Source organism: Colossoma macropomum, unplaced genomic scaffold (assembly GCF_904425465.1).
Source record: "Colossoma macropomum unplaced genomic scaffold, Colossoma_macropomum, whole genome shotgun sequence".
In the NCBI taxonomy this organism is placed as follows: Eukaryota; Metazoa; Chordata; class Actinopteri; order Characiformes; family Serrasalmidae; genus Colossoma; species Colossoma macropomum.
In genome coordinates this window covers 1,431,500-1,553,395 of record NW_023496050.1, presented here as the reverse complement: position 1 = coordinate 1,553,395, position 121,896 = coordinate 1,431,500, and the positions used below count along the sequence as shown (strand labels likewise).

General features: G+C 36.9%; 5 protein-coding genes, 2 long non-coding RNA genes and 2 pseudogenes across 10 annotated transcripts; 2 read left to right on the top strand and 7 right to left on the bottom strand.

The window, feature by feature from the left end:
- Positions 1-3,545: 3,545 nt before the first annotated feature.
- LOC118804516 (immune-associated nucleotide-binding protein 9-like) lies at positions 3,546-14,412 on the bottom strand. Its single transcript, XM_036565007.1, has 4 exons — positions 14,267-14,412; positions 9,829-9,876; positions 8,779-9,411; positions 3,546-4,690 (listed from the first exon to the last, which is right to left on the bottom strand). Exons 1-4 carry the CDS (start codon positions 14,280-14,282, stop codon positions 3,651-3,653), a joined length of 1,737 nt encoding a protein of 578 aa, XP_036420900.1. The 5' UTR covers positions 14,283-14,412; the 3' UTR covers positions 3,546-3,650.
- Positions 14,413-25,976: 11,564 nt separating this feature from the next.
- Positions 25,977-27,418, bottom strand: LOC118804523 (annotated as a pseudogene).
- Positions 27,419-28,117: 699 nt separating this feature from the next.
- Positions 28,118-32,307, bottom strand: LOC118804522 (GTPase IMAP family member 9-like). The gene is made up of 5 exons (XM_036565018.1): positions 32,265-32,307; positions 32,072-32,156; positions 31,612-31,815; positions 30,546-31,467; positions 28,118-29,502 (listed from the first exon to the last, which is right to left on the bottom strand). The coding sequence occupies exons 4-5, from the start codon at positions 30,661-30,663 to the stop codon at positions 28,862-28,864; spliced, it is 759 nt and encodes a 252-aa protein (XP_036420911.1). The 5' UTR covers positions 30,664-31,467; positions 31,612-31,815; positions 32,072-32,156; positions 32,265-32,307; the 3' UTR covers positions 28,118-28,861.
- Positions 32,308-37,518: 5,211 nt separating this feature from the next.
- On the bottom strand, positions 37,519-53,036 carry LOC118804524 (annotated as a pseudogene).
- A 362-nt stretch (positions 53,037-53,398) lies between these two features.
- On the bottom strand, positions 53,399-71,071 carry LOC118804513 (GTPase IMAP family member 8-like). 4 transcript variants are annotated; one of them, XM_036565001.1, is made up of 6 exons: positions 71,004-71,071; positions 65,963-66,010; positions 57,541-58,191; positions 57,301-57,369; positions 55,792-56,433; positions 53,399-55,233 (listed from the first exon to the last, which is right to left on the bottom strand). In XM_036565001.1, exons 1-6 carry the CDS (start codon positions 71,017-71,019, stop codon positions 53,993-53,995), a joined length of 2,667 nt encoding a protein of 888 aa, XP_036420894.1. In that variant the 5' UTR covers positions 71,020-71,071; the 3' UTR covers positions 53,399-53,992. The 4 variants fall into 4 exon arrangements, with proteins under 4 accessions (XP_036420894.1, XP_036420893.1, XP_036420895.1 ...); XM_036565000.1 differs by lacking the exon at positions 71,004-71,071 and adding an exon at positions 66,931-67,087; XM_036565002.1 differs by lacking the exons at positions 57,301-57,369; positions 71,004-71,071 and adding an exon at positions 66,931-67,087.
- Positions 70,785-76,988, top strand: LOC118804525. The gene is made up of 3 exons (XR_005006990.1): positions 70,785-73,063; positions 73,723-73,803; positions 76,823-76,988. It is a non-coding gene; the product is annotated as an uncharacterized LOC118804525 (long non-coding RNA).
- A 3,453-nt stretch (positions 76,989-80,441) lies between these two features.
- On the bottom strand, positions 80,442-82,240 carry LOC118804526. Its single transcript, XR_005006991.1, has 3 exons — positions 81,843-82,240; positions 81,246-81,283; positions 80,442-80,522 (listed from the first exon to the last, which is right to left on the bottom strand). It is a non-coding gene; the product is annotated as an uncharacterized LOC118804526 (long non-coding RNA).
- A 2,345-nt stretch (positions 82,241-84,585) lies between these two features.
- Positions 84,586-92,658, top strand: LOC118804494 (golgin subfamily A member 6-like protein 22). The gene is made up of 2 exons (XM_036564981.1): positions 84,586-84,682; positions 90,123-92,658. Exons 1-2 carry the CDS (start codon positions 84,586-84,588, stop codon positions 92,072-92,074), a joined length of 2,049 nt encoding a protein of 682 aa, XP_036420874.1. The 3' UTR covers positions 92,075-92,658.
- A 20,611-nt stretch (positions 92,659-113,269) lies between these two features.
- LOC118804493 (interferon-induced very large GTPase 1-like) lies at positions 113,270-119,137 on the bottom strand. Its single transcript, XM_036564979.1, has 2 exons — positions 118,958-119,137; positions 113,270-118,057 (listed from the first exon to the last, which is right to left on the bottom strand). The coding sequence occupies exons 1-2, from the start codon at positions 119,135-119,137 to the stop codon at positions 113,270-113,272; spliced, it is 4,968 nt and encodes a 1,655-aa protein (XP_036420872.1).
- Between the last annotated feature and the right edge of the window lie 2,759 nt (positions 119,138-121,896).

Genomic DNA, 121,896 nt, shown 5'->3' with positions numbered 1-121,896 from the left:
TACTTACTGATTAAGTACTTAGTGATTAGTAATTTAGTACATTGTTAACTGATTGTTTAGTTTGTCCTTAGTTCACAGCTCAATTACAGCTTAATCACTTGACTAGTTAAGTCTAGTCTTAATTTCTCCCTACTTGTTTTTGTATCCTCTTAAGTAAAGTGAAAAATACACCTACATTATCAATTAACTTTAAGACTGTTAAATATTTCATACTTGCACATCTCATCCAATGACAGGTTGTTAAAAGATCCAAGATTGGGTTTGCATTGTATCACCCCAAAACCACCCTAAAATTTAAAATAATAAGATAATAGCGTGACAAATACTGTCAATATGTGCATATTTCATCTCTATGCTTTTAAAGGCAGCTGTCCTAATCATGAATTTAATAGTAGTAGTAAAGTAGTAAAGATCATCACTTTGCTTGAAGGGACACAAAAATTGAAAATGAATAATTAATCATTCAGTAACATGAAGTAAGGAGTAATTAATGGTGCAAATGTAAAGACAGCTCTGAGGACAGTGAGGCAGCTGAATATGTGGAGGTGAAGCAAAGTGTCCAGGAAAGACCAAGGACTGAGCTCCATATATGACTGTCTGAAAAGGCTTTGCAAGCACTCAAATTGGTATGTCACCTATTGCATCTGGTAGCTTTACCTGATACCTGATGGCTGGTGAATGTAGGTACAAGATAGGAGTGCCTTATAAAATGGAAACTCAGTGTACCCCTGCATGAAATTCTCAATTTCCAATTTCATCACACATTCACTTTAGTTCACAACATGTTAAACATAGAAATTCTATGTTTAAGTTTCACCAAATTACAAGAGTTTACAGCCATATATGCAGTAATCACAGTAATCATGTGTTCTCTTACCTATGCTGAAGCTGGACACACTGAGCTCTCACTGCATTATGCATGTTATCTTAACACAAGCACTGCTCTATGGGTACTACAAGTAGAAATCATGGACAGAATAGCAAGTTAATAAAAGCCTTGGTAATGAGAAATGAGTCTATATTCTATAACTGTTGGTGCTTTTCACATCCATTAGATATACTTTTGATGTTACATAAAAATATAGGAAGCAAGTATTTATTGTGAATCATTTTATGTAGCATGAATTCAGCAAAAGTGGGACATTTTTTGCTAAATAAAGGATGAAACCATCAGAAAATCTAAAAATGTCTTTTGTTGTCAGTTGTCACAAGCCTTTTGCTGAATGTACACTTGAAAAATATTTTTCAAAAATAAGTTATCTATCTCAATGAGGAATGAACTGCACCACATGATGCCCCATAATGAATAAAAACTGTCTTGAAGGGATTGTAGTTACCTCCATTTTGTTCTTTCAAAATATTTCTTAAAAATCTGAGTTAAGAATTATAATTTTAATTAATCAATTAATTAATTGTCAAAATGGTAATTTATTTAAATAAATAAACAAACAAACAAAGTTGAATAAAAGGAAAAACATTATGCAATGGGTTAGCTAGTTCTAGAAGATTCAAGGCCCAAAAAGTTACAAATGTATTGAAGGAAATGAAGTATGTTAACCATCAACTATGTTTCCCACTAAAATAGAGGATTCTAAAAACAATCAAAAAACCTTCATTGGATAGCACTATTTTACCGTATAGTAACTACTTAGTATTTTATAGGTAAATTGCAATACTTACAAGTAATGTCTGGTATATGGTTTACACATCTATAGTAATTTAGGTGAAAACTTTCATGTATGTACAGCTGCACTTTTTTATAAATATGTAGGGTAAATGTGTAGAACCTCGCAAGTTCAATATGTAAACACACAACATATATATATATATATATATATATAACTTTAAATCTACTTCAACATCAGTCTTTTACATGATAAATGATACATCACTTACCTGAGCAGAAAAGGAAAACAGAACAGCAGTGACATTATCCTTCTGCTTACAGAACTGGAGGAGTATGTTTCCATTTTCATTTCTGTCTTTAACTTCCTGGTTGAGTGTTTTGCTGTGGTTTCATTAAACTGTGATCCATACAGAGCTTCTCAGCATAATCAGGATTTTTACTCTGTTCTACATAAATCATCAACACATCAACATAACAAATCTCTGTATTCTCATAATGATTCAAACACTCCCAAATGGGAATAAGATGCTGCTGCAAAAGTGCATGGAGGAGGGGCTACTAAATCACATGATAATGGAACAGGCTGTAAAAACAGAAAGTAATATTGCTAACCAGGGGTGTTGTTAGGGGTGGTCCATCGGGGTTTAAGTCTCAAATGTTTTAATGCCAGCCCTGACTGATTTGTCCTGTCCAGATTTAAAGGAACCATATCATAGAATGCTGAATTTGCTTCTAGAACAGTTTACAGCAGATATTTATAGCAAACCTGCTGGACAACACACACAACATTATACACATTTATGTGCATTTAGCTGAATGAAGCTTTAGATGCAAGTTTTTATTTTAATTAAGGGATTTATTTATCTATAATATCTATATCTATGATCATTAAATAATTTAAAAAAGCATATTTTTTGTAGCAAGTACATTGGTTTTACAAAGGTAATTCTTTGTTTTGTTCTTTTCTTTAGTGCCATACACAGTCACAGTCATTCTCAAAGTGGTACTAGTTAGAGCATCCTAACTTTAGTGTAAAATAAGGCTGTCAGAAAATTTAAATAATTAATTCAGATTAATAGAATTATTTTTATGGTAAATTGTGGTTAGTCACATTTGACTTTAAAGAAAGATTTTTATTTAAAAAGCATCACAGTTTATCATGGCTACAGGAATGGACACAATAAATATCAAAATATATTCTTATATTCTCAAAATATGTTCTTTCAATAATTCTACAACATTATTTTCATCATATGAGCATAAAGTTCACATGCAGTTTTCAATTTTTATCACCGATATTCAGTGAGAGCAAAAGTGACTATATTCTAACCAGGCTATATATAATATATATCAGAAAGAGTAGGGTATAATTAATAGTATTCGTACTAATTAAGGTAATAATAATAATAATAATAATGATAATAATAATAATAATAAGAAGAAGAAGAAGAAGAAGAACAGCAATCAATTTCTCGGTATCTGGAGGAAATTGGATTATTCAAACATGGTAGAGTTCTTATCTTAGCTATTAGAATTTCTGTGATACACACACAAACAAGCATCAAACATTCATAAAATGTAATGCAACTTGTAAAAAGGGTGATACTGCATAAAGAAAAAGAGAGAGAGAGAGAGAGAGAGAGAGAGAGAGAGAGAGAGAATGTACAAAGTAAAATAAACAAATTGAAGCAAGGTAATATGAGTAATTTAACAAATATACATGTATAGGACATACTAAGATTTGTCCAGCAAAAGTAGGTAAAACATTTTACATGTTCATATGTGCATTTGTAAAAGCTGATTCTACAGTATTGTGAATTTACTGAATATTTTTAAAAATTCTATAAGTAAATGTAAAATTGTGGTCACTTCAATAAAGACTTCTGTTGGCAAGTGAACAAATTACATACAAAGAAAATATAAGAACAGAGATTATAAGGAATTTATTATATTGTAAGCAATTTTACATGTCTCAGAACCATATTATCCTACTTTGACTTAAAATTCAGGTTTAGAACTCCATCTACATAAGTCTGCATGGGTTTCTTCTTTGTGTTTGTGCAAATGCAAGGCCCTCCTCAAATCCTTTTTGTCTTGCTTCTTTAACTTTTTCATCTAGTATGGCACAAAATTCCTTCTCTACCTGTTCTCTCACTTCTAGGTCTGTTATTCTTTTAAGAGAAAAAATTTTTTCGCTCCACTTATACTCCTGTTCTTCTCTCCTCTTCTCCTCCACCTGCTTCCACCTCCACCACTGTCTCTGCTGTCTCATTTCATATTCTATCATCTCACTTTCAATTTGCAGTTCTCTGAATCGTTGTTCTCTTCTTTCTTCCTGCATCTTATTTCTTATGTTCTCAATCTCAGCTTCATATCTGACTCTCAGTTCTTTCACTCTCTTTATCTCCTCCTCTCTCTCATTCAGTACTCTCTCCTGTTCTTCTTGTAGGGCTTTCTCTACCTGCTGGAACATCTCATTAGTGTAGCAGTTCCCTCCATTCACTGCCACCATGGAGTCAATCTTCTCCAGTAGATCAGTGACCTGGGTTTGGTCTCTGGTCTCCATGTTGTTGAAGACGTGGTATCTGTTACCACACTGTTCAATCAGGCTCCTAATATCAGATCCAGGTTCTCCAAGATAATCTTCAATGGACATCTTTCCAAGAAGATCTCCTCCAGTAAACAGCACCATGGTGTATAATACAGATCTTTTACCGAAAATGTCCTGAATTATTTCCACTACTTGTTTTTCTTCCTTTGAAAGTTTCTGTGCCACTTTCAGTACCAGCAGGAACACATGTGGACCTGGAGCTGCCATAGAGATGCATTTATGATTTCCTTCCTGATCTCCATATTTCCAGTCAAACAGTCCAGGAGTGTCAATCACAGTGATCTGCCTTCCATTGACTTCAGCTGTTTCCTTCTGACACACTGTGCAAACTGATTTAGAGGAAAGATGTTGTCTGAATGCACCTTTTTTCCCTAAGATGGTGTTTCCTGTGGCACTCTTGCCTGTGCCAGTCTTCCCCAGCAGCACAATCCTGACAGCATTACCGCTTGCCCCTAAATGAAAGGCATGAAAATGCGAAGAAAAAGAGATCTTTGAGTCATTCCATTAAAGAGTGCTATTTGAGTCCACAACATTCAATACACAATGTATATGAGAAAAATCTGAACAACCTGAAATATATTCATTTATTAAGTTCATTTTTAATGTAGTGTACAAATTGAGGTTTTATTGAACTTTCATCTAAACATAACTAATGTCTTTCCACATCAACAGTTCTTTAATATAAAAATATTAAATTAATAAAATGATAATTAATCGTGCTTTCAAATGTTAGATACATGTTAGATAGCAAACTAGTCAGTCAGGTTAACTATGAGCTTGGGATGCAAGTGTTACTGAGTGTCAATGGTCTTATACTCCTCTCAGTGATTTTCCCTCATAGATATTCCACTCAGTTTGAGCCCTCTGAATCTTTCAGAAACATTTCCATTGTATTGTGACTGCCTTTGCAGCATTTCTGAAGTTGCATGTGTTTTCTTTATTTGTAGTGCATTTGTGAAATGTAGTTCAGGTGTCATCATTTTGATAAAGTGCTTTCTAAATTGGAGAGTGTCTACAAATTTGCAGTGTGTTGTCATTTTGATGAAAGTGTTTTCTGCATTTTGCAGCTCATTTTTTGTGAAAAAATGTTCTTGCTATTTCTACAGAACTACTAGACGACCTCCTCAGGATGGAAGGCAATGTCTTTTCACCAATAAAACGAAGTGGCCATTGTCAATCTAGTGTAGGCAAACAACACCCTCTGCCTACATCAACTTTGAAGGCAAATCATCGTAGATCACAAAAAATTTCATACCATCAACGATGTCAGTATATTAACACTCTGTTAACACCGAGTTACCATGAAGCAGCTGTACAGGGTTCCATCTGAGAGGAACAGTGTTAGAGTCAAAGACCTTCAACATGACTATGTGCAAGTTCAAAAAGTGTTAAAAGAAGAGTTAAATTACCAGTCTCAGTGCCTAGAGAAACCCAAGAACCAGAAGAGCCCATGTTGTGTGATTCTTCACATTTATCAGCTGAGGAGAGGTTTTGTCGTTTGAATGGAGTACTCTGCTTGTATTGCGGTGGCACTGGTCGTATTTTACATGACTATTGCGGCCATCTGCATAGTCCTCAGGCGCCAATCCCTGGAAAGTGCATGGAGACTACTCCACACGCTAATGTGGTGAGTATTCCCACAAAGGGGGTTGGTTTCTTAGTCTTTCCTCATGCCTGTAACTGTATACTGTCAGAACATTTCTTCTGTTGTTTCAGCTCTGATCAACTCTCGAGTGGAGGGAAACTTCATTCATGCTCAACTCAACTCCTGTTTTTTAAACTGCTCATCCACCAGGTATTTAGACATTTTGGTTTCCCTGAAGACATCCTTTCTGATAGGGGACCTCAGTTCACATCACAGGTCTGGTCAGCTTTCTTTGAGCATGTTGGGGTCTCTGTTAGCTTGACTTCTGGTTATCATCTGCAATCCAGTGGACAGTGTGAGGGAATAAATCAGGAATTAGGGAAGTTTCTGAGGATCTTTTGCCATCAAAGCCCCAGTGACTGGTCTCGCTACTTGGTATGAGCTGACTCCCTAATCAGTTCCACTACTGCTATCATTCCAGTGTGTTTTAGGATTTCAACCACCTGTTGCCCCATGGACTGGAATTTCCTCTGACGTCCCCATGGTGGATGAATGGATGCGACACAGTGACGGAGTCTGGGAGGAAATGTATCAGAGGATTGAGGTAGTGCCCCGACGTAATAAGCAGCAAGTGGATGTCCATTGTAGTGACACTCCCTCCTACCAGCCTGGATACCGGGTTTGGCTATCCACTTCGGGACTTCAGGTTTGCTGAGGGATAGTAAGAAGTTAAACCCAAAATACACTGGTCCATTCAAGGTTCTTGAAAAAATTAATGACGTTATGTATAAACTTGACTTGACTTTACTCCTCGTTATTGTGATTCCTGTTCATTTCATGTTTCCCTGCTTAAACCTGTTGTCCCAGGTCCATTGGACGAGGCTTCACCTGCTGGTGCACCCCCAGTCTATGCTGTACGTCGGTTGCTGGACTCCAGAAGACAGGGAGGTCAGTTACAATACCTGGTCAACTGGGAAGGTTATGGCCCTGAGGAGCAGTGCTGGGTGCCTGCGGATGACATCCTAGACCTTGGTATGTTTCACCTCCTCTGTTTAATGTGACTACTTTAGTTTATAAGCCCGGGCTGTATATTAGTTTATTTGCAAGGTATTGCTTCTCCTAGTAGCACTACTGAGCATTTCCTGCCTGCAATTGTTTATTGTGTTTGACTCTGTTTCTGGATTTTCTGACTCTGCCTTTTTTGCCTTTGCCTTTTTTGGATCTGGTTGCCTTTGTTATGTTTGTCTTTTTTTGTCTTTTGGCTCTATTGGATTTGACCTATGCCTGTTCACTGCGATTCTTGTCAAGCCCTTTACAAGTAAAGACTCATTTCTGATTTTGTATTTTTCTGTATTACTCTATACTGTAATGGCAGTAATGACAGTAGATTGTGTCCTATTGCCACTGCATAGATACATTCAGACAAAGCAGTACATGATATAGGCAGATGCCCCCCCCCCTTCCAGGAGTGGGGGATTGTCTGTCAGGGGGGCACCAACCTTGTAGTTTGTAGTTTTGACTGAATGTGTCTGACACCCACCCCTAACCTTGTGTGGAAATATAACCATTATAGTCCCGTGTTTTGAGTTACACCATATTCACGGTATAGTGTGTGTATATTTTCTGTTACAGAGAGTCCTGGAATTTGATGCAGCTGCACAGCATCATGAGTTCATTTTCATTGATCAAGCTGGATTCAATCTGGCAAAACTGGACAAAGAGCCATTGTGAATGTCCCTGGGCAACATGGAGGAAATATCACCTTGAGTGCTGCCATTAGTCTGCAAGAAGTTCTCCATCACCATGCCACCCTAGGTCCCTACAATACTGCACACATAATCATATTTCTGGATGCACTTGTACAAGGTGGATCAGAGAAGTCTAGGTTTGTTGTCATCTAGGATAATGTTAGTTTCCATCAGGCGGCTCTGGTCTGGGACTGGTTCACCAACCACAATAACTTCAAAGTTTTATATTTGCCTCCTTCCTCCCCATTTCTCAATCAATTGAGGAATTATTTCAGCTTGGTTTTGGAAAGTGTATGACCAGCAACCACATGCCCACCTGCCTCTTCCGCAAGCAATGGAAGAGGCCTGCAGGGACACTGAGGTGGAGTTAGTCCAGGGTTGGATATGGCGTGCAAGGTGATATTTTCCCCATTGCCTAGCCAGAGATGACATTGCTTGCAATGTGGATAAGGTGATGTGGCCAGACCCTAACAGAAGGCGAGACCCTTAAACCATCCACCCCATCCCTTACAATCTCATAGAATATAATTTTTGTTTATACCACTGCACTCTAATTGTGCTGTCATTTTTCTCCATGAGTATACAGTTACATATTGTACTGATTACATACTGTACTGTAATTATATTTTTCTGTGTTTTTTCATGCAAAAAACTCAAGTTGTTTTCTGAAGCCTTTCTATTTTTGTATTCGTAGAAATGCATGTAGAGTTACTAAACTGGAACAATCTTTCACAGAAGCCTATATAAGAAATTTAAAATGTATGCAAAGTACCAAAGACAGGAGTGTCATTTTGTGTAAAGTGTGTTATTGCTGCTTTGAATGAGTAATTCAAATGGTGCATGTGTGTATAATTTTGCTGCAAAAATGCCATTTTGAATTAGGATTCTTAGGTTTACACTGCAGAGTTTCATTTTCACATAAATGAACAAGAGATGTTTATTTCCAAATGTGTCTTATTTGGCTTCTGTGTAGAGTTTTGACACAATGAGCCAAATTGCGCAACAAATGCGTAAGCAATTGCAAAAAATTGTAAGTGCCATATTTTTGACATACACATAGCATACGCAATGTGCAGCCAATTATACACCAGCTATAAACTATAATTTTGTTCCATAAACAGTGCAGTTTTACTGTTTGCCTTATGTTAAGTTAAATCATTGTTGGAGATAATAAAATTACTCAGTTGCTTAGTTTGAGGATACTTACACAGTTCTGTTGTTTTTCCATACTCTTGTTGTCCCAGTCCTTGGTCAGCCTTATTGTGTTCCACTGCAAGTGGAGAATCTTCAAACTCCTCATAGATAAGGCAGCTCCCTTCATTCTCCTTAATCATCTCCTCCATCATCTCCACAACTGCAGCACAGCTACATCCACTCAACTCTAAATGTCTGTTCCTGCATTCTGCCATCATCTCCTGTATGATGTTCTCCTGAACTGGATCTACAGGTTGTTTGTTCTGTGTTGTCAGCAGCAGGAGGTATTTATACGTCTCCTCTGATAGAGATCTGCAGATGAGATCCACTCGGATTCTGTCTGCCTTTATGAAGCTGCATGGCTGTAGAACCAGCACTATAACATGAGGTCCAGGAGCACACAGAGACATGCACTCTCTCACTCTATGAGTCAGTTCTTCTGCAGAGAGTTCAGGATCAAACAGGTGAGGAGTGTTGATGAGGGTGATGTATCTTCCCTCCACGTTTCCTCTGGCTCTCTCACTGTGCTGCTCTAATGAAGGAGGAGGAGCTTCAGTATCAAATGCGTCTCTGCTCAGGATGAAGTTTCCCACTCGGTTGATCTCTGAACTGTTCTTCCCCAGCAGAACAATCCTCAGTTCAGACACTAGACAATGATGGAGAAAGTATGATTTACTGTCTCAACATGCTTTACTATGTTATAATGACTGCTCTATTGAGGTTATTCTCAGATTTATTTAAATGTTATTCTTAACAATTTGCACTTTGTTAAGATGTCTGTGCTTGTTTAGTGCACGGTACTAAATGAGAAAAAATACTAGGTATTAAGATGAAACTCCTAGTTCTTAGATCTAAACATCCTAATAGAGTTTTATTGTAGTTAGTAGCTTCAAGGGCCATGAAATTTACTAAATGGTGTGAAACTTTCAGTGATATTTGTTTTAATCATTGTGTCCAATTGTTAGCATTTTTTAGCACTTATTCAACAGGGAAACATCCAGCTGTGATACCAAAGATGCAGTGCAGTCTCAATTTCAATGAATATACATGCAATGTAACTTACTATCGGGAGGTGGGGTCATACTTTTTCTTCTCCAAAAGTGTGAGGGATCTGCACCACAAGAACGAGATACATGTTATTTTCTGCTTTACTAAAGTTGCATAGCAAAAAACAAGATTTTCATACTGCTCACTTCAACTGACTCTCAGCTTTGTAGCTTAAATTAATAGCAGTTCCTGATTTCTGGCTGTCAGCTTTACCTCATATTTCTGTCCCAGTAATATGAAGTGATGGGTACTCACTGAAGCTTTGTAGAAATCTAAGATGAACTTTGGAATTTGGAAAACACTGTCTCTTCTCAAAGACTTTTGATCATAGCTCAAGTTTTGGAAGTTTTTTTTATTTTTTTTCTTTGGAAAAGAAAAGCCCTGTATTTTGAATGTAAGAGTGCTAATAGTTCTGGAGGGCACTGTACTGTCTCCACTGTGAATCACATAAACACTTTCAGACCCTGCACCACTGTTATGCTGAAATATTTAATTATATAAATAAAAATGTTCTGGTTATAAATTATTTATACTTCCTTGCCTAACTGAAAAAAAACAACTTAACAAAAAAGTTTCATTGACTATTTTATGAAGTTATTTAAGCAAAAAGTCAGAGTAATACTAAGTTTTAAGTTTTTTGAACCTATGAAGCCATCAAAGCTTTCTTTCTTAAAATGAAGACGATAAATTTGATGAACTATATCTAATGCACATCAGACTACACCAATAAGAATCTTTGGGCAAGATGCCTAGCATTACATTTGCCTACCGGTGTAACATGATTAAAGCTGTTAAAAACGTTTGCTCTTGATAAGAGCGTCTGCCAAATGTAAAGGAAGAAAAGTTCATACAACTCGAGTGTTTACCAGTAAGTTTTTGAATAGTTGCACTTCTTAGCACAACAAACATTCTTATTTGAGCTCAACTAAATATGTCTTATAGTGCTATCAACATAATGTCAGTCAGTATAAATAATAATAATAATAATAATAATAATAATGAAAAGAAAAATTAGTGCAGGACAATTAATACTATTTTTTTGTTGTGAAAGCTAAAATATTTTCTTCTGTTGTGTTTGATCAAACTCATGCAGTTCTGTCATTTCTGCATAACCTTGCTGTTCTGTTTGATCAGACTGTCCTGTTAGAACAAAAATAAACAATATTAGTTAAAGTTTTCTCAGTTTACACTGAATTTCACATTTCAGTTTTATTATCCCCCAAATTTACTTTCTACATTAGATCTGTCCATCTGGTAATAAATTGCTGTTTGTTTTTATAACACAGAAAGGAATCATTTGAAAGAGCCATCTTGCCCCACTATCATGGCAAGAAGCCCCTCTGCCTGAGGTATGAAGCCCCCTGGTGTATCTGACATCTATTTGTCATCTAACCCTTACAGAATCTATAATTTTTTTTTGTCAAATAATTTCCCGTCTTTGAATTTTTAAGACATAGTGATAATAATCCAGGTACAGCCCTAAAAATATTCTTTTCTAAAATTTAAATTGAGGCCTCTCTCAACATCTGTCTTAATGATTAATGACATTTGACAAAAGACAAAAGACAGTGAAATAGAAGCAGAAACTGTTCATCATGATTATGTACAGTTTATGTAAACTGTATTATTATTATTATTATTATTATTATTATTATTATTATTATTGGACGTATTGTTGTAATTTGGATGATGATTGTGATGTTTATCTGATCAAATAGTATTTTTCTGGCAACAGGCTAAAGGGAGGCTTTTGCTCTGGGGATTTTTTAGGACTAACTTTATATTTTTACACAAATGCCTCCAAAAACCATATATGTTGCTCAAAAAATTAGATCAGTTGACCCAAAAAATATTCTGGGCTTATAAATCTATATAAACTGCATCATTAATTAGACCTAGTAGTTGAATAAACAAGAAAAAGCTATTGGAAATTAGTAAAAAAAAAATTTCTTGTGATAGCTTAAACTGTTCCTTCTGTTGTGATCATACTCATGCAGTTCTGTCATTTCTGATTGATCTTGCTGTTTTACTCGATCAGACTGTCCTGTTAGAACAAAAATAAACAATGTTAGTTAAAGTCTTTTCGGTTTACAATGATGGGTATTCCTAGTGAATCTTGCATCTTTTTGTCCTCTAAGCTTTAGAAAATTTATAATTTATGTCAAATAATTTCCAGAGCTTAATTTTTTCAAAAATGATGTTATTTTTCAAAAGGCAACCCTAAAAATATTATACTATAGATTTAAAATGAGGTTTTAAAATTATATTTTAAAGTGAGACCCTTGTCAATTTGTTATAAATTGTGACAAAAAACTATGACAGCAAAACAGAAACACTTGAAATGTAAATTTTGTGAATTATCATATCAACATCAATTGATCTCATCAGCTACTGATATGTAAATTAAATTAATCATATTATTATTATTATTATTATTATTAGATGTATAGTGTGGATGTAACTTCCTAATTTTAGAACTTACATACAAATGCATGTCTATCAAGACGAGAAATTGCTTAATTTTACCCAATAATTAATATTGTTAACATATAATGCTAATGCTAGCTAGCCAGTGAAACTCCAATGAATAACTTTGTGTGTTAATGAAGTAAATACAATCAAATAATATATTTTGGGGTTAAACAGAGCTTTTTGTCTCAAAGGTCTAACTTTACATTTTCACTTCAAGAGAGAAAAAAACCTTTGAAAACCAAATGTGCTACTCGAGAAATTAGATCAATGGATGCCAGAAATATTCCAGGCCAATAAATCCTAAGAATGGTACATATCAACAAAATTTATACATACCATTCTGCTAATATGTTACAAACATGCTAATAAACAATATTTTAAAGTGCATAAAACAGGCTGCTTTAAGATGAAAAGAGTTAAAATGCTGACATTAGTCCCAACACCTGAACTACTCTGATTGGCTGTTATTTATTTATTTTTTAATTATTATCATTATTTTTTTTAATGAGATTTATTCATCCCCCCCTGCTCAGACAGATAACAGGATCAAATATGAAAAGAATAAGTATTAAAAGATGAAAAGGTGTAACTGAGGGCGTTTAAAAGTGAGATTCTGTCCCGTAGAGTGTGTTGATTTCTACCATGATCGTTGTCAGTCTTCTGTGAATTTGTTACTAACAAAGCTCTTTCAACAAAAGCTGAGAGGGGCTTTGTAAAAATGTCAAAGCAAACATCTAACATTACTTCAGTGCATCAAAGGTAAAACATGAATGGATCATTAACATTTTTTTCATGCTCACCATGGCAATATGCTTTACCTATGATGATAAGATTTAGGTTTTTAAGTTCGCTGTGTTGTTTTTCCCTTTCGCATCTCATGTGTCCGATTTTATCTCAGTCATGTTGTCTTCTTTGGGTCTGCACATTTGGCAGTTATCTCTACAAAGCTGGCCTACCCACTTTTTCACGAACCTACCAAAAAAGTCAATATGGGCATACCATTTCACAGTGGCAGAGATAAAGTGCGTACCACGCTGCTCAATTCCTATTGGTACTCAGCACATCGCTTCCCTTATTTGCATGAAGTTAAACTCCGCTCAACTTTGTCACGTCCAGACCATTATCCCCTTTCATGTAATTTTACTGTCAGTCCTATGCATTCTGCAGTAGTGTTCTCCAGACATCCACCAAACCCAGATTTATCTATCACATTGCTAGATAATGAAGTGTGATGCATCACTCCAAAGAACTTGTTTCCATGAGTCCAGTGGTGGCACGCTTTAAACCATTCCACCCAATGTTTGGCATTGCACATAGAAATTTTAGGTGTGTGTTCAACTTCTCAGCTTTGGAAGCTTTGAACACAACATTCACTTAAAAGGGAATTTAAAATTATTTTATTTGACAAATGATGTAACCCAGACCTTTCATTATTTAGTTTTGCAGGAATTAATCCAGGTCCATTACACATTAAAGGTGATCCCAAAGTTAATCATTAGCTAATGAAACGAATAAGCCATGCTACAGCCAGGAAAGTGTTATGTTGTGCTTGAAACTGTGTTTTAGTATCTTGTGCCATCGTCAATTGAGGCAAATAAGGACAATTCTCTAATGTTTACCATATATATGCTATGACTCTTAACCAATTGGCCCTTAATAAAGTTAAGTATAAAAATAAAGTTATCTGACTAACATGCTAATTAAACGTCTGCAGAGCCTTGATGTAAAATGATTGTTGCACTGCAACTAATTTTGTGCAGTTCACGTGAATGCACACTCTTAAAACTGAAAATACTTAAGTACGTTATAATGGTGAAAGCAGTTTAAAGTTAAATCATAATTCATATCTACATATCGTTTATGTTACTTTTTCATAGAGATGACAGTGTACTCTACTGTGATTTTACCCAGTCAACAAGACTAAAACATAAGCAGTTTAGATAACACATATAAAACGCTCAGCAACACTGTAGAATACTTACGGATATCAGACTCCATTTCGCTGAAGATTTTCTCCTAAGCCATATCCAGATTAAACTGTTTTGATGTTTAAGGGAAGGACTGTCAGGTGCTTCTCAGTTTCTGCTCTACACTGGAAGCTGCTTATCTGACTAAAGTTCATAAATTTACAACAGCTCAAAGATCACGCTTGCTACACCCATCATTGTAAACAACAGTCTGAACAGTGTTATTACATTTTATTTAATGACTTGAATCCCGAACTCCGCAGCCCAGGCCCTGCCTCCTGTTCCACAACAAGGCCGCTTGTCGGTCAAATCACTGATTGCTCATTGCCTGTGGGCATTTCTGAAAACGGACTGATGGTTGGTTGCCATGGTTTCACTGACGCCAAATACAAATCAGATCCTGCTAAAAATAAAAATCCTGCTTATTTTTATTTAATCCTGGTGTCTGTTCACAGTTTGTGATGAAAACACTGTATGATCTTTGCAATTACTGTCTATTGGCAGCGAAAGCATCACCGCTATTATTCCACATCTAGTAGGAACAATTATCTAGGATCCAAAGGGCATACCATTTCACAGTGGCAGAGATAAAGTGCGTACCACGCTGCTCAATTCCAATTGGTAGTCGGCACATCGCTTCCCTTATTTGCATGAAGTTAAACTCCACTCAACATTGTCACATTGCCAACATCTGTGCCGCCTCCTGTCACCAGAAACTGCCACCTCTCACTGGTGTGAACACAGGGTTAAGTTCAATCCAGGCGGCCAAGCTGGGGAGCGGGGAGGGGCGCGGTGACGTGGAGAAAAAGCAAAGAGCCCTCTGTCCCTCTCGACTCTCAAGCTCATGCTGCCTTTAAAGAGTAACTACGCCCCACTCTTTTCACCCACCCCTGGTTCAACTTTGAAAAATGCTCAAAAATGGGAGGGGCACGCTGGGAGGGGCACTGCAGTGATATTTGGGTTTGGAGCTGGAGCTGCGAGGGAAACCAGGCAGGCCGGGCTGCTGTGTTTTTATAGTTAATGTTAGCTACCAGAAAATATGGAGAGTGACAGAATCAAATAGCACTTTTGCAACATACGAGGTTGACGATTTCTCTGTACTACTGTCTCCATCTTCCACAAGGGAAGGTGTTTCTAATTAGGCAGTGCGTCATGAGCCTTAACAGTATGAGCCACTGACTCAAGTCGTCAAAGAGTTAATGTAGTGCCATATAAAAGTTAGCAGCGAGTGAGAGAGGCGTCCGAATGATAGAACATCCCCTAAAACCGTGACAGCTCACTTATAATTATCTGTTCAGCAGGTCCATGTTCGATTTAACCTGAATCCTGATATTTTTAGATGCACTGAATCCTGAATGAATAAAGTGGATTTCTTTGAACACTGTCTAAGTTTCATTCAGTTTGACATCAAGGTTGCAGACTGCGTCACCTGTCATCCAGGGTTTGCTGCAGTGGCCCTAAATCCCTACATTCTGCAAGCTGGTCATGGCACTTACCAGTGTTACATCTGATTGAGTTCCCACTAAAATTCACATTCCCCTTCATAAATCGAACCCTCAGGCGCCGCACTCACTGAACAGAAATCAACAGCAAGCAGCACTGGAACTACGGAAAGAGAGAAAAAGATCGAGAAAGGCTGTATGGACGAGAGGTTGACACAGTCGGTAACAATGACCATTTAATGTTAGCCTTTCCTGAACCGCTTCGCTTTCGGTAGTTCCAGTGTTTCTTGCCATTGATTTCTGTTAAGTGAGTCACACGCCCGAGAGTTTGAGTTGTGAAGGGAAAGTTGTGAATCGGATGCAACACCGGCAGCACAGCATTTACAGTTGGTACAGACAGCTGGCATATTGCAGCCTTGTAAGGTGGTGCTGGGGATATTTAGCTCATGGAGTGAGTGTAGTTATCTCCTCACTGTAGGCTCTTGTGTGAGTGCGGCACAAGTAGGGCGTTTTCAGGGGGTGGTAAAGTTGGTTGACTGATTCGCATACTATGACATGTCATGGTACTTTGGTACGAAGACACGTCATCCTATAACAGCGCTTATAGCACTTGAACCAGAGGATGCTGCAGAGGTGGAACTAACCACAATCAAAATGATATTTTTACAGTTTGGAAAGATGTGTTCATTTTAAGCAAGGCTGGTATATTTATTATTACAGAGCAATGCATTTCTACCTTGCCCTGGAGGGAATAGATAATTAATTGATTAATTATTAATTAATTTGAGTTAACCTTTTACAGTTGGTACGCACATTTTCTTTTATTCGTGGTCATGATTTCTTAATTTGTTCCCTCGCTTTCTTTTAATCGTATGCACGTCTTCCTTACTTCGTGGGTATGTTTTTTCCATTCGTGATGATGATTTTCCAATTTGTTCTCTCGTTTTCTTTTAATCGTGGTCATGTTTTATTTTTAGCTGAACGCATGTTTGTTTTTTTTTTATTTGTGCGCGAACAAAGTAAATGTAGTAGATATAGGCTGCTAACAGCTCTCCGATATTGTCTGATGGATTTTGATGTATTAGATTGATAAGATAATGAACAGAGATGTTCATCAGGTTTAATTTTGATTTGGGAGTTTATGAGGACACTGCAGCTCACAGTGTTTCTGCTACCACGTCAAGCTGTGGTGTTAGAGACCATCACACAATTACAGGAAGAAACGATCAGCGTTTCAACATCCTCACATTAACATATCTACATCTAATCCATAGATCTATTACACTCTCTTGCCATTTGACCTCATCCCACATGAATGTTTCTGTGTGTGTTTAATTTGAGTTTGTTAAAATGTTGATGCTGATCATTTTTTCCTGTAATTGTGTGATGGTCTCTAACAATGCAGGGAACGATTTAAGAAATCATGACCATGAATAAAAGAAAACATGCATACGAACTGCAAACATTCACTCAAATTAATTGTTTTTTTTTTAATTTATTTTTTTATTATTATTAATAATAATAATTATTATTATTTTGTTTTTACCTCCGATGGTGATCAGCTTGAGTGTGTTTAAAAACAGTAGAGAGGGAACACCAGCAGCAGCAGCAGCAGCAAGGTAGTAAGAAATGCCTGCTTGCCCCCCTGGTTCCGGTGGACCTGACTGTGGATGTCTTCTTTTTTAAAAGGCTCTTTTTTTAAGCTTTTTTTTTTTTTTTAAAAAATGCTTGATCAGAGAACAGTTTGCTTTGGCCATATAAGTGGTTACAACTTATTATGTATCCTGCAGTTTTGTAAATCTGTTTATAGTATAATGTGAAATAGTAAACGTTGCACGTTTTTATACACTTAGATGAGGAGGATCTCTGCAGACAGTCTGCATAAGAGCTTTATGGAATGGGTTCCTGTATGTTATGAGGTCGACAAAATCTGCAAGGAGGATAACTTTATCTGTACCCCTCATATGCTTGCTCTGTCTGTGGAATTTAAGAACACAGCAAAGTATCCCAAAAATTGTAAAACGTCCCAATAGTCATAGGAAAAAAACAACCAAAAAAAAAAAAACACAATGGAATACATTTAGCATTTACATGGATATATATTTTGTTATTTTTTCTTTATGAACTGAAGCGTAGGCAACTTTTTGGAAGTGTGTTTATTTTGAAAAATCACAGCATTACCAGTTTTGTGGACTACATTCACCAAAGACTACACATATAAAATTGCATATTAAGGTTTTCATTTGAACCCTCAAACCAAGAGACTTGGAGTTGTTTAATTAAAGAAGTTAGCTCAAAATACTTTATTGTAATATACAATAAAGAAATAATAAATGCAATTTATGTAAACTTAATCTTACATTTAATCTATTTTATTTCTTTTATTTAATTATTTAATTCATTTAAAATTAATAAATAAATAAATAATAAATTCTACTATAAAGACATTCTTCTGTTTGTTAATTTACTTCCTGTGTTCAAAAATTGTACTGAAATTTAACAGAGAGTTCACTGAAAGGATAAATACTGTAGATATCTGGAGAAGGTGTTTGTGGAGGGGATGGACAGCCAATGACGTTGCTCACACATCCAGCAGCAGGTTGTATGAGGAGGTGCTGGAGCTTGCAGAAATGGGGTGCTCCTGTCTGTCCATCATTTACAGGAGAGTAATGTTTGCTAATCCACTGTTCATGTACAGACAGTTGTAGTAATAACGGAAACTTTTTCTTTATCGAATAGATTGTCCAGAACATTTTCAGAACAAGCTTTTCATCTGTTTTTCACACCAAAGCCCATCACTTGAACTGTGAGGTAAGTACACAGTGTTCTTTGATAGACGGTAAATGGTCTATACCACTTTACTCAATTTTGAGATTTTTATGTGTTTAATCCAGGTTAAATGGAACATGGCTTACCAAAAAAACACTGCCCAGCTAGCAAGGAACGTTCTCGTAACTGTGGCTAAGGTTACCTACAGGTTTTTATAATGTTTAAAAAAAACCTTTTAATCTGATGGTCAAAGAACATTTTAAGGATGTTTATCATTTCAAATAGTGTTCATATAAGGTTACTTGTTAGCTAAGACAATGTTTTAACTGCAACATTCAGAAGTTATTTTGTGGATGCTGTCAGGACCACATATTATGTTGCATGGTGATGCTTTCAGCATATTGGAGTTTCACTTAGAAAATAAAAACATTTGATCACAAAAAATCTTCACTAACTCAGAGATAAAGAAGGTAAAACATTAGTAATGTATATGCAGATGTTCATTGGTCTGTGTTAGAAGCATATTAATCTAAGGCTGCTGGTTTGGTTAAATACTGAACAATTACATCTTTTTATTGTGTGAAGAATTTCATTCCATAACACATTAAATGGCACTATTGTGATCCCACCCCATTATATCTGTTGTTTGGCGTAGGCTTTAGACATACAAGAAACTTCAGTGCTATATTATGATTAATTCCACCTGGAGGAGCCATAATATGCTGGAGTGTATGTGAAGCATATCCTGAAACACTAGAGGGCAGTATGAACACTTTTTAAAAAGTTGTCTGATAACCAGGTGCTGTGCAACACTTCACTGTGTTTCAATGCTGTTAAGAAGGTTTTCCCAGTTTTTGGCCTCTGTATTTCATGTCTCCAATAAGGGTTTTTTAGAATAGCCTGCATTTCTTTCTGTGAATTAACACAAAAAATTAGATACATGCAGTAAGAATTCAAATATCAGAGAAATCAATTTATAACATCTATGAGTGTTTTAAAATTTAGTACATGTTGGTATATACAACAAACATTTGCATGGTTTCTGATCACAGCATTCAGTCAACAGTTATAAAAAGGAATTGTGACAGCTTATGAACTCTAGATCTTAGTTTATTATATCTCACATGCTTATAATATTAAAAGAGCAAAAATACTATTTTGTCCTATTGTATTTTTTTTTCTTTGGTTCTTCTATCATTTCCTCATCAGTATGGTAAGTTAGTGAGGCAGTGTGTTCATAACGCAACAACGTGAATTTCTGTTGTATCTTCATTTGTTTACACTCTCTGTAACATAATTGTCCAGTATATCCATTTATTTCTAAGTGTGGAACTGCATCAGATTAAATTAAGTTTAGCCATTTAAAAAGAATCTTCCCAGTTCCACTGAAGGTTTTCTTATGGTGCTTTTCAAAGTTGTCCTTGAATTCACAAACAAACCACTTCCAGTTCACCAGTTCAGAAAAATCTCATCAGGTTTTTCTCTAAACATCCAAATTTTCAAGTCTGAAAGCTTACTGAGGCTTCCTTTTAGCTCTCCAATGACAGTTGAGAGCTCTGTCTGCATAAAATCCACAAGAACATCAGAGTCAGTGATGTCCTTAGAAACATCATTACTCAAGTGAACTCTAGTATCTCTTAACTCATCTACAAAGGTGTTGGAAAAGAAATCCAGCCACATTTCTACATCTCCATTAACAGCTTTGACTTTATCTCTGGCTGTTTCTGCTACACTATTAACGCTTTTTTGTTTGTGTTTAATGTGCTCTTTGATTGCAGAAACTGCTTGAGGGTTTTCTGCCACAATGAACTTTCTAGCTTGATCTCTAATGCAATTTTCAAAGTCCAACTTTGCAGGGTACATGTATGTTAAGAAGTATTTTAATTTCTCATCTTTATCTCCCTCCTGCTCTGGCAGTGACTTCAGGATGTACTTTTCCAGATCACCTCTGTTTTCACTAAAGGGCGGCTTCCCTCTCATTTGATCAAAAACAAATTTAGCGGTCACACTCTGCAGGATTGTTTCTCTCAGTTAACTGCAGATTTAGTCTCCAAGCACAGCTGCTGATTTTGCTCCTTTACAGTAATTCTCAAAGACTTTATAGTACTCAGACTTTTTCTTTTCAAAGTAAATAAGTGGATCATTTGTTTCCTTGAATTTACTGTGAAGTTTTGCAAAGCGAGCTCCTGCTTCCTCACACACATAAAGAGAGAGATCTACTAAGAACTCTTTCTTAAGCTCAAAGGAGTCTTTGGAATATGGAATTTGGAATTTGCATAGGTTTTCTGACGTCACGTGCAATGTCTGTACATAGGTTGCACTATATCTCTGCACTGAGACTGGAAATTGATTTACTTTTTCTGTTGTTTTTTTAATGACTTTAGAAATCAGCTCTTGTTTAGATCTTTGATCCTGTGGTTTGACTTTTCCCAAAGACTGAACCTGCTCTTTGATCTTTGTAATTGCCAGCATTGCAAATTTTTTGGTATTTATAAGATGCCTTTTGACAAACAACAAGGCCATATTCATAGAACTGTCCCAGAACGTCAGTCACATCCTTTGATATGTTAGCATCTCTGATTTTTGGAGCACATTCAGTCAGTTCAGAGACCCACTTTCCCCACACTGAATCAAATTCTGCCTTTGAAACTCTATTTTCATGAACATTTTCTTTAAGCTTCAGTGCCAGCTCTTTGCTCTTTTCAAAGAGTGTCTTCTCATAGTTCATCAGTTGCTTGTGTAGATTTTTTCGAATGCTTTTCTGTTGAATGTTGTCATCAAATTTTCTTTTTGTCTCATTTACAAGGTCATCATGGAGGTTTTGTATTTGTGTCTGAAATCTGTTTCCTTTTCACTGTCTTTTTCAAAATAGACTTTAAATGCTATCTGGATGTCCTTCAGGGTCATTGCCATTTCTTTTACAAGCTCTTGCCTGTGCAGTATCTTTAAAATAGTAGCTTTGCAGAAGAAGGCAAAAACACCCTTAACTTTCAGTATAAGTTGATGTTGTAGTATCTAGGAGTTCCATATGTTCTGTTTTTGCAGGTTTGGAATGTTTAAGTTAGGGGGCCCCTGGTCCAAAGCATCCATAGGGAATGGGCCCCTCTCTCTCTCTTCCTTCTTCTCTTAGTTCCAGATAGATGAGAGCATTTTAAAATATGTTTATGTTCCCTTTTCCCATATGTTACACTTTAGAATTGGCACGGATCCTCTCTCAGGTACTTTGTAGTGCTTGATATGATACTGTTTTACTTTGTAATAAACATCTTATACAAGCATGACGGTGTCAGCAGACAGATTAGGTTAAAAGGAAAAAATCAGATTAGGTTAAAAAGGAAAAAAAAAACTGAAAAGTAACAGCCCGGGGCCCTGGGAAATTAGAATAATGGGAAATTAGATTAATGGGGAAAAAGAGGCAAGAAAAAGAGAAATAAGAGAGGTCAAAGAAAATAGAGAAGATAAGAGTTAAAGAGAAATGAGAGGTTAAAGAAAATAGAGAAGATAAAAGTTAAATGAGAAAAGGAGCTCCAGATTTGGACCAAAGCCCTCTGGGAGGCGGTTTTAGACGGGCCTAAAATCCTGGAAAATCACTAGGTGAATTTCGGGTCAGTTCTAAGGAACTGGAGGTGTGGAATGGAAAATTCAATTGTAAAGTTCCCACTCGAACACTAGTTGACAAACAGTGTCTGAAGCAGCTTTTTATTGAATATTCACACCTCATAAAGGTAGCATTCATTAAGAAGAAAAAGAGAAAAAAGAGCGGCAGGAAAAAGCATGCTATAGGATGAGTATGAATGAGTCGACTTTGAGCATTTAGGATTGAATGTTGTTTGTGTCTTCTGTGTTTTTTGAGTTTGCTGTATGTTTCTGTGCAAGGGGGATTGGCCCCCCCCTTACTGTGTGTGTACGCGGAGTTGGTTTTGTGTGTGTGCGGAGCTGGTCTCTCTGTGTGTGTGTATTGCTTGTCTTGGCTGTGTTCCAGCTGAGTGAATGGCTTTAAGAATGTATAATAATAATATGTAAAAGCATATGAGCCTCTTCGAGAGGACGTTTTTTGATTTTGTTAAAACTTATGAGCCTTTTCTTTGGGGGACATTTTCGGATCTGATAAGACTTATGAGCCTTATAAGACTTATGAGAGGACTTTATGAATTTACATAAAACTTATGAGCCTCTTTTGAGGGGACTTTTGTAGGGGTAAATTGTATGAGCCCCCAGGAAGGATGTTTATGATTTTGGAGAGAATTGGAGAGACCAGTGAGGATATATTTGTGTGCATAGGTTAGGAAAAAATTAATAAGTAATTAAGGTGTTATTAGAGTGAAATAAACTAAAATTTCTTTATTGATGATAACTTGGTGCTTAAAGGAGGAAAACATTTGTTGTAGATAAAAATGACCGAAGTGTTGGCAGATAACGTGCATGAATTATATTGGCTTGCTTACTGTGTTGTTAAAAATACCTAGTGGGTTAATTTGATGCTTAATTCTGATCTGTTTCTTCCTTTATCTACCTATGGTGTGTGAGAATTGGAGAGGAGAAAGAGGGAGAAATAAAAAGATAGAGAGAAGAAGAAACAGAAAAAGAGGAGGAAAAAGAAAATTATGGGAGAAGGAGAAAGACAGAGAAAGAGACAGAAAGAGAGAAAAAGAGAGAAATGTGTATGTAGAGAAAGAGAGAGAGAAAGAGAGAGAGAGAGAGAGAGAGAGAGAGAGAGAGAGAGGAAGCAGCTGGTCAGTGCTGACACGGATTGAGGTCTGATGATTCAGGAGGCACATGGGTTAGCTCATGTTGCAAGGGGGGAAATTAGGAGAAAGATTACAAAGGAGTATGTAAGTTTCTGAAGGCAAAGTAAAGAGGAAGTGCAGGAGAGGCTTGAGGAGCAAAAGAGGAGCAAAAGAGGAGCACAGTACAACCTGGAGACAAGGTGTTCGTGAAGCTGTTTAGAAGGAAGTGGTGCCTCATGATCAGAGGAAGTATCTTTTGTTTAATGACAAGTGGTGGTTGAAAGTTAGGGGTGATTGCTCACTTGTTGTGCATAATGTTACATGGGAAGACCAAGGGGAATACACATGTACCTATTTTGAGCCAGAGTTTAAATTTGTTCCATTTCAAAATGTGTGGAGAGAGGGTTATATAACTCGTAAGGTAGTAGTTATGATAGAAGATTTGAGTTCTATTGGAGTTTTCATGGTTGCTAAAAGGGTTCAGGAACGATTCACCACAGCAACCACTCCAAGGGTGAATATTGCATCGATGAAGCTTACTATTTTAGCTCCGGAAACAACTAAGAGCGATAATACATCAATTCAGGCTATTACTTTAGCTACGACTTTGAAGGGGATGAATGCTACTACAGGGATGGTGACAATTTCTACCTTTGTCACTTCTGGAAGTGTTACAAGTGAGGTTGGGCTAAGGGCAACCTTTGCCAATAAAACTGTGACGACATTTTTGTCACCTATAAAATTTGTAAATGTGACACAGACACCTGATATGACATCTTTGAACTTTAAAGAAGTAGTAAATATTACCTAGAAACCTATGTTAAAAACAGAGCTTAGTGTGAATAGTAATAATGAGATTTTTGAACTTAGAGAACAGATGGTGGAAGAGAATGATGCAGATTCATCTGTGAGAGCTCAGAGGACTATTTTAGACATGGAAAATGAGTTTTTTGACTTTGACTGGACACCAGAAGACGTGACTGACATACATTATCATGTATTACAGAAGAGAGAAACTAAGTGGAAGGCATATGGATTTGATTCCTCGGTGTTACAAATCGCAGACCCATGGGCAGGTAGGAACTTATGGTCCCGGCAGTTAACTCATTATGTAAGATCGGTTAGGAAACTGAATTGTCTATGTGTGGTGAAAGTTCCAACACCAGGCACATGGCCTTCAATTTTAGAGAAGGTACCAGAACCATTAAGTGCTAAATGTCAATCTTAGGCATTATCATGCCTGTTATATCAGCAGCAATCAGCAGAAGATAAGGTAATGGCTCTGTCAGTGCATCTGTTTAGACCTAGATATAATTGTTCTTGGTTGAGGGAGTTATCATATGTGAATTTACTTGATCAGCATGAAAATATGATAACAGCGATCCCTGATCCGTTGGAAGTGAAATCTAGGGGGTTTGTGGTGATAAGGCATATATATTTCTACCATACGGGTGGATAGGATGCTGTTATATGGCAACGTTGAAGCTTCCATATGAGGTTTTTACTGTCCAGAAGGGAAAAGTATCTGATGAGGTTCAATCTGATGCTGTTTCTGGAAGTAGGAAGAAAAGGGAACTGGCACAATTTCATAATCTGGAGTCCTATCATTAGAGGATAAGTCTAGGAGAGAAGTGGGGTATAGGATTATTTCCATGGTATGGTGTGACATTTTTGGCAGATCACATTGATAATATTACCTACACCCTACAGGGTTTTGCAAATAAGACTATAAGAGGTTTTGAATACTTGTCAAATACTCAAAAGAGTCACAGACTGACGTTGCTGAAACATGACATGGCTCTTGAATATCTTTTGGCCAAACAAGGGGGCCTATGTGTGGTTTTAAACTTAACGGGGGATGCCTGTTATACTTTGATTACTGATAGTTCTGACAATATGACTAGTGTCATAGATGCATTGAAGCATATAAGGGAGGCGTTTGGCCCATCGGAAGGAGCTGGATGATCTGCGAATGCTTGGTTGCAGGAGAAATTAGGACCGTTGAGAGCAGTGTTGGTTCAGATTATGGTAGCAGTTCTTATATCATTGAGTGTGATGTTCTGTTTCTGCACGTTGTTGTTGACCTTTGCGAAGGCTATAATATTGAGATGGGTTGGAGTTGTGATGCCTGGAGATCAAGTTCAGATGCCATTACTACATAGGACTGACACAGACGATGACGAGGAAGTGGTGATAGAAGGTGAACTGATGGAGAAATATCCATTTTGAATATCTACTCTTATTATAGTCTTAACATTTATTTCTGTTACTATTTAGGTATTTAGTAGTCTCTGACTATAGAGTGGGATGATTGCAGGGGGAAATGGAAAAATGTGGTTTATAATTTGCAATAATGTGAAAGTATGATACTGTGAATTTCACATTTACGTATAAGGTGTTAATCTGTATTTGATGTTTGAATTTGCATTTGTTGTTTTTCCAAAAGATATTGGTTGGTGGCTTTTTTTTCTTTCTTTCAAGAACGATGTTGGGGGAAGACCACCATATATATTATATATACATATATGGTGGTCTCCTCATATATATCTATTTTTGCATAGTATTGGATTTTGTTCTATTATATTGTAGTTTGTGATATTGATAGAGAACATTTATAAGGTAGTGATAATCTTAGTAAGACATAATAGTTGGATTGAGTGTTTGAGTTGTTTATTGCATGAGTAGTACTTAAATTTATAACACTTTCTTTGTTTTAATTGATTGAAGACTGATGTTTTCTGTTATGGGGTAAGTACATTGGGACCTCAGATGTTTTTTTCTTCTTTCGGTGCTTAGGAATATTGGTGTTAGGCAGGGAAAGGTCCATTGGAAGGTCCGATGGGTCGACCAGCCTGAATGTGGACATTGTTTTGATTTTATTTTCTGAGGTTTCCATATGTATTTGCTTAAGTCATATCCCTACACGATTTGTCAAAATTCCTCCTTTTTAAAGTGGTCTGGAGTACTCTATGTGGTTGCCTAAGGCAGAGGGACCATGAGAGAATTTTTCCTGTCTAGATTGTTTGATGGATATTTCAGGAATGACAGCTGCCTGACAGGTATTTTCGCTCTCGCACTCCAGAAAGTTGTTGTATTGCTAAGGTTACGCTGTAGGAAGCATGTGTAGGAGGAACTGTTATTTTGTTACAACTGCACATGAATGTGTTACTTTTTAGTTTTTTTGAGACTCTGCGTAGTCTCAAAGGGGGGATATGTAGTATCTTTAAAATAATAGCTTTGCAGAAGAAGGCAAAAACACTCTTAACTTTCAGTATAAGTTGATGTTGTAGTATCTAGGAGTTCCATGTGTTCTGTTTTTGCAGGTTTGGAATGTTTAAGTTAGGGGGCCCCTGGTCCAAAGCATCCATAGGGAATGGGCCCCTCTCTCTCTCTTCCTTCTTCTCTTAGTTCCTGATAGATGAGAGCATTTTAAAAAGGACCATATGTTCTGTTCCCTTTTTCTACAACAAGCACTCTATATAAGCAGCTGCATATATTGTCATGGAGGGGAACACTTTAGAATTGGCACGGATCCTCTCTCAGGTACTTTATAGTGCTTGATATGATACTGTTTCACTTTGTAATAAACATCTTATACAAGCATGACGGTGTCAGCGGAGACTTCTTCATCTTCACATCATTGCTATTTAATAAACAACACCTGTCAACTGTTTGCACTTTTCCACTGACTATTCTGTTAAGCATTTTGTCTTCAATGCTCAGCATGGCACTCCTGAGACTCCAGGTCCATTTCTTATACTCCTCCTCCAGTTTCCTGTACACTGATATTTCTACTGTGTCCCTGAAACTGAAAATAAAATATTTGTTCAGCAGTGCATTCCACAGGTCCTTCACTCGCTGTTCAAATTGCAATAATTTGAAGCCATTTGTCTTTGATGCACAAGAAAGAATGTGTCTTTTTAGCTCCTGAACATTTTCACTGTATGATGGGTTTGGTGGAGCCATTGGTGAGCTGCCCTCCCAGAGCTGAGCAAAGTATCTCACATCATCTGTAGGTCAAAGGCAATAACATCATTGAAAAATTTGGCATGGTATATTTCAGCTTTTGCAGTGAACTTGGTCATTTCATCCAGTTTTTCCTGCAAACGTCTCCTTTCTTCCATGTTTTTCTCCCAAGCAGTGATGTCTCCAACATTCTGATGCACAAACATGCAGCTGGGATTCAGTCTTACCTTTTCTGTCCCCTGAACAACAATCTGAATGTCATGTCAATGTAATTATCTGTAATAAAAGTATCACATCTTATAGCTCTTATTAACCATGATGCACATTTCATGAGGCCGTTAGTGAGTTTTGTGAATCTGGCTTGGTGTTTATGGTATTTTCACCTGTGTTTGGGCAAGAGCCAATTAAAATCCACATGTAAATGAGGACATACATATTAAAGACCCACCAAATGAAGCTGTGTTTAGCTGTCAAAATGGACATGTTAAAACAAACAAATACGATGCAAAGAAAAACAAAATTCTCAGAAACCCTCATTGTGAATTTCTAGGACAGTAGTGCTGGATAATAACAGTATTTTTTAGTAAAGAAGTAGCAAAAATTAAACAATGGTAAATAACAAATTATAAGAGACAATTGTGGAACATGTTAATGCAGCAGCAACTGTAACAGAAAGTGCTGCCGACTCAACTGCCAAAAACAAATGTGAAAGAAAAAGCATCTGGACGTTACTGGGAGTCCCAGCACAAGCCATTAAACTTTAATGAAGACTTAAAGTTTCTTTATTAGAAAATGTTGTTGAAACTAGAAAAATTATGCAAATTCAATTTTTAAATGATGTGCTGAAAGTCTAAATTTTTGTTTTTATTTCTTTTTTGATAAGAATTTTAAAATACTAAATTTTTAAAAGTAAATGAGGTTTTAGTAAATTCAGTTTTTACTTGTAAAAATGCATTTTCATTAGTATAATTGTCATTTTCACATGTGCAAATTGAATAAAATCAATTAGTTTGAATCTGAACGTCAAATTACTCTTCACTGATTTGGATTCCAAGCTAAACCTGGTTACCACGCACAGTAGGGGGATTCAGGAAACATGGAATTTAGCGCAGTAAGAAGAAAAAGAAAAGCTGTTTTTCAGTTCATTATTAACAAGAATCTGATCATGTTTTCCTTTGTAACACCTACATTTGTATTTCTTATGATAAAAGTTTATAGCAGTCTGAACTCCTGCTCATGCACTACAACAGCAGTTCAACCCAGATCAAAACGCGTATTTTAATATTCTGGTTAATCAGCTGAGTGAGGGAACATGCAGAATTTGTTGATTACTTGCATGTGTGAACAAACCTGTTTGGAAACATTAAAAACTATTTATTTTAATGCAGATTGGCTTATGACCGAAAAAGTACTGCAATAGTGTTTCAGGTGTTATTTCTGCACAATTGTGTTGTGTAATAAATCACTACTGGAAAATTTTAATAAAGTAAATGTACAAGCCAGTGATCCTCATTTATGAATCAATAAATGTGTTACAGTGAAGCTGTTTACTCTTAACGTCAGAGTAAATCTGGCACTGCGTTTTATGAATCTGACCCAACATGTTCTAGAATTAAATTCACATTTATACCTGATAATGAGCTTATTTCAGGCTGTTCTCAATTTACTGCTGAATCATTTAGGCCAGTATAAATCAGTATATAGTATCAGTATAAAAACACAGATTCACTCACAGCCCAATTCTCTACCTGCTGGAACATCTCATTAGTGTAGAAGCTCCCTCCATTCACTGCAACCAAGGAGTTGATCTTATCCAGTAGATCAGTAACTTGGGTGTGGTCTCCATGATTTCTGTTATTGAACACATGGTGTCTGTCACCACACTGGTGAATGATATTTTGTAAGCTGCAGTCAGAATCTTTAATGAATTCTTCAATGCTCATTTTCCACAGATCATCTCCTCTGGTGAACAGCACTATGGTGTATTTTCTGGATTCTTCACCAAACAGTTCTTGAATTATTTTCACTGCTTCTTGTTCCTCTTTTGTGAAGCGTCCCAGTAAAATAATCAGTAGACAGACGTGTGGACATGGAGCTGCCATGGTGATGCATTTAACAATTTCCTTCCTAATCTCTTCATTAGAAATACTTGTGTCAAACAATCCTGGGGTGTCAATCACAGAAATCTGTCTTCCTCTGACTTCAGCTGATTCTTTCTGACACACACTGGTAACTGATCGAGAGGACAGTAACTGTCTGAAAGCTTTTTTCCCCAGGATGGTGTTTCCTGAAGCGCTCTTCCCTGCTCCAGTCTTCCCCAGAAGCACAATTCTTAGATCTCCACTACCTGTGGAAGATTTTACAAAGAAAAAAAAAAGCAAAGTTATGAAAAAAAATCATTACAAGTACACCTAAGTTAATTTAAAATATTATGTTATCATACTATATATTATATATTTTAGAATGAACAATGGCACTGCCCCCGTGATGCTCATTTTCTTCATGAATCTAATATATTTTTAAAGAACATTAATAAAATATCTTTGATATAGTAAATGCCTTGATTTTATCTCTTCTATGAGTGGTACCTTTATCAGGTGATATCACAGCACTGTAGGTTTGAAATTGTGTATGACTGCAAAAATTACAACCACAAAATCTAGCTTAACAATGCTGTAGTGCACCTTTGAATATCACAGTCCATTTTCACATCAGATTGTTCATCAACAACAGCTACTAATCCCTTAAATCAAGGATTACACCAAAAATCAAATTTACACATTTTTACCCCCTAAACTCAAATGTAGTTGATCAGGCAAGACATGCTTTTTGTGAGTGAACTTTGCTTCTTTAGTTTTATGAGGCTAAAGTAGCTAACGAGTCATGGGGGATTATAACCCAACAATTAGCACTCTGCAGAGTGGATATCTAAATCATCACACACTCACCTCAAGCCGATGTCGAGTTATTAAATAATCTCCAATAGACATTTCTATGTAGTTTCTGACACTGTAGGACATGACGTTATACATAAACATAGACAAAAGACACAATTCAAGTTTCAAGATGGCTGTTACTACTGTTTTCAACTATATGATGTACTTTTGTCCATTTTAGGTTAACAATAATGTCATAATGTCAGTGTCAGAAACCACATATGATTTAATTATGCTAAAATTGGGGTGCAACTACCTCCCCTTTAGCTGCCTTTTATTGAGCACAGCAGTACATCAGGATCTGGAGGGTGACTGAGAAGTTGTTGACTGTTTATTACTTCATGATTATTTCACTGATGTTGGATGTACCATGTAACAATATAAGCTATAAATATGCAGTCATTTCAGCAAATCTCCAATTGACAGGTGATAACAGAATAAAAGGAAACGTTACCTGCTCTTAACTGTGCTATTTTTGTCTCAGATGTACTGATTCTTCTCTCCATTTCCTCCTTCTTTTTCTTCAGTCGCTCTCTCTCTTTCAATTTCTTTTCAGTCCTTTTTCTCTCCATCTCCTGTTTCAGTCTATTTCCTCCTCAGAGCTCTTCCTCATTCTCTCTATTTCCTCCTGATGTTTTTCTATGAGCTTTTCTTTAGTTTGTTCTTCCTCTTGGACTCTGATCTGCAGCTCCTTTTGTAGATGCTTTAATTCTTCAAGCTCCTTCATGTGTTTCTCTTCTGAAAGCTTCATTCTCTCCTCTAGATCACTTCGCTTTTTCTCTTCCTCTGCTCTCCTCCTTTCATCATTCTGCACTTTTCTCTTCAGCTCTTCTGTCTTAGACTCATATTCTTCTCTTTCTTTTCTGCATCTCTCATCCCATTCTCTCCTCACTTTTTTATTTATTTGATCTTCATGTCTTTTCAACCAGGCTCATAATATCAGATCCAGGTTCTCCAAGATAATCTTCAATGGATTTCTTTCTAAAACTGTCTCCTCCAGTAAACAACAAAATAGTGTAGGTCACTGATTCTATATATGTCCTGGATTATTTTCACTGCTCCCTTTTCTTCCTCTGAAAATTTCTGTCCCACTTTCTGCACCAGCAGAAACACATGTGGACCTGGAGCTGCCATGGAGATGCATTTTGTGATCTCCTTTCTGACTTCTTTATTATCAGCTTCAGTATCAAACAGTCCTGGAGTGTCAATCACAGTGATCTGCCTTCCATTAACATCAGCTGTTTCTTTCTGACACAGTGTGGTAACTGACATATGGGACACCTCCTCTCTGAATGTAACTTCTCTTCCTAAGATGCTGTTTCCTGATACACTCTTCCCTACTCCTGTTTTAACCAGCAGCACAATCCTAAGAGCATCTAAATGTAAGACATGAAAATGAGATGAAATATAGCAAATGCAAAACAGATGCAGCTGTCAAAATGTGCCAGGATTCACAAATAGAACATTTGGAACTGTTACTTCATAAAATATTTGTATTGTAGAAGATATGGAACTATTACCTTCTGAATGACTTTGGATTTGTCTCTTTAGTGTATGAATAGTTGTCTTCATCTCTGTTATTTGATTCTTGTATCTTCTCAGTTGTGTTTCAACCTACCCATCCAGATTTGTGAGTAGAGTGAAAAGATCTCCATTATTCTGAAATAACAGCTCCTGAACTCTTTCTATTAATCCGACACGTCCTACAGCCTGGACCCCTTCCTCTGGGAAAAAACACAGCAGTGTTTTTAAAGACTTACATCACTTTTATTCACAAGCCATCACTGTCTCAAGAGGGTTAATGGAGAGCAACAAATATCTGCATTAAATGTATAATCTGCATATCATGTTCACTTAAAAAACTTTTAGCTACAAAAGTAACACTGCCATATATTTGCAAATTGTACCAAGACTTTTTAGAGAAAAATATGCAATGTTTGCACCGTAATCATTTGACAGAGATGAAGGACGTGTTCTTACCCATGCTGAAGCTGGACATGCCGATCTCTCATCGTAATATGGGTATAATTTCATCACAAACGTTTCTCCCCAGGTTCTATTAACACTATAATGTAATCACACACAGAATAACAAATAAAAGAGTTCTGAAAATTCCACCCATGTCCATCACTGAGAATTTATCTTATATCCTATATTTCTGATGTTCTCTTACCTGAGCTCTAGCTCTTTCCATTTTCTTCCCTCTTCCACCTCAGCTACATTGTAAAAAATGTGACTAATGGTTACTTAAAAAAATTATGGCAACAAGTGAAACGTAATATAATTGAATAGATTTTACCTACCTAAACTTTGGTTAAAATGCATTCAATAAATGAACTAAATTTAAGCAAAAAAAATTAAGTAAATGTTAATAAAAGCAACAGTTAAAATGTGTTGTATTTAGTAATATTATGCCACATTACGAGTTAATGTAGCCCACAAATATTGAGTAAATACAAATGAATTTAACAAGGAAAATTTTGTTATGTCTACCAAGTGTCTGAGCAAAATTGCTTTATATTTACTCAATATCTGTGGAAAATGTATTTATATTTACTAAATATCTGGCGAAAACTGGTTTATATTTACTACACTTAACTACATCTGTGGTTGCCAGATCTTCACAATAAACATATATAGTGGAGAAGTATAAGACATTACAGTATGCTTTTTTGCCAACCCAAAATTTCTCTTGAGAACTGTTGTTTATTTACGTTTAATTACTATGAAAAAAGCATATATTGTAAATCTGTATACAGTAAATTATTTTGAAAACAACAGATATACTATTAACATAATTAAAGTCTATCAGTGATAAACACAGTATGTATGACACATTACAGTATTTTATTGCAAAGTTCAAATTTACAGTAAATTACCAGCAGCTGTAGTTGCCAGAATTTCATTGCAACAAATACAGTACAGCACATAAGGAACTATAATTAGTTAGAATAGATTTAACAGTCAACAACTGCATTATCTCTACAGGATGCAGAAAAGCTAGTTCATGCATTTATTACTTCATGGCTAGATTACTGTAATGCCCTGCTGGCTGGATGTCCCAACAAAAGCCTTAACAAGCTTCAGCTAGTCCAGAACTATGCAGCCAGAGTTCTTGCTAGAACCAGAAAGTTTGACCATATCAGCCCAGTTTTATCAACCCTACACTGGTTACCAGTTAAATTTCGCATTGATTCTAAAATTCTTTTACTGACTTACAAAGCACTAAACGGACTCGCCCCTCAGTACCTGAGTGAACTTCTCTCCCACTATGAACCATCACACCTACTTAGATCACAAGGTGCTGGCTTACTATTAAGTAATTAGTACCTAGTACCTATTAGTACTATTAAGTATTAGTACCTAGAATTAATAAGGTTACGTTAGGGGGGAAAGCCTTCTCATACAAAGCCTCCCAGATTTGGAATAATCTTCCTGTTAATGTTTGGGACTCAGACACAGCCTCAGTCTTTAAGTCTAAGCTAAAAACTTACTTGTATAGTCAAGCCTTGCCGAGTTGAACAGCTGCCCATCCTGTGCGTTCTGATGCTGCTGCCTCTTCTGCCTTGATCAGGTGCCACTGCTCGCCAGCCCTCTGGACCGGCTTACCACCATTGAGCCTCCTGTTGTCCAACGCGGTGCAAACCTCACACTCACATGATGTTGGATGTTTACTGGAACTTAAAGTGTGTACTGCCACCAGTTCTGCATGAGGACTAACATATTGTCCATCAGGTGTTCACTAGGGATCTGCACAACCCTCTCTGTAGCCAGAAAACAAAAACAAAGTAGAAGTTAGATTGATGCTTTGCTTGAGCATGATGCCTATACAAAGATAAACGCAAGGCCTTCTACTGTTAAACTGAGCTCCAATGTAGTAAATATACGAGAAACCAGCATTCAACATTCATACCAATTTCCCCTATCTTTATCTTGTTTAGTCAACTTATGTAAATGTCTGGTTTTACTGACTGATATCTGTCAGCACTAAAATATTTAGTTGAGCTAAAATAAGAATATTTGTTGTACTAAGTACAGCTAGTCTCAAGCAAAGAGGAGAAGAAGTACAACACAAGTGAACAACTGATCAATCAATAATCTGCCACTGTTCTAAGAAAGTAATATACGCATTATCATATATTAAGACACTAAAAATGAACAATTCTTAAAGCTCACCTGTGTTCACAGATAAGCATAAATTAACTGATTACACCAGAAATCCTTTAGAAACAACTGAATTAACTGCCTAAACAAAATATATACAACTTACACATAATTCAGGCATATTGAGTGGAATAGCTAACAGCTACAATATTGTTAAGAAAAAATACAAACTGAATTACATCACTGTGCTTGATTATATGTGTACACTTACTGGCCACTTTATTAGGTAATGCTGGCTTGTATTTACTTAATTTTCTATTGAATCTGGTCTATTTAATATATATGTGCACTCTGTAGTTCTGCATTTGCAAATTGTAGCTGATCTTTTTCTCTGCATACTTTTTTAGCCCCCTTTCACATCATTCATCAATGATCAGGACCTGCCAAGACCACCACAGAGCAGGTATTATTGGTTAATTCTCAGCACTGCAGAGACGCTGACATAGTAAGTGTGGTACTAGTGTATCAGATGCAGCAATGCTGTGATCATCTCACTGTCACTGCCTGACCAAGGAAAGGTGGACTGACAAGGTAGGAGTGTCTAATAAGGAGTGGAGAGAGTGGACACAGTGTTTAAAAACTCCAGAAGCACTGCTGTGTCTGATCCACTCGTACCAGCACAACACACACTAACACACCATCACCACGTCAGTGTTTCATGAATAATACGTGCTCTGTGGTGGCCCTGTAAAAAGAGAAAGGGGGGGTCACTGTATACAAAGAAACAGATGGACTCCAGTCTGTAAGTCAGGAGTACTATAAAAATAGCCAGTGAGCATATATGTACAGTATGTTTGGGAGAGAGAATGAACATCTGAATCCTACCTGTTAAAAATACTCAGCTCTTGACAGATGTGGAGGTCTCTGGTCAATTTCTTTATCACTTGCAGTTTGGAGAAGATGGATTCCTTGTGACTGCATGTAAAATGAAAAAATAAGTGAGAAAAATTAGTAATAAATACTCACCATACAACACATAAGGATAAAGAAACCTGAACAAACAGTAAACAGTATCAAAAATAGATCTACAAAGTAACAAGAAAAGCAAAGGTATCTGCAAAACAACACGAGAAAGAGCAGGTTACTGTGAACAACACTGTACTGTCTTTTACAATATCACACAATCTTCTATTGTTGTCATAAAAGTTTTGCAAAGTAAAAAAAAAAGCAAAGCAGGTGAGTCAAATAAATGTTAAAATACATAATATTGACAATGTCTTGTGTTAAAAGATGTTATAAAATATTTAGCGTAATATGTAACAATATTACAAAGAGCAATACCATAAAGATACTATAAATTAAAGTATACAATGGGACAATTCCTGATCAGTTGAGAACCAGAAGCAGCAGATTTATGCCTGTAAAAGATAAAACATTTGGTAAAGGTTTAAAAGACTAGCTTCAACAACTGAAACAGATACAGGCACATTTATGTTGGCTAACTGCATTTGTATAAGCATTCAAGCCTCTCGAATCTAGTAAACATGCTGCTTTTATGGCTTAGAGATATTTTTCTGGCTTATTCTGGAGTTGGTAATCAGTGAGAAGCAGGGTGGACAAAATACACAGCTTCTTAGTTGTTGTGTAAGACAGGTGTTGGTAATTTGAGTAAAAGCAGAAATACTCTTGGTTAAATATTACTTGTGAAAAGGTATTCAGTCAACATCTGTACTTGAGTCAACATGAGAAAACGTCACAAAACTGTTCTTTCACAAAGGTTATTACAGTCAGTCAACAGTCAGTCATGAGAAACACAGACATACTAATAACTATTAAGTTTAAAACACTGACTTCAATTAAAGGCAGACACATTCATCTTAGACAATTACAAATGTAGAAAACTGAGCATAAACAAACCAGCAACATGCCAGAGAAAGAGAAGTAAGTAAAAGCTGCTTCCATACCTGAGAAATGCTGGTGGTAGATGTAGGAAACGTGTAGGTAACTGCAAGAAGAAAAGATATGGTTAAGCCTGAAAACAGTGACATAAGGAGAAGAAAGAACAGATTTCACAAACTTTGGTGTGATATAGGATTGTTAGCATGTAAAATCCACGATCACGTTTTCTTTTCCAATGCCAATCCCAATACTGAAATCTGGAGTACTGGCTGATACTGATACTGATCCTATATTTCTTCTTTCAAAACAACTAAACTTTAAAATCAGCTGAAGCACTTAATATTAAGAGGAATTCTACCAAAAACAGCAGCTTAGGCAGGAAGAACACTACAGAGATGTCCAGTTTAGAGGAGAAGGACAGAGGAGAACTGAGCCAGCTCACACAAGGAACAGACCGCATCCAAACGGTCATCTGTATTCATTTAACATGAACTGAAGACATCGGTGTTGGCCAATCACGAAACTGCTGAGATCCGCTCTCACAACTCGACTCCAGCCTGAGGGAGCATTAGCCGAGCTAGCTGATCCGAGCTAAACAGGTACAGTGTTTAGTTTTTTTCTTCTTCCTTTTTTAATGCTTCTATTTATCAAACTTGAAATCTGCTGTGGATATTTTATTACAGTGTCTGTCAGCTGCTTTAGTTAACAGGTGTCACCCACAGCCACAGTTTACCCGTTAATAAGCCTAGTTTAGCTACTGTTTGGAGATAAACGGTCGTTTACAGCTGTGAGACAAGAAATGTAGTCTAATGCAGGATCTTCATCAACTCTGGACAGAGATTCAGTCGCTCTGTCGTTATTTAGGCGGATTGGCCTGATCTGATCCCTCCCCACCTCCTCATTCTCTCTCTCTCTCTCTCTCTCTGTCTGTGTCAGTCCTTCTGCCTGTCTCTCTCTCTTCCTACACCTCTCTCTCTCTCGCTCTCTCTGTCTCTCTGTCTTCCTCTGTCTCTCTCTCTTTCTCTTTTTCTCTCTCTCTCTTTTCCTCTCTCTCTCTCTCTCTCTCTCTCTCTTCCTCTCTTTGCCCCCACCCCTCTCTCTCTCTCTCTCTCTCTGTCTCTGTCAATTAAATTCAATTCAAGGCGCTTTATTGGAATGACAATGCTACCTTTGTATTGCCAAAGCTGGCCAGAGATTTTTAAACAAAAAATCAACAATTTAAGAGGTGAACACACTAGGAATGAAAAAAAAAAAATTAATGAAAAATTAAAATTTAAAATTAAAAACTATATATATATATATATATATGTATATATATATATATATATATATATATATATATATGTATATATATATATATATATATATATATATATATATATATATATATATATATGCGCATGCATGTATGAAGTATGAAATGTATGAAGTGATCAGAATGATTACCAGTGAAATATATTACAGTAAAAATCAAAGCTGGGTAATTTGCTGATGTTGCTGCTGATGTTAATGGTAGAAATATTCTACACAGATATTAGTGAAAATATACAGTTTGAATGCTGTGAATGTGTCCATCGGGGAGCTGATTGGCAGCCGGACCCTCATTAAAATTATATTATTAATTAACCAATCTACTCATAATTTTGACTCAGGTTTTTTTTTCTCTTAAATAAACTTAATTAAAAAGTAACAAACTCTGCACAGCCTTTCAGGGATTCTAAAATATTTTATCGGAAACAGATAAACTAGGACGTCTTATATAATAATCTAAGCATGAAATGCATGCAGTTTAATGTAAACCTTGCGTCTTACACAGTTAGCAGAAAGTGTAATGTGCTCTAGCAGTGCGAACTGTGATCAGTCTCAGCTCTCAGAACTTTTTCCCACATATTATCATATTTTGCTTTAGTGTTTTTCTGTACAGATTATTTCCAGTGATGTAGCTGAGTACGCTCAGAAATATGTTCAGGTAGTGACAGGTAGTTGGGTCTAACCTGCAGGGGTGGGGGTGGCAGTGGGGGTGGGGGTTATGTCTGAGAGCAGGAAGAACTGAGAGTCAGAGAGGACGAGGACAAATTCGAAGGCTGCTTAGACCCACGAAGGCTGCACCGAATTGAGATGGTCTGCCCTACGATGGATTTTCTGCTTGCGTCACAGCACCGCTGCTCCCGCCCTCACCGTTGCGCCACAAAACACTGCTCTTGTCAAGTTATTTTAAAGTACTTTAATGATGGAGCCAAAAACTTTGATTTTAATTGTTTATTTTTAAATTTATTAGAGCTGGAGATGCTTTACCGTCGGCTAATTTTTAAATTTGTATCATTAGCCATTCGCCTCAGTTTAAACCCAATACTTAGATTTATATATATTTAATTTATATTTAGAAGTGTCTCTTCAGCCGCCGTTCTCTGTTGATGCCGCCATGTTCTCAAATCCTCGCCTGGTACGCAATGAACCTCAGGATGCACCTGTTTGATCCTTCATTCCCATGGACGCCATGCATGCTGTGACGCAATCGGGCTTCAAATGCAGCCTACAAAGGATGTAGCGCCCACCCCAAAAATAAGGACGCAGCCCCTTTATTGAGACACATGGGAGATCTTTATGTTTTCTTTCTGAAAATAAAAAGAAATAACTAATACTAATACTTAATAGATTATTTTCTAGAAATTGATTAAATGAAAAGGTAAAGTATTTGGCTTTGCACATTTTATTAATTACTCAGTAAAAAGAGTAAAGCTAGGTATTTCATCTGTGATGTTATTTAAGACAGGATTAGCTAACATTCCCTAGCCAGCCAGATGGTGCTACTAAGACTTGTTTATTATGTGGTTTTTGCTGCAATTTGAATGTAATGTAGTTGAATGTAAGGCCATTTAAGTACATTAGCTGTGTAAATAGTGGTTGACTAATGTTGGCCAGCCAAATGAGGTACATAGTTAAATTAGCTTGCTAATTTAGTTAGATATTATTCATCACTGGCTCTCATTTTTACTTTTCACTTCAAGTTACTAACCTGTATATACCTTTAATAAGACAATTTTGAGTGGCTGTGGTAGTATAATTTCTTTTTTGTATTACTTTTTCCACAATGTTGAGCTATTTTTAGAAATAGCCAGACTATTAATTTTAGAATGTTACAAACATGTACATTCTTAAAAAGTGTGCATGATTATTGTAACAAGTGCTTATATTCATGCATTTAAATGTTAAGTAATTAACAATATAAGTACATCAGTGCAGAATTGCACAGACTTTTCTAATTTCTGCATGAATCTAGCTAACACTGTGACTACCACTTTACACCAGTTAAGGCGTTACACCAGCTTTGACCGGCAGTTTTTTTTAAGTACTTTGTTACTCTACTTAACCCTTGTGTGGTGTTGGGGTCTGTGGGACCCATTTTCAGTGTAAAAAAATAATGCAATTTATTATTAATTCAATGTCAGATTCTTTGGCCTTTGGTCATTTTCTGTGAAGAACTTTTTCAATGACTTCACATTGTTCACCCCCTACACATTTATATAACACGTGGTATTGGGGTGAACCCACGGGGAATAAAAGTGTGGAGGTGCTGTGTCCTTTCATCACTCTAAAATTTTTACATTTTATTCATATATATTTCCACATAAAATATACATTAAATGTAAATTCACATTTAATTATAGATTAAATATACATTTTAAAGTTACTCCAGTAATTTCCAGTAAGATATAGAAATTAGACTTTATTAGACATATATTGTGTTTAGAACTGTTTTAGTGAAGAAAAAGTATCTCCAAAACTCTAGATTAGACCATGGTGTGGGTTTTTCTATAGAATAAGCTTAGTGGTTATAACACATGACCGTTCCCCTTTAATACTGGATCATCATTACTAAGATGTGGTTCACTGGTTGACTGCCATATCTGATGAATGTGACTATCAGCACATCCATATTTACCCAAACAGCTGATAGTGGCAGTTAACTGAGTCTAGCTCAGAGGCAGAAGAATTTAAAAAGAGGCTCTGTACTGACCACAGATTAAACCTCTGGAGAAAAGCTAATGACCTTTTGACAAGAACTAACCTGTAAAATATATCTTTGGCTCCATATTTAATGCTTTCACTTATAGTTTCTCCCTCATGCTTTCTATATTGGTACAGTTAAAAAGACAATCAAATATCCACTCATAAAACTGCTAACCATACTTGAAATTTTGCAGACAATATTTGAGATGTTTCTGTTAGGAATGTTGAGAGAACTCACACTGACGCAACGTGTGAACAGGTATGTACTGTTACTTACCTCCCAATAGTGGCCTAGAAAGGTGTGTCCTCATGCTCCACCTACTCAGATGCTGCAGAACTTCCTACAGCCCACAATGTGCTGCTTTGTTCTGACATCCTCCAGAGCTTGATTGATGTTTCTGTGAAGTCTTATCATTGTTCTTTAAACACTCAACTCCTGCACTATTGTTAGCAGATCTGACATTAAGATGCAGGTGTGATGTGTTTCTGTCATAAATGTTGGTTAAAAGCAGCAAAATTTCAGTGTCCAGAATCAGAGAGAATGAAGTTGTAGACCTGTTAGGAAATCCAGTCTGTGGCTGTAAATGATGCTCTCTGAGGTTAGAAATGAGAAAACCTGCATTCCTGCTCCTGTGATTATAAAAACTACTAATGCTTAAAGGAAAACTGGGCAACATTTTCTGTATTTATAGTTATACATTTGCTCAGAGCTCATCCTCATTTGGTAACAATGTTTTGTAAGCATACTAACAAATTCTTATAATGCCTCTTAGGGCTGTAATAATGGACAATAATTAATTCTTTGGTGACTTATAAACATGTGTCACTATCCATTATAATAGCTTTTAAACAGATGAGTTGTACATAATTATAAAGCACACATAATACATATTACCAAATTATAAAAACATTATAAACATTTCAAACATCGGAGTGCTTCAAATAAACTGGTTGATATTGTAGGTTATTCATATATGAATATAATTTTTTTTTCTGTTTATGTGTCTGTCTGTGTGTGTTCAGTATTACACTGTATATCTTTTATTGTTGCAGGACCAGCTGAGAGAGCTTTCTGCACTGCCAGGCAAATTAGGTCCCATTTATGTGTTCTGCTCATATTTATGCATCATAGGGCAAAACTACTGGACAAAACAATCATGTTTACTGTTACCAGTTTTAGAATTTTGAGAAATTAAGAAATTTGAAGAAGCTTGAAAATATTTCCAACTCACATTACAAACATAAAAGGTATAATAATGTATCCCATAGTAACAATATTTTTATTTTAACAATTAAAAACAAGTTAATAATTTATTTATAACAAGGAAGGACATAAAATATGATTCTCTCGATTTTGAGGAACTTGCTGAAGGGATTTTAAATGTTTATAATCTTTTTTTATAATTGTTTTTTATGTATTATAGTTATTTAATAATTATGTACAGGTCTGTTTAAAAGACATTACAATGAATAGTGACATGTTATTAGAGCCTTATGAAGCATCACTAAAAATATGCTAAAAGTTTTGTTACCAAAGAGTTATAAGTGCATTTATGGCTTATGAAAACATGCTTCATAGAATATGTTACCGAAAAGAACTGCAAACCTTTCGCCCATTACATTTATTTTAGCATTCTTTATTATTTAACAAACATGCTTTAATATATAATATAATCTCTCACCTCATACAGTTTTGTTTACATTATACAACAGTCTTTAACTTTTTCTATTTTTGAGCGATTTAGATCCTGAAATAGTTCATTAGGGTAGCAGTTTCCTCTGTTCTGCTCCACCATTCTGTCTTTCTCCTCCAGCAGTTCAGTGACCTGCTCACTGTTTCTCTGGTGTTTATTATTAAAGATGTGATATCTCCCTCCAAACCGCTCAACCAGCCTGCTGAGAGCTCTGTTCTGTTTAATCAGCTCATCCACACTCTCTCCCTCTAACTGATCTCCATGAGTGAAGAGAATAATTATGTACTTTCTCATCTCTTCCCCGAACATCAGCTCTAAACTCTGGACCACCTTTTCCTCATATTGTGTGAATATTCTATTAATAGGCTGAACATAAAGGAAAGCGTGAGCTCCTGGACTGGACAGATAGATACTCCTCCCAATCTCTGCAACCAGATGCTCAGGAGACATTGCTGTATCAAATAATCCTGGGCTGTCCACTACACACACACACACACCTCCCTGCTACCACTGCCTGACCAACCTCACTCTGTACTGTTACAGAAGTTAAACTGGCCTCAGATCTGAATCTCTTCTCACTCAGGATGGTGTTTCCTACAGCACTCTTTCCTACTCCAGTCTTCCCCAGCAGAACAATCCTTCTCTGTGAGAGATCTTTCTCAGGGTCAGGTGGAGTTCGAGGAAGCCTCATATCAGGAGCTGAACATGAACACAGAGAGATAGCAGAACGCCATTACATTACACACTTCATTACATATCTGTGCAAGCTACTGTAAACTGTTTTACTCAATGTCACACAGTATTTCTTTTTAGATGGGATGTTTCAAAAACATTATAATATAACAGGAAGCAGAAAAAAACACGATTAGCCAGGTTTCCATCTATGTATTCTGCATATTCTGGCATATCAAATAAAAAAGACTTGATCAATGATGCAAAGATAAATAGAATTTCCAGACTTTAGAAAAAATTGTAGACTCGATACAGTGGATAAACTGTTGTCCAGTTAAATAAAATCTGATGAATTACAATGAAAGACATTTGCTGAAGATGCAAATAGAACAAAATCATATGACTGATCAGATGTTTGTTTTTGTGTCCTCATGTAGCTACGAAATATAACAGAATACAGCAACAGCTACCAGTGGACTGAGGATCAAATTTGATTATCTTATCAAAGATAAACATGTAACGCTAACTTAAGAATGTAAATAGACAGAAGGTGCCTCAGCTGATGAATAGATCTTTTCTGAGCCTTTACATGTGACAGTGTGGCAGTGATGTAAATTCCAGCCAGAAAACAAAACAGTGATGAGAAGCTGCTCAACATTAAAGATTTCACTGTAAACTCACTTCATAATGATAAGTTTAATTCATATAGCGCCTTTCACATACCCAAGGATGCTTTATATATTAAAGAAAGAAAGATAGAAAATACTAAGGCTTGGAGGAAGAATAGTGAGCAGTAAAGAAGAAGGTTTTTAAGTTGAGCTTTAAACGTCATGAAAAGTTTGTGAGAGAAAGCTCCAAAGTTTGGGAGCAATAGCAGTGAAAGATCTGCTGCCCACTGACAAAAGTCTTGTGCATGGGATTGCAAGAAATCCAGTGCCAGAAGACCTGAGGGAGCAAGAGGGAAAGTACAGATGAAGGAGCTCAGTGAGGAATGTAGAGCAGGACTATAAAGAGCTTTGAAAGTTAGCAGAAGAAGTTTATACTTAATACAGGACGATATTGGCAACCAGTGAAGCTGATGGAGGATAAGGATGATGTGTGCAAATCTGGTAAAAGTGACGACTCTGGCTGCTGAGTTTTGAAGGAACTGAAGCTGGTTGAACAATTTAGCAGGGGGACCATTAAAAAAGCGAGTTGCAATAATTAATGCAGGAGAAAATGGCATTTACCAACATTCTGCCATCAACATGGTAGAGCAGAGAGTGGAGGCATACAAATGATAAAATGCAGTCTTAGCAAGTGACTTAATATGGGGAATGTAGGTGAAGAGTTAAAAATGACTTGAACTGGTTTAATAGAAACACTATGCACATTCATAGTGAGACTGGAGAAGCTGGAAACTAGTGCTCCAAGTAGCTAGTGGCTAGCGCTAACCAATTAAATTATTCAGTTAAACTTGCTGTGCTCTAAGTGCTGTAAATTAAAATGATTCTAGAGGCTTGTGCATTTGAGAACAATTCTGAAATCAGTAAGGTACTATGCACAGTTTTTAAAATCCCTGGCTAAAATGTGCTAAAATTAGGAGTATCATTTCGCTTATTTCATTTGAGGACAGCACAGAGCTGCCGACTCTTGCTCACTCACCATTAGCTACTGACTCACAGAATTCAGTCTAATCTCATGGTCTCTTTTTACACTTGACATTTCTCAAACATTTGTATAAAATGACCTACTAATGATTATTTGTTTCCTGAACTTACCCCAAAAATAATACTCTGTCACACTGCATGCCTTTAGAGGACTTAAACTAGTAAGTTCTGCTCTCATTCAGCATTGATAATTCATTGTTGGCTCTCCCCTGAACTGGTCAACATACTCTAGTGAGGGCAGAATACAGTCCTATTACAGAATACATAGAATAGAGAGCAGTCAAAAAGAGTGGCAGTTGAGACGGGGCAATTTAGGACTAAGAACATTACGAAAAATTCAAAAAACAGTTTATGAAATCATACTTGGGTATAATGGGAAATATCCAGGAAAAGCCGAAAACTTCATGTGCAAGGACAGGTCGAGACTCGCCACTTGGCAAAAAAGCATAAGCAAATAAAGCTACAGTTTAAGAACAACGTCCTCAGTGAGTGATTGCAAGATTTGTAGGTATTTTACTCTCCACAGTGCATAATGTCATCACAAGATTCAGGGAATCCTGAGAAATTTCTGTGCAGAAACTGAATGCCTGTGACTTTTGACCGGCATGCTTCTGTGATGATATCGCCACATGGGCTCCAGAATACTTTGACAGCTGTTGACAATAAACTCCATTTGTCACTGCATCCCTAAATGCAAGGTGAGACCATACTGTGCACAGTGGAAGACAAATGTCAGGCCCGTCTGAAATGGCTTGATGCACAGTGGGATTGTGTAAGGTGGTCTGTCGAGTCAACCTGTTAGATTGTTTAAGGAAATAATAGATGTTATATTCTCTGGTCCAAAGGAATAAAGGACTATCCAGATTTCTTTTAGCATAAAGTTCAAAAGCCAGAATCTGATATGGTATGGGGGTGTATAAGTGCCAATGGCATAACTAATGGGTGACTTGCACATCTGTGAAAGCACTATTAACACTGAAAAATATGTGTACACATTTTCGAGCAACATTGCTGCTGTTGGAACAAAATATCTCGTATTTCCCTTTTTTATTTTTTTAATAAATGAAACCTGCCAGTTGCTCTTTACATTGGGTTTAACTTTCATGATGAATGGACCAAAAGACATCTTCCATAATTACTTAGAAAAAAGTCTAGTTACATTGACTTACATTAAAAAATAAAGTATGTTTTTGACTTTTCCCATAAAGTTACCATTTTGGAGGTTTCGCTCCAACAGCAACAATATGCCTTTTAGATGCCATCTTTTTCGGGGATGTCCATGCTTATTTCAACATAAAAACACCAAGCCATATTCTGCATGTGTTACAACAGCATGGATGCATAACCAGAGAGTGTGGGTGCTAGACTGGCCTGAGTGTCTTCTATTGAAAGCGTGTGGTCCATTATTAAGTGCAAAATCCAACAGTGAAGGCAACATACACTTGGACAGATGAAGACTTGTGAAGAATTGCCAAAAATTTCCGCTTTCAAAACTGGATCAAGTGATGTCTTCAGTGTCTAAACAGTGTCTAAATGTTTATCAAGTACTTTTAAAAGCAAAGGTGATGTAACATAGTGGTAAATCTGCACCTGTCCCAATTTTTTGGCAACATGTTGTACACATTTGAAATGAGCATTTATAGTTTTTATTGGCATTACACATAATGTCCTTTTTGGAATTGGTATAACATATCTGAAATTGTATAACATATTCAAAATTCCGATACCAATCGAAATCTCAGTTTAAAAAATAAATTTGACAGTGAGAGTTTTGCCTGATTACTCCCTCCTAAACTACCAACACAATCTCAGACACCCAGCTACACTTTTCAGCACTTCTGCTATCAGAGTGTCTCAGCACTCTGATAGGAGAAGTATGATATCATGGAGTCCTGCTTAGCAGTAATGCCGTCAATATTTTGGAGGTGAATGTGGAGAGACGTGTGGATTTAGGGATTAGAAGTGCATGAACATGGATTGTTTTAAGCCAAAGGCAGCCAAAGGCAGCGCAGCCTATAGCACTAAATACACTAACTACCAGCATTTATCTAACATGGACACAGTTATAAGCAGTAGATGCTAAAAATTACCAGTAAATTAAAGATATTGAAGCCATTGTTCTTGTGTGCAGGAACATCATTGTTCCTGATACAAGTTTTTACACAAGTTTTTATACAAGATTTTCTTATTTATTTATTTTTATTATTAGCACTTTTTTGTGTTTCAGTGGACTTGTCAGTCTTCATGCAGTTTCTTTCCTACTGCAGTGTTTGAATGACCCTTAGGTAACACCTCAGTTCATATGTCATTATATTCTATTGTTGTGTACTTTTAATTCATAAACTTATCTGAACTTTCTGAACAAAGCAGAACTTTCTTTTACTTCAGGGACAAACAGTTTCTCCAGGCAGTGGGATGTCCTGAAGAGGAACCAATTATAAATTTATGACTGCTAAAAGAAAATGTGCTAGACAAAGGCAGAGCGCTAAAGAAAATTTTGCCAAACCCCCATCTGTGCAGAGCAATCCTACTTTTGACCCCTTTGACCCTCTGTTGATTTAATACTAATTTAAACTGTTATTTTGAAAATCATTTCCTTTCCTTAGTAATCATGTCCCTTACAAGTAGCCTTATGTAATGCCTTTAGAAATAGTAAGCTGTAAGTTCACTAGTAACTTGTAATAGATGCTGTCAAAACAGTAATGTTTTATATATGAAATTGCATGCTTGTGTTCTTTTACTGAAGTGTAACCATGCTCAGTTTTTGTAAAATTGCCTCAATGCAATTTGAGCACCTAGCAAAGAATTTTCATTTTCAAAACAAAAAATTAAACTGTTTCCCTTTTTCAAAACTTAGGCCAGTCCTATGCTAACATTAGTATTGTTCTGTTTGCTGCTCAAACCCATAGAATAATTTAGAGTCTCAGGTGAATTTAATGCCTCTGGTTTGTCTTCATAATTGGTAATCTAATATTCAGTGACTATATATCTTTTGTAATTCATCATTTAGTGCTTATATAATTCTGTCAATAAATAACCCTTTATTAAAGTTATCACTACTGATTGCGCGCATGTAAAAACCACAATTCGACCAAATCTTGTAATGTAATGATCCAGTTTCCTGCCCACAGGTAAACCCCAACTTAAGATTAATTAAAAATATCTGTGTTTTCACAGTAAGTTGGAAAATAGGTGGTTTCAGTGGCCTTGTCCCACTACACTATGTCTCTGACATGCCTTATATGACAAATGATGTTTACTTCTCCTCACATTTTCTCACACATCTTTTGTCATATCAGATCAAATAAAACATAACAATGTATTCACTGAAACTTTTCTTAAGGACAGAAAATTTATGCACACATTTGAAGCTCATGATAAAAAAAAATAAATAAAAACTTCTTATTTTGCACAGAGAAGCCATAACTACCTTAACTTTAATATGCTGGTGATTTCTAGAATTTGCCCCATTATAATTGTGTCACTACTGTTTATAGTGTATTTATTTAATGTTATAGTTTATACTGCACTTGGCTACATTCATGCTCAAAACAAGGCATGTTTATATTCTTCTATTCATTAAATCTACACAACAGTCCTCCCCACATTCATCTTCAAAATGCTGACAGCATCACTGTTAATGCAGAACTCCATGAACTCGTACTTTTCCTAAAAGAGTGATGAGAAGCCAGGTGTCTGAGATTGTGCTGGTGGCTCAAGATGGAGTAACGCCTAGCAAACCCATCGAAGTTGTAGTTCTTCATTAAACAAAGATTTAAATTTTTCGATGTCAAAATGACATTTTGATAATGGAGGTGATATATGTAGTGTTGAACTGGAAACATATCTGACTTAAACATAGAGCATTTTTAGTAATATTCGGGATGGGATTTCAGTGGCTGTGTATAGCTGTGTTCCCAAAATAGTACACAAAAACCCCATGACCTTATAGAGCACATTTACATTTACAGCATTTAGCAGACACTCTTATCCAGAGCGACTTACAAAAAGTGCACACCTCATGACCACCTCAACCTCAGAATTCCAATCAAGTAATACTTAAACTGGTACTTTAACAGCATATACAGCCCTATATTCATACATGGGTATCTGTATCTATGTAATGTCAGAACTAGTCCTGAATCATGGAGTCATTTCAGCAGGATATTATTAGAGCTAATTACAGAATAAAAGGGAACATTACCTGATGTACTGACTGTTCTCTCCATTTCCTCCTTCTTTTTCTTCATTTGATTCTCTCTCTCTTTAAATCTCTCCTCACTCCTTTTTCTCTCCATCTCCTGTTTCAGTCTTTCCTCCTCAGAGCTCTTCCACATTCTCTCTATTTCCTCCTGATGTTTTTCTATGAGCTTTTCTTTAGTCTGTTCTTCCTCTTGGACTCTGATCTGCAGCTCCTTTTGTAGATGCCTTAAGTCTTCAAGCTCCTTCATGTGTTTCTCTTCTGAAAGCTTCATTCTCTCCTCTAGATCACTTCGCTTTTTCTCTTCCTCTGCTCTCCTCCTTTCATCATTCTGCACTTTTCTCTTCAGCTCTTCTATCTTATATTCATATTCTTCTCTTTCTTTTCTGTGTCTCTCATCCTGTTCTCTCCTGTTCTCTATCTTCTCTCTCTCTCTTTTTCTCATCCTCCTGCTCTCTCTTTATTTGATCTTCATGTCTTTGTCTCTTAAGTTCTGCTCTCTGTTTTTCCATCTGGGAGAATATTGCTTTCTCTCTCTCTTCCATCCTTTTCTCATCATTCTTTCTTTTGTTTTCATGTTCCTCAGCTCTTTTAACATCAGCACTCTTGTTTTGTACCTCTTTTTCTTCCATTTCTCTTCTGAGTCTCTGTTCTCTCTCATTAAACTCTTCCTCTCTTTTCTTTCTCTCATGTTGTTTTTCATCTTGAGTTGTTTTCTTCATTTGTTCTATCTCTGCTTTCAGTTCTTCTTTCTCTCTCTCTAACTTTTCCACTCTCTCCTTCAGGATTCTCTCACATTCTTCTTGTTCTTTTTTCTCTACCTGCCTGAACATCTCATTAGTGTAGCAGTTCCCTCCATTCACTTCCACCATGGAGTCGATCTTCTCCAGTAGATCAGTGACCTGGGTTTGGTCTCTGGTCTCCTTGTTGTTGAAGACGTGGAATCTGTTACCACACTGTTCAATCAGGCTCATAATATCAGATCCAGGTTCTCCAAGATAATCTTCAATGGACATCAATTCTAGAAGATCTCCTCCAGTAAAAGGCACCATAGTGTATGTTACTGATTCTTCACCAAAAATGTCCTGGATTATTTGCACTGCTTTCTTTTCTTCTTCTGAAAATCTCTGTCCCACTTTCAGCACCAGCAGGAACACATGTGGACCTGGAGATGCATTTTGTGATCTCCTTTCTGACTTCTTATCAGCTCGAGTATCAAACAGTTCTGGAGTGTCAGTCACAGTGATCTGCCATTCATTGACTTCAGCTGTTTCTTTCTGACACACTGTGGTAACTGATGTGTGAGACACCTCATCTCTGAATGCATCTTCTCTTCCTAAGATGGTGTTTCCTGTTGCACTCTTCCCCACTCCCGTTTTACCCAACAGCACAATCCTGAGAGCATCTCGGCTTGCCCCTAAATGTAAGACATGAAAATGAGATGAAATATAGCAAATGCCAAACAGATGCAGCTGTCAAAATGTGCCAGAATTCTTAAATAGAACATCTGGAACTGTTATTTCATAAAATTATTGTATTGTAGAAGACTATTACCTTCTGAATGACTTTGGATTTGTCTCTTTAGTGTATGAATAGTTGTTTTCATCTCTGTTATTTGATTCTTGTACCTCCTCATCAGTCCCCTTCAGGAACAATAAAGAGAAAAGCATGAACTCCAGGATCACAGAGAGAGACACAGTGGAGAGTCTCCTGCATCACTTCCTCCTCTGAGAGCTGAGTGTTGTAGAGAGCTGGCATCTCCACCAGAGTGACCAAACGTCCACACACTTCTCCCTCCCTCCTCACACACACTGAGCTCTCTTAAAAAGATGATTCAACAAAAAAAAAATCTAATTTGCCTGTTTTTTCCCTAAATGTAGCTGAGCATCCAAAACATGTTTGGCATCTGAAGTTTGCTTCTCTAATTTTGTACGGGAGCTACAAGGCTAATGGTGTTAAAAGATGCTAAAATCATGCAAAATATTGAAGTCTACAATATGGAAGTCAAACTAGTTCTTAAGACTTGCTGATGTGATTTAAGACACAGTATGACTTACTGTGATTTAAAAAGATGAAAACCTCAATTTGTAGCCATGGCCTGCTCTAGTATTGTAGGGGTCCTAAGCAATTTCTGGGGGTCTCCCATCTGGCTAGCTAATGTACTATAGAATTAAAGCTTGACTAATAACAATGATGACTACCACAGGATGTTAAAATTATATACATTTAGAACTGGCTATTTGTGTATTGCTGATGATTGGATGCTGGTTTGGGGTTCCAATAAGTTATAGTTTAATTTACAGATAACCTTCTCAGCATTTACGATCCAGGAGTCTGTCTCACAATGCAGTATTTCTTGCTTACCCAACTAACTTTAAGCTGGTGGCAGTGAAGACAGCGATGCTTTCTTTTAATGTTGTAAATGCTTTCCATTCTGCATATTCAGGTAGTAGCTATTGCTGCCTTTTAGTCTCCTTCGGAAGTTCCTACTTACGACTTTGGATGTCATAAGTACAATGTGATATATGTTCAAGTGTGTTTGGTCAGAAACTGGGTGGATGCACTGGTAATAATGCCTTTCCTTTACTTTTGTTTTTCTGTCATCTAAGAGAGTAGGTTATTTTGCCATACTGCAACCAAATGAAGAACAGAGAATGCACATTAGGTAAGTGATGTTATTATTCAGTTGGATGCATATGCTCATATCTATTTTCCTTGTGTAAATGACAGTAAGACATTAAAAAAGCTTTTTTTGAACACGGTCGTAAGCCTTCTCCAAGTCCACAAAACACATGTAGACTGGGTTGGCAAACTCCCATGCCCCCTTAACATTTTGTGTGAGGGTGAAAAGTTGGTCCATTGTTCCACGGCCGGGATGTTATCCGCATTGTTCCTCATCAATCTGAGGTTCAACTATAGATTGGAGTCTCCTTTCCAGCACTTTGGCATAGACTTTCCCAGGGAGGCTGAGCAGTGTGATACCCCAGTAGTTGGCACACACCCTTCGATCCCCTTTCTTAAAAATAGGGACCTCCACCCTGGTCTGCCAGTCCAAGGGTACTGTTCCCGAGGTCCTTGCAATATGGCAGAAGTGTGTTAGCCACAACAGCCCCACAACACCAGAGCCTTAAGCATTTCTGGATGATTCTCACTACCCCTGGTGCCTTGCTACTAAGGAGCTTGCCAACTACCTCAGTGACCTCCATCAGGGAAAAGGAGCCTGACACACCAGAAGCCTCTGGCTTCCACCGACCGTTGTCCTTCTGCTGACCGACAATATCTCCATTTGAAGTCAGTTTCTCCACCCCTGCTAAATATAGCTTGGGAGTCCCCCATGCTGGACCTTGCGGGTGGTGGGCCCACATGGTCCCCCCATGTTGCCTTTTTGGGGCTGAGCCTGCCTGGGTTACGCGGGCTGCCCAGCCACCTGGCACTCGCTGAGGAACACTACCCCCAGGCCTGGCTCCAGGGGAATGTCCTGGCAACCCTCTCCTGAGCAGGATACACACAGGTTAATAAATAAACTAACACATAAAAGATAAATGAACCTGGAATACTGAAGTTCCACCCTCATATCGGTCAGCAAAGATTGTTATATTCCCAACTGTTTATAGTGTTCAGTTAAAAAATCATTAATTATCATTATCATTATTTCATTTATTTCATCTGAATACAGAGAAGGTTACAAAATAAAGTTTAATAACAAAAAACTCCAAACACAGGAAAAACACAGAAGAAAGAAAATTATATACTGGCATCTTAATCTAGGACAGACATATGACATATACTCACAAATTACTTACATTCCTTGCATAGAAGTTTTCGTGTGAATAAAGTTATTTAATTAATTAATGTTTGTTTATTTTATTTCCAACTCCATATTATGTCTTTTTTGTTACCTTCTGGCTTTTTGAAAAAAACACATACACACACAAAGTATAGAAGAGTGAAAATGGAATTTGTATTTTTGCCACGCTTATCTCCAACAATCATTCTTGATTCCAGAGATTCCCCAATTCCAGAGAGAATTTCAGTCATACATTATAAAAAGGATCCAGTCCTACAGTCAGATTACCCTTTATGATCACAAAAATTATAAAATACTCCTTATTCACTAAACTAACCTTTTCTAGTGCACTATGTATGTTATGAAAGACTCTTTGTGCAGTAAGAAATAATGCACACATGGTGTTGTAAATCTTTTTCTTTGCAAAGTCAAGAGAGTTTAAGAGAACAGCATTTGCAGAAATGATGACTTTTATTCTGAGAGCACTCAGTACATCTCATCACAACCCAGTCTGACACAGCAGTTTTAAAGGGGAATGCCACTGATTTTTTTCTCTTTTTTGCATAATTCTGTTGTTTTGATGTAAACAGTGTCAGAGTGGTTTAATGTAAAATTAGCCATTAAGTTACGGACTCAGATTTGTGTCTACAACAAAAACATAGCCATTTTATTTACTATTCAAAATCACCAGTGAACCTACACATGTCTACTGAGTTTTGTAAAGTAGTGTTAATGGTGGTAAAATATTGAAAAATCTGAAAAATACATTTTCTTTGGTGACTATTTTGCCTCACAATACCCTGCATGTATTCCTCCACCATGAATGGATTAAAAGACACTGATTAATAAGATGTTTTAGGCCAAAACTTTACCACAAAACTACCATAAAACAGTGTCTGAGTCACCAGGCAGTGTATTCATAACCATTTCATGTTACAACTTTCTGTGAGGGTGCTTTTAGAGGTATTCAACTCTTCAGATGTCTGGTTCCTATCACCACCACTGTGAACAATTCTGACTTGGTAAGTTTCTTTAGAATGGAGCATTTCACACCAAACAAACTCTGAATGACTTTGTCTACATCTTAACTATTTAATTATGTGGAACTTTTGAAAAATTGGTGGACTTCCCCTTTAAGGCCTCCGTCTTTTTTTCCACTGCATGAACAATTTGGTGAAATTCCAAAAAAATCCTGTTGCGTCTGGTGTGTAACAACTTTCAGACACAGAGCTATATTTGTCTCCCCCCTAAGACCCTCCAATAACCATAAAAAGAACAGAGTTGGTGTTCTCAGAAAAAGTGCTCTATTCCTGTCCTTAGAAATGTTGTAAAATAACTGAGCGCTCTTATTCTTCAAACCATGAAAACAAAATATAGTGAGCCAGTCAGGAGAACCCAGCTTCATCATTAACACTGCTTAACAATACACAACAACTAAAATAAGTGAAAAGTATAGAAAACAAGACAAAAAACACAACAGGCAATATGTCAATTCCTACTTAGTGCACTATATAGGGAGCCATTTGAGATTCAGCCCCAGCATTTCTATATTATGATTTTTCATTATTATATCACAAAAAGTTCAAAAGGTCATGAAATGACTGCTATACAATAATGGGCGACTGAACGTCCTTGCCCTCTCTCCATGGTTGCTTGGCAACATCCTGTAAACCAACTACATTTCTTGGCTGAATACTTGTTTATCTTGATTATTATTGATAATAACAAATTATTTATTGATAAATTATATATTTAATCATATTTTATGTTGTCCGCTGTTTTAATAGAGCTGGGCCACGATAAGACTGTGTGTTACAGTGATTTTATATGGTGGTTACCCACGATAAAAGCACTGTAACATACAGAATTATTTTTATTTATGTATTACTTTTTACTCACTAAATTACCAACGAATCCACCTACTGCTCCTCCTGCAGCTAAGCCTCCTGGCCCTCCAAATGCTCCTATGGTTGCTCCTACAGTTGCTCCTATTATCATTCCTATTTGAACCTGTTTACCCTCTCTCTCTGCCTTCTCATAGCCCTCTTTCTTGCCCTCTTCTCTGGCTTTGGCCACCTGTTCCTCCAGTTTATCACAGAATTCATTTACAGCTTGCTGCCTCGCCTTCTCCTCTTCCTGTCTCCTAATATTTTCCTTTTCCCACTCATAATTTTCTTTGAGGGTTTTCAAGTCTTCCTGCATCTGTTTTTCATGGGCCTGGTCTTTTCTTTCCATCTCCTTATTGAAGGTGTCTTGCTGTTCTCTAAGTTTTTGGTCCATTTCTTTTTTATGTTCCTCGTTTGTCTCCTTCTTTATTTGCACTTCTTTCTCTTTAAACTCTTCCTCCTTTTCTCTCCTTTCTTTTTCCAATTTTTGCCTCTCAGCCTCCATCATCTCCTTCATTTTTTTAATTTCAGTTTCATGCTTGGCTTTCAGTTGTTCTTTTTCTCTTTCTACATCCCTCTGTTTCTCCTTCATTATCCTCTTCTGTTCTTGTTGTAGAGCTTTCTCTGTCTGCTGGAACATCTCATTAGTGTAACATCTATCTCCATTCTCTGCCACCATGGAGTCGACCATCTTCAGTAGTTCAGAGACCTGACTGCGGTCTTCAGGATTTCTGTTGTTGAACACATGATATCTGCCATCACACTGATGAATGATGTTTTGAAGGCTGTGCTCAGAAGTTTTAATAAATTCTTCAATGGTTGTTTCCCGTAGATCATCTCCTCTGGTGAACAGCACTATGGTGTATCTTCTGGATTCATCACCAAACAGTTCTTGGATCATCTTCACTGCATCTTTCTCCTCTTGTGTGAAGCGTCCCACTGTAAGAACCAGCAGAAAGACGTGTGGACCTGGAGTTGCCATGGTGATGCACTTAGCAATTTCCTTCATGATCTCTTCATTAGGAATATTTGTGTCAAACAGTCCTGGAGTGTCAATCACAGAGATCCGTCTCCCTCTGACTTCAGCTGATTCTTTCTGACACACACATGTAACTGACTGAGAGGAAGGTAACTCTCTGAAAGCTTTCATCTTCAGGATGGTGTTTCCTGTGGCACTCTTCCCTGATCCTGTCTTCCCCAGAAGCACAATCCTTAGATCTCCTCTATCTGGTGAGAACTCTACAAAAAAGGAACCTAAATAATTAGGAAAGGTACCAATATATATAAAGAGAAGGCACAAAAACAACTAAAGGCTTGCTTGTTTTTTCTCAGAAAACAAATCACCCAGTAGATCTCATCTTTAAACGGAGAATAAAGTGTGTTGATCGGCACACAGAATGAAAGCTGCCTATGTGTGAGTGTGTTTTCTGTCATAATAAAAGATCTGGGTCTGGCTGTATGTATTTTTGTTTTTTCTGAGTGAGCATACAAGCTATTCAGAGAGCAATTCAGATCAGTAAGTCACTTAATCACTTAATCAATAAACATGACTGAAGTCTACTCATGTGATTGCTTGTTCAAAAATATAGTTTGTCATGTCATTTTTAGATTTGTTAGATTATGTTTTTTACATATGAAATAAATGCAACAACAGAACTGAAAAATTAAATGTTAAACATTTAAACAAAAGTACAACAACAGCAAAACAGCAGGTATAGCCACATTTCTGTGTTGGCCGTAAAGGTTTAAAAAGTCATTTTTCCTGTGCGTAGTAACACTAAAGCAAAATTGACTTACCTTGTGTTTGTTTTTTAATTTCTTTCCTTAGGAAATTGACTGTGTCATTCAATTCTTCATTCTCAGACTTATATTTCAGTTGTGTTTTCACCTGTGCATCCAGATACATGGCTGTTGTATAGCAGGATTCACAGTTTTGTACCACCATCTTCTTAACTTGCTGTAAAAGCACTGAATTTATGTTGGCATCCAAAACACAAAAATGTCCTCTGTATGTTTCCACAATATTTTTAATGGTATCATCTAACTTCACTTCCTTATTCTCAGTCACTGTATTGATGAGGAACATGGTGTAGTTGTTGAATGTGGACCCAAAGATTCTCTGGATCTTCTCTATTTCTCCTTTGTCTTCATCAGTGAGGGGACCCTCAGGAATGATGAGGAGAAAAGCATGAACTCCAGGATCACAGAGAGAGACACAGCGGAGAGTCTCCTGCATCACTTCCTCCTCTGAGAGCTGAGTGTTGTAGAGGGCTGGCATCTCCACCAGAGTGACCAGACGTCCACACACTTCTCCCTCCCTCCTCACACATACTGAGCTGGACTCTGGACTGAGCTCTCTCTGACCCAGTATGAGATCTGATATGGAGGCCTTCACTGCTCCGTCACTCCCACACAGAACCAAGTTCAGGCTCTGAGGCACTGAAAGAGAAACAAAAACTGATACTATGGATCAAATTTAAAGGCAGACAATCTTCCACTAAATCAGTGCATGACAACAGTGATATAAACTAAAAAAAGAATAAGCTCAAATATTTTTTTCAAAGAGTCTCTGCACTCACTGGTTAAATGGGGAATTCATTTTAGATGGTTTCTTATGATCATATAGATTGATATTTGTATCAAATGCATTACTGTAGCTTAGAGCTCCCACAGGCTGTCTCTGAATTAACTGAAAAAACATAAATTTGTTGGCACTACATAGCACCTTAATACATCACAAGTAAGCTTGAACCTATCACAGTCCAGTTTCCTAAAATATGCTAATGCTGGATATTTTTGGTTGGTGGACTGTTCTCAGTCCAGCAGTGACACTGAGGTGTTTAAAAACTCCAGCAGCACTGCTGTGTTTGATCCACTCAGACCAGCACAACACACACTAACACACCACCACCACGTCAGTGTTGTTGTAGGGCTGAGAATGATCCACCACCCAAATAGTATCTGCTCTGTGAGGGTCCATGGGGGTCCTGACCACTGAAGAACAGGGTAAAAGGGGGCTAACAAAGTATGCAGAGAAACAGATGGACTACAGTCTGTAACTGTAGAACTACAAAGTGCACCTATATAGTAAGTGGAGCTGATAAAATGGACAATGAGCGTAGAAACAAGGAGGTGTTCATAATGTTATGCCTGATGTGTGTGTGTATATATATATATATATATATATATATATATATATATATATATATATATATATTAAATTATGGCTTTAGGGGGATGTAAATGGGATATAATATCACATGATTAAGAAACACTTTATTTAGATTAAACCTGACAATTACTTACCATGAGAAGGTCTACCTTGACGAATTAATCTCTGGAAAAATGCTTGGAAAAATCCCCATGCTTGTCCTGCTATTTATAGATCATCAACATGATTGACAAAAACACTGTAAGTTAAGGAAAAGCTAATTCTAATATACTTAACATAATAGCTGTTACTTCATTAGTGAAAAACAAACATAAAAATCATTAAAAAATAACTACTATAACTACTATTTTTTAAATTAATTAAACTATACTTACATTGTTCCATGGTGTTCTTTTCACACACTGTTTCTTCAGACACTCTCTGTGTTGTTTGTTCATGCTCTTGCTGCGCTGGTGCTGGTGGAGCATCCTCATATTCCTCCCACTGAAGGTGATTCCCTCCATTCTCTTCAACCATCTTCTCCATCACCTCCACAAGAGCAGAACGACTGCATTCACTTCTAAACTCAAAATGCCTGTTACCGCATTCTGTAATGATCTTCTGAAAGACATTCTCATCAACTAGATCTACACTGGTACCTGAATGTGTTGTCAGCACCAGAGTGTGTTTAAGAGGCTCCTCAGACAGAGAGTGAAGGATGTGATACAGTCTGTCTCTGTCTGTCTCAGTGAAGTCGTCTGGCTGCAGAACCAGCACTATAACATGAGGTCCAGGAGCACACAGAGACATGCACTCTTTCACTCTGTGATACATTTCCTCTATAGAGAGTTCAGGATTAAACAGGTGAGGAGTGTTGATGGGGGTGATGTATCTTCCCTCCACATTTCCTCTGGCTCTCTCACTGTGCTGCTCTACTGAAGGAGGAGGTGCTTCAGTATCAAACACTGCTCTGCCCAGGATGAAGTTTCCCACTTTGCTGATCTCTGAGCTGTCCTTCCCCAGAAGAACAATCCTCAGTTCAGACACTAGACAACACAGAAAATATATCAATTGAAACAGTCACACACACACACACATACACACACACACACACACACACACACACACACATACATAGATACACCCAATCAGCCATAACATTAAAGCCACCTTTTTATACTCATTTCATCAACTCACCTTATAGGTGAACTTTGTAGTTCTACAATTATAGACTGTGGTCCTTCTGTCTCTCTGCATACATTGTTAGCCCCTTTTCATCCTATTCTTTAACGGTCAGAATCATCACAGAGCAGGTTTTATTGAGGACAGAGAGCCACTGATGTGGTGGTGGTGTGTTAGTCTGTTAGTTGTGCTGGTACGAACAGATCAGACACAGCAGTGGTGCTGGAGTTTTTAAACACTGTGTCCACTCACTGTCCGCTCTATGAGACACAACCATCTGGTTGGTCCACCTTGTAGATGTAAAGTCAGACACAGTAGCTCATCTGTCGCTGCATAGATTGTGTTGGTCATCCTCCAGTCCTTCATCAGTGGTCACAGGATGCTGTTAGCTGGATGTTTTTGGTTGGTGGACTATTCTCAGTCCAGCAGTGACACTCAAGTGTTTAAAGACTCCAGCAGCACTGCTGTGTCTGATCCCAGGCCCTGGCTGTTGGATTCTTCCTGCCTTCATTACTTCTCTGTACTTCTCTACTACTCCTGTCATTCTTTCCTCACTCTACTTCTTATACTTCTTACATTTTTTTTTGTTTTCAAGGTTTGCAATGAGCTATCACTGGTCATTCAAAAGTCACAAAGTGAATAGACAGAAATTGAAACAAATGCAGCTCGGTTGGACTATTAGCAGTAAGCGCAGTGAGTCTAATAATTAACAACACTTCTGTCAGATCAGTGTGTGAGTGAAGAAAAATGAACATAGACATGATCAACTGAGACATGAAACAAAAATCTGCAAAGTATGAGCTCTTCTTCTATCTATTTCTGATATCTATTATCTGTTTCCTGTTTGTCTCTTCTCAAATTCACCAAAAAATGACTTCACATACATATATTTCTGAGCATGGCAGCATAGCAATAAGTAAAAGAACATTATAAACACATAATTTCATATATAAGCATTATTACTGTTTCAAAAGTAAGTATTACCAGAAACTAATAAACAAAGAATCTGTTATACTCAAAGTACTCTGATTTCACACAATGGTTACATAAAGCTATTTGAAACCTCTAACCCCAATTCTTCTAAAAGAAACATGGTTACTAAAAAAGGAAATGAGATTTTCTAATAAAAGAACACAATTCCAAAGTTAGTGTTAATCAGCACTATAACATCTCTAAACAATGCTTAAATGAAAAATAAGTTACATAGTATAGAGTATAAGAAATGCTGAGCATGTTATCTAGTTAATATTAATATTTCCAGTGGATATTTATGACAGAACCTCTATTACAAAATTTACTACATTTTGCATGAAAATTGTTACACAAGTTACAAATTTGCTTACACGATTCTACTTTGAGGAGTAAGAGAACATGATTAGAAAAAGGGGGAAGCAAATATGAAGTTAAAACATAATTCACTGAAATATATTTAAATGCAAATGAGGTAAAAACTATCAAAATAATAATTTTAATGAAAGCTATCATAGCTGTAACAACTATTATGAAGGAAGGTCTGAAGGAATTTGCGGCCTGAGGGAATTTATGACCTTATGTGCAGAGGGTAGTGGGGGAGATGGATCCTTTCCTAGAGTATTTGCAAAAGGGATTTTGTGATTTTGTGTCTGTAACCATTAGTGTTACAGACTCAGGGTTATCTGGTCATTGTGTATCTTATCTTGATCTTTAAGGTCAGGTGTTCCTCTTTTGCACAATGCTGCAATGAGGTGAGAAAGATGGTGAGATGAAGGGGTTGAGAGAGTCCTCAGAGGATTCTGGGGCCCTAAACCTGGTTGGTCAGATTTTGACCAGACATCCTGGCGCGTGGTGGTTTCTCTTTGTATGTTAAGTCAAAAAGGTTAGCTTTGTCACAAGAGTTCTGTTCAGTTTATGAATAAAAATAATGAAATCTGCTACAATTTAATGTTTTATCTTATCAACTTCATTATTTTTTGTTAATGTGTGCTTATTCTGAAACTGATGCCTGCAACACATTCCAAAAAAGTTGGAACAGGAGCAATTTAAGAATAGTTAAAATTTTAAGAAGGTGATGTTATCGTACTTGGGTATAAGCGGAGCATATAGGAAAGGCCTAGTCCTTTATGAGCAAGGATGGGTTGAGGCTCGCCACTTTGCCAAAAATGCATCAGCAAATAGTTTACTGTTTTGAAAACAAGCTTTTTTACTGAGCTTTGGCAAGGTTTTAGGTATTTTACTCTGTACAGTGCATAATATTATTTAAAAATGCAGGAAATCTGGAAAAATCACTGCAAAAAACAGGCCAAAAAAAAACACAACTGAATGCCTGTGACCTTCAGTCCCACAGATGACACTTCATTAAAAACTGGCATGCTTCTGTGATTCATATCATTGCATGGGCTTGAGAATACTTTGACAAACCATTGACAGTGATCACTGTTCATCGTTGCATCTATAAATGCAAGTTAAGGGTTTGCACAGAAGAAGTCATATGTCAACAACGTCCAGACATGCTGCTGACTTCTCTACACTGGAGCTCATCTGAAATTGTCTGATGCACAGCGAGAACATGAATTGTGGTCTAAAGAGGCAACTTTTTGTAATACTGTTACAACAACATTGCTTTATAATCAGAGAGTGCAGCTGCTAGACTGGCCTGCTTGTCTCCTACTGAAAATGTGTAGAACACTATGAAGTGCAAAATACAGCAAAGGCCCCATGCAGTTATTCAGCTGAAGACTTGCATAACTGAAGAATGGCAAAAAATTTCACTTTCAAAACTGGATTACTGGGAATCCAGCACCCCCTGATTTCAGGATTGCAACTGTTAAGAATAAAAATATGTTCTGAACTTGTAAAGTGAGCCAAAAACAACTGGCCACTTTCAGGGGTAGTCGCAAGACATGCAGGTTGAGGTTTAAAGAGGGAATGTCTGTGCAGAGTTATAGGCCAGTCCAGAGCACCAAAGCAGACTAATATTGTTCATAAAAAAAATAATCTAATCTAATAATAACATTTTATATCTCCTGCTGATGGTTGCTGCTTAGTTCAGTGTTTGCCCAAGAACAAGAGAGCAGTGGTGTGATGTGTCAATTAGATGTATATACTGTCATATTGTGTTATATATATCATTATAGCACTGTATGACACATTCTGTTTCATGTAGATTAGCAAAAAAAAAAGAGGGCGGGTGGGCAAATAATTTTGCACGATGTCAATGGTCACATCCCCTGTATTCTGCTTAAAATTTTAGCATCCCCAACTTAAAACACCTTCCTTCGTCTGTGGATAAGCATGCTCCTGTCCCAACTTTTTTGGTATGTATTGTAGGCTTCATATGAATGAGCATATATTAACACATTGGAGTTTATAAGGGTTAACATCACATACTGTCAACTTTTTTTGGAATTGGGATTGTACCTAATATTCACACACTTAACAAAAGTTCTGAGCTATGTACCTCTATAGTAAACCTTTATAGTAAATTTTTGTAAAGAAAATTAAAGATGTAAAGAAACAAATGCAGGCCTAGTAAAAACAAAATTGGAATGAACTTCATATGAAAGTCATATTAGTCATATTGCAAGTCATATTACCATTTACAGTTCTGTCAAAAAGTTTTTCCCCCTCACCTGATTTCTTCAATTTTAGCTAATTTGTCACATTTTAATGTTTCAGATCATCCAACTAATTTAATATAAGGTAAAGACAACACAAGTAAACAGAAAATACTGCTTTTAAATGATCACTGCAATTATTGAAAATAAAGACTTATTCAAAACCTTTATCCTCCACCCTGGGCAGTAACAACTGCAATCAAACATTTGCAATAACTTGTGCTGGGTCTTTTACATCGCTGTGAAGGAACTTTAGCCCACTCTTCTTTGCAGAATTGTTTGAGTGCCCGTTTAGGGTCTTGCCACAGCATCTTAAATGGATTTAAGTCAGGACTTTGACTCGGCCACTCCAAAACCTTAATTTTGTTTCTTTTGAGCCATTCAAAGATGAGACCTTCTAGTCTGCTTCACATTGCCAGATAGTTTTTTTAAGTGATGTTTAGATTCAGCAGGTCGGGCAGTAAACCTGCCTGGGTATGGCTAGTGAAATTGAACAAAATAGTCAATTTAATTGGTTAACTGGTTGATTTAGTAGCTAAGGGTGCAATTATTTTTTCACAATTATTTTTTCACTTCTCACACATAAATGAAATCATCATTAAAAAACAGAATTTTGTTTTTACTTGTGTTATCTTTGTCTAATATTAAACGTAGCTTGATCTGAAACATTAAATTATGACAAATATGCAACAGCTGAATAAATTGGAAGGGGCAAATACTTTTTCACTGTATATGGTAACAGAAAAAATTGTAGATAAACATAGTGGCAGCAGGTGCAACAAAACAAAGGTAAAAATACAGGTTACAGCATGTTAACTTGTCCCAAATTCTACTACATGACAGATAATATGGGACAATATTAAAATATGTTACAGTGAAAAACAATCTGATATGAATACATTAAGGAAGATTAATGTATATTTGAGATATGGATGATGTGGTGTATAGTATTTTGCTACAGGAGATGATTATGTTACTCAGTTTTTTTAAAATAGAGAAGTTGTATTTATTTTACTTTTGATACACTAAATGTTATGACAGCATTACAGTGCTAAACAATAACAGCAGTTCAAGAGGCCCAACTAAGAGTTTGTATGTATTGCAGAGGAGAGTGACACAGAACTGGTAAAAAACAGGGGAAGCTCAGCAAGGATGTACTCAGAAAATACAAGGTCCCAGATACCACTGAAATACACACACACACACACACACACACATATCATCTAAACCGCTTATCCTTCTGGGTCGTGGTGGGGTACTGGAGCCTATCCCAGCTGTCATTGGGCGGAAGGCAGGATACACCCTGGACAGGCCACCAGTCCATCGCAGGGCACCACTGAAATAATAAATCTAAAATAATATTACACTGTTTTTATATATATATATATATAGCAAATTTACCTTAAAATGTAGGAAAACCTCTGATGAAAAAGCTTTCCCAAATTATATTGTTTAAAAAAATCTAACAAGCTGCCCCATATGTAAAAATATAAACATGAAGTTTTTTTTGAAACAGGCTGTTGGTCAGTGTGAGTTAAGTACAGACAATATCCTTGAAATACTGAGAACAGCATATTGTGATGTAAGTCATCATGATAATGATAAAATATCGTCATATTGCCCACCAATATGTGGGCTGGATTTAAACATTCTGCACCTTTGAATATAAAGTTTCTTGTTTTAATTCAACATTATTAGAAGCAATGTTTTTAGGATATATCACAACTTTTTGCAAAAAAAAAAAAAAGTTTTTAAGTTATTAAGAAAAGACTGAAATCAATATAGCTAAACCTCAATGCTGTAGTCTAAACCGGCTATTATTTTAGATATTTTTTTTCATGGGTTTCGTTAAAGCTCAATTTTCATGCTCATTCATGATACAGTAAGTTGCACTTTATCTGCATAGTATAGGCTACAATTGATAGGCATTTTGGCAGGTTATTTTCTGCAAATTCCAATACAGACAAAGATTAACCCACTGTAGTTTAAACTAAGATGGTTTCAACTAAAGTGGTTAAAACTGCTGTGGTGTGACTAAGCAACGGTTTTGGGAAACAGTCATTAGTTGGATGTTAGTTAGTTTGAAGATCCACCGTACTATGTTGGTTCATCAGTGATGTGACTTAAAGCATTGTTTAGGAAATGCACCCCCGTTTAGCTAGCCTGCTATTTCTGTTTGTCTACATGTCTCCTCTCTGTGGCAGGTAAGCAATGTGTACTTGGCTATTTGTCTTTAATGTTGTTTGCCATTTAATATCTTTCACTAACTTGCCTCAGTTTTTCAAAGAAAAGAGAGGACTTTTAAAAGCGTAGAGGACAGAGTTTGGCATTTAGCTAATTTAATCTATGAGACGATATTTTTAGTTTATAATGTGCCAGTCATTTCACAAATGAAACCAAGAGGTAACTGCCCTTTTTTTCAGTTTAATGATAATGTTTTGTTTAAAACAGTGACTAATAAGCCCCTAACTCTCAACATTGTCTTAAATACGCAGGATTGTAATAAAATTCTATGGGGTTTACTGAGTTAACAAAATATTAAGCTTCCAAACACTGAGGAAGGAAACTAATACCAATGTGACAAATACTCCATCTTCTCCCATTAAGGAAACCTGCACTTGATCTTTGGCTGGTCCATTCATGGTTTTTTCTGTGTTAAGACTAAAACATGGTGACCATTACCCAGAATGTAATGTGCCATGACATAGTTGCCCATTCTCTACTAAAATTAGTTGGTCCAGCCATATCTCTTTTATATACATTTATGTGGCAGGTGGTTGACAGAAATAAACAGTCTATGTGAATAAACTGACATTTGCTTGTTAGTCTGATATAGCTTCACAGTGAAATAATCCACACAGCCTCCAGGTTTTCAGTGGGGTTTAAGCCAGGGGATGAACACATTAAAAGCTTGATTCTGTGGTCAATTAACTACTTTTGTTTGGATTTAGACATGTTGTGGCGTCAGAGCATGTTTTTGTTCCCATGATGCTTTGCTCATGTTTAGCTGGGCTGTATTTAGTTCTTAAACCACTAAGTAAAGGCTTTCGTTTGAATTTGCAAGTATGCGTTGTTAATGTTTACAGGCTATGTGAACGCTGGAGCAGTTTGGGTAGGTACTGTGTTTGGGAGTGTGAGCTACCATCAACTGGTTTTGGGCCCTGATTCATAACCCATGGTGGGAATCTGCGGCGGGCTACAGCTGTGGTAGAGATTTAAAGAGCGTGTTTGCCTCTTGAAAATCGGAGCATTGTGCTTGGTGGCAAAATATACTTGTACTGTGTTACTATTTTGGGTAAAAATGGGTATTTACTTAGGTTCTAGATATTAAACTCATAAAGAACATTATGTCCTAAATGAAGAAAATATTAGTGACAAAAAAGTAACAAGGTGGTAAGTACAAACTCACACTAAATTGCACTGTATCATCACATATTTAGGCAATAAATTGGAAAAATAAGTAAATGATAATGACCCAGTGAAACTATAGTAATAATCATTGCTTTACTTTCCAGGATTTCTAGAGGTGCCAGTAACTAAGACCCATGTGTTTTTTTTTACAGATGGATTTTTTTTTTTCTTCAGAAGATTCCTAAGCAGGCTTAGCACATTTAGTGAGGAAACTTGACTGGGTGTTCAGAGTGAAGGTCTTGTGTAGCTTAACTCTCTAGTTCTCTATTAAGGAAAAAAGACTTTTGAAACAAGGTGCATGATCGAGTTTCTGAACTGTCTCTAAAACTTCAACTTCTACAGCCCAAGCTGTAGATCCAATTTAACATAGCCAATCTATCAAATATGTTGTGATATATTACAATGCCCTCTTAGATTAATCATCCATTTGGGCCATAACAATAAGAAGAAATACAACAAATGTCTCTATCAAGGAGGGGGAGGCAGAGTGTGCAGCTCTGTTTTGCACCCCATTCCCTTAAAAATTCCTCTGCAAACGGAGCAAATGGCAGCCGCCACAAAATATTTACATTATTTATGTTATTTGCTGTATATTCTCAATTCCAGAGGAAACAGACGCAGTGTGACTTACTAGAGGGAGGTGGGGTCATACTCTTCTTCCTACAAGACTGCGAAGGATCTGTGACACAAGTGTAATGTCATTTGATTAGTTTGCTAATGTAGCATAATACAACATTATGTACAGTATATTTCTGTAAATTTAAAACATCCCAATAAACACCTACATGCAAACAGCAAATAATGTAACATTAGTTATTAATTTCAAGTGCCTTGATATAGAACATTAAGCAACAGAATGTTAGTATCTCTTTGTACACCTAGTATCATCATATACAGTAAAATGTAAAACAGTAAATAATCCAACATGTTCTACACTTTTTTGGGATTGTTTCCTGAAGCTGTATAACCCATTACATTGCAAATTACAATGTACAACCTATTACATTGAAAAAGTAAGTGTGTTTCAGGAAAGGGAGGTGTTTAAAAAAGAACATTTACAGATAAAGGTATTTAACAGTCTTTCCTGAAATACAGGAAGATGATGGAAAGCTAATCAGTCATCACACACTTTTATAGTTTAAACCAACAAAAATACAATGTCCTTGCATCAATAAGAAGTACAAAAAATGATGGCTACATTAGTAACACACTATTAAACCATTGTAACTCTATTGTAACAAGTAATAAACTTACTAAAACTAAAATCAAGTCTTTTCTGTAACCTGATCTCACACTGATCAGTTTGATGCAACTCATTGTTTGTGCAATTCATGGCTCATTATATAATATAATTATGACCTATGTTTCTCTGGTACAACTGACTTCAATTTACTGATAATTCAGTTCTACCTCCATAGCATTTGTGTCATTGCAAGTTTTCAAAGAAATTACCTCAACATACCCAACTATGATTTAGGAATGATTTAGTTTGTAACAGCAAGCTTGTGATATCCCAGTCACCAAGACTAAAACATGAACTGTCTGGATGACGCATTAAAAATATCTAGTGGGAGCCAAACAACACTGTAGAATACTTACCATCAGCAGTGTCCATTTCCTAAGAGATATTTGCATGAGCAATATCCAAAATAAAGTGTTTTGATGTAGAAGGGAACAGCTATTATTCATTTTCCCCAGTTTCTGTTCTACATCTAAGCTTGCTTATCTGAATAAAGTTCAAGTTACAGCAGTTCAAAGATAAGATCACATTGTAAACAAGTCAAAGAGTCCAAAGAGTGCTTACTGTGCCGTATGCACCGTTGGACTTATTAGATTACTTTTTTATCAGTCACTTTACCAGTTATGCAAGATTGAAGGGTTCTTTGCATTATGAAAGTGTTCTTCAGATTGGTGGAGAATGAGCTGTGGATGGTTGCATTTAGAACCTTTTTGAAAAGGGTTCTATATAGCACCAAAAAGGTTTCTTTTACTGTAAGTTTAAGTGATGTCAGGTTTGTAGCAATAGACAAATGCTTTTTGGTGCTATGTGGAACCATTTTCAAAAAAAAAATCTATATAGAACCATCTGCTTTAATCATGCAAAGGGTTCTGTGAGTGTTTATGGCTCTATGTAGAATCATTTTCTTTAGTAAATAACCCTTCTAGAACCATCTCTTTTAAAGAGTGAAGAGTCAAACAATGTTCTCAGCAGTGCCAACTAATAAATAATTTTAAGTAAAAATAGGAAAAGCTAATCCTCCTGATGTTTAATCCTGCTGTAGGATGGAGAGACGTTTCCTTGGCTTTTTATCATTCCAAATAAACTGTCTACACACCTTATCTAGTTCAATGAAACATCTGGGTGGAGGAGAAAGTGGGATCAATGAAAATAAACAAGAAACATGGGGAACAATGTTCATTTTCACCACAGAAATTCTGTCATGTATGGAGCAATGTAGCCCTTTCCATCTTTTAAAGTCAGCACTGATGGGCCTACTGGCTACTGATTACGTCCACTCAATGAAGTGATAACATTCGAAGCGGGTGAGATAATTGATTTGTTAAATTGAATGTAACTTTTTGATATATTTTAAGTTAGTTTTACTCAATCCAGTTAATGAATTTCAACGTTAGGGTTTACAGTGTAGGCAAGCTCTAACACAGCCCAGAGTTACTGTAAACAGGGGTGGAGTGAACGTGAATATATTATCAAAAGGCGTGGTGGCAACAGCCAATCAGATCAACCCCTCTCATTGCCTTTAAGAGCCGCATGTCCACTGACAGCAGCACAATATTTCCCTAATGGCGGAAGACCACTGCTTTCCTACAGTTACTTTCCAATACTTTATTTTATGGATAGAATGGTGAGTCTGATATTTTAAAGTCTTGTATGAGTTTTTTTCTAAAACATCAAAAAGTTCTTTTATAAAACATCAGAAAATATTATAAAATCATTCATCATGAAACGATTTCCAGTAATATGTTTTATAACAATGGAAATAATAAATAAATAGTACAACCCCATTCCAAACTTTCCAAAGTAGGAAAACTGCAAAATGTAAAACAGAAAGCATTGATGTGCAAATCATTTAAACCCTATTTTTAAGTGTTGAAACTGAGACATTGTGGTTGTTTTTTGAGAAGTATTGTTTTTCTAAAAATATTTACCCATTTTAAATATATATATATATATATATATATATATATATATATATATATATATATATATATAGCCTCTACACTGTGGTCAGCAGATCGACCCAAAAATTACTTTATGTAGTAACAAACAACTGAACTACTTTATTCAACTCAAAAAAATACATTGATTCAAGGAATCGATCACTTAATTAATTTGGGTTGGATTAAACTAGTTAATTTACTTGCTACCACGTAAAGTAATTTTTTATTGTCTGTCCTGTGAGCGGTGGGATAGGCTCCAGCTCCCATCCCCGACCACCTACACTTCTTCTTCTTTGCATGGTAGAGTTTTAACTTGCATTTGTAGATGTAGTGACTAGCTCTGTTCACAGGCAGTGGTTTTCAGAAGTGTTCCTGAGCCCATGCAGTGATTTCCACTACAGAATCATGGGTGTTTTTAATGCAGTGCTGCCTGAGGACCTGATGGTCACAGCTCTCCAGTGTTGTTTTTTGGCCTTGTCCCTTACATACAGAGATTTCTCCAGATTCTCTGGATCCTTTAATGATATTATCTACCATAGATGATAAAATACCCAAGTTTTCTATTTTCTGTTTCTGTCCACAGTCTTTCACAGAGTGGTGAACTTCTCCCCATTTTACTATGACAAATATGTCTTTTAATGCCTAGATTTGTTGCCTACACCAAACTACAGTTTCAGCATTTGCAGAGGATCTTATTAGAATCTATTGTGTGCACTGCCTTTTTAATATAGCGGGGTTTATTTATGCACGTCGCTGCTCATTGGGTAACACCTCTGACACACCCAGCAAAGGATTTCTATTCTATCATTATTATTATTATTATTATTATTATTATTATTATTATTAAAGCGCTTATATGATTAAAGTGCTTTATTATCAACTCCACTATTTCTCTTTAGGAGCTGCATGCACTGACAGCACTGCACAGTGATATTTTACCAATATTTAGTGAAGACCACAGTCTTTCTACAACTACAAAATTCTATTTTTTAAGGCTAAAAAACGTGATATTTTAAAGTCTCCAATGACCTTTATAAAATGATAACAAATATGAAATAAACTAAAAATAATTATTCATAAAATGATTCATTTTAATAATATTTCCTATTAACAAGAACAACAATAAAACTACAAACAACAAGAACAAGAACAACAACAACAACAACAATAATAATAATAATAATAATAAACATAATGAGTATGTTTTGTAACATAGTAAGTTTTGGACCAAAATGTGTTCAAAATACTTTTGCACCAATTTTAAATGGCACACACACTTTGCGTCACTCCACCTGCAACCGCTATCATTTCACATCACTCAAATAGCAAAGGGGCGGAATGAGCGGTGTCATACCGACGTTATACTGTTAGACTACACACACAAATAGAGATCTAAAGCTTCAAAAAATCTGAACTCTTAACAGTCCATGACTCCCCTCTAGTGGAAGAACATGGTATTCAAGATGAATCAACTCTGATGTATCTCGATATTCACTGATCTAAATGTAATAAGCCTGTACAATCCCTAAATATCTGGAGGCACTGCTTAACTGTTTGGCCCCAAAGAGACATTTCGTTATTTGGTTATATGTATTTATGTATTATATAGTGTTGTCTTTTTATGTTTACGCATTTTTGAACATTTATTTTCATATTTTAAAATGGATTCATTCATTTACTTGTATCAGTACGTATCTATCTTATTTACTTATATTCTGTATATATTCTGTATGTTCTTGTTTTGATTATTGCTGACAAATACACTTCAAGGACAAGAACATGTAATTCCTTGTTACTCTCTAAAATATAAAGATAAAGAATAATGCAAAAATATTTCAACTGATTGTAAATTTTGAGGACCTACCTTTATACCCCCTTTAATATCACTTTATTAAAAATATTTATTATACTACTTGTCCCCCTTTATGATGTTTTTAAATGAATGAATTCATTTTGTTTTATCTATGTAGCTTTGTTACATATCCTGCTGCTAGTATTAATTTTAACTCTTTACCCCTTGGAATTAAACACGCTGTGTGTTTGTTACTGTGCCTTTAAGACTGACTTATGTAATGTAGAGTGTGTTCTGATTGGCTGCTGTGCACTGTGCCTCATTCAGATAACAGGCCAGAATGAAATGCTTCTTTTAAGCATGAATGGGATGGGGGCTAAACTGCTGCAATCGTAAAAAAAAAAACAAAAAAAACTAAAGAATAATCTCTCTGTACGTGCCTGTAGTTTTTTTTTTCATTCTTACATTGTAATCACCTATAACTACTATTCAAACTGTCATCTGTGCGGCCAGAAATGTGTGCTTTATACACGAGCGACTGTTTCACATTTGCTTGTGCTACAAGGTCTGTCGCTGCTCTAACTTTGTAGACTGTCTCTTATTTCCACACCTTATCACTAAACGGGAATTTAAGGTGATCTGAATCGAATATTCTGCATGATGTCTGATTAATTTAGTTTTATAGGAATTGGATTCTTACCGACGCTCGACGCCATTTCTTATAAGCTGCCCAAGAGTGTCGAAATCAAAAGTGAAATCAGGAAGTTTGTGATAAAATCCTCCCCCTTCAGCACACCTTTCCCAAAACACGCCTCATCCGAGGAAGAGGAAGGCCAGTCAGTGAACTGTTCTCTTGTTACTACAAATTCAGGGTTTAATCTTATCTTTTTCAAGCTGTAGAGCCCAGCTTTAGATGGATGGGTGTTCACTGTTCTCCAGTTTTTGTAATTAATAACACACGTTATATTCCACATTGCTGCCGCACTGCGGTGAGATTCTGATTGATCTTCTGTCGTATTTCACCAACTGAACACACAATATCAAATCAAAATCCGAAGATCCCGTCTCTCCCGCGCCTTTCAGTTGTGGCTCTTCTCCAGTTCCGGAGTGGGTAGTCAGGAGGGTTGGGAGAATTCCCTGTTGGGTAATGTATAACTGAGTAAATGTATAAACTCACCTATATTAGCACAAGAACGCTCAAACTATAAATGCTACTTCCAAGTGTAGGCTATATCTGTAGTATCTGAGGGGGTAAAACAGCGTCACCACTTCAAGTGTTACAGCCCTGGTTTGCTAACTGTAACTGAATCTCGTACAGTGGACAGAGACTAGATTAAGTTAGGTTCTTATTTTTCGTTTCACCTTAAATGATGTGGCAGTTAGATCCAGACACTCGCTATTTAAGGTGGAACGGAAATGCCAATAAGAAGTAAGCCTCCAGAGATTAGCATATCAAAGTCAGCGCGATGGTGTGAATCTGGTACTGGTTGACACAACAGGCCGTGCTCTACACGTTCATGACTTTCTGTGCATTACCGATGTAGCAGTTTTTATTTGTGAATCATGTGTGAAAACACGGTAGAACATATCATTCAATTTACATAGATTATGGCCACAATGATTCGGGCACCATGCAAAAAGTACTGTTCATAAAGACAGTGGGCCAGATTCACAGTGATGCTAAAATAATAATAAATAAAGGTGGTAAGACTTTGATCAGTCATGCTTGCATGATGTGAATTCATTTCACTCATCTTTCTTTAGAGAGCTCCCTGTTTCCGAGGAAAAATAAACAATGGTAGTCATCCACAGAGCAATGTGAGAAGACTTCTGTCTCCAGCTGATGCTGTGGCTGTCTAATTGAATCACAGTTGAAATGTTTCTGCAAAACTGTAAGATGAGCACCATGTTTTTTTGGACCACCTTGTTTGTAAATTGATGTAGCTGCACATGTAGCAACATATATTTTTGTTCTTTGTTCTTTTATGTAAATATAGTAGCATATTACCTGACAGTGAACCAGATGAGAACACCCAGATGTTCTCTCCAAAATGCCCCTATAGTCCATCTGATGTGAGTGAAAAATGATGCTATATACTTAATGTATGATTGTATGCTAGGATAAGAAGTGGAAAAATTAAAGTAACATTGTAATATTCTATATGTTTGCTATTATTTTTTCTTTTTTAAAGGGAATGGAAAAGTCTGAAGATATCATTAGAGTTAATGGTTTCCAAACCTGATCCTGGAGAGCTACTTTCCTGAAGAGTTTAGCTCCAACCTGCATTTCACATGCTGCCCCTCCACTTACCTAACACTAAAATACCTAAACCAGCCAATCAGCAACTTCTGAAAAAGTTAATTAGGTGGAGCAGGAGTGGAAAATTGTGATTGAAAAAGTCTTCCTTTATTTGTGATTGTTACTTGAATCAAATTGTAATGTTATAATAATTTCATGAGGTATAAAGTGATAGGTTATAGGTATAAGAAAACGGAGTTAAAAATTTAATAAAAGACACAGAAAAAATGGGACTACAATGGGTCTCCCCTAACAACCAACAAAACCCCTGTCCCCAATGAGATAAAGAGTACTTAAAACTTTTATCTTTGAAAGAAAGGAGAAAATCAAACTCCAATCTTACTTCAGATCTGAAAAAATCCACAGGTGTTTTTGTCCATCCTTCCACTGTGAGAAGACAACACAATGCTTTGGGTCTGAAAGGATGTGTAGCTGTCCAGAAGCCCACAGAGAAAGACACAGTAAATCCTGTTTTTTTATGGTGTTAATTAATAACTTCATGGCCATTTTGACTGGAAATTGAATGAACAGAAGTGTGGTCACTGACTTTTGTAGATATGTGGCTCTACAGCAAAACTGTACAGAGAAACTGGGGCTTTTTTGGCAATGACTTATTTTCATGAAACCCAGCTCCTCAAAGTTGGGCTTTATGAAAACAAGCCATTGCCAAAAAGATCCCAGTTGGATTTTACCAAATAACATGGGAGACACATGAGGAAAAGCCACAATTGTGCATCATTCTCTCAGTTTTTGTAAAAATAAAATTAATTCTGCTGTTCTGTGGAGGAGTGTAAAATTAGCTATTTATTTTGACCTGACCTTGATCGGTGCTTCATTGCCCTTTTATGAACAATCTTCTTGGTTCTGACAGTGCTGTTTGCTCAGTTTTGCTCAAGTAAACTATGGGGCAAACATTGATGACAGTTAGATAGACAGAATATACTTTGGCATTTTTCTTACAAGATGACCCAATTTCATGTTTCTTTGTTGAGTTCATTTTTTTTACTATATTTAAAATGTTCCTCTCATTTCTGTAGTAGGCTTTTAATGAAGGACATACAGTCTACGTTAAACAACTCCAGCCAAGAAACTTTTTTTTTCTTATCTTTTTGATAATCAGGCAGCCCTATATGAGGGAAAGTATTATCCTGGAGGGAAGTTGATTGCCTGGTCTCTGTTGCATGTGGAACCATTTATTAAGGTATTGCATCCCAGCCTTTTTCAAATGTGTGGACAGGCTCCAGATCTAGAAGGATTTGATATTGCCATCTTGTCAGACAAATGTGTGCAGAACAAGCTTTAGCAGGTATTCTGACACTATGCTATTTTCTGTTTTGTTGTAGTCATTAAAGTTAGAGCTCATCCTACATTTTGCAGAAATGAACAGTGAGAAAAAGTACTGTGTATTATTTTCTATTTCTTATATGTACACTACACTGTAAAATTTGGTGTCTGTATCTTGCCTTCTGTTTTATCCTCATGAGACCTAGATTATGACAAAATTAATTTTAGGATAAAATAAGTCTTGGTCTTAAAGCTTGTCACAGACAATATCATTTAAATCGTCTGTGTTGGTGGAATTAGGAAAAGGCCATCAGCACCATAGCTTTTAAATTTAAAGCAGATTCTGGCTTTTAATATTGATCAAAATCCTCTGATTACTGTGTTTTCCCCTGGTTAACAAGGCCTCACTAGCTATTCTCTTATCAGCAGCATTTCTTGAGAGAAGTTCACATACTTATTGGGAGCCAGCTATTAGTTAACACTAATTGAAACTGGCACAGCTCGTTCACACTGCCAGCCATAGACCACCTCGCTTTTTATTTACCTCAGCCATTAATCAACAACAGTCAACTTAGTTCACAGAAAAACTTCTCGGTTTTCACTTTTATGCACAGACCATCTGCTTACACAGTGCTAACGTTAACTGTGTGCTAACAGTTACTGAAACATAAAACTACTGTCAGAAAACAACATATACACCTCATACCGTTAACATTAACCACATTTACATTGATAAAGGAGTCATTTACAGGTGGATTGCAAGCCAGCATCAGAATTTAAATTAACTTACTTATCATACCTCAACATAAACACTGGTAACTTGTAAAAAATGCATTATGTACATCAAAACTGTAAATGACAGATACAATAGGTTGGTAGTTCAACATAAATCTCTCGTATTTGGTGTTATTCTTTAAAAACATGTGTTTAACTAACGTTACTCACACTTGTACAGACCTGTTTGCTCCACTCAGCCGTTGTGAAATGACATTCCTCCACTTTGAACAGCTTTTCTGCTCTAGTGGAATCATGGGATAGGACAGTGTGCTGTGGTCACACATTAATTAAATCTATCGTTTCTTTCCTTCTACTTCTCAGTCACTTACCTCTACCAATTTTCCCGCTCTGGGCACAAAACTAACTTGTTTCACACCTGTTGACTCCTTTTCTCTCACTGAACTTAAGTCTAATACTTCCTCCTGTCAGCTTGACCCTGCCCCCACCTCTCTACTCAAGGCCTGTTCATCTGTAATCAACACTCCAATTGCCACAGTGACAAATTCATGTCACTCTTCTGGTTTTGTTCCTACTGCCCTTAAAAATGCAGTCACTCCTATACTTATCAAACCTGAATTGGATCCAACTTCTCTTTCCAATTACAGACCCATTTCACACCTTCCCTTTTTAGCTAAAGAATGGTTGATTCACAACTCCAGACCTTTCTCAGAGATAATGCACTATGTGAGTCATTTCAATTTGGTTTCTGTACACACCACAGCACTGAGACAGCTCCTCTGCATGCGGTTAATTATCTTCTCTGGTCTGCTGATTGTGGTTCTCTCAGTATTCTCCTTCTCTTTGTGTAGCATTCAGTACTGTTAATCATGATGTTCTTATTTTTAATCTTTTTTTTCTATTAGTATCTCTGTTACAGCCTTACAGTGGTTCAGGTCATATCTTACAAACAAACAGCAGTTTATTACACTAAGTCTCCACCTCACCTGTCAATGTGGTGTCCCTCAGGGCTCAGTTCTTGGACCCCTTCTTTTCCTAATCTACATCTCACCCCTTGGCCAAATCATTCATAGTAATGACCTTAACCTTCACTGCTATATTGTTGATATTCAGTTACATCTCAGTACACCCCCCCTCCCCTCAGACTCCTCTGCCAATACACTAACCAATTGTATTTCTGGTATAAAGCTTTGGATGTACAATAACTTTCTCATGCTAAACACTAATAAACCTGAAGTTTTACTGGTTGGCCCTAAATCCTTATTATTATAAAATTATCAAATTTTTCTGTTAGTATTGATGGTTTGCTTGTTAAGCCTGCAGCTATTGTCATAAATCTTGGTGTTTTACTTGACCCATCACTGAAATTTGATCTACATATTAAGTTCCACAAAAAGACTGTATTCTTTCACTTACGTAACATTGCTCGTCCTCGCCCATTCCTGACTGATAATGATGCACAAATTTTGGTCCATGCCCTCATTATGTCCTGTATTGACTATGGTAACTCCCTCTTCGTTGGTCTCCCTGTAAAGTCTATACAAAAGCTACAGTACATTCAGAACTCTGCAGCAAGAGTTCTCACGCATACTAAGTGTTCAGCTTACACCACCCCATCAACTCTCTCTTCACTGGCTACCGGTCCTGTCCTGTAAGTTTAAAATTTTACTACTCACTTTCAAAGCTCGGCATAACCTTGCTCCCCTCTACCTCAGAGAACTCCTGATCTCTTACACTCCCTTTCACTCTCTCAGGTCTTCTTGTAATAACTCACTTGTTGTCTCCCACACCAGACTTTCCACTTTGGGAGGGAGGGCCTTCAGTGTGATTTAAAGACTTTTCTTTTTCATGAGCATTTCTTTTCCTCCTTTAAAGCTTAGTCATAGTTTTTTTTTGTGTGTGTGTGTTACTGTTTGTTATGTAAAGCGACATTAGGATTGTGAAAGGCACTACATAAATGTAAAATATTGTTATTTATTATGATAAAAATGTAATCAGAGTAATAGATTTATACTGTATGGTGTGCACACATCAGATAAAACAAACCACTTCCAGCTCTGTTATACCTATAAATTATAGATACAACATTAAAATAAACTACATAAAGTCATGTGAATTCATGAAAAAGTGATCTGCTCTATTACGGTCTGTCAGAAATGAGAGCCATTTGAATCAGAATAATCTCTATTACTGTCCTGCAGAACTTCCATGCTGAAGCTGAGGTTGTCGGGGAGATAGAGGGGTCGTGAAGTATCTCAGGAATGGTTTGGAGTTACCCGCTCAGTGGAACACCACACAGCAGTGTTCAGAAAAATGACAGTTCAAAACAACCTTTAAGTGATCTGCATTCTTCACCTGCAGATTATATCTGGTAACCAGCTGCTTCATCATTTTCTGCTTCTTGCTGTGGAGCTGAACCACTGCTGCCCCTTGCTGCTGTCTTTAATCTCTCTTTCATTTATTTACTACTACCTTTTTACTACCTGTTTTCATAGATGAGTTGATTATGTTCTAACTCCGCTTTTTGTTGTTCAAATTATTGTCACATTGTCCTTTGTCATGCTGGAAAATACTTAAGCATCTGTACTTGAGTATTGTGGTTAAATATTGCTTTGGAAGATTTGTACTTAATGCAAGCATGGCTGACAGGGAAACATTGTACTTTTGCTCAATTACATTTCCTTGAGAAAGAAAACATTACATTTTCATTTAGACCTTCAGAGTACAAAGTGCGCATTTCATGGCCAGGAGATTTTTTTCTCTTTTTTCTTGCGCCAGTGATCTGTCAAATCAGTCGTCTAAATATTTAATTTAAAAATCCAACCAAAATTCATATCAGCATAAAATGAAGCTGCACAAAACTATGATAATTTGTCTCTGTGTGAAGACTAATACCATCATTTACTCATTGCATATCCATATCACACCCAATCAAAAAAGAAAACTTTCTATTTGTTTATTAAAACATTACATTTTCACTTCTGTACTTGAGCGTCTTTAATTTTACACTCAAGTATATTTTTGGCTCTATACTTTTGGAGTCATTACTCATATTTTCACTAATGTACAGATTTTCTGTACTTTTTTACTCCTTTGCTGAGTCAGCTGATTCAGTTGTGCATCGCCACCTTGAATGTCATTAAAAGCTGCAACCAGGAGACATCAAAAGCAGTCCTTACTTATTATATGACACTAAGGCCAGTAACTTTTTTTAGGCTACAGTGATTTAGTTCAGTTTTCTTGGAGAACTGGTCAGATAATCTGAACGTTTTGTGAATGACTGCATACCCAGCCATCACCATGTCTTGAGATGTCTTAAGACATGTCTAAAGACACGTTTTGAAGACGTCTTAGGACATCTTGAGGCATGTCTTAAGACATGAAGACATGTCTTTAAGACGTGTCTATAGACACGGATCTTAAGATGTCTTGGCAATAATAACATCTCAAGACGTCTCAAGATGTAGGATGTATAATATGTATTTTTAAATTTTACCTACATTTTTTTAAATAAATCTTTTACTTTTAAATAAGGGAATTTTAAAATGTAACATTATTTATAGCTAAAATTATAGTAATTTTTTTTTTGTCATTTTTTTGTTCTATGTAGGATGCATAATGGTATCATTTATTTTAATATATTGCATATCATTTTATAAACATACAAACATTGCATACAGTACATACTACATTTATACATTTCAGAACAAATTTAACAACAAAAGTAATAATAATAATAATAGGCACATGGTTCCCAGTCTGTAGCTTTCTCTACAATAAGCCATTTTATATGAAACCACTAAATGATTTTGTTTACATCGCAATGACAGAATTATGCCAAGTTTAGAAAAATGTGGAATTCTCCTTTAAATGTTTCTGTTGCATTAGAAAAGTTTATGGAATCAGTGATATGATGAAAGTTTATTTGTGAGTTCATACCATGCCTTCAACATGGTGGTAGTATGAGGGAAGACTCTTATGCAACTATTTTGTAATACAGCGTTGCAGCAAAATTTAAAAATTTAATTCAGTGCTTTTAAATACCTTTTTATAGTAATTAACACTTAATGTTTTAAAAATGTGGTAAAATGTGTTAAATACATTTTTTTCAGACTATTTTACAGTTGCTTCATTTTTTAATGAAGGTATCATTTTATCAACTTTTAAAATAATAATAATAAGGAGAACAAGAACAATAATAAGTATGCATAAATTACAGTAAAGTAATTTAAAGGGGTATGGAAAATCACTATTTCACAGTTTTGTATTTCCTTGTTAATCTGTTAAAAGTTCAGAATACTTCTACATTCAAATAATTTACTCTGCAATCCAAAGCATAGCCCATGAAAAAGCACCCACATAGCTTTCAAAAAATATAATTACAGTTATTGTTTATTGTTTTTACAACTGTGTATATGCATAGTACAATAGCGTCATCACATTTGATATGTTCTACAGACAGAGAAAAACATGTTAACTGACTTTGTGTAGAAATTTGAAATATACTGCAATAAATACACAGTTCCACAAACCAATGAATCTGATTTTAAGGTCTGCTGTTATTCCGTATATAAGTTATGCTGAGGTTATTAATAATATAGTACTATGAACAATTATAAATGATAGGAAACAATTTTAAGACAAATTAATATGGACTAAAAAGAAAAACTGACCAACAGAGTAATACAGAGGTCTGAACCCCAGCAGTACTCATAACATACCTGAGCCAGATAATGATCAGCTGTCAAACAATTAATATCAGACTCAGATGTGCTGGTAGCTGGAATAGAGTCAAGCTGTGGACATATGTGGACACAGGAAACAGGACACAGATAACTTAGTGTGCATATGTCCATGCTGTAATGCCTGAACACTAACATTACTGATATCGCACTGCTAATGTTACCGATCTCTCCTTTTAGAGTTAAATCCGTGATGAGTGAGAGAACTGTCAGATTCACAGCCCATCGCTTCTTCCTCTGTTTTTTCTCAGTGTTGGTCTTCTTTGTCAGAGATATGAGGAAAATGCATCTGTTAAAAAATCAATTTTAAGACAATAAATTTGAAATTACTTTTGGATCTGCATACACAAGCAGGCTGAATTTAAAGGGGACCTGTTATGCTAATTTCCAGTGTTCATAAATTTATTTTTGGGGTCGACTATAATACATTTACATGCTTCAGTGTTCCAGAAACACATTATTTTTGTCATACTGTAATTGTTTACTCACCCTCTGTCTGAAACGCTCTGTTAGAGCTCCAGTGTCTTTAAGCCTCTCCTTCCTGATGAGCCCAGTATGCTCAGATTAGTTAGCTCGCTCACTTGGCTCTGACTGATCAAGCACCAGAGTGGTTCCGCCAATACACGGGCTCCGGTAGATGCGTTGCGTTGTGTGAGGGCGTGCAAAGCTCGCTGGTAGGTGGGCAATAAGGATTGTGTTATGGGATTACATCATCTTGTAACAAAGGAAAAGGGCTGGGGAACTCCAGGCCTCAGGCAGCTGAGAAAAGTGGTTTCTGTGGGAAAGAGTTTCTCCCTCTGGCATATACTTTCAGCTTTGTATCTTACATGCACAAAAAGCTACATAACACAGTAAATAAAAGGAAAAGCATTATATATTCCCTTTATAAGTAGAATATAATGTACAGTATACATAATTTTACTCATCTAAAATCAACTCAGGCATTTAGTACACAAAGAAATGTGACAAGGCTTTAAATAATACCTATGCATGAACTCAGTGTGGCACCCAGCTCACACGCATAGCTGATGTTCAGACAATGATGTTCAGTGTAATGAAAGAAGCATCAGGATGATGCCACTTGTGTAAGAGCACAGTTGAGTGTTGAAAATGATATGGACTGCCACCATACTGGATGAGGCCCAAAGAGAGAATGTTCCTTGGGAAGGATTGAAAACAACAAAGTTGATTAGATAATTCACAATTCTATTGTTTTCATCCTCTAACATGCCTCAGTCAACACGTAACAGAAATGATCATTTGCTATTGAGGCAGGTGTGAGCTTAGTACTGATATCTGTATCTGTTAAAAGCTGTGTTAAAGGAGAATTACATGATTTTTAAGCACAATTTCATCATTAAGATGCAAAAAAATAGTTTGATACAAAATGTTCCACTGTGGAAAAACTTACAGAGTCAGAGTTGTTCACAGTGGCAGTGACAAGAACCAGGCGTTTGAAGAGTTCAATGCCTCTAATCTCTCTCACAGAGAATTATTACATGAAATGATTATTAATAAGAGCTGAACTCTATTAGATCATGTTTACCACATGCTTTATGCTATAAATTGTAGGGCTCTGAGACTTGCAGTATTACACGTTAAAGCACTGTGAAGAAGTAAATTCATAAATATTGACACAGTGTTGGTGATATTGCCATATCGATATTTTGAACACAGCTGTAATGGCAAATAACATATTAATAAATTGAATGAATAAAGTGCAGATATTTGAATACTGTAACCCAGCTTTACCTAAACATTCTGCTCTTCTGTATTACAATAAATACTTCATGAATTATATTTGTTTGAAATACCCACAAAATCTAAACATCTGTCTGACATTCTTATAGTTTCATTTAAAAAATTAAAACTTGAGTCTCACCAGTTGCTCAGCTTCAGATGATTTCTGATGAGAAACATCTAAAACAAAACAGACACATGAGGTAAATGCAGCAAAACAACAACAGTAAGGCATAACAATGAAAAACACAAAACAAACTGGTCATTATATATTACTAATAAATGTAGCCGAGTAAAACATAGATTATTAATCTAAAGCACAGATAATACATTTTAAAAATACTCTAGAAAGTACAAATCCACCAAGACGTTACTAGAGTAAATGTAACTGAGCAAATTAAAATTATTACTACCCTCTCTGAACCACACAGACTGACGGACTGTGTTCAGTTTCATTGTTGTATTGTTCAGTGTGCTGACCCTGCTGCTCTGTGATCAGTGCGCTGACCCTGCTGCACTGTGTTCAGTCTTACGTTTATTTCTGAGGCAGTCTTTCATTTGGAGCGCGTGCTAAGCGAGATCTGACGCAGCCGCGCCGCTTAGCCGCTAGCTAGCTAACGACATACGCTAACCTACCGCTGGTGTCTTCACTCGGCAGATCAACCCAGAAATACAGAAACAAAAGTTTACTCCAGCTGACTGTCAGTGAGGCTGCTCATCTCATTTTGTCACCACTCACCTTTTAAAAGCAGACTCTGACCGCTGCAGTCGGGACTCCAGTCGTAAAACCAGTCTCCACTCCACTCGGTCCAGTCAGTAGTTATCGTTAGTCAGCTACGCAGCTGAAACTCCTCGTTTCTGGGAGCTGAATGCGTCACCCGGCAGGCGGCGCTGTCTTAGTAAGGAGTGTAAGAGAGTCTTATCAGGTTTAACACTCGCTAAACAAACTCGATAAACTGCCCGCGGTAGCGACCTGAGAGACCCGCTCACTGTAACGGCTGTAACGGCCGCGTTTGGCTTTAAACGGAGGAACGGCGGAGAGCGCTCGCGCTTCAAAACCGAACGTCCAAGAGGCGGAGTCCCGCGCTCTGATTGGTCTAAACTCCCGCCAGTCTTTTGTTTGTCCTCCCATAGATCTTTTTTTTTTCTCGTTCGCACGGCTCTGCTGTACTGAATGAACTGTGCTACTTTGTTTTTGTTTGTTTGTTTTTTTAATCTAGACACAGAGTAGAAAACTGCAAACCCTTCAAATACATAAGACAGCTGTGCAGCATTATCATACAGCATCACTGGAGGCCATGTCTTAATATATTAAAGTCAAAGTATGAAGTTGGACATTTAAACAAAAATCTGTTTATTATGTAATTTTACGTGGTGAAACAATACAGGTCTTTATATATTACTACTCAAATACTTTTGTTTATTATTGTTCGTGTTTTCCAAATACTGGAGATAATAATTTTGAAAGTTATACAAATTAAAAGTCTAACTTTGGGCAGCCCTGATCTGCTTAAGAAAATAAACAAAAGTGTAGATGTTGAAGAGAGTGAACCAAGTGCTTTTTTTGCATTAAGTTTTGGTGGTATGTGATCTCTAAAGTACTCAGGTTAGCTGTTAAGTACATTTACTTCCTATTAGCTCAAAGTTGTTTTATCTTGGTTCCTAGCTTGATGTCTCTGGTTACAGTTGTACATTTGAAAATAGATCAATGTTGTTTTAATCATAGCATGTTTTCTGCAAATGAGCAAAAGGCTGTGACTGACTGTGATTATCTCCTTTGGTAAATGTTACAAATTAAAAGTTATTCTACCATGAACTTCAATGATATAAGGAAATGAGTTTAAACATTTTAAGGTAAGGTAAATGGTTTAGGAATTGATTTTTTCTTTTGCTATTTTGCAAACACATTTCTGCAACAATCAAAAAACAAAACATACAAAAAAAAAAAAGAATCACAAAAGTACAGCAAGTAAACCTTAGTGAATGTTCTTTTAGTAATATCACACAAAAAAACATAAGATTACAGCAGGCTGTTTCTTGAGGACATACTTATATTCTCTCTTATATAGTTATATTCTCATTATATTGTACATTAGGCAGTGCTGTGGTAATCCTCAGTAGTAATTTTCAGTTTGGCAGTACCACAGGAATACCACACTCATACCACAGGACCTTTTGTAATGGACTACTCTTTGGTCTCAACTGATCTTTCTTAAGACACAACATCTCTATGTCTTAAGACAAAGTGATGTCTTAAGTCATGCCTCGTCTTCAAGACACACAAAATAAATACTTCTTTGTCTTAAGACGTTAACTTTCATGTCTCAAGACAAAGACAGTGTCTTCACTCATACGTCTTAATACGTTCTTGAGACGTCTTGGCATAAAAAAATGTCTCAAGACATCTTATAAATACTGTCAAGACATCTTAAGACATCTTAAGACACAGTGACAGCTGAGTATGTGGTTATGATATACTAGCACTTGTTATATGAACAATTCTACAGAATTATTTTAAACTGCTGTCACACAGTAAAACACTATTTTAAAAAATTAAGTATCCAGACCTCAAATATTTACAATGATTGTTATGATCTATTTAAACCCAATGCATTAATTGAGATGGTACTAAGCTATATACATAAAAAATCATCATTTATTGGGACGATGATTTTGTATTTATTTATTTCTGTTGAGAGTGATGTACCAAACTCTAACCCCTAAGTTTCAACTTGTGAAACATTTTTTGTATTTTATAAAATGTTTATGAATATGAATATTTAGAATCATCATGAATTTCATTTTAAAATAAAAAATGTATATTCAATACAAGTTGTTATAAGGTTCTTTAACTATCTGTATACATTTTTAGTTGTTTTAAGTTATTTTATTAAGTGAAATTATAGTTTTGCTTGTTCTAAGGAATATGCAATGTAACGGGTTTTGCAATTTTAATGTTATTATTGCTAGAACCTTAGATAAGGGTGTGAGGTAACCCGGATTTATTTGTCTACAGACCAGGGTAAGAGAGAGAAACGTTCGCACCAAGGATGCCTCAGAAAAGGGAATTTATTGGCTAAATATCAACTACTTTTGCACTACATTTAATGATAAACAACAGAAAATAAAACAAAACAAAACAACAAACAAACAACAAAAAAAAGTCAAAAGGACAAAATAGCTAGGGTAAAGTGATTCACAGTTAAATGGTATGAGGCAGTGTGGTTCTTGGGAAGTCGCTCGAAACTTAGACATGAAAGAGCCTCTAGAGGATTAATCTAAGTATGGACAGGAATAACTATATGGCTGGATGTACCTATAAAAGTTCTCTTATTAAATAAATTGGCGTCAGGGCCCTGACTGCAAATTGATGGAACCAGCTTATGTGGGAGTCGGGGGCTGATTTCAGGAGGGGTCGTCTCAGGACCGGCTCGATCGAAGGCTGGAGCTCACACATTGGTTCCTCTCCTCACTGGTCGTGGATGCTGCGTCTCCGTGCGGGCATGCGCCTTTCCGTCAGTGATTGGGTGGGAGCGTCTTGTGGCCGTTTGAGGGTGGAGCTTGGGCAGCCTTTCGATGGTCAGTCTGCTCACAGATCAGTGCGTGGCTCTGGGTGCGATGCCAGGTCTCCGTGGCGTCAGAACTGCTCCCACTCTGCTGGTTAGGTTTAGACTGCAATCAGGGTTCTGAGGCTGGTGATACTAATTTAACTAACTAACTACCTTTAGCAGAGTTGATAACATGAACGACTTCTCCTGGCCAGACGAGAGCCATCCACCTTCCTTCTCTAAGGGTGGTTTAAACTTAAGGTGTGTAGATGAACAGACAAGTTACGAAAACAAATAAAGGTTTCAGATCTGAAATGTTAGCATTCTAAAACTTCTGACCTGTCTTTCTGACCAAGGCCGGCACAAACTTAGAAATTTAGCTATCTTCTTCTTGAGAACGCAGAACTCCCGAAATTTGCGGTGCATTCTGGTTTTGCTCGACTGTAGGCCCTACCCTTTGGAGGTGGAGCCAGAGTGCTGATAGGTTCTCCTCACCTAAGGTTAACTAGCTATTCATTGTTTCAAACTCTGATTGGTTGTGCATAATTTTAGGAATGCCTTTCCCAGAATCACTGCCTTCTTTGTTTCAGTTAATTTTAAACAAAGGAAAAGAAACATTATTCTTATATCATCAAATTGGTTTAACTTCCAAAATCAAGGAATGAACAACTAGGATATTCAGGTATGTTTCTAAGAGAGAGTTTAACCCTTGCTACCTGATACACAACACATGTTAAAGAACACAGGTAATATTTGCCTGTAATAGCTGAATATGACCTAATATATGAAGAAATAAAACCGACAACAAAAGAAAAGGAACACAAGAAAGAAAAGAAAAGAAAACCACATTCAGGATACATATTGGTCAATGGTCTAAACTCATTACAATGAAATGGTTGTCTCTGTTATCAAAGTTATACACTGCGTAGTCCTAGCACTTAATAGTAGAAAAAGATAAGGTAATATTTAGGTAATACACATAATAAGATTAATAAAACAAGTAATAGTGCTTACAGATTATATAAATGTTGATAATCAAGCAGACAATGCAACAAGTTTTCTTGGGCTCTTTATAAGCACATGTCCTTATGGTGGTGGTGTGTTGTGCCTCATTCTCACCACTTGGAGCTGTTGTGGTCTAAAAAAAATCTAAAAAGGCTAACTTTGTTATAGATTCTCGTAACAACCTTGTTCTTGGTGTCTCCAGACTTCTTGAAATGTACCCCGTTGAATGGTGGCAATTCTGTATTGGTGCACACTTTAGAAACTTGATTTCTTGTAATTCACAAGTTTAGTTAAACGTTTGGTGAGGCCTGTAGTTGGATTCCAGGCAAGGATTTATAGCTGCCTGGTATGCCATATGGAGCAAAGGGGGGTTGCTAACCTCCCACAGTGTCCAGATTCCCAAGGCACCGTCCTTTTAAGCTGTAAAACTTGATGGCAACTTAATCCTGTTTTATGGCTTCTACCTCAGACTTTGCGGAGCCAAAGTTTTTAGTTCGGGTCATGTGGAGAGTTCTTCTAAACAGGGTGATTTTGGCTCAACCAGACGGTGGTGTTCACTACAATATATATACAGTATATTTTCAAAGGATATATATATATATATATATTCTTTGAAAATATTGGAACGGCAAGGCCAATTCTTTTGTTTTTGCTCTGCACTGAAGACATTTCGGTTAGAGATTAAAAGATGAATATGAGACGATGATTTAGAATTTCAGCTGTTATTTCCTGATATTTACTCTAGTTGTGTTAAAGAACTTAGAACATGGCACCTTCGGTGGCAGACTAGCCACTTTTTAGATGAGCGAAAGTATAGGAACAGATCAGTTTGATTAAATTGAAATAAATTACACTTAATATTTGGTTGCATATCCCTTGCTTGGAATAACTGCATCAAACCAGCGACCCACTGACATCACCAAACTGCTGCGTTCTTCTCTATAAATTTCTGTTTTCTAAGTCTTCTTCTATCGATGAATTGTGATACCTTCACCACTGCCCTGTGGAGGTTGGTGATGTCACTGACTTGTTTTTGAGTTTTTTTTTCACAACTCTAATAATCTTTCTTTGATCAGCCGCTGTTGTTTTTCTTGGCCAATTAGTTCGATGTCTGGTTGTTAGTAGTCCAGAGGTTGCTTTTTAAGAAATTCCAAATTGTTGTATTACCTGTGTCCAATGATTGTACAATGGCTCTGACTGATTTCCCTCTTTTCACAGCTCCAAAATGGTGGCCTGCTTTTCTTCCATTTACAGCTCTCTGGTCTTCATGTTGGTTTGTTGTTTATAACAGCAAATGCAAGCAAAATCCAGGGCTCAAAACAAGAGTAGACATTCAGAGCTATTAATAGTTATCAATCTAAAAGGGCACATTTGGGCAACAAAAACATCTGTCATTACAATATTTTCACTCACTTGAAAAATGGGTAAGTTTAAACAAAATATGCCATGTTCTAAGTTAAGACATTTAGATCTAAATATCAGAAAATAAAAGCTGAAATTTTGTTCAGTTGTCTCATATTCACCTTTTGATCTTGAACCAAAATGTCTTTAGTGTCCTTGTATCTATTTTATCAGGTCCACTTATCATATAGGGGCACGTTATAGTTCTACAATTACAGACTGCAGTCCATCTGATTCGGGGAATAATTATCTCCTTTTTACACTGTTCTTCAAAGGTCAGGACCCCCACAGGCCCACCACAGAGCAGGTCTTAGCCTAGTTAGAATAAAAATACATGTTTATCATTAAAACATTATCATTAAACCCAAATGGCATGCGGACGTGGGATAACTGGCTAACTGTGTGTGAGCTAAAAGTGGCACACATATAAAATTAAAATATTAAAAACAGATCTGGGCCACTTCTGGCAAACTTTACCAGGGCTGATATGAGCTACATGATAATCATTTATATTTTAAACAGGGATTAGCAGGACTGTGGGGGAGCATAGTTTACATTCAGATCTTGGCCATATATGGCACAGTACACTGTAAAACTCCAACCCAAAATGTTTTAGCTTTTGTGATATTTTATTTGTTATTTCAACAAAGAGAAATGCCAGATTAAAATGCTAATTTTAATTAATTCAACACAATCTGCCTCAGTACTAGGAACACAACCACAATATCCTAGTTTGCAGTTTAATTCAGATTTAGTTTACAATGATCTGAGGCTGCTTAAAATTTTGTGTTCATTAAACGACAAAACTGATCTGAGGTTCACTGAACTTTTCTGTGAGGCATGTCACTTATTTTAAATTAAACAAATCATTTTCATAGTGTAGTAAACATTTTGGACATGTTAGTACCTGTGAAGTCCAGTGGACTAAAGCATTTGCTCCTTTATCCAGAAATCATTAGTTTAAAACTCATCAACAGTTTAGCCATCTACAGCTAGTAGTCCAAGAGTGTTAAACACCATCTCTCCCTTAGCTACATGGCACCCTGCGACATTCCCACCCAACAGAGTAGTTTTTGTAATGACCTGGTTTTTGTACTATGATTTTGAGTGGTGTGTCAGTTTTGGCAGTGGTGGTTTAAAGGTGGCTGAGATGTGGCCCCGTAATGGCAGTAACAGGCTGCTTTCGGGCAACCACATCTGGCCCACTTATGTGCCATCATTCCATGAGGTATGTGGGCTTCATCTAAATGCCACATTAAAAATGCTAGCTGGGAAAGGTCTTTACTTACATCTGAGCATATAATGAGAAATGTCTGAAAATTGAACAGATGCTTCCTTGAACTGAAAGGAAGTGACAACTTTATTGTGGGGCAAATTAAACCTGTAGAAGTCAAACCAACAAAAACAAAGGGGAAAATGCATTTTTTAAAGCCAATCAACAATACACAGTTGTACTCTACCACTGCTTCTATATTGAAGCTAGAGCAAATTATGTTGATTGGCTAAGCTAGTAATGATTTTGGGATGCAAATCCTTTGCAGACAAAAACAGGTTAGTTGGCTAGCTGTCATTAAGTTTCATTTTATTTAATACACAGACTCTACATACATTCACAATAAACTCAAATAAAGTCAGAAATCTCAGAGTAAATTGAGTGTAGCTTGGGCATAGATGGAAACAGATTCAGAGAAGGAAATTTAAACCATTTTCCACCCATTTTCAGCACATGAGACACCACTCCACTGACATTAGGTAGCTTATGTTAATGCTAATGTCAACTTAGCACAGCTTTTGGACAGTAGTTTGCTTGCTGTTTTTGGGTGAAAGACAAAGTTCGTGTTCTTTCTGCTCCTCAAAATGAACACAGTTTGTTCAGCACCTCCCGAAGACTCAAAATAACAACAAATAACTGGCTCAAATACACGTCTGCAACAAAACAGTGCTGGAGAAAGATTTTCCATTGATGACTAACTTGATGTGTAAAATGGCGGTCTTTTAAATCCCTCTTATCTGATTGGTCCATTTATGTGAGTAATTGTTTGAGGTGAAATATGTCATGGAACAAACAAGACATAAATTAGTACTTGTGAAATTACATTGATCACGTTTGTCAAATCCACAGCCAAAAAACAAAATGTATTTCCTGTCCAAACACAGAAACTCAGTAATAAAAATGTATGCACCAACGCTCAACGCATGCAGATTGTGTAAATTATAGTGACATTAATATAATTAAATATTATCTACATCAAACCCAGATCCAAATACCATAAATTATTCATGGTTAATCTTAAGAGAGAATTGCTTATTTGTAGACATTGTTGGTGACTTTTCCATTGTCATAGTTTTATGGTTACATAAACAAAAAAACAATACAAATCTTTCGCTCACAATAAAAATGGCAAGAAATATTCATTTTCAAATTATATATTATTTTGAACTATTCCAAAAAGATTTTTTCTAACATAATATGTAGCTTAATTGCACTCAAACAAGGGACCAACATATGTTGGCATTTTATGTTGCTATAAAGCATGTACGAGATTAAGAAATTCCTGTCCATGTCTTGGACACTTCAAAGAAATGTGCAGGTCATTAAATTTCCAAAAACATCAGTTATCATGCAGTGGTAGAGCTGATAAAATGGACAATGAGTGTAGATACAAGGAGGTGTACTTCATGAAGCGGCAAGTCCGTGTACATTTTATGTTTTAAGGGTGCCAATAATTATGTAGTCGATTGTATTTATACGTGTGTAATATGCTGTATTGGAGTTGGAACCAAATAATCAATATGAGCTCAAATTTCAGACTTTCAGCTTTGATGTAAATGTATTTATGTTCACTATAGGAATTACAACCATTTTAGACATATCATACATACCTCATCAACCATGTTCAGCAAATTTTGATGTAAATGCCCTCATCCTCAATTAAAGCTGAACATAATCTGAACAACTCTGATCTTTACTTAATTTCAACTCTTATATGCTGTGCTAGACAGCTAACATAACATAACATGTACATAAAATATGAATTGCATATGACTTTTGCTGTCAATTGTAGGACACAAAGATCCACCAAAGGGTTCGGAGTGTTTGAGGATAGTACTGATTGGAAGGACAGGAAGTGGGAAGAGTGCAACAGGAAACACCATCCTGGGAAGAGATGAATTTGTGAGTGAAGCTAGTATGGATTCTGTGACGAATGTTTGCCAGAAAGGAGTTGGTGAAGTTCTGGGGAAGTCAGTCGCTGTTGTTGACACTCCAGGACTCTTTGACACCTCACTGACAAATGAAGCAGTAATAGAAGAAGTGGCAAAGTGCATCTCACTGTCAGCTCCTGGACCTCATGCTTTCATCATTGTGCTGAGTTTAGGAAGAATCACCAGAGAGGAATTAGACACTTTAGATCTGATGAAAAAGATCTTTGGTCCAAACGCTGCAAATTTCAGCATCGTGCTGTTCACTAGAAGAGATGAGCTGGGAAATCAGTCAATAGATCAATATATAGAGAAAAGTAACAATGAACAAATCAAGAAGCTGCTCAGAGACTGTGGAAACAGGATCCTAGCTTTTAATAACAATGAAAAAGAAAACAGAAAAAAAGAGCTTTTAAGACAGATAGACATGGTGATAAACTCAAACAGAGGCCAATGTTTTACAAACGAAATGTTCCAAGAGGCAGAAATGTGCATCAAAAAGAAAATGGAAGAAATTCTGAAAGAGAGAGAGAAAGAGATTCAAGCTGAGAAGGAGAAACTGAAAGCCAAATACATCATTGTAATGGAAGAGATGAGGAAGAGACTGGAAGAAGAAAAACTAAAAGTTGGGGAAGAAAAACAGCAAATAGAGAGGAAGTTCAGAGAAAAGATCGAAGCTCTTCAAAAAGAGTTTGAGGAAAAGAATGAAGCAGAGGAGAGGAAGAGGGAGATGGAAGACAAGATAAGATTGGAGGATGAAAAAAAGCAAATGGAGAAATGGCATCAGAGAATTAATGAGCTGGAAAGAGAGAATAAAAAGCAGAGAGCTGAATTTGAAAAGCAGCTAAAGGACAGAGATGAGGAGGATAAAAAGAAAGAAGAGAGATACAAACAGGATACAGACAATTTCATAAAGGAGCAGAAGCGAGCCATGGAGGAGCTGAGAAAGAGGCAGGAGGAAGATCTACAAAAGAGAGCTTTAGAGGCGTGCAGGAGAAGAAAAGAAGAAGAGGATGAGAGGCGCAGCTGGGAGAGAAAAATTAAAGAGGCTGAACATCAGAGAAAAGAGATACAAGAGGACCTCAAACGTAAACAAAGGGAATGGGAAGAAAAGATGAACAAACAGATGAAAGAACGAGAGGAAGAAGAACGTCTTAGAAAGCAGAGACATGAAGAAGAGCTCAGAGCAAAACAACTCGAACAGGAGAGAATGACAGAGAAATTTGAAAAGGAGTGGGAGGAAGAAAGACGCAGGAGAGAGCAGGAGAAACATCAATGGAAGAAGACAGAGTATCAGGAAAAAGAGAGAGAGTACGAGGGGAAAAAACATGCAGTGATAGCTGAAATGAAAAAACAGCAGGAAAAACTGGAGCGAATAAGGAATGAAGAAACTGCAAAAAGAAAGCGTGAGGATGATGAAAGAAGAGAAGAAGAATTTCAAAAGCTGCAGAAACTCACAAAGGAGATAGAGAGAGAACACCTGGAGGAGAGAGAGAAGAGAGAGACAGAAGACAGAGCTAGAAGAGAGAGACAAGAGAGGGAGCGTGAGGAAATGACAAAGGATTTTGATCAGAAAATGACAGAGATGAAGAATAACTATGAAGACGAGGCCAGGAAACAGGCAGAAGAGTTCAACGAGTTCAAAGACAAGAAAGATAAGCACCTTCTGGAACTTATAGAAAAGCACCAAAAAGAGTATGAAGCTTTGGAGAGACAGTATCAACTCGCTGACTGCCAGAGAACTGAGGAAATGAAAGAACTACGAGCAGAAGTTGAGAAACTGAAACGTAAAAAGTCAAAGTGTTTAATTCAATAAGGCTAACTGTAAATCATGATCAAAGTACAGCCTGATACTTCAGAGACAAAACTACCAGTTCAATCAATGATGATGGTAATTTTAAATTCAAATTTCTTATATATTCCCACTTATTCCTTCTGTTTGTTGTGACAAAGTTTTCATACCCCACCACTTCTCGTATTTCTGCGCAGGCAAAAATAAGGAATAAAATCACTGTTTTTGAGCCCTGAAATGGAATCAAGCAATTGAAATGATGTCACATTCTAAATCCATAGGCATTAATATGGAGTTGGTCCCCCTTTGCAGCAATAACAGCTTCTACTCTTCTGGGAAGCTTTCTACAATACTTCGGAGTGGGTCTGTGGTAATTTTTGCTCATTTATCCAGAAGAGCATTTGTGAGGTCAGACACTGATGTTGGACGAGAGGGCCTGGCTCACAATCTCCGTTCTAGTTCATCGCAAAGGTGTTTGATGGGGTTAAAGTCAGGACTCTGTGCGGTCCAGTGAAGTTCTTCCACACCAAACTCACCTAGCCATGCCTTTATGGACCATGCTTTGTGCTCTGCGGCTCAGTCATGCTGGAACGGATAGGACTTTCCCCAAACTGTTCCCACAAAGTTGGAAGTGTACAATTGTCCAAAATATCTTAAAATGCTGGGGCATTAAGATTTCCTTTCACTGGAACTAAGGGGCCGAGCCTAACACCTCGAAAACAACCCCACAGCATTATCATGTGTGGATGCTGCAAATACAGGGAGATACTGCAAGACAGCTTGCTTGGGAGAGACCTCACTTTCAGCAGGACAGTGATTCAAAGCACAAGGCCAAAGCAACACAGGAGTGAAGTGTTCTACAGTGACCAAGTTAAAGTCCAGATGTCAACCCACTATTGATTCTGTGGCACTATTAGAAAATTGCAAAAGTGTCAACAAACCTGAACAACCTGCATGAAATCTGCCAGGAAGAATGGGTAAAAATCACCATCAAACAGCATGCAAAGCTGGTAAATGCTTACCCCAACAGACTTATAGCCACCATTGCAGCAAAAGTGCTTCTGCCAAGTACTAGTCTGAAGGAGTGGAATATTTATGCAAGTAGCATTTATTAGTTTTTATTTAATTTTTTCAAGAATTGCTGACAATTAATTTTGCCTTTGAAAATTTACCTTAAGAACATACTGGTTTGCAATAAAAATCTGAAGACGTTTAAGGGTAGTTAAATACTTTTGCAAGGCACTGCATGTTTGGCATCAGAGGCTCATTTCATCAATTACTTTCATCCTCCCTTACAAAACCCACTGTTTTGCTCATGCTTACATAAAGACAAGTGGCCAAAAAAGAATCATAATGAAAATGCACTTCATATGCAGCTGTCTTGCATGTCTAGAGAGCGCCTGGTTTAAAAATAAGAAAAAAACAACAATTCACAGAGGAGCATTTGCAGGCATCACTTTGTATTTGATGTATTGTAGGGATATGCTGTATGTTGCTGTATGAGGGAAGATCAGTTGACAGACAGGTTTCCTGATTGTCAACTAAATGTATGACTCTGGGAAAAAACACTGAAAAGTCCTAGATTTCCCCCATGTATGTTTCCACACTGTTATGAAAATATGACATATTTTTTAGTAATTGGGAGGGGTTACTTATTTATATTTAAGGTTGAGTTGAAAGAAATACATGTAGAGTTAAAGTTACAGCAGTAGTGTGTTGAAGGAAATACATTTAGGGTTAATGTTATAACAGTAGTAAGGGTATTACAAGAAAGACAATAAGGGGCAGATTTACTAAAAGTGGCACTAATTACTGACAGTCCACTGACACTGCAGTGGACGGAGTGGCCAGCATAGTGGCTTATTTACTAGGAACTTCAATGCTAATGAACACAGGCATAATATTGCAGTTATTTTGTTATCTTACAAAACCTCATTTCTCTCACTTGCTTTTTTATGAAAAGACCCTTTGCTGCATGTAGGAGAAAAAAAGACTAGAAAACAATTGCCTGATTTGTCCAAATCCTCTAGTGAGGAGAGAACTGTGGGTGTCCTTCCCCCTTTTCACTGTCTTTAATCTATTTGCATATTTGGTTTATTTTTTTCAGCCTTATGTGAGCTTTATTAAAGACTTTCTGTGGAATTATGTGTGTTTATGGAAATGTATCATATTAATTTACTTATTTTTCTGTATTGTTTTTCTTTTAATATCTTTGGGAAGCTGTAAATGTTTCCTTTCTTTTGTATAATTTTCTTGAAAAAATACATTTGCTATTAATGTTCCACTACATTCTGTCTTACAGAAAACACATTCTGGTTACCTTTTGTTATATCTGGATTCATTATCAGGGGAGTTCTTCTTCATTTTGTAGGTATAAGCTACAGAAATGGGATTAAGCCTAATAATTTTTGCTGTGGAAAAAATAATATTTTTACTTAGTAGAATTTTTTAGACATAGGTATCAACTTTAGAGACCATAAATCTTATATTTACAGCCTCTAAACTTTATAAATTCACTGATCATCATATAGTAAATTTATATTATTAAAATCATTAGTGACAACAGCAAATTTGATTGTTTTTACTGATTTGTATTTCTCTGGCAAAAATACTAATACTGATGTAGTATCATCTGTAAGGTGAGATTGAGGATCAAATGAAATACATCTTTGCTAATACTTTTTAAGCATGTTACACTCTAAATGTGATTGAATGTTTTTTTTTTTCTTTATTTCGATGGTCCACTATAGATGATCTATAGATGAAACTCATGAACAAAATTTTTGGTGACACCCAGTTGATTATCAACAACTATATGGTTAGAGTTAGGTTTAGGGATAGATTTGATAGAATCTTCCACACTCAAGTTGCATTTAATAGATATTTAGTTGAATATTACTTAGAAATATACTGAGCATCTACAAAGTATTTACAGTGGACCATCAAATAAAGTGTTACCTGCTAGAATCAGAACAAATGACTATCTGATTAGATCTAGCGAGTGACACTCTGATGTCTTACCCTGCTACACACCTGCTCACTCACTCTTCTTTGAGTTGTCAAAATTGTTTTTTTTTTTTTTGTTTTAATAAAATTACTTTCCAGCCATAAACCTGCAGCACTCCATCTATCTCTGTGGGTAAAGTTAAATGGTAGCTAGTTATGACTTGTTTTCTCCTTATCGGGATATGATTATGTGTCATTCGTGTTCTGACTGGTACTTGAAAATGAGCTGCATGATACCACTGAAACATTTAACCTGCATATAGCAATGCAGTGAGGAGTGAGACGTTAGATTCTCTTAAATGAGCAAAATGATAATAACCAAATAATGTTATTTGTATAACATTATACATATTTGTAAAATGTATAATATTACAAATATTTCCTCTCTCTCTACCTCTCACTCCCTCTCTCTCCCTCTCGCTTTCTCTCAAACAAACAAATTTGTGCATGTACACAAATCTTTCTAAATACACAGCTAATCTTTGGGCGTAAATGGGTGAATTTATAAATTGTCAATGTATTAAAAACATTAACAGTTGTTCAATGATTGGGTCTGCAGTTGTTCTAGTGGATGTAACTTAAAAGCTAAAAGCTCACATTAGTGGAAATATTTATTTAATAGCAAAAAAATTCACACACACACACACACACACACACAATGGATGGAAAACTACTAATAAGAGTCCTTATAGAATGTGGTGGTGGGGCCCAATGTGATATCTCTTCATGGGTCCCAAAATCCCTGTTGATGCCACTGCTTCAATGTATTTTGTATTTGTGTTCCCCCTTAGTGTTTTGCATTCTCCCAAGTAATGCACAACAGCACATCTACACAATGTCAGTATGTCAATCAAACACTTGCATCAGTACCATGTCTATAGCAGCTTGTTGAGTATCTTGAGATGGCACGTTACACCTGTTATATGTTCAGGAAGTTCTCAGGTTAACATCTACAGATATGAACTTCTGCTACAGATGCTTCACTACTGCTACTTGACCGATGTATGGTTGATGTATTACTGATAGTCTGATGACAGTTTATTTAATCAATAAAGCATCACTCAGAATAAAGCGATGCCCAAGTTTTGCCTAAGAATGTGCACAAGTGATTTAAAGTGAACCCCTGGTAACTTGTTCAGATGCATTAATTGTGTGGTGCTAAAACCTTATTTGAAAGAATGAGAGGATACAGCAGTCTTGCCAGGCTGCACACGGCCTCCATCTTATCAAGTATTCCAAAGAAAAGAGAACACACCTTCAAAAACAGGCTAATTATAATTGGTATAAATCATTTATTTTATATTTATTTGTGTAGATGTCTTTATTAATATACAAGGACCTAGATGTGCATATAAAAACATTCTGGGCTGTAACTTATTCTGTCGTACTAAGTACTAAATTCTCTACTGCCACTGACCAGAATATGTGAGTAGTGCAGAGTGGGAGTCACATGATGTAGCAAAAACCAGCTTTTTAGAAAGTCAGAGCGTTGCCTGTACTCTCTATCATAAATACTAAGAATTTGGAGAAGTCACTGAGGGGGGTTTCTGTCATGTGTGAGTGGTAAGTGAGTAGTGAAACAGAAGTCTTGGAGCAGCATGAGAACAAAGAACACTTTGGGTAGGGAATGGAACCTGCTGGTCCTCCACTTCACTGAAGTACTCTGCCACAGACAAATAGAAGCCAATATGTTAAAGTTTAGCTCTGGAGTTGACAAATGGGTGAAAACTAACACTGCACTGCACAATCTGAACTGTTCCCCATTCCAACACACCTGATCCAGCTCATCAAAAGTCCTTCATGAGCTGAGTCAGGTGTGTTACAGGGCAGGGACTAGAGCAAGGAGACCCCAGGCCTGGAGTACATAGTTATATTGTGTTATTTATTACTTTTATCCATTAAACTGACTACTTGACCTAGTTGGTGTCACTACAAGTGTGTTTTTGTTTGCTGTAAGTTGTACCATAAAGCTTTCTGTAATTAAAGTAGATAGAGATTAAGTTACAAGTACCTCAGAACATATATTATCAACATAATGTTATCACAAATGTTATCAACAATGTGTGGCTGCAGGTTTCCAATCTAATCAAGCAGGAACAGTTGGTCTCAGTTAATGTCCTCACTAAGACAAAAGCAATGTACTTTTTTTTTGTATTTTTTTTTTATTATTTGTTTGGGGCAATAATAAAAACAATGTGTTTGTGTGTATAAAATATGCATCTCTACCAAACAGGTGAGATGGCACTTTGTCACAAAATTAGAACATAAATACAAAAAAAAAAAGTGCAATAACATGCTTTGTTAACCTTGTTAACTTTTGTGACTTTTTAGACAGATTTACACATCTAGAAAACACTGTGAAGAGGCATGTGTCCACGGTTGTCATAACGCACATGTTGTTGTGGTTGTGAGGGTCGTGGGATGTAGTGTTTCTTCTGAGACATGGCTGGTGGAGAGGAAGATGCTGGTCGGCCAACATTGGATGCTGTCTTCTTGACTTGCTTCAAAATGTGGGCAACTGCCAGGTGGAACCTTTTAAGAGGCATTGGTTTCTCATTCAGTACGACACAGTCTCTCTTGTAGACCAGCCAGGAGTTTGAGATGCACAGGTCAAGAATGTATCCAAACTGTGGAAAGTACCATCGCCTTGACTTGGCAGGGGTCTTGTATATGGGCACCAGCATTCAGAAAGATCAGTGTCTCCCATATGCTCACTGTAGGCATGAATAAGTGAAGGATAAGGGACAGCAATCTTTGGCTTTGCTCCACCCTTTGACAGTGGAAAAATGTGTGATCCCACAGGCATTGCTTAGAAGGTTGACACATTTGTTGTCAAACCATTTCACTGTGATCACCCCATCAGAAGACCTGTAGACGAAAGCTCCACTTCCTTTCTTCCTCAGCTGTTGGTCTGTAATCAAGGGTATTCCACTGACGCAGCTTGATCAGTCAGTGCCGATGCATTTGACACCCATGCAGGTTCTGGATCGACTTGAAGCTGGTGAAGTAGTTGTCACAGAAGACAACTGACAGCCGTGGTTGCATCATGGCACAACACTGTCACCAGTTTGGCCCCTAGAGTCAGCTCTTGCTCCTGCTCACTTAGGGCAAATGTGGATGCCCCTTGATAGAGCAGTAGGTCATGTATGATTCCAGATGAACTGGCCATGCAGAACAATTTAAAGCCTGATTTGTCTGGTTTGTTGGCAAAATACTGGCGAAGAGCACCAGCCCTTGTGCCTTTATATGCCACCATGACCTCATCAATACTCTGCTTGTAAGTAGATGGGATGAGGAGGCACTGCTCATGAAGCATCTCAAAAAGGGGGCGGATTTTGAAAAATCGGTCTGGACTGTCATTTCACTGCTGTTTATCTGTTTATTTGTGTTTTACTTGTTGCTAACTTCCTCTGTGGATGAGAACTGAAACGGCATACTATTGAAAGACACAGTGACCTCTAGTGGATTTTTTTAGCATAACATACCTCCACCGATTGGTAGAGATGGCACAATCAGGTTAAGTTCAACACCTTCTTCAATAAGATATAGTGACTCAAAATGTGCTCTACCAAAAAGCTGAGCAGAACATTAAAGGGGTTAAAAACTAATGATCATTTAAAAAGTGCTCCTTCTTGATTGTGACAAAGATCTGCAGCCACTCCGGCCCTTTGCAGATAAAATTGTGACCCCAGGCCTGGAATATATTTTTACCTATAGAAGTCGTTCTTAGGAAAAAATGTATTATAATTTTCATTTTTTCATTTACAATTTCAGGAGACAGAATCCCAGTGTGTAATAAAGACAGACATACCTCTGTCTGTTGATGCTCCTAAAATTTTAAAGTAAGGAAATGTTTCCTGTGAGTTGTGCCCAGGGAAGTCTGCTGAAATATGCAAGTAAAGGGGTAGTGGTTAAAAGACTAGCACACATTTTAATAACAACTCAGTTGTTATTATTTGAAATAAATTTTAATTCTCCACTGACAGTGTGAATGTTTGATTGTGTTGAACATCAAAATGTGTCTAAGCTACAAACTAATTCTGTTTTAAATAAAGAAAGTAGTACAACAGACCTAGAATGCCATATTACAAAGGCAAATATATGTACCTAATATATGTAAAAAAAAAAAAATAATAATAATAAAAAAAAGAAAACATATAAAACGGTGATACCATTGAAGCATGGTGCTAAGCAGGTTTCCACAGAGAACAAGCCATAATATTCCACCTAAAATAATGACGCTTTGTGGAAAACAATCCCGGACTATTTCCAGTGGCGAAAGGACACGCCTGACTACGGACTTCAATTTGAGGCAGACTGAGTGCATCTTGCTGCGCTGAGTGGAGTGTGGAAAGCTGTTGAAAACAACAAGGACGACGACGAGGTGAGTATGTTTTTTAAACAGTGCTTTTGAATTTCTGTTTATAAAATCTAATACCGTTGCCGCTTTTCTGGGTGGTGAAAAAGAAAAATTCAGCACATTGATGCTCTGCGGATGTGACTAGTACCCGAGTTTTCCCTGCTAATTCCCCTTGTTTGTTAAAGCCTATGTTAGCGTAAAATAGTTTAATACACCACTGGTGTCCAAAGTGGATATTTTAGTCGGTGGGTTTTTAGATTATAGCTAATTATGTAACTTACAACGTTACTGGAGTGGAAAAAACATCGTTTGCCTTTGAACTAAAACGTTCGCGCTAGCTAGTAGTCAGATAACGTTAGCTAAGTTAGCTGTTGGCTAGCTAGCTAACGTACAGAGTCAAGGCTAACGTTAATTCATCACGCCTTATTCTGTGTCTTTTAATGAACATGATGATCTGCTGAGTGTTTTCATTTCCTTTTTAAGGACGCAGCCGCCATGAAACAATATGAAAATACCGTTTTAGTAATCTCATTTACTTTATATTCATATATCGATCGTCACTCTGTCTTTATTCATGTTATGTCGCTCTGCCACAACCTCTCCCCACCCATCCGCCCTCACTCTTGAATTCCCGCTGAAAAACGCAATGACGACGAAGGGCTGAGTGTATTTGATAAAATCTAATACTGTTGCCGCTTTCCTGAGTGGTGAAAAGGAAAAATACAGCACATTGATGCCTTACGAATGTGACTAACTAGTACCCTGAGTTTACCTTGCTAATTTACAGTGTTTGTTAAAGCCTCGAAAGCTAGCTTAAAATAGTTTAATTCACCACTGGGGGCCATAGTGGATATTTTAGTTGGTGGGTGCATTATTAGATTATAAATGTGTACAACGTTACTGTAGATCCTGCTTTGGATGTTATAAAGTGTGTGTGACAGTCATGTATATTTCCTCATTTACGTTAGTTCTGTTCTTAATGGAGCTGCAAGCAACAATTACATGAATTTTCATTTATTCTGAAGTTTAGTTATTCTGTAAAAAGGCAGGAAATATCTACATTTCAATTTCAGCTTTGTAAAACCCAGATTGATGCTCTCAAATTTATTTTTTTCACCAAGGCCCAAAAAAATTCAAGTCACTGTTACATTTAATAAAACAATATAGTAAATTCTCTCAGTTTGGAAGCTTAAACATAGCTATATATTGCCTTTTTTTCTTGGAAGTGAATTCACTATTTTTTTCTGAATTACCTGTTTTGGCCACTAATTTTTCTGATCTAATTCCTGATTTTTAAAATGTTGTAGTTGGTTGTCTTTGCCCTTTGTAGAGATGGTTAATAAATGCAGTTTTGTGTGTAAAAACACTTTAGACATCTTTCACTCTCTCACTCACATTCTATATATAATAAGACTATGCAGATAGGTTTAAGAAAATTTGATTCACCAAACATGCAGTTGATGCAGTTTTTTTTTTTTTTCCCCCTCTTGACAGATTTCTTCAACCATGTCCCTTTCATGAAGTGGAAATGTAAGTTTTGTACATAAACTAATGGCCAAGGAAGAATATTACAGCACTACAAAGAGCGTCATGGGCATTATTGAAGGTATTCAGGCCTCATCTATTTTCACAAATGCTTCTAGAGGTGCAGAAGCGTGATCCAGACCTGCAGCTCCTGGATCAACTGAAGATTGCAACATTCTCTCAGCGAAGAAAGGAAATCATTGGTGATGAGCCACTGATCTCTGTAGTCATGGGCAGATGGCCTGCATTGTTTAATGAGAGACAGGTAACCAGTGCCAACTCAGACATCCACAGGATGATGGAGAACAAGGAAATTTTGTATTTAATAATGTTATTAGGTAGCATGTAGTCTACATATGTCATTACATTTTCACCTGTACTTGCTACCCTGCTACTCTCTGCTGCTCTTTTTATCCCCTCTCTCATTATTCCTTGTCTCTGCTGTCTTATGCCTGTTTCAGATAAATGCAGAGTTCAGTAGAATAGTCACCACAGATCTGCTGCAGTCATTCCTGGATGGACCAGATGCCTTGCTGCCAAGTCTTGTAGAGCTGTTCAAATCAGCTGTTTCATCAAGCAGGAGGTTGACCCTTAGCAGTGTTATGCAGTGCCTTCATAAGGAGGTATGTATAAAAATGAACTTGTCAATGTGTGCTAAAGTAAGAAATCTAGTTTTAAGTATTGCATTCACTCACTTTTGTCTGTGATGTATGTAGGACACAAATGAGAACAGAAGAACAGCTGCCTTATTTAGTCTTCCGGACTACTTTTCAGAGGATACTTCTGAGATAATCAAGGTGTGTGGTGTAAGAAAACATATTTACATGTTAAGATAATGATACTTGATCACTGGATTTTGCACGTTTATTTTTGGTGGCAATGTCACAGAACTTTTTTCATTAAAAGCTATGTATTAAGGTTCATTAACAACATCACATCAACAACATTCAAACCCTACACTCTTAAAGATGTTTTCCAGGCTTCTTTAATAAAGTCAGTGGTTCTATATAGAACCATGAACACTAAAATAACTATTTGCATCCTTAAAGGATTCTTTGCATGGTAAAACGGCTTCAGATTGATGGAGAATGTTATATTTGGATAATTGGAATTCTTTACAGGGCAGAGGGGTCACTGGTCCATCCAATGGGGAACAACAATTTTTCCTTTCTTCTTGTGCTCCAAGTTATGAATAATAAGCTTAACACCAAATTGGCACTGACTAATTTGAACTCTTTCCACAGTCATTTTAGTGTCCATACCTTGACCAACTGTGTCTGTGTAATTTTAACAAATAACATGCTAATGTATATTAAGTCTGAATCTGTCCATTTGTTTTAGGTTCATTGTGAAACCCTGGATGTCCTCATGAAGGGAATGCATGTTGAACTTTTGATTGGACATGAAAGTGTCCTGCATGATGCTTTTCCTCATGAAGTCTTCAACGTGGCGGTAGAGGAGGTGATCGTTCTTCATGAACTCTGAGATGTGCCCACTGGTTTTGCTAATGCTAATTGGCACCATCTACTGCCTTAAGTAGTACCCTTGCAAAGTGAAGTACTCATTTGAATTCCTGCAGAGGGTTATCATGAAGATAAAACCTGACCAGTGTTCAGCTAGGATGCATGGCCTTAGAAACAAACTGCTGAGGTATTCTTTATTCAAAATGTTCAGGGGAGTCTGGAGGTCAAGAATTATCAAAAAAAATTGAATATTTGTAAACAGTATGGCTGGCACGTGCCAATTAAGCCCCTCTGGGTTTGGCTTAATTCACATAAATGGCTACAGATCGAGAATGCTTTGGCCAATTCACATCAAACTTATCAGTCCTGTACCCCACATGATTCTGTGGAAGCCCACCAAGGTTGATACCAATTCCTCAATAGGGGGCGCTGTAACAGCCAAAAATCTGTTTCTCAGCATCCGCTTGGCCAATTGAGCTGAAACTTTGCATGCTGTGTCCATGGCCTAATATTTACAAGATCTATTAAGGACAACTGAATCATTTGACAAATATGGCCGCCATTGGCCAATAAGCTTTCAACAGGCATTTGGAGGGCTTAGCATTGGCCAATCATCACAAAAATTATATCACGTGTCCACATAGGCAATCTCTTAATAGCCTATGAAGTTTGACCTCAATTGGCCATGAGGTGGCGCTATAGAGTATAAACAAGAATAAGTCCTATAAATTTTATCATATATCAAAATAAATCAATAAATATCATTGCTTACACTGAGCATGACATTTTATCCAATACAAGTCTTTTAAAATTCTGTAAAGTTTTTCTTTGATTGATCAATGTTTGAAAATTGAGCTTTTCGCACTTGTCTGTGGATTTTAAAACAACTGTTTCAATTTTGGTCTTAAAACAATCTGTGGAGTCCGTAGGTAAATAATTATCAAAAAAACCTTGACTTTGCAAAGAACAGCCATGAGACACCAATGAATCTCTTCGGCCTGGCCTTTTCTGACTTAGGGGGCTATAGATTCTTTAGTTATTTAGGTGATTGTGATAAATCTTGGTAAACTTGTACACTACTGTTTTCTGATGAAACATGCAAAGTTTCATTTAAATTGATTATCATAAGCCCTTACAATACTTAATCCAGTGCGTAATTATTAAAATGTCATTATATTCTTCTATGAATGAAATAAAGAAAAGATAATGGTTTTAAATTACACATCTTATTAACGTCTAAAACATTGCAATTATATGTCTGTCCCAAAATTGCACAGGAAATGTGGAAATTTGAGTTAAAGCCAGGATGGCAACATAATTAGTAAGGGTAATATCTTTTCTGCCCAGCAGAGGGAGCATCAGCATTAAATGCAAATTATGACTTCAAACATACTTATGGTCATAGTCTTTGCAACATCTATCTTGTAGCAAAGGAACTTTCTGAATTTTATGTATTCCACTGAGCCAAGCAATTTTGCAAATACAAGTCTTTTAAAAAACTTTATTGTTTTTCTGTAAATCATCAGAGTTTGAAAACTGATGTTTTCATACTGCTTGCTGAAATGTTTTTGCATCGTCTCAAACTTGGTCTCAAAACAACCGTCGAAGTCTAAAGATCAATAATTATTTAAAAACCTTGGCTTTTAAGCACAATGTTATTGCAAGTTATGGATCAATCAGTGCGGTCCAGCCTATTCGGAAACAAGGAACCACAAATCTGTCACTTATGCTCCGATTGTGACTAAAATTGATATATACATTGAAAATTATCAGTTGAGGAAACATGACATTTGGTTTGAATTGGCTTAAGTTGGCTCTTACAATGCTCAATGTACTGCCAACAATCTAAAATGTAATTATTCCTGTCTAAGATTAAAATAAAGACATGACTATTGTTTCAAATTATGCATCTTAATGACACATTAACACTTTGCATAATGTGTAGGTTGTACTATACAGGAAATCCCATAATTTGATTTCAGCAAATTTTGGTCAGATTTTTCTCTGGCCACCAGAGGGAGCCAAATCAGTAACTGCGCGTCATTGTTGACATATACATGGAAAGCTTTACTGTATGTCTTTAAGCGAAGAGCATTTCTGAATGTTATGTTTATCACTAAGCCTAACAGTTTTGCAAATACAAGTCTTAAAAAACTTTCAGTAATGTCACGGTTGAAAAAAGATGGAGAATAGACATTTCTTAGTAATTCTTGAGTTTAAATCAAATTAAATTTTTCTTAAAACCATCATATTGAAAATATCATGACTTAAGCACAGTGTGGCTGAAGATTTGAATAATTTGGTGTGAATTGGCTTATTCTGCCATAAAAGGCTAAAAACACACCAATACTTGTCTGAATATAACCAAATTTGACACAAATATACAAAATGGCAAACTGACTGTATTATGATTTCGTTTGAAATTATACTACTCAATAGTCACAGTAATTGCAAGGTGGAAACTAATTCCCAATGGGGTGGTGCTAGGTTCCTTATTGCTCTAGACCGATAAATTCTCTCAAAAAAATAGGACTGCTATGGGCCTCTTGTAGCTCACCATGAAAACATCTGCCTTTGAAGATTAAGGTCGTGGGTTTGATTCCCTGTACTGGTGTTGGATGATGTTGTAGCAGTTGTTGTGAACACACGCTTAATTATCTTAATGAAGGGTCTTTCTTAAAAATCCAGATTTGCTGCCTTCTATGTCCAGAGACATGAAATTTGTTTATGCTGCTACTTTGTCCTAAAATGCTGCGTGGTTCCTTGTTGCGTCCTTTCAATAAATTGTTTCAAAAACTGCAGTTTTGCCCCAGACGTCTTGTGGCTCAGCGTTAGAGCCTCTGCCTTTGAACTCTAGGGTCGTGGGTTCAAATCCCCGTCATGGATGTTAAAATGATTTGCGTAGATTGTAGCAGATGTATCAGCTAGTGGCCTTAATCATAGGAAAAGGAGAACTTTCTTAAAAATCTGAAGATCTGCTGCAGTCTACGACCAGGGGCCACTACTTTACTCCTCGCGGTCTTCCAGGTGCTTGGACCCCGCAGATTGCTGCCTGCGGCTATATTTCTTCTTATTCTTTCCATCCCACTGGTGCTCATTCCATCTCTCCATTTGCCTCTTTCTCTTGCCGTTTGTTACTTTTTACATACCTCTGTCATTGTCATCTCCCTTTCTCCAAGTTCTGTTTCCAGAGAAACCTGAATATTATTTTGATAAAATTTATGTTTAGGCAGTTTTATTCTTAAAAGTTTTTTTAGAGCATGTTTTGCTACCAGGGATACATTCCCAAGTGGCAGTGAGCTTTGTTAATATTTTGGTGCATTTTCTAAATTTTAACTGCTTTCTTTCATTCCTTCAACTTCCTCTTCTTCTCTGTCAGCATTAGGTGAGGACACTTTTTAAACATGTACCAAATGCTTGTGTAACATTATTCCTGTTAAAATAAATCTTATGTTTTTGAACAGAGAAGTTGTAAGTTAATTCAGTGAGAAGAAAAAAAATGGCAAACTTGCCATTATTAGTCAATATGATATATCTTAATAGAAACAATTTAAAAACATTAGTGTTTCTAACTTAAAATGGCAATTGATATGAATATAACAAGTTATCTTAACTTGAAAGAGTGAGTTGAAATAGTGAGGAATTGTTAGTTTATTTGACAAGATAAAGTAAGTTTTCTGAATTGATAATGTAACCTAGTAAGTTGCTCTAACTCAGGATATTCAGTTGAAACAACAAATGATCATTAGTTAAACAACTTGTATAACTTTTTGAGCTGAAGCAAAGGTAATCTTCAAGTAGAGTTTACTTATGTTTTCAAGGCAGCAGGTGAACTTGCGTTTCTAAGTTGAACCAACCTAAAATGTTTTACAGTGTATAGCTTCTGGATTGAGTTACTTTCCACTTTACTTTTTTAGTTTTGGACTGAACTGCATGTTTTAAGGCTAAAAAGATAACAGAAGGAAGAAAAACACCTAACACAACCTAATAAAACAAGTATAAATTATAAGCATATCAATAAAAGTAAAAAATGAAAGTAAAAGCCACCAACAGATCCTACATATTAGAGATTAAAATGGACTTTCAAAAACTATACTCAATTTATATTCAAAAATTTCAAAAACATTACAGTATAGAGAATCAGCACATGAGAAAAGGGGATTAAATTAACTATTCTTTTTACAAATCATATACCATAAAATAAAGGTATAACTTTCATCATAACCCCCTGTCTGGTTTTGTCTCTGATGAGTATTACTCATGTCTGTTGAGTAACTGTTACTGTGTAGTTTAATGAAGAAGGAGCCAGCAGAACATACTGTACCTTTAACAGCAGAGATATACTTCTTTTTTTCTCCCTGTCCTTTCACTGTCTATAATGAGCATTGCATTAAAATGGTTAATGCAATACATAAACTGTATGGACAAAAGTATTGGGACACACCTCTTAATCATTGATTTACTGATCTACTGGGACCCATACCTGGAGACAGGGCTGGGGGTAGTGTTCCTTGGTGAGCACCTGGTGGCCAGGCAGCCCACAAAGGCAATGTGGGGGGACCATGTGGGCCCACCACCCGCAAGGTCCAGCAGGGCGACCAGTGCAGTGCCGTATAGGCAGTGGGAGATGGCAGGCCGTTGGCGGCATAGACCCCTGTGGCAGGAACTGAATAAAACTAGTTAATTTATTTGTTACCACATTAAGTAATTGTTTTAAGTAAATCTGACGAGTCACTTTTCACAGTGCAAAAGCTGTTAACTCTAATAGTCATTTCATGTGTCAGAGTAAAACAAAGCCATATAATGGATACAAGTTTCTTTTAAGTACAATACTTAACATTCTTTAGTATAAAAAAAGTCAGTAAATTGCTGAAAATTGCAACAAAAACAGCAATTTTAAACATCTATAAAATCATACCTGGGAAAATTCTATGGCTGAAACTCAAATGCTCCATATATAGTGCATTGTGTCATTTATGCAGTTTTGGCTTTGACACCTAGATATTGCACTTTATGTCCAGTGTGTCCAGTGTGTTTATGTTCATTTGTAATTGGGTCACACTAACTCTAGAATCTGGGGCCTACCATTATTTATACCCATGAAGATTTAATTTAATGTGTTTGAGTTAGTTTAAGACTGTGGAGTTTTAGATATTGTTCATAAAATAATGTGAATTTCAAGAATAATACCTGGAACAAGTACAACTCTTCAGTCTCAAAATTAAAAGCAGCATGTGCAGAATCAGATTCAGAAAGTATTCACACCCCATGACTTTTTGAACACTTTGTGTTGTGGATTTGATTTTGAATGTATAGAATTGAATTTTTTTAATTTTCAAAAATGAATTAAAATCAAAATCTGAAATCTCTTATTCTTAAAAAAAATTCAGGCCCTTTGCTGTGGCACTCCAAATTGTGGTCACATTTATCCTGTTTGCTTTAATTAGGGGCCAAGCATGAAATGCCTCAAGAACCACGTGGCTCCGCAAATGTAGATTTTGAGATAATTTGCAGTTAAAGCAAAATTGCACACAAAATTGAGTGCAAACTAGTCCCTGGGTTCTCACCCATTCTGCACAAATCTGGTGGCAAAAAAAATCAAAGAGACTGAAATTAAATAATTATTGAAAAGAAATTCAACACAGTGTAGTGTCCAGGCACTACCAAAAACAGAGGTGAAGAGCTTATATTGAAAAATCATGTATACACAGCTCTGACTCAGAAACACTTTGACTGATTGTTACAAAACATCACCAACATGTGCCAAATTTTGGTGCAACTGCATACAATGTATATGCAGTTAAGATCAAATAATGCTCATCTATAAGCCTGATAACTTTATCAATACAAGTAATTTACTAATTTTTGCCATTTTTCTACAAATGCTGTTTGAAACACACACACACTCACACACAAAAACACACATTTCAAACTAGTCTTACAATTTACATGCAAACATCTCAAAACCAGCATTAAAACAACACATTTTAAAACACTGTTGCAGCAACATGTCAATCAGTTCATCTATGTGGAGTTGACTGTAAGCTGCAACTCACTCATACATTGACACTAAATATGACACAGACATACAGAATAATACGTTGAAGATTCAAGCCAGTTGAGGTCTAAATCCACCTCCAGGGGGCACTACAATATTGAATCATATATAAATTATTTTAACTTAAACATATCTCTCATTCTGATTAATTCAACGAAAGATATCAAATGGTGTTTTGCTAAGTTGTACAGGCAACATAAGATTCTAATTTATTTGTATTTTGAACAAACTAATGCAATGACAAGAATACATTGTTTGATTGACACCAAACTTGGTATACATGCTCAGTGCCAGTTGTTCAAATAATGTGCAAAGATTGGTGGACATATGTTAACAGGGGGCCCTAAAACAATGATTCCACATGTTGAATTTTTAGGCTGAATTGGCAAGCCATTTTTTACAGTGTATTTACCAATCTCCTCCATCTCCTATATATTGTCCAAAAATACAACAGATATCGATTCAAGTCTGTCATATTATGGCACATACCATAGATATACCATACCATAGGCACTACTGTAATAATTTATTGGGATCTTGTGTTGGACATTTTTGTAAAGAAGCGCTGGATCCCTGAATTGGTGTTTGCTGCTGTATTAATAATTGAGATGTGTCTACAACTGAATGGGACATAGTTTGGAACGGCACACATGAGGATTGTAGGAAATACACTGGACAGGTCGCCAGTCCATCGTAGGGCAGACACACAGACATACACACACACACACACACACCTAGGGGCAATTCAGCATGTCCAATTAGCCTGACTGCATGTCGTTGGACTGTAGGAGAAAACCAGAGCACCAGGAGGAAACCCACGCAGACACGTGAACATGCAAACTCCACATAGAAAGGACTCAGGTCGCCTGACCGGGAACCCAGGCCCTTCTTGCTGCGTGGTGACAGTGCTACCATATATTACTTCGAATTTCATTGAATTTGAAGTGTTGTGTGAAGCATTTCACCAGACAACAGTAACATAATTTCACTCATCATTCTATCCCCAGCTAATGTTGTGGCCTGTGTTTAACTGATTCACATCTATGACCTATGTCTAAAAACCAGTTGAAATTAACATGTTTTTTTATTCTTTGTTTATCTTCTGTTAATATAGTGACAATATAGAGACATATTATCTGACAGTGAACCAGACATTTTGCTGTATACTTCAATGTACCGTTGTATTCTAGGGCAAGAGGTGAAAAACTGAAAGCAACATTGTAATCAATCTATATGTTTACTATTATTATGGTTATTTATTTTTATTTTAAGGAAATGTAAAAAATTGCTTATTAGAGACTTTATTTTGTACTTTAATCATAATTCAATTTCATATTAATTTTGTGAGTGTTTAACCCTTTAATATACAGTACTGTGCAAAAGAGAAAAAAAGAAAATCTTTCCTTTCCAGTATACATTTTTAAGGGACAGTCAGGAAACCTTTTTTTTTTCTTATGATCAGGCAGCGCTATATAAGATAATGTATTATACTGGAGGGAAGCTCAAGCTTTCGTCTTTCACAGATATTATTCCCAGTGCTGTCAGAACTCAGTGTTTTATGTATTCTACGTATTGCACAGCAGTCTGTGATAAAATAGTAGATGGGATTTGTGAACTAACATTATCACTTATTATTAATAATGGTCAGATTCTGATTGACTAACAGGAGTCATCATCATAGCTAATTATCACATTCAGAGGAACCACTGACAACAACAGCCTTTCGGTGTCTTTTCTATGTCATTTGGAGTAACGAGGGGATGAACCACAAGGAAGCTGAAGAGGACACTATGTTTGTGTGGAAATGTCTTCTCAACAGTGTGCAAGGTAAGATCCACCTTGTTGTCATTATGAAGCTGATAATATGTATTTTGTCTTGTTTTAAATACAACTGTAAAGGCAGCAGGGTAGCGATGTTTTGCTATGTTTCCAATTTAAAAACAAGCAGTATTTATTGTATTATGGAACAGTTTTTAAATACAATGCACAAAATGTTCACAACATCAAAACTGAACCCCTGTACTTAAAGTAGTTTCCTGGACTTGTAAGTGCTCCTTATGGGAATGGATGCAGTACCACCTTAGTTTTCCATGGCAACTTCTATTACAGTTTTATTACCAGGTAATGAGGGGCAATCATTTCCCTTATGCCTCAAATTGCTCAGTGACACTGTTTCTTCCTTGTCGTGTACAGAATGAAAACAAGCTACTTGATCTGATGACTGATACTCTACTTAGGGTTGATAGGATCTGGAACAGGCTGTATCTCTAGCCGGCTGCAGCAAGCTCGAAAAAAAGAGTCCAAAAGATTTCCACAGCTAGTTTCATGTTAGGAAGAATTTCATGTTTTACAATTTTTATTCTCAGTACTGTTTGGCAATTTAGTTTTTTTATGCATTGCAATGCAGTTTAAAAAACAACTTGCTGACATGAATCAACATCTGAGACTTTTAAAAAGGCTTTATTTATTTATTTATTTATTTATTTATTTATTTTCTAAGTACATGAACAAAAATGGGAAATTATCATTTCACATCCTAACAAGGATTTCATCTATTGATGCTGTATATACTGCACATTCTTTATTTTTAGCTAAAATTTCAGAGAGCATTATGCTGAAAGTGTAGTGGTGATCTCTCCACAGCAAGTTACAGATTTGTCATTCAAGTCAAGTAATTCTTGTGAGGACATCCTGAAGCATCTGTTGCTCTTGGTTAAGGTTGATGTGTGGTTGCCTCACCACTACTGCCCAGTCAAAGATCTCATCTTGGGCTTGTAACTGCTCTAGCTGCACATCATTTTGTACCAACAGTGTTCCCAAGTTGTCCTTACTGTATAAGGTCTCACCAAAGACAGTGTTGATTGCAGTGCTGTCTACTGGCTAGTTGACAAACTATGCCCTCCAGCCACATTTGGTTAGGGGTACAACTATTTTCTCTCTGCATGTGGTTGTTCCATGTATTTCTGAAAGCGCTCAGTCTATCTTTATTTTCTGGCAGGTACACTGTTTGGTGTTATTATTGATGGCAGTTCATACCAATTGGTTAACGTAACAAAGTGGGCCAGAACTCATTGGGCAGTGCTGTCTGTACTGGTAGTCAGGTATGTGATGACCCGTGAATATCTGTCTATATTGCCATGCGTCACATACCCCAGCTGTGAAGACAGACAGAAGTATTTTCAGACATGTTTATTGGTACATCATCACAAGAATATGCTAAATTAATTGCACAAAACTGTATATAATTTTACCTTATGAACCAGAGACTGTTTGAAAATGGCACATGATAAGTGTGCCGTGCAATAATATTGCTCCGTCTTTGCACAGCTGCTGCTGGGTCAGTTCTGTTCAGTGTGTAACACACTTGATGTTGAGGTACACAGCAGTAAGACAGACATTTCATTTCAATACCATTAATATGGAGTTTTGCTGCTATAACAGCATCCACTCTGCTGGGAAGGCTTTCCACAAGATTTTGGAGTGTGTCTGTGGGAATATGTGCCCATTCAGTATATTTGTGAGGTCATGCACTGATGTTGGATGAGAAGGCCAGTTCATCCCAAAGGTGCTCATAGCGGTTTAGGTCAGGGATCTGTGCTGGCCACTGAGGTTCTCCACACCAAACTCATGATATCTTACTTTTGGCAATTTAATGTATCTTTAGGATCATATTTTTGGCAATATAGTGTATCTTTAGGATTTTTTGCCAGCACCTTTTGGGAGTAAAAAACAGACATAAAAGTTTAAAGTAGAATGCACAGTTGTCACAAACTCCTGCCTCACTTCATTTGCTGCAATAGTTTTCCATTTCTAATAATAGGCTATTTAGTATGAGTCCATTTCACCTGAAGCTGTTTTAGCTGAGGCTTGTCATCCATTTTACCTGAAAAAAGTATTATATCCCTAATGTCTTGTTAGGATACATATTATGTTCAATATCTAACAAATAATTAGATTCATTTAACAAAAAGCAGTACTAGTATACTAGACTAGACTTACTACTAGTAGCAATACTAGTATACTAGTATTGGAATGTGGTGGAATATTGTTTCTGAGTATTGTTTTAACCTGGCAAGCCTATGTTGTCACATTCTTTATATAATAGAATTGTTCTAGCTAAGGTAAGCTTCACCTTTAGCTTGGCAAAGCATATATTGCTGTAGTAACCGCACTGGGCTTAATATGAGCTTCTTTTATGGAACTGAAATTTGCAAAAATAAGTCAGGCATATTGTGTTAGATAGCTTCCACCCATAAATGTGGAGTTAAACTAAATTTTTTTACAAAGCCTGCACTTCTGTCATTTAATGAACACATTATTTTGCTACACACACAATATGAGGTAAAGTCAGTAAGAAAACACTTAATACGTTATGTTAATCTTTAAACTTTATTAAGAATCTGATTGGTAATACAGTGTTAACTTGTTTAGCATTAAATGGTCTTTAAAGAGTAAATATATGATGTGAGTGTTTTGATGATTATTATGAATACATAGTGGTTTAAACAGCAAAAAATGTTTTGGTCATGAAATTCATTCAACAGGCATGCATTCAAAAACATCCAATATTTACAAAAAGAAAGTTTTCTGTGAATTCAAAATATTAAAATCCTCCTTAGTTTCCCTCATAACAAATTATTTTAACATTAATTCACAATGATTCAGATCATGCAAATTTCTCTATGTGTGAAGCCACATAAAGGAGGGTGTGTATATATATGTATGTATAACTGAAATTTGGTTTTGCCTGGTCAGAATTTGTATCATCAGTGGTGTGGAAACACAATTTTTCTAAGTGCCACAACATTTCAGATGTATTGATTTATTCCTAGGCTTTCAGTTGCATCCGACTGAGTGAATTCTCTCCATTCAGCAGGAATCTCCTGAGCATTGAAGGTTTTGTTATAATACATTTCAATGTTTTCCTGGAACTTACAGATAAACCACTGCCAGTAGGCCAGCTTGGACAAATCAGCTGAAATGCTCCACTTTGCATACTCTCCTCCAGCTGTCCTGTACTCTTTGTAAGGGACATATTTCTCACTACTATGGGATGGGCGAAAACGGTTGTTACTCACTACTTCTGTTGTACAAAAATTCACACACAGTTCTTCAGTACAACTGTGATGCCATCCAGTCAATCCAGATGAGCGATGGAAATCAGCATGATGATCTCCAGTGTGGTCTTCTTGGCTGTTAGTACAGATAGCTCCACAGAAGGGGCACTGCACCCAGCAGCACCTGCAGAAGTGTTTGATCATAATCTCATCAGGTCTTTCTCTGAACATCTCCATTTTTAAGTCTGAAAGCTTACTGAGGCTTCCTTTCAGCTCTTCAACAACATTGCAGAGCTCTTTTTTGATAAAATCTACAAGAACATCGTAATCAGTGACATCCTTAGAGACTTCATCACTCAGGTGAACTCTAGTATCTCCTAACTCGTCTACAAGACTGCTGGAAAAAACGTCCAACCACATATTTACATCTCCATTGATGAGTTTCACTTCATCTTTTGCCATTTCTGCCCCAATTATGACACTTTTCTGCTTGTGTTCGATGTGCTCTTTAATTGCATAAACTGCTTGAGGGTTTTCTGCAGCCATGTGTTCTTTAACCTTCTGTTTGATGAAATTTTGAAAGTGGGTTTTAGGCTGGAGTATGTATGTTAAGAAGTTCTTAAACTTCTCATCTTTATCCCCCTCCTGCTCTGCGAGTGACTTCAGAATGTGTTTTTCCAGATCACCTCTGTTTCCATTAAAGGGTGGCTTCCCTCTCATTTGTCCACAAATGAAGGTAGCGGTCATGTTGTACACACTCTGCAGGATTGTTTCTTTCAGTTTACTACAGATTCGGTCTCCAAGCACAGCTGCTGATGTTGCTCCTTTCCAGTAATTCTCAAAGACTTTAAAGTACTCAGGCTTTTTCTTTTTAAAGTAAATAAGTGGATCATTTGTTTCCTTGTATTTTCTGTGAAGTTCTGCAAAGCGAACCTCTGCCTGTTCACACACGTAAAGAGAGAGATCTACAAAGAACTCTTTCTTAAACTCCAAGAAATCACATTTTGATCTAAAGTCTGTGATTATTTGTTTGACATCACGTACAATGTTTTGGATGTAACCTGCATTGTATCCCTGCACTGAGACTGGAAATGAATTCACTTTCTCTGTTGTTTGTTGAATGATCTTAGAAATTAGCGCCAGTATTGACTTTTGATCTTCTGGTTTAAGAGACTTTTCCCAAGAAGGAATAGGTCCAAAAATCTTTTTTTTCACAGAAACATAATTTTGGTAATCAGCAACAGTACTAATCATTCTGTACTTGTTAGATTCTTTTCGATGAACAACAAGGCTTGATTCATAAAACTTTTCCAGAATGTTAATCACATCATTTGTAATGTCAGCATCTTTGACTTTGGGAGCATGTTCAGCCAATTCAGAGACCCACTTTTCCCACACTGAATCAAATTCTGACTTTGGATCTACATTTTCATTGCCATTTTCTTTAAGCTTCAGTGCCAGCTCTTTGCTCTTTTCAAAGAGTTTCTCCTCATAGTTCACCAGTTCCTTGTCTAGATTTTTTCGAATGCTTTTCTGTTGAATGTTGTCATCCAGTTTTCTTTTTGTCTCATTTACAAGGTCATCATGGAGGTTTTGTATTTGTGTCTGAAATCTGTTTTTCCACTGAATCAGTGTTTCCTTTTCACTGTCTTCTTCAAAATATGCTTTAAATGCTATCTGGACGTCCTTCAGGGTCACTGCCATTTCTTTCATAAGCTCTTGCCTTTCAACTGTTTCCACTTTGCCACTGGCTATTCTGTTAAGCATTTTGTTTTCAGTACTAATCATAGCACTCCTGAGACTCCAGGTCCATTTCTCATACTCCTCCTCCAGTTTCCTGTACACTGATATTTCTAGTGTGTTCCTGAAACTAAAAACAAAATTTTCATTCAGCAGTGCATTCCACAGGTCCTTTACTCGCTGTTGAAACTGTGATAATTTCATTGCATTTGTCTTTGATGCACGAGAGAGAATGCCTTGTTTTAGCTCTTGAACATTTTCACTGTAGCAGGGATTTGGTGGAGCCATTGGTGGGCTGCCCTCCCAGAGCTGTGCAAAGTACTTCACATCATTCTGTACATCAAATGCAATAACATCACTGAAAGATTCAGCATCATGTACTTCATCTTTTGCCGCTAACTTGGTCATTTCATCCAGTTTGTCCTGTAAACGTCTCCTTCCCTCCATAATTTTATCTCCAGCTGCAATATCAGTAACATTCTGATGCACAAACATACAGCTGGGATTCAGTTTGACCTGCTTCATCCTCATGAAGGCCTGAACAACTATCTGAAGGATGTCCTGCATGTCTGATGGATTTTCTCCAAATATGTTGATCAATGTCATATTCCCAAGACCTACTACAAATGTTGCCAGTTCATTATCATGATGTATGGTGTTTTTTCCAGCCAGCTCTAAAGCTCGAAGACCTTCAGTATCAACTACGAGAATGTAATCAAACTTTAGTTCTTTCTTTTTTTCTTCAGACACTTTGACCAGCTGCATGAAGGCTCCTCTGGTGCATCTTCCAGCACTGACTGCAAACTGCAGTCCAAACATGGCATTGAGCATAGTGGATTTCCCAGAACTCTGAATCCCCAAAACCGACAACACAAAAACTCTCTGATCTCCCAGTTTGTTGACGACCTCATCAAAAACAGCAGAAACCCAGACCAGAGGAACATGAGCTGCATCTCCATCCATCAGCTCCATTGGATGCCCTGATATCATGAGATGAGCAGCAAGTCTAGGCAGGTAAGAAAGATCTCCATCCTCCTTCTTTTGCATTCCCTGTTTCTCAGAGACTGAGGCTTCATAAATCTGACCCATCTCTCTCAGCATGTGCTCTAAACCAAAGGTGGCGGCATAAAGCTTGTTTGAAATCTGTTCAAGGTTTGATTGTTCAGCTTTCAGTTTATCTATTTTGTCCTGTTCCAAAGGTAAATTCTTTGAGAGCTCATTAGTCAGTTTGCCTGAGTTTTGTTCAAGGTTTGTTTGTTTAGCTTTTTGTTCCTCAAATTTGTCATGCTTTTTTTTCAAAGTCAACACTTCTGCCCATTTTTGGTCATACTCCTGATGGATAGTAGACAGTTTCTCTGAAGTGAAGTCATCCAGCAAAATTGCAGTCCACTTGAGGAAATACATTTTCTCACTGTCTGACAGTGATCTTAAACTTCCAACAAATAACCCCATCAGTTCACTGAATCCATATCTCTGCTGCTTCTTTCTTATTTCTCTCAGTTCTTCTTGCTTTTTGCTTTTCTCTGCTTCTATGTTGTGACTTTGCAGACGTTGTAAGTCTTTGTTTTTTTGGCACCATTCACGCCACAGTTTTCCCTGGCAGGGCAGATATTTGTCCTTCACTGTAGATGGATCTTCTGTCTGTAAGAATCTCCTTACCTGCCATGCAGCTTCCTTTCCTCTTTCACAGCCTTCATGTTTCTCATCTAACCTCACCTCTTCATTTTCTGCTACATTCTCAAGTTTGAAAGTCACAGGTTGTTGAAAGATGCAGTTCTTGATAACTTCTCTAAGTGCAACAGAAACTTCAGACTGATTTCTGCCCTTCAGTGCCAGCTTGTATTTTCTGTCTCCTATCTCACACACAGTATCTTCATTATCATCCTCTTCATCAGTAAGAATAACAATGAGAGGAGTTGAGGACTCAAACAGATTCTGTAGAATTACCATATTGTTGTCATTTTCATCAAGATTGGGTAAAAGTACTACATTTACTGAGGCCATTTCAGTAAGAATCTTTCTTTGAGTCACGTTTCTGCTGGAATCACCATGCAGATTACAGAACGCAACACAGTCAGTGAAATGATCAGTGCTTTTCCCAGATGGACAGTACCAGGCAATCTCCACCACTCCATCCATCAGTAGACGATCTCTGCTGCTGCCTCGACAGTTCCTGTGGAAGAATGTGCTGTGCTTCTCATTGATCAGCCTGTTCATCAGTTGAGATTTAGATGAGGAAATAGAACCAATCCTGAAGAATGCCACCATTGGAGTTTGAGCCTTCCATATGGGCAGGGTCTTGCTGATGACTTTCTTTTCTGGAACATCAGTGGTCTTCCAGCTCTTACTGATTTGTCGCATTGTCCACAGAGGAAATCGAATTTCTCCAGAAAAAGGATTGGGCACCAACAAAGGAACTGAATACTGACACTGAGAGAGCTTAGTTACCATGGTCTGTTGAAGAAAAGGATCTGCACAGAGAAACACTGCCATCTGAACATCCATAGGGTGAATAAGGACCTGTTTCTTTCCTTTACTCTCAGTGTGTTTTTTAAAAAGAGCACCAAAATCTTTTCCAAACTTCGGTATTAGTCGTTCAGCTTTGACAAAGATGTTTCTTGCTCTATAATCTGTAGTCAAAAGCCGTTTCATGAATATGTGAGCCAATTCCTTTTCTTCGCTGGGCTCCTCATTATGTAATGATGAAGGAGTTATTTCAAGAAAATGTGCTGCTGTAAGTTTGTGTTGATGATGAAGGCCAAGTCTGCTCAAGAGGTCAATCAATCTTGACTCTCTTTCCTGAAAAAAACAGTACAAAACAATGCACATGATTAAAACACAGTGTAATCCTGGATGCATGACTGACATTTTAGTGGTTTAATGACAAACACGAAAAAATTATTGACAAATACAGAGAACAACACAGTTGAGTAGACGGAAAATAGGAATCATAACCAAATTATAACACAGGGAGAAATGCTGATGCTAACACTAATGCTACAAAAGACAATACAAAAACAGAAGACAATGGGTAAGGCAACGAACAGCAAGAACACAGAAAATGAAAACAGAAAATTTGGCAGCAGAAAGGCACATAGAATGGTACAACCCACATGGAAAAAATATATAATATATAAATCGTGTGTGTATATATATATATATATATATATATATATATATATATATATATATATATGTATATATGTTTTAACACTGATGTGGTGGTGGTGTGTTAGTGTGTGTTGTGCTGGTGTGAGTGGATCAGACACAGTCTGCTGCTGGAGTTTATAAACACTGTGTCCACTCACTGTCCACTCTATTAGACACTCCTACCTTGTCAGTCCACCTTGTAGATGTAAAGTCAAAGAGGACAGCTCATCTGCTGCTGCACAGTTTGTGTTGGTCATCCTCTAGTCCTTCATCAGTGGTCATAGGACGCTGCCCACAGGACACTGTTGGCTGGATATTTGTGGTTGGTGGACTATTCTCAATCCAGCAGTGACACTGAGGTGTTTAAAAACTCTAGCAGCACTGCTGTGTCTGATCCACTCAGACCAGCACAACACACCACCACCGCATCAGTGTTACTGCAGTGCTGCCACTACCCAAATAGTACCAATAGTACCGCTTGAGGATGCCCCACATTTGCTAAATTGCGTTTAGGTCTGGATACATACTTGGCCAGTCCATCACCTTTACCTTCAGCAAGGCAGTTGTCATCTTGGAGGTGTGTTTGGGGTCGTTATCGAGTTGGAAAACTGCCATGCGGCGCAGTTTCCTAAGGGAGGGGATCATGCTCTGCTTCAGAAAGTCACGGTACATGTTGGAATTCATGTGTCCCTCAATGAACCGTAGCTCCCCAGTGCCGGCAGCACTCATGCAGCTCCAGACCATGATGCTACCACCACTGTAGGCAAGAGACAGCTGTCTTGGTACTCCTCACCAGGGCGCCGCCACACATGCTGGACACAATCTGAGCCAAACAAGTTTATCTTGATCTCAGACCACAGGACATGGTTCCAGTAATCCATGTTCTTGGACTGCTTGTCTTCAGCAAACTGTTTGCAGGCTTTCTTGTGCGCCAGCTTCAGAAAAGGCTCCCTTCTGGGACGACGGCCATGCAGACCGAGTTGATGCATTGTGCGGCGTATGGTCTGAGCACTGACAGGCTGACATTCCTTCTCTTCAACCTCTGGATACGACGCTGACCCTGGCGAGGCCTGTTCCGAGTGGAACCTGTCCTAAAAACCACTGTATGACCTTGGCCACCATGCTATAGCTCAGTTTCATGGTGTTAGCAATCTTCTTATAGCCTAGGCCATCTTTGTGGAGAGCAACAATTTTATTTCTCACATCCTCAGAGAGTTCTTTGCCATGAAGTGCCATGTTGAATATCCAGTGGCCAGTATGAGAGAATTGTACCCAAAACACCAAATTTAACAGCCCTGCTCCCTATTCACACCTGGAACCTTGTAACTCTAACAAGGCACATGACACCAGGGAGGGACAGTGACATAATTGGGCACAATTTGGACATGTTCACTGTGAGGTGTACTCACATGTGTTGCCAGCTATTTAGACATTAATGGCAGAGGACAGTAAATCTATACTGCTATACAAGCTGTACACTGACTACTTTAAGTTATATCCAAGTTTCATTTCTATAGTGTTGTCCCATGAAAAGATATAATAAAATATTTGCAGAAATGTGAGGGGTGTACACACTTTTATGAGATATTGTGTATATTAGGGGTTCGGGAAAAAAACGATTCTTAGATGCATCGTGACGCGGACGTGAATGATTCTGATTCGATTCACAAATGTCTAAAATCGATTTTCTGAATATTTAATTTATAACATAATGTTGACGGAACACAAAAGGCGGAACCTGGAAGTGGGAAAGTGCAGCGCCCAGACACTCCGTGACGTGCACACAACAAAAACAGCACTGGATGAGTGAGAAATCCGACCGGCTCCCTCTGCATTAAAGCCATGTTAGATCAGGAGTCACAACACAAATGTTAAGAAGAGCCATTTTGACCTTTCAACAAAAATCAAACCACCTTGACAGCCACAACATTTATGTCCAGTATGTCTCAGTATGTGATAATGTCCTAGTATAAGTTAGGTTATAAATATAAACGAGAGTGCAGATTTACTTTGCTCTGCTTTAAGCTTTAGCTATAGCCGCTTTCCCCCCATCTCCGCCAGAAAACTTTTCCTCTAAAGTAGATCAGTTTCTTGTAAAATGTCTCTCAACGTCCGGCTGTTTTACGAGGCTGAAGTCGCTTCTTCAAGTTGCTCCAGCTTCTTGTTCGAATTTTCCCGTTCCACCTTAAATTCTGACTCAGGCGCCGAATGTAAATGTGGCACCATTTAAGGTGGAACGGGAAAATTTGAAAGAGAAGCGACCTCATCTTTGCAACTTTTTAGTGTTTTAGTCTCTCGTTGCAGATTTAACTTGCCAGGAAACCAAGTGTGCTGCTTATAAATGCGAATAACGCATCGTTGCTACGTGACCTGCAGTCTGAGAATGCCAGTTCTCAGTCGTTGTGAAACAGGGCTTTCGCGCTATGTTGCACACGTCCCGTTTCGAAGATATTTTACTGACACAGCGATCCCCCTACTCTCTACAACGAGACCAAAAAAAGCTATAAGTTATAAAATCACTAAAGAACTAAGTTATAAAATCACTAAAGAAAACTAATAGGATGGCTGTAACACGTGCTGTGTGGACATCCATTGCCACAGGACCTTATTTCACCGTAACTGTGCATTTTATCGCAGATGAGTGGCAGCAGCATCTCATGTGCTCCAAGCAATAGCAGTGAATGAGAGCCTTCTAGTTCACTTGCCACATCATCTCCATTTGATTTATTAATAGAGATATTGGAAGGAAATTCATTACGGATCATTACGAATACTATATATATATATATATATATATATATATATATATATATATATATATATATATATATATATATATATACATACACACATCATAATATTTCCACTTCCCCCCTAAAAATCTACCTCAAAGTAGTTACAGATTTTCAACAGATACAAGTAAGAAGGGGGGGAGTGGTTCTGAGAGTTACAAGTTACCCTTTATTAATCCCACAACAGCAAAATTCACCTCCACATTTAACCTATCTGTGAAGTGAAACACTCACATACACACACACTAGTGAATCCACACACACTAGGGGACATTGAGCACATTTGACCAGCACCTATCCACAGCACCCGGGGAGCAGTTGGGGGTCATGACCTGTTAGCTCAGGGGATTAAGCTGGCGACCTTCCAGTCACAAGCCTTGTTCCCTAACCTGTTAATGCTATTTATCATTATTATGCTCTTTAGTACGACATTGTGTGGTGACAGATACTTTTCTTGTAACATGTATTTGTAGAAACACATGTTAGACACAGAGTTAGTATGTTGTAAAACAATAATACTAACAAAGTATGAGTAATACAAATTTATTATTAATTTTAAGATTTGTATTACTTATTCTGTTGTATAGCATTCTAGCTTCATGTCTGGTTAATTTGACAAAAGCAGTGGAAACAAAAAAAACATTAAAAAAAAAATTAAGTGCAATCTGAGATTTATTGTAATGTCGCTATCATTTA

What these genes read in the sequence shown, in the direction of transcription:
- LOC118804516 (XM_036565007.1), bottom strand. An exon ending in TATGACCCCACCTCCCGATA is followed by an intron (nt 9,412 to 9,828) that starts GTAAGTTACATT and finishes ATCATTGTCTAG; the next exon opens with TGTCTGAACTGAGGATTGTT. An exon ending in TGGAAAAACAACAGAACTGT is followed by an intron (nt 4,691 to 8,778) that starts GTAAGTATCCTC and finishes CCTTTCATTTAG; the next exon opens with GGGCAAGCGGTAATGCTGTC.
- LOC118804522 (XM_036565018.1), bottom strand. Translation starts at nt 30,663, where the DNA reads ATGGAGAGAAAAAGGACTGAAAAGAAATTGAAAGAGAGAGAGCGACTG. An exon ending in AATAGCACAGTTAAGAGCAG is followed by an intron (nt 29,503 to 30,545) that starts GTAACGTTTCCT and finishes AATCTTCCACAG; the next exon opens with GTAGTGGAGATCTAAGAATT.
- LOC118804513 (XM_036565001.1), bottom strand. An exon ending in TATGACCCCACCTCCCTCTA is followed by an intron (nt 58,192 to 65,962) that starts GTAAGTCACACT and finishes TGTGTTGTCTAG; the next exon opens with TGTCTGAACTGAGGATTGTT. An exon ending in TCAAGGTAGACCTTCTCATG is followed by an intron (nt 56,434 to 57,300) that starts GTAAGTAATTGT and finishes TTTCTCTTTCAG; the next exon opens with TGCCTCAGAGCCTGAACTTG.
- LOC118804494 (XM_036564981.1), top strand. Translation starts at nt 84,586, where the DNA reads ATGCTGCGTCTCCGTGCGGGCATGCGCCTTTCCGTCAGTGATTGGGTG. An exon ending in GCTTGGGCAGCCTTTCGATG is followed by an intron (nt 84,683 to 90,122) that starts GTCAGTCTGCTC and finishes TGTCAATTGTAG; the next exon opens with GACACAAAGATCCACCAAAG.
- LOC118804493 (XM_036564979.1), bottom strand. Translation starts at nt 119,137, where the DNA reads ATGAGTGCTGCCGGCACTGGGGAGCTACGGTTCATTGAGGGACACATG. An exon ending in TGACAACTGCCTTGCTGAAG is followed by an intron (nt 118,058 to 118,957) that starts GTAAAGGTGATG and finishes TGTTTTTTTCAG; the next exon opens with GAAAGAGAGTCAAGATTGAT.